Raw genomic sequence first — 142,455 nt, forward strand, 5'->3', positions numbered from 1 at the left:
GCCGTGAAACTTGCCGGAATCAACTTTTTCCGGCGAAACCATCTTTGCTCCGATCGGAGAGAGATATTATATGGAAGCTCGTTGACCAATTGAAGGAAAGAAAAGTATTTGTTGTGTTGGGATTGAATGGGGAAGATGATGATCTTTATATATTGTTGATAAAGATTAGGAGTATAACAATAAAAGGAGCATGAGGAACTTGTGGTGGAATGGCATTTTTTAAATGCGGGGCCCTTATAGTGGACAGCTGTGGTTGCCGGCTTTCTTTCTAAAGAGACCTAATTATGATTCCAGCATTATTACGTTAATAGGTGGATGACTATTATCTTACTTATATTTTCTGATAACTAAAAACACGTGTTTGTTTTGATTCGGTGGGACCGTGGGAGGCGGTGCAGTTTGGCTTTTGTTTCGTGACTTAGGTGAAACCGTGAAGGGTATGGTCTTTGTCTCACGTTACAAGTTTCAAGGCTTTATCGACATAAAAAAGGCTTAAATTACGGATACATCTCTAAAGTGGACAATCCTAAAGTGTTGATTTCCTCATTATCAATTTTAGCGCAAAATCTTCCTTATAGTTCGGAATAAGGGTGCATTTAAACTCATTGCATAGACGGCTGTTTGATGTCGTTTTCTTAATTTTTTATTTTATTTATTTATTTTGTGGCCATCTTCTCCGGCTGGATTCCGTCAATTTTTCGGCGACATTCATTTTTCCTCAGTCGGTCGTACCTCATCCTCACCACATCCGACGCCTTGGACGTTAGGAGCGTGTCGAACTCCTGGTCCAGCTCATCCTGCCCCACGGCGTCCGCCCCTGAGAGGCTCACGTCCATGTGCGGCGAGTGCCTCGGTTTCCACCGATAGCTCCAAACGCCGATGAAAAACAAGTAGAGGAAGAAAGTCGGGAAGATGAGCTCAGGGTAGAGCATGAGTATCACAACTAGCATGTAAATCAGAAACGTCGTGAAAGGATTTCTCCACTAACAAATATGATCAAACCACCTGACAAATACCCACCACACCACTCATGAAACTCATCACCCTCACGAAGATGGCAATTCCTGCAGCCAGCATCCCCAAAAACTCAGGTATCTAAGAAGCACTAATTTATCCACCCCTTTTGGAAACCTTTGAGCTTTGAAAGTGACACCATCAAAGTTCAAGATCCTCAAATGGCTGAATTCTGTGAGGTCTATCTCTGATTTCTGCTCGTCAGCTGATTCAAATGTGCCGAATGTTCGAAGAGACGAGATTTTCTCCGCTTTATCGAACTCAATGAAGCTGTCAGCTTTGCAGTTCTTGCTCACATGTATGGTGAGTCTGCGTGTATGGCAAGTAGTGGAGAACCGACCCGGAGTCCACGATTCTGGATCCCTCGAACAACACGAAATCGAGAGGTATCTGCTTCGGATTTGCCTTGTACGCGAAGTAGGGATACACATTGATAAGGAAGGGGGACCCCACTTTGCAGTGGAAGTCCAAGATGCACGCCAGCTTCTGATTGAGGTCCTGCCGGAACACCACCGCCGACGGAGGGTACGACACATCGAGGACACCGAGGTTGTGCGGGGTCGTCACAGCGACCTGCCAGTGGAGACTGAGCGAGACCAGAGCGGTTGTACAATGAATGTCGCTGGAAAATTAAAGGAATCCAGCCGGAGAAGATGACCACAAAATAAATAAATAACTAATAAAAAAAATTTAGGAAAACGATGTCACACAGCCGTCTATGCAATAGGTTTAAATACACCCTTATTCTGGACTATGTGGGAGGTGGTTTTTGTGCCAAGATTGACAATGGGGGGTCAACGCTCTAGGGGTGTATCTGCACCTTAATCCAAAAAAATAAAAAGGGTTAAGTACCAGATTCCCCCCTATCGATGGCGTCCCTATCGTGTTTAGCCCCCTACCGTCAGGGGGGAGAGCTGCCCACTACCTCAACGTAGCTTTATCGCACCAATTTTCCCCGCCTTTTAACGGACGTTAACGCCGTTAGAAAAAACATTTTTCTCCATCTCTCTCTCTGCTGCCGCCGCCCGCCGTCTTCTCTCCGACGGCGCCGTCAGTGCGGCTGCCTCCGTCCCCAACCCCTTCTCTTTCCTCTTGCTTGGAACAGTCCCTGCGTCTTCCTCTCGTCGTCCCCAACCCCTTCTCTTCCCCTTTGTTTGCCGGCGACCTCTACTCGCCGGAAAATTTAGGGCAGCAATAGTGGTCCTGTCTGCCGAAATTGAGCACAGGAGAGGGAGATGCATCGGCGGTGGGCCGGTGGCCTTGTTGCCGCCGTCTGACTCAGGGAAGAGGGTGGACGAAGGCGGCATCGTGTGTGGCGCAGAGGTCGCCGGAAAATAAGGGGAAAGAAAAGGGGTTGGGGACGGCGAGAGGAAGACGCAGAGACTGTTCCAAGTAAGAGGAAAGAGAAGGGATTGGGGACGGAGGCAGCCGCATCGACGGCACCGCTGTCGAGACGACGGCAGCAGAGAGAAGGCAGCGGCAGCAGAGAGAGAGAGCTGGAGAAAAAAATGTTTTTTCTAACGACGTTAACGTCCGTTAAAAGGCGGGGGGAAATTGGTACGATAAAGCCACGTTGAGGTAGTGGACAGCTCTCCCCCCTGACGGTAGGGGGCTAAACGCGATAGGGACGTCATCGATAGGGGGGAATCTGGTACTTAACCCAAATAAAAAATACAAAAATGAAAATAACATGGCTCCTAGATTAACCTAAGTTAGACAAAAAAATTTAATAAAATATTATTTTCTCCTCTTTCACCTATACAATCTATTAGGATTGTTTATTCGGGTGGGATAGGGTATTTGTACAAAGAGGCACATTTTTGTAAGCTCCACTTTAATTGGCGCTTATGGGACGGAATGAGTATTATTTATTAAAGTGAATAGTATCATTTACATAAAAAATAGTACTCATTCCGTCCACGAAATAATTTTTTAAGAGAGAATGACACGAGTTTTAATAAAATGTTGTTGAGTGTGGGAATGGTGAAAAAGTGTCGGTAATTTATTGGGTTGGTGAAAAGGGAAGGATAAATGGGGTATTATTAAGTGGTGATGTATAGTCTCAAAATAGCTAGAAAGTTCTTTTGTAAACGTCCCAAAAAATAAAAGTAAGAAGTTCTTTTGTAGACGGAGGAAGTATATAAATGATACTCCCTCCGTCCCATTATTGTTGTTTTGTTTTTCTTTTTGGGGTGTCCCATTAATATTGGTCTGTTTCTATTTTTGGTAATAATTTTACACTACAAACAATGTGGCCCCACACACCTTTACATTATAATATTATTCTCCTAAATACACGTGCCCAAAAGAAATAGGGCAACAATAATGAAACGGGGGAGTAGTATTTACGCTAATAAATTGTAGTGGGCAAAATTCGTCAACTTGGCTCAAGCCCAATTAACATTCCAAGTTGGACTAATGAGCCGAACAAACCCGACCAGTCCAGCCCGACAGACCTCGGACCAACTTGGATCATTAACAGGTTGGCCCAATTACTTAAGAAAACTTGTCGTCTAGCCCAATAAGTGAAATTATACTCATCACAGGATCAACCTGGACCGACCCAGGTTGACTATCCACTTTAGGTCCAAATTGTCTAAACAGACGGGCTGCATTCGGCCTAAGCCCACCAAGCTAGTTTGCCAGATTGGCACAATCCTAAAAAGCCCAACTAGTCAAACGGACTGGTCCGTTTAGCCCGGAAAGCTATAGATCGACTTAAATCCACAACCAAGCTGGATATATCGCATGCGGCCCACGGGTTATAGCCGACCTGGATTGACGAGGTTATAAGACCTAGCCGTCAAAACCCTAGAAAACGCCTCCCAGCCGTCAAACCCTAAAAAGACGTCTTCCACCAAGCTGACGCAGTCAGAGGGGGATCTTCATGATCCCGTCCAAATCGCAACAACCCGATAGATAAGGGCCTTGACGAGGCCAAACTGTAGAAACCCTAGCGGCTAGATGTCCACTATATAAACAGCCCGACTAGGTCATCAAACACACGAAAAATCCTACTTGCTATCGACTTCTTGAACTCTCTCTCTCTACTTTGCCGCCAGGCTGATTTCTCTTCCAAACCGGAAATAGCCAGCTTGGACTATCGCCGCCTCCAATATTCCATTATCACAACTCACTGTCACCGTTTCCACCCTCCGACGCCGCCTACAGCCTGGAATAACCACTCATTCCAGCCTGCTTTTCTCTCTTATTTCAATTCGTTTATCATTCTATTTTACTATTCCGTTACTGACTTGAGCGTCGAAGGCTCTACGGTCGACACCCCCTCCCGGTGCTCAACCTAGGGTTCTTACGTTTTCTTGTGTTGACAGGTTGCTAGTGCCCAATCTATCCGGACGTGCAGACGTCAACTTCAATTGTAGATTTTAGCCTCTACAATTTGGCGCCCACCGTGGGGCCCTAGCAATCAAGCGAATCAACGAACTTTCCGTAGATCTCTACGAGCATCAATCATGTCTGACGATCGTGATGGATCTGAAATTCTTGACGCACCCCACGTGGCTACTCAGGCTGACCTAGCCGCCCGGATCGCCACCAAGACGAAACTACATCACTCTTGATCCCGTCAAAAGGTAGGAAACTCTCCGGAGTACAGCCACCAACCTCAAATCGACGTGTCTCAGCCTGTCCCATGACGTTAGCACCTTGCGAGATACAAGTTGCCAATGATGACTCCTCTACACGGACAAGATCAACCTGTATCATTAAGGAAAGAAACATCATCACAACATGAAATTCAAGACCATTGGTCTCTAGTCATCCAGTTGAACGAACCACCCAGCTTGGAATATTTATCTTTTTTAAAGCTAGATTTAGCCACTTGTTCAAATGTCCACATGGTACTAACCACAGTTGGTCGAAGTCAGTACGACCTAAATATAATGAATTCCAACTTGCTTCAATTTCAAATACCTGACTTGGACAATTTAGAGCCAACAACTCTACGATTCCATATTTTGCTTCAAAAAATAATCCCAAGCCGGCATGCTGCATGAAAGCATTAAATCAGCTAACACACCAAGATGGGACACAATTCACCCAAGTCAAAATCACAAGTTGGCTAACGTCAGCCGATTCCAACTTGGATAACCAAATAAAATCAAAATCCAGCCTGGCCTTGCTCAAATCCAATAAATTCTCCAACATCGGGTCCAGGCTGACGCAACGAAATAAAGATATGAGGATAAGTTATGCCTAGTCATCTCTTCGACATATTGTTGCTTTTTCAAACATACAATCTGCAATATGTTGCATCAATCCACACGATACTGAAGCCGTGATTTGAATAAGGCTTTTTACTTCATCGAATGAGATATTCAAACGTATGAACACAGATGCTTTCAACAAATTCGTATGCAAATATGGTGAGACAAGATATAAGGAAACCACATCGATTCATAGAATAAGCCAAATCTCACAAATAGTTAGCAATGTTGACTCCCCAAGAGTTTACAAATAAAAAAATCATAATAAGAGAGACAGCTTGAACCGACCCAATAGTCTAAAGTTCAAGCTGGAGGCATACCAATACGAGCAGTCAGTCAAGTAGTCAAGTCTCAAACAGGCAATACAAGAAAAATTACAAGGTGTCTCTTCCCCGCATCAAGGAGTCACTCCCCCGCCTAAGGATGGTCATCTCCAGTGGTCATCTCGGTAAAGTTTCTAGCAAGCTGCATCTCCTGCTCCTCTTTGCCAGCCTTCCACCCATTAAATTCATCTATATATTGATGGACATCCCAAGTCCTACGAGGCTGATTCTCGAGATACGCCAAGGCCATCTCACCCTGAACTCGAATCTCCGTCTCACAGCTTGCATAAAGGATTTGTTGTTTCACTACAACAACCTTATCTTTGAGATCCTTGCAGTCCGCTGCAGCTCGCTCCAGCCGACGAGTGTCTTACAACTTGGCTGACTCCAATTTCTTGACAATCTTATTGGCTTCATCACGCGCCTTCTTGATGGCTACCATCTTGTCTTGCCAACTTGCTCGTTCAGCCCTCAACTCATTAAGCTTTGCCACCATCGCAAGAGTTCTTTTCTTAAGAAAGACAGTTTTCTGCATACTGTACAACAGACACAAAAGTGGAACAAGTTGGTGTCCCTATTTCGACAATTCCACGTTGGTATACGGCGCAAATTTCGTACAGTTAAATAGGCTCAGCTCAACTCACTTAACTACAGGCTAGTATTTAATTCTTGGTTCACACATCTACAAATAATACTATATATCGGTGGCACCAACTTGTGAGATCCCAACTTGTGAAAACAGATAAAAGTTGTATTTCTTATTTGAATAACTCCAAGCTGGTAAAACACCACTATTCATATTGGCAAATGGCTACATGCTATACTCTTTCTTTGAATAGTTCCAAGTTGGAAAATCATCAAATTCCATATTGGCAAACAGGTCCAGCCTGACTCACTTATGTATAAGCTGATACTTTGATCCCAAGCTGACAGACAGGTCCAGCCTGACTTACTTATTTATAAGCCGACACTTTCCCATGTTGACAAACGGGTCCAGTGTGGCTCACATATTTACAAGCTGATGTTTAATTCTAAATTGGTTCACGCTATCTACCTTCGCGATCATCTCCAGGCTGGCAAGCCAATTCATATATATATGCATATATGTGCTAAGCACAATGCCAAAAAAAAAAAAAAATGGAAAGGGAATGGGAGAAAATCTCAACTTGTGGAAATAAAATTCCTACAACCTGTTATTTTTCTTTGGAACAACTCCAAGCTGGTAAAATACCACGATCCATGTTGGCAAACAACTACAAGCTGTATTATTTCTTTGAAAAATACCAAGCTGATAAAACACAAAAATCCATGTTGGCAAACGAATTCAACTTGGCTTACATATATGGGTTGTCATTTCATTCCAAATAGACTTACGTCCCACGACCCCGAATAAACGACGTCAACCTTAGCAGCACCGTGTGAGATGCGGTAGCATCGCCGGATTGGACTGAAATCACCCGAACAAGAGTCGGAATTTCGAACCACTTACAGCTTCATTAGACTATATCAATTCAATCCAACAACAACTATGGGGTTAACACTTATGCCGCCAATGCCTCCAAAATTTTCGGCAAAAAGCTGTCGGACTCGACCCAGCTTGTCTCCCTCACTTTATTAATTAACAACGGCCGCCGACAATGCCACACCGCTGCCGCACGCCTCGCCTCTCCATCGACCACCACACAGTGCGACACTAGAGCCCAAGATCTCCAGGTTGCAACCACCGCACCCCTTCTTGACAAAAATCTGAATGGCCATGAAAACGCGCCACACGTTCGAAATTAATTGATCCAGAGCAATGCGATAATAAGTACAAGCCTTAAACACTGGTCGAGGAAGAGGAAAACCGGCACCCATCTGGAGAAAACACTCATACATGACCGTTCATCCTGGATATAATCAATCGGGCCTTTCCAAATCGGATGGAGTAGCCAGATTGGCACAAAGAGAAATAGCATAAGCAGCACGGAGTTCATTCAACTTGTCAAATGTGATAACAAATTTCGGGCTCCTATCTCCTAGCTTGTACGCGAGAATACTACCTTCAAGCGGTCCAGAACGATTTTCACCAATCCCATAATCAAACACAACCATACCACGCCGGGCCTGAGAAATGTTTCTTAACACCCCATCTACACAGCTTGTGCCGTCATTCGACGATCTATAATTTTTGCTACTCAACCCACTCGACACAAAAAATGCAGACATGTTCGGAAAACACCTAAACAAACAAATTGCTATGTAACAACTAAAGAAATGCAGGATGAAAAAATAAAAAGTAAAGCATCACGACTCAAGAAAGATCCTGCCAACACAACCAATAGCAGACAAACCTCGCAACGAATTAAGCGTACTAAGTTTGTCAACTTGCCAAGAGAGATACTTACCAATTTTCGATATGAAATTACAAGAATAATAAACGCAAGTAACATGATTTTATCTCAAAGAACTGTATCACTAGCTCACATCGAAAACTAACACACGCAAATACAAGTCAGAAAATTCAAGCATACTCATTTATCATATACATACGAGTAACTGGCAAAATCAGCCATCAATGCTAGCTATACAAATTCTGGACAAGAATTCAATGTTTATCTCTCAATAATTCTATTCATTTGATGAACATGTCAAAAGGCAAATCAAATCTCAACTCTTCAATTCGCCTCTCCCACCTCGGAAATCTGCCACGCAACCGCTGTACGCCTCGCTTCTCCGGCCACCAACTCTCGAAACCCATCAGACCCTCAAACCAGCAACCACAGATTCAAACCAGACGGCTGCTCAACTCCATCAAGCCAGCAAATCTCCCTCAAGTAAACATCCACAGATGGTCGTCGGCGACATTGCGTCGTCGCCGCGCGCGCCTCAAATCAAATGCTCAGTTATACAACATACTCCCTATCCACCGAACCTCCAGGATTCCACCGCCACCGTCCGTTCTTGGCAACAACCAGAGGAACCACCGCCCAAAAAATAAAATAGGAAATCGAGCCACATCGAGTTGGGATAACACCCGAAATGAAAGAGGGAGCCGCCCCTTCCAGTTTCGACCTTTGGCAAAATCGCCGGAGTATCTCACCCTCTCTGTCGTCTCCCATTCGATATCAGTCACCACCGCCGTCAATCAAGCGGCGGCGCCAACTCCAAACCTCAGATCCCCAACTTTGAAACAAACAAACAAACTTCTTCTCCTCCGATTATCCTGCAAGAGGCCTCGTCTCCGACCACCACTTGACAACCACAGCCCCTAATCCATCTTCGCCGTCCGAGTTCGCCACCTCCACCACTGTTGGGAGCCGGCGTATCAGCCTTCCGAGATCCGCCGCTGCTCGAATCTCAGCAAGGCCAAAGCTCAAATTTCACTCCCCTCACTCGACTCCCTTTCTGTCACAAATTACCGCCGTCGTCGGCCCAGGCCTTCGCTCATCCTCTCCTCTCCCCTGTTCAGATCTCTCAAACAAAACCACAGATCCGGCCACCCTACTTCTCCTCCCTCGAATAATCCGACGACGGGCGCCGCCTCCTGGCCGGTCTTCACCCAACTGCCGCAACCATGAAGCCACACCTGCAAACCCAAGAGGATCCGCCATCATTTGTAGATGGAGGGATTAAGATGGGAAGAGATGGATATCTCCTATTTTTTCTTGCTTTCCGCCGAACCAGAGAGGAGAGAGAAATGGGATCTGCCTTTTCCTTTTCCCAAGAGGCTATGATGTCAAATTATACAGGCTGGACCCCAAAACAAACCACCTAGAATTTAAGACAAAGTATATCAACTTTCAAATAACATTTCAGCGATGTTATTAATTTCGGTGCTGGGGAGTCAAGTTGTTTAAAAGTGTATATACCAGCTTGATTCTGAGAGAGCTTACAGGCTGTATCCCTATTTTAATAATCAACGCTGGTAACAACGCCAATTTTACGCAGTCGGACAAATTCAGCTTGGGCCAAAAAGAGTCATCGTGGCTCATGCATTTATATGCTCATTTCTCATTTTTCGAGACCAGGCTGGATACACCATATATGTTCACTTTAATCCTCTTCTTCAATTTTCGAACCAGGCTGGAGTGGTTAAGTGTTTCAAAAAAAAAAAAAAAAAGATGAGCCAGACCAGAGTAACGCAAATATTTCGAGATATTCGCCTATTTTCAGTTGGCCAAGCTCAAATATCCAAGCTGCAATTTCCACCGTGATTATTCGCCGAACTGATAATTCGTATCGACAATAACTACAGGCTGGAGCAAATAGTTATGTCAGCAATAAGCCAAGCTGGAGCATTGAAAATTTGCTCCATTTCAAAATTTCAAGCTGGGGCCGTCTAAAAAAAATAAAAAAAAAATCCAAGCTGGAAGATATCCACCTATTTCAAATTATCAAGCTCCAAATTTCAATAGAACAAGGGGAAAATAAACCCCCAAGCTGGTGAAGCGCTCCAAAGCTCTACAAGCTGTATTTCGAAAAAAAGAATAAACTTCAAAATTGATTAATCGCTCCAAGCTTATAAAGTACCAAATCCCACGTTGGTAATGTCACAGCCCACTATCCCAATGACGGGTTAACCGGGGTTATGACTTGGGATGAACAATAAGAAACGGAAATTAAAGGGGATTTACTAAGTAACCAACATTAATAACAAACTAGTGGTATATATATATATAACCACTTGGGTAATTCACAAACGAGTCTGCCATAACGACTAGACCCCAACTGAAAGTTAATTAAAATGAAGTAGTAATAAGTTCAAGTAGAAATGATAAATAAGTCAGAGTGTTTGCAGCGGAAAAACGTGTGAGTTATGCATATGGAGATGCATACTCAAGGTTTCATTACATAAACATCAAAAGGGAAATCCGCTCAACACCGATCCATTCCATCGCCTGCTCAACCTGCACATTTAGAAATACATGCAGGGCTGAGTATAAAAATACTCAGTGACATAAGCCGAAAATACAACATGCATACATATATAAATTGAACTGCCAACAGTAACACACAGGGGTTTTCTTGAATGACCTGCGCTTACTAAAACATTTCATTCATTTTCATAAAGGTGGATGCGCATCCCATTTTCAGTCTATATGATCCATATCTGTCCTTTCTGTCACGCGCCGGGAAGGAGGCCTCCTTACCACGGACGCCAAGACCGGTCGCAAGCGACTCGCGGTCTCCATGAGTGTACACGTTAACCCTAGCTAGCGACCTTTGTCTAGCATAGGATCCCAATTGGATTTCCTTTAAAGTTGGCGAACCAACACAGATAGGATACATATAAAAACATAACATTTTTGGCAGTCAATCATTTCATAAACATTTCATTTCATTTCATGAACATTTCATTTTCATTTCATAAGAGTCATTTATCATTTGGGCATAATAATAAACTGAAATTAACAGTTAAAATCATCTCATGCATATATTCGTATAAGAGGCCTACGACACGCAGGGGATCTCTATATACGTATAGTAAAAGTAATGCCCACCTCAATTGTTCTTAAAGCTGGCGTGGAGTCGTTTCTTCTTCGGCTTCACTTTCTGTCGCCCGGACCTTCATTGATGAAGAGTCGATAAGTTCGTGAAGAAATTGTCATAAGACAAAGTCTAATTCTACGTGCCTAGGGTATCTTTTAATGTTTTAGGGTTCTAGCATCCATAATTCATTACATTAAAGACAGTCAAAAATCAATCATACCTCGTCTAATCTCATTCAAACACATAGGCAACACAAACACATAAGGCACATAAGAATCACAATCAAACATCATCAAAACATGCTCTGTTTTTACACTGACTCAACTTCAAAATTTAATCTGTTCTGACTCCGACATCTCCTGGACTCTAGACTCATACCAAAAGAAAGATCTTCGAGTCTAGTTTCATATAAAAAAAAGTAGAGTCGAAAACTCCAAGTGGTTTGAGAGATATGACGTTTTTACCACGATCTACCATGTTCGGCAGTTTTGAACAATCGAAAACTTGGATTTTTGAAAAATAGTAAACGTTGTCAAACTGGGCTCAACTTTGGTGGATATCTAGCTAACACAATAAGGTTAATACCATAAAAATTTGGAAATCTAGATCACACAGGAAGCTACTGAAATGAATGACTCTTTCCTCTGTTCTCTGAAATTCTCGGTAGTAATGTGCAGTTTAGGTTTTGCATTTTAAAGAAGTATCAAACGAAGTTGTAATGGCTTGAAATTTTACCAGGGTACTCAAGACTCATGTAGGGACTTGCTATAAAATTTTCAAAGCTATTAGACATCGACAAACCGTCGATCACAGTAGGTCAGTAGGCCTACGAAATTCATATTTATAAGTCCTTAAAAAAATAATTTATATAAATCAAGAAATAAGAGTTTAATCCCAAAAATATTCATTAAAAGTCCATCATAATTTAAATAAAAGAACGGACCTCATTTAAAATAAATAGTCCCAAACTCGTTACGCACATATACTAAATCTTTCATGAAACATCCTTTAAAATGAACTTTGATACATAGAAAATAATTCAACAACTTGAGCTCTTAAGAGGTTGTTTTGCAACAGACATCAAATCTGCCTCGGATCTCCAAATGAGGCTCCAAAAGAAATTCTGGAAACTAGACATTTCAAGGATCATTCTCCAATTTGAATCGAATGAAAAAAAATTCAAACGAGCAAGATATGCCCTCTCAAAGATGGGTATTTAACAAGCAAAAATCTGAAAATTTCAGATTTCCAGATTACAACCAAGTCAGTGGGCTTTCTTTAAAAATTCATATCTCCCTTTACAAAACTCCACTGGGAACCCCAAGGGTCAATCTGGAAACTAGGGAGAGATCATAACACTCTACAGTTGGATTTACTCCAAGAACATTCATGGTTTAGAAGATATGACTGTCTAAAGTTCAGTGCACAAAAAGAGTTCAAGTTTGGCAGATTTAGAACATAAATCAGAAAAACCACTTTAGGCTTCACCAAAAATTCTAAAACTGAACAAGTAAGTTCCCAACATGTCAGTGAATATTCAGTAGAAAGATAGGCTTGAGAATCAAAGATTTAAGTCGGCCTTTGCCACCTAAAAGTCGTAGGTTTGTAAAATCTACTGGATGGTACAAGGAATAAGAACTAGATTTCAAGAATTTATACCGGTTGTTTCCCTTACTCAAAAATGGTGAGACCGATGTCAAAAGAAAGATACGGGAGTCTAGAGTGACATATTCAAGTTTCAAAGGTTTTCACCGATTGAAACTTTACTTATGGCCTCCCAAAGATTGTTTACCAAAAATGTATTCCAGATAGGCAGTGATGTTTACAAATTCATAAATAAATCATAAGAGCTCCAAACCTTCTGAAATTTTACCAAAGTTTAGAAAACATATGAAATATGATACACAATTAATTTGGGAATTTTTGGGAACCGTTTGGATGGATGGAATCGCCTTGCAAAACACTGCCGAGCAGTGTGCTTATGGCAGATTCGCTGCCTTACCTCATGCACGGTTTTTCACCCAATAAACTCTACCAAAATAATCATCCAAAATCATAAAACATATCCTCACATAATATAGCACACAAATGTGTAAAAATCCATGGCCATAAAGCATTTTCAGTTGAGAAAAAGCAAAGAAAAACTCACCCTCGAAGCACAACCTTCACTCTATAGTTTTCCCACACTCTCCCTTGCTTTGCTACTTCTCTTGGGGCTTCAAAGGCTTCTATGGAGTGTGATAATGGTGGGAGAAAAGTTGTGAGAGTGGGAGAAAGATTGTAGTGGTGGGGGAAAAGGAGTAGTGTGGTGGAAAGGTAGGAGTAGTGGTAGGGAAAAAGATTAGTGGTAGGGAAAAGAAAATATTAGTGGTGGTAGGGAAAAAGATTAGTGGTAGGGAAAAGAAAATATTAGTGGAGGATAATGGGGTGTTACATTAAGTAAATATAAAAATGTGGTGTAGTAATAACCCATGTGTAAAAAAAAATATATATATATGTAAGACTAATCATCAATTGATAAAATGCTAGAGCATAAAACTCTTGTGATCAAAATTAGAATAAATAGCACTAACATTAGTGCTCTCTCTCAATTTATAAATACATCATAGGAAAATAATTTGAGAAAAATATTGATGGAAAATTTTTATAACTCATCATTCCTAAAGTTCTCGGTAAAAATAAATAAATACATAATTTTTTTTTTCGATTTGAAAACTCAAAATAAATCTTTGAGCTCCATCATTCTCTTAATGGACTCAAAATATATTTTGAGTGCATCATCCGTTGAAATAAAAATAAAAATAAATTATCACGTATGTAATCATCAAATTCACATAAGTCCGTATTTTATTAATGGATGCTGAACCCTAATTACCATAAGAAATCCTTAAATCAATAATTAAAAGTCTATAATCCTTAATAAAAAGTCGGGGCATTACATACTATCCCCCTTAACATAAATTTCGTCCCGAAATTTGTACCTCAGAAAATAACTCTGAGTACTTCACTTTCCTGTTAGACGGTAGTCTATTATTGACCATGATATATTCATAGGTCCCTTACTATCGGTATTGACTTAGTCCTTAGTACCTGAACTTCCCGATCTAAGATAGATTTGGATCTTCCTTCGTAACTCAAATATTGACTAATAATAATGTTGTTCTTATGGATCATATGCTTTGAATCGTAAACATACTTCTCTATTTGCGACACATGGGATACATTACGCACATTCTCAAAGCTTAGCGCTAACGCCAACCAGTAAGTTATTGGGTCTATCCTTTCTACAATCTCGTATGAGCCTATAAAACGGGGTTTAGGTTTACCCTTTACACCGAATCTAACGATTCCTCTTGATGGAGAAACCTTCAGAAAAACTTTCTTTACATCCTCAAACTATAGGTCCTTTCGGCGTTTGTCAGCATATGACTTCTGTCTATCCTGGGCCTCCTTGATTCCTTTTTCTGATTTGACGGACGATCTCAATCATCTCGCCATTTCATCCCAACAAAGTGGTGATCTATATTTCCTCAGGTATAACGCCTCATTTGCCAATCTATCGATAGTCGATTGATAACTGGTATTATATGTCTCACAATGAGTGGCAAAAACATGTTCTCAGCTTTCACCCCGGTTTAGCTCGGTCGTCCTCAACATACCTTATTAATAATTTCTATGTCGTTTAAGCGGAACTATAATGACTAATATCTCTAGAGCATTCTTAAGGCAACTTAAACAGTTTGTAAGGAGACCAACCATTTCGAGCATGTAGGCAATCAGCCTAAAACGCCGTTATAAACTTTTATTCATTCATCGAAGGAATCTCGAGTCATGTGGGCATTGACTGCCCCCTTTCGTGACAACCTTTGCTTAAGTATGATGGATTCGAAAAAAATCCATCTCGACAACGAAATTCATTGGTTCGTTAAGGGCTCAGTTTGTCCCAAACACGACATTAAGCTTGACTTTATGAGCTCGAAGACTCAAAGTAACAATGTGATATGTTGTAAAACCTTCACTTGCTAGCACGCAAGACATATTTCAACAAATGAGGTTACATCTCGTTTCATTCCTCCTAACTAGAATTTTTCTAGATCTTAATACATCTTAGTACTTCCTGGTGACAGTATATGGGTGCCATGGCTTTATCTTATTCTTAAGTTCATTGTCATGGACATGCATATCTTCCCTTCAAAGAAGATAGTATTATCTGATTCGTCGTTGTAATTCTTGAAACTTCTTATCCTTATTCTTCCTCGTAGCTTCTCCATCTTTTCGTCCTTCCTTTTTGCTTCTACCACCATTTTTCTCAAACTGGGTATTGTCGCAATAACACTCGCTATTGTATTAGGTGGTTTAATCACTTCTATCCTCATCTTGTCAAAGTTTTTAATGAGTTCATCTTCCCTCGTGAGAAAGTATCCTAACTTAGACGAGACTTTAGGACTCAATGCATCGGCTACTACATTGGTCCTTGCCTGGGTGGTAGTTAATACCACAATCATAATCCTTTACTAGTTCGAGCCATATTCTTTGTCTCATGTTCAGATCCCTTTGCTTGAAAAAAAATATTTCAAGCTTTTATGATCGGTGAATATCTCACACCTAACTCCGTATAGGTGATGTCTCCATATTTTCAGTGCATGCACCACTGCAGCTAATTCTAAATCATGGGTTGGATAATTCAGTTCATGTGGTCTAAGTTGTCGCGATGCATATGCTATCACCTTTCCCTCTTGCATTAACACACAACCTAGTCCATTTTTCGACGCATCCGTGTAGATCACATATTCCCTGTCTGGTTCTGGAACTGCTAGCACTGGTGCAGTAGTTAACATGTCCTTGAGCTGCTGAAAACTTCTCTCGCACTCATCAGTCCAAGTATACTTGATTCCTTTCCCAAGTAACTGCGTCATTGGTCTTGCTATTTTTGAAAATCCTTCAATGAATCTTCGATAGTAGCCAGCTAATCCTAAGAAACTTCTTATCTCATTTGGAGTTGTTGGTGACCTCCATCCTTGTACTGCTTCAACCTTGATACCTTCTGACCTTAAGCCAAATCTCACATTTAGTGAATTTGATATAAAGACATTCACCCCTTAGTGTTTGCAACGCGATTCTCAATGTTTCTTATATTCTTCTTAATCTTGGAGTAGATAAGGATATCGTCTTTGAATACCAAGATGGACTTATCCAAGTAAGGATAGAATGCTCTGTTCATGAGGTCCATGAACACCACTGGCGCGTTTATTAATCCGAACGGCACAACTACGAATTCGTAGTGATCATATCTTATTCGGAAAGCCGTTTTGGGTATATCTTCATGTCTAACTTTTAACTGATGATACCCAAACTTCAAATCGATCTTAAAGATTACACTCACGCCTTTGAGTTGGTCGAATAAATAATCCTCAAGGTGCCTTCCTTCTTCTTGACAAATAACACAGGCGCTTTCCATGGGATACACTAGGTTTGATAAAACCTAGGTCCAATAATTCCTGTAATTGGATCTTTAGCTCCTCCAATTCCCTTGGAGCCATCATCCTATAAGGTGCCTTGGATACCGGTGCTGATCCTGGTTCAAAATCGATGGTAAATTCTACTTGTCTATCGAGTGGCAGCCCTGGTAAATTTTCTGAAAAATATCTCAGAATTCCCGTACAATCTCTACGTCTTCAATTATCCCTTTGGTCTCAACTCCTCCGATCAGGTATACCAGGAAAGCTTGGCAGTCTATCTTGTTCATCATCTTCCTCGCTTGTAAGGCTGAAATAATTGGTATCCTGTTCCCCAGGTTTATCTCAAAGCATCCATCCCCGAAAAGTTAAAAGCAATCTTCCGCTCCTTGCATAAAACTGTGGCGTAGTTCTTAGCTAACCAGTCAATCCCTAGGATTACATCAATGTCCTATATTGTATAAACTGCAAGTTGTTTACTATGACCTTAAATGATCCTATGTTTACCTCTTGGTTTGAGTAAGCATGTGTTTCTATCGTCGCCCCTCCTATGGGTAAAGAATTTCTCATGTCCAGATTAGCCCTTTTCAGGTATGAGTTTTAGGGTATTTGCACATGCACTTGCAGAGAAAGAATGCGAGGCACCCGTATCGAACAGAAGTATAACAGGTGTGTTGAGTAGCGTGCCCATACTTATTAGGTTTCCTTGTTTGCTTCCTTATTTATTCTTGTGCGGGGCATAGGTTCTAACTTAAGGGGGTTGTGGTGGATAGAGTAGTTGTTGGCCTAGAATGACCCTAAATGGTTGTGCTTGACCCGGTTGATTCGATCTTCACATCCCTCCTTGTGGCCTCGCTTGGAAATCTTTAGCAAAATGGCCCTTCTGACCATATTTAAAACATGTATTACTATCATCCAAACATATATCATAATATGACTTGGAAAACTTCGGCCATGGAGGTACCCCAGGCTGGCCCTACTTATCCTTAGCAGGTCCTATGTTTGTTTGATGTCCTTGTCCTTGCCTTTGGGCACTATGTTTCCTACCAAGGCCTCTTGCCATTTCGACTATCATAGTAGTCTTGCCTTCGTCCTTGATCATTTGCTTCCTGAGTTGAGTTTGGGTCGAGCAAATCTCGGGCCTACTACCTCGGCGTCCAGAGCTTGGCTGAACAATTCAGAGTTCATAAACTCAGTATAATTGTCGAGTACCTTAGGCCGGAGTGAAACTTGTCTATCATCTTTTCTTCTATGTCCACCTACTGTGGGGCCTAACGGACATGCTGCAGAAAATATGGTCATACTTGGTCATATCCCATCTTGTTTTGCTTTGGATTAAACACTTCTTTTCCTTTCCTCTTATAACGGCTATTAGAAATATAATTGTCATATACCCCCGTCTGAAAATCTTCTAAGACAAGTCTGACAGCTCTTCTTGAGTCATCGCTTTTCTTTTGGCCTTCAACCAAAATCTGCAAATTCAGTCAATTGGAATGCAACACAGAAAGTCGTTCATGTACGCAAACTCTATATTACGGTCTCAATTTGGATTCTGAATTTCTATCATAATGAGTGGTCGATAATATTCATAGGACAAAGACTAATCTCAACTAATTTAAACACAATGAGAGACAACTATACAAAGCTATAGTTTGGGTGGTATACTAGGTCAGTAGACTAATACTTCTTAGTCTTATCGATAAAGGGAATCTACTATGACAACTCACGAGTTGCAAGGCTCAAAATCAACACAACATCAAAGCAAGGTGTTGTAGAAATTGTTCAAGAGATTCAAAAGAATGACCAGAGGGTATGAAATGATTAACTACAAGGTCGAACAAAATGACCTCGAGTAAGAACCCGTCTGGCTTTTCAACCGAAAGTTGAAACATATAGGTTTTCAACCCAAAAGACGTCTACTGAGATTTGGATCATGTGGACTGGCCAGGTCCAACATCATCACTTCCCAGTCACACGGGAAACATTGTCCCGAACTTGAGAAGTCGTGGACATACTATACATAACGAAACTTGAGTTCGTAGTGGCAGCTTAAAGCTCAAACTTAAGGTTCTAGTCCTATTGAACTAGACTCTTATTCCCCAAGGTCTACATACAGACAGTCGAACCATATTTTCTTATATAACTTGTAGTCCCAAAGACATGGGCAACAGTCCAAAGGCGTGTATACTGAGCTATAACAATTCTTATGTCGTCGTCAAAAGCTATACTAAAATCCCGATATGCCCGGGTAGTCTCTGCTGGGTCAAACGCGGAGCTTTCCTAACTATCGGAATATGCCTGGACGTAACCCTCTTTAATAGATAAGGGAAAGTGTGAGTCTTCTTATACGTAAGTAGACGTAAAACTCTTAAATGTACAAGGTTATGAACATACTATGCATAACAAAACATAAGTTTCATTAAGACAACTAAACTTATTTTAAGGTCTTCTATTCTAGTGGACTCGGATCCCATTTCCCATGTATGTCACAAATATATATATAACCCGCAGACAATCAAATCACGCCCTTTTTATAATCTATCGTGTAACATAAGTCGATTCGATGTTCCATCGTGTGTAAACATTCGAACGTAGAGACTTATGCTTAAACCCTTGATGCAATGTTTGCCTTGAATTCATCTTGTATCATCATTCCGTGCTTTTCCTTCAACGCGTACATGTCTTTTCATTCCTCTTTGTAATTCAAAAGAACCATTGTTTTCTTGTGGAAGCTGAAATGCTCTAAGTTCTCTATCATTCTTCTAAATCATCACTTCAAGAATCTAGATTGTAGAGATATCCTACTAATCCAGCAGTCTATGTTCTTTTAGAATCGTGATCATGCAACTTATAGCAATCTATGTTTTCTGGGGAAAGCATGTGTCAATTCTCTATCATTCTTCTTATTATATCATCATAACTGCAATGATATGCCATGAAAGGCAAAACATTCAACATTTCATCATAGCATGCTCTTTACATAAACATCTTCATGAAACAGTTTAGAACAATAACATCTTTAAAACGTTGTAACTGCAGTTACCTTTTTCCTTGATTGAGCACGATGCAATGGAGTGTTGAGCGGTGTCGTATTAACCCACGTATGTCTAGTGAATCAAACTAGACTTGGCTTTTTTAGAATAAGGTTTCTAGTGCCAGAGCAAACGAACTGCTCTGATACCACTCTGTCACAGCCCACTATCCCAATGACGGGTTAACCGGGGTTATGACTTGGGATGAACAATAAGAAACGGAAATTAAAGGGGATTTACTAAGTAACCAACATTAATAACAAACTAGTGGTATATATATATAACCACTTGGGTAATTCACAAACGAGTCTGCCATAACGACTAGACCCCAACTGAAAGTTAATTAAAATGAAGTAGTAATAAGTTCAAGTAGAAATGATAAATAAGTCAGAGTGTTTGCAGCGGAAAAAACGTGTGAGTTATGCATATGGAGATGCATACTCAAGGTTTCATTACATAAACATCAAAAGGGAAATCCGCTCAACACCGATCCATTCCATCGCCTGCTCAACCTGCACATTTAGAAATACATGCAGGGCTGAGTATAAAAATACTCAGTGACATAAGCCGAAAATACAACATGCATACATATATAAATTGAACTGCCAACAGTAACACACAGGGGTTTTCTTGAATGACCTGCGCTTACTAAAACATTTCATTCATTTTCATAAAGGTGGATGCGCATCCCATTTTCAGTCTATATGATCCATATCTGTCCTTTCTGTCACGCGCCGGGAAGGAGGCCTCCTTACCACGGACGCCAAGACCGGTCGCAAGCGACTCGCGGTCTCCATGAGTGTACACGTTAACCCTAGCTAGCGACCTTTGTCTAGCATAGGATCCCAATTGGATTTCCTTTAAAGTTGGCGAACCAACACAGATAGGATACATATAAAAACATAAACATTTTTGGCAGTCAATCATTTCATAAACATTTCATTTCATTTCATGAACATTTCATTTTCATTTCATAAGAGTCATTTATCATTTGGGCATAATAATAAACTGAAATTAACAGTTAAAATCATCTCATGCATATATTCGTATAAGAGGCCTACGACACGCAGGGGATCTCTATATACGTATAGTAAAAGTAATGCCCACCTCAATTGTTCTTAAAGCTGGCGTGGAGTCGTTTCTTCTTCGGCTTCACTTTCTGTCGCCCGGACCTTCATTGATGAAGAGTCGATAAGTTCGTGAAGAAATTGTCATAAGACAAAGTCTAATTCTACGTGCCTAGGGTATCTTTTAATGTTTTAGGGTTCTAGCATCCATAATTCGTTACATTAAAGACAGTCAAAAATCAATCATACCTCGTCTAATCTCATTCAAACACATAGGCAACACAAACACATAAGGCACATAAGAATCACAATCAAACATCATCAAAACATGCTCTGTTTTTACACTGACTCAACTTCAAAATTTAATCTGTTCTGACTCCGACATCTCCTGGACTCTAGACTCATACCGAAAGAAAGATCTTCGAGTCTAGTTTCATATAAAAAAAAGTAGAGTCGAAAACTCCAAGTGGTTTGAGAGATATGACGTTTTTACCACGATCTACCATGTTCGGCAGTTTTGAACAATCGAAAACTTGGATTTTTGAAAAATAGTAAACGTTGTCAAACTGGGCTCAACTTTGGTGGATATCTAGCTAACACAATAAGGTTAATACCATAAAAATTTGGAAATCTAGATCACACAGGAAGCTACTGAAATGAATGACTCTTTCCTCTGTTCTCTGAAATTCTCGGTAGTAATGTGCAGTTTAGGTTTTGCATTTTAAAGAAGTATCAAACGAAGTTGTAATGGCTTGAAATTTTACCAGGGTACTCAAGACTCATGTAGGGACTTGCTATAAAATTTTCAAAGCTATTAGACATCGACAAACCGTCGATCACAGTAGGTCAGTAGGCCTACGAAATTCATATTTATAAGTCCTTAAAAAAATAATTTATATAAATCAAGAAATAAGAGTTTAATCCCAAAAATATTCATTAAAAGTCCATCATAATTTAAATAAAAGAACGGACCTCATTTAAAATAAATAGTCCCAAACTCGTTACGCACATATACTAAATCTTTCATGAAACATCCTTTAAAATAAACTTTGATACATAGAAAATAATTCAACAACTTGAGCTCTTAAGAGGTTGTTTTGCAACAGACATCAAATCTGCCTCGGATCTCCAAATGAGGCTCCAAAAGACATTCTGGAAACTAGACATTTCAAGGATCATTCTCCAATTTGAATCGAATGAAAAAAAATTCAAACGAGCAAGATATGCCCTCTCAAAGATGGGTATTTAACAAGCAAAAATCTGAAAATTTCAGATTTCCAGATTACAACCAAGTCAGTGGGCTTTCTTTAAAAATTCATATCTCCCTTTACAAAACTCCACTGGGAACCCCAAGGGTCAATCTGGAAACTAGGGAGAGATCATAACACTCTACAGTTGGATTTACTCCAAGAACATTCATGGTTTAGAAGATATGACTGTCTAAAGTTCAGTGCACAAAAAGAGTTCAAGTTTGGCAGATTTAGAACATAAATCGGAAAAACCACTTTAGGCTTCACCAAAAATTCTAAAACTGAACAAGTAAGTTCCCAACATGTCAGTGAATATTCAGTAGAAAGATAGGCTTGAGAATCAAAGATTTAAGTCGGCCTTTGCCACCTCAAAGTCGTAGGTTTGTAAAATCTACTGGATGGTACAAGGAATAAGAACTAGATTTCAAGAATTTATACCGGTTGTTTCCCTTACTCAAAAATGGTGAGACCGATGTCAAAAGAAAGATACGGGAGTCTAGAGTGACATATTCAAGTTTCAAAGGTTTTCACCGATTGAAACTTTACTTATGGCCTCCCAAAGATTGTTTACCAAAAATGTATTCCAGATAGGGCAGTGATGTTTACAAATTCATAAATAAATCATAAGAGCTCCAAACCTTCTGAAATTTTACCAAAGTATAGAAAACATATGAAATATGATACACAATTAATTTGGGAATTTTTGGGAACCGTTTGGATGGATGGAATCGCCTTGCAAAACACTGCCGAGCAGTGTGCTTATGGCAGATTCGCTGCCTTACCTCATGCACGGTTTTTCACCCAATAAACTCTACCAAAATAATCATCCAAAATCATAAAACATATCCTCACATAATATAGCACACAAATGTGTAAAAATCCATGGCCATAAAGCATTTTCAGTTGAGAAAAAGCAAAGAAAAACTCACCCTCGAAGCACAACCTTCACTCTATAGTTTTCCCACACTCTCCCTTGCTTTGCTACTTCTCTTGGGGCTTCAAAGGCTTCTATGGAGTGTGATAATGGTGGGAGAAAAGTTGTGAGAGTGGGAGAAAGATTGTAGTGGTGGGGGAAAAGGAGTAGTGTGGTGGAAAGGTAGGAGTAGTGGTAGGGAAAAAGATTAGTGGTAGGGAAAAGAAAATATTAGTGGTGGTAGGGAAAAAGATTAGTGGTAGGGAAAAGAAAATATTAGTGGAGGATAATGGGGTGTTACATTAAGTAAATATAAAAATGTGGTGTAGTAATAACCCATGTGTAAAAAAAAATATATATATGTAAGACTAATCATCAATTGATAAAATGCTAGAGCATAAAACTCTTGTGATCAAAATTAGAATAAATAGCACTAACATTAGTGCTCTCTCTCAATTTATAAATACATCATAGGAAAATAATTTGAGAAAAATATTGATGGAAAATTTTTATAACTCATCATTCCTAAAGTTCTCGGTAAAAATAAATAAATACATAATTTTTTTTTTCGATTTGAAAACTCAAAATAAATCTTTGAGCTCCATCATTCTCTTAATGGACTCAAAATATATTTTGAGTGCATCATCCGTTGAAATAAAAATAAAAATAAATTATCACGTATGTAATCATCAAATTCACATAAGTCCGTATTTTATTAATGGATGCTGAACCCTAATTACCATAAGAAATCCTTAAATCAATAATTAAAAATCTATAATCCTTAATAAAAAGTCGGGGCATTACAGGTAAACCGATCCAACTTAACTCATGTATTTACAAGCTGGCATTTAAAATCTGAACTAGACCACGTCGTCTACTTTCGTGGTATTTTTACAGGCTGGTAAGCCAAGTTGCATATATACGTTTTACCTAGTGCATTACTATCAAATTGTTTCACGCCAAGCTGAGAAGAATTTATCTCCGACTTCAAGCTAATTGTGCAATCTCCTTCAACTTGGAAATATAGTAGTCGGTCAATGCAACCGATTGGCTTTTTACAACCAACTAGCTACACCAACCGAGACAGTCCGATATTTTGAGAAATTCGCCTATGCGGAACAGCTATAATCAAATTAACTCTCCAATTAGAAAATTCTAATTGTAGAGTGGGGGGCTAACTGTAGTGGGCAAAATTCGTCAACTTGGCTCAAGCCCAATTAACATTCCAAGTTGGACTAATGAGCCGAACAAACCCGGCCAGTCCAGCCCGACAGACCTCGGACCAACTTGGATCATTAACAGGTTGGCCCAATTACTTAAGAAAACTTGTCGTCTAGCCCAATAAGTGAAATTATACTCATCACAGGATCAACCTGGACCGACCCAGGTTGACTATCCACTTTAGGTCCAAATTGTCTAAACAGACGGGCTGCATTCGGCCTAAGCCCACCAAGCTAGTTTGCCAGATTGGCACAATCCTAAAAAGCCAACTAGTCAAACGGACTGGTCCGTCTAGCCCGAAAAGCTATAGATCGACTTAAATCCACAACCAAGCTGGATATATCGCATGCGGCCCACGGGTTATAGCCGACCTGGATTGACGAGGTTATAAGACCTAGCCGTCAAAACCCTAGAAAATGCCTCCCAGCCGTCAAACCCTAAAAAGACGTCTTTCACCAAGCTGACACAGTCAGAGGGGGATCTTCATGATCCCGTCCAAATCGCAACAACCCGATAGATAAGGGCCTTGACGAGGCCAAACTGTAGAAACCCTAGCGGCTAGATGTCCACTATATAAACAGCTCGACTAGGTCATCAAACACACGAAAAATCCTACTTGCTATCGACTCCTTGAACTCTCTCTCTCTACTTTGTCGCCAGGCTGATTTCTCTTCCAAACCGGAAATAGCCAGCTTGGCCTATCGCCGCCTCCAATATTTCATTATCACAACTCACTGTCACCGTTTCCACCCTCCGACGCCGCCTACAGCCTGGAATAACCGCTCATTCCAGCCTGCCTTTCTCTCTTATTTCAATTCGTTTATCATTCTATTTTACTATTCTGTTACTGACTTGAGCGTCGGAGGCTCTACGGTCGACACCCCCTCCCGGTGCTCAACCTAGGGTTCTTACGTTTTCTTTTGTTGACAGGTTGCTAGTGCCCAATCTATCCGGACGTGTAGACGTCAACTTCAATTGTAGATTTTAGCCTTTACATAAATAATATTATATGTATATATATATATATATATATATATATATATAAATGACACTATTTTCATGTAAAAAAATAATAATAAGTGACACTTTTGATTTAGTAAATGATACTCCCTCCGTCAATGAAATAAACTTCCATTTAGGGTTCGACACGAAAGTTAAGAAAGCTGATAAAGGTGTTGTGAGTGGGATAAAATGGTAGTGGTAATGGCATTTAATTAATTTTGTTAATCTTCATTCAAAACAAGGCATTCACACTTAATTAATTTTGAATATTTTAATCTCATTAATTAAATTTAACAAAGTGTACATCATTGAATTTTAGGGGGGTGTATTCGTTCAGGATTTTAATAGATTTTTAAAATTAAGAGATTTTAAAAGTCTACAGATTTCACATAGATTCTTCATGTATTTTGAAATTCTAAATAGATTTTGAACGGATTTTGTAGGGATTTTAACAAGAATTTGACGTGATTTTTACGGACTTGAAATCAACCATCCCAGCGCTCGTTGGACTTAATTGAGCGTTGGGACAGCTCCCAGCGACCGCTGGCCTCAAGTGATATAAATACCAGATTACGGACAGAGCCCTAACGTGATATAAAGGATTTAACGGCCCCAGCGACCGCTGGGTGCCAGCGATCGCTGGCTTCTTCGAGCCGCGACCGATGGAACCCAGCCGCGGTTGAAATTTGAAGATTTTCGAAATCTCGTGGTCTGAGGTCGGATTTGTTCTTGTGTATTTTTTGAATGAAATCAATGAAAATCGGTCCAATTTTAAAATCCATAGATTTTTAAATACCTCTAGATTTTCATAGATTTTTAAAAGTCTGCAACGAATACCTCTGGATTTTTATAGACTTTTAAAAGTCTTGAACGAATACCTCTAAATTTTCATAGACTTTTAAAAGTCTTGAACGAATACACCCAGATTTTAAAAGTCTGCAGAAATCTATTAAAGTCCTGAACTAGTACACTCCCCTAGTGTATTTTTTTATGCTTTTAGAATCTTAGTTTTTGAAGTTTTAATTTTAGGCTATAAGGCAAAATAGTATATACATTAATATTTTTTATTATTCTTTTTAAATTAGAGGCTATATTGAGTAAAATGAGTGTTAAGTATATAATCACCCTTAACTAATTAAAGCGACCCAACTAATTTATATAGTTTAGCCCAAAGATTTATTTTAATCATCTAATAATGACCCAAAATTATTTAATTAACTGGGGCCAAATAAATAAATAAAAGCCCAGCAAAAGGAATTAAGACCAATGTACTTAATCAATATTAATTCATTAGGCGCAAGGAAGAAGCCCAATTTAATTTATGAAGCCCAACCCACTTCTCTCTCTCAATTATAATAGCACACACACCTCACTCACTCGCTGAAGACGTTCTCGGCGAGGGTCCAGCCTGTTGCCGCCGTCTTTTTCTTGGATCCGATGGGCCTCCGCTGGTCAGGTTCTCTCTCTCGTTGACAGCACACACACACATCACCAACTGAAGGAACGCCGCCGCCGCCGCCGTCTGAATCCGCTGCTGCCGCTTCATGTCAGCGTATCGGCCTCCCCACTGAAGGAGCGCCGCAGCCGTCGACAACAGGAGCTTCGGCAGCCACTGCCTCCCTGAAACCGCCTATCTCCTCCCTCTGCTCTTAAATTCCGGGGACGCAACCCATACTTCGATACTCACAAAATTAAGGACTCACAAGTTCATAGCAAAATCGTAATTCAAAATTCAATTTCTCTATGCAATAGGATTTCATTTGTTCATGAGTTTTCTTTTGTATGAAAAAACAGTCTCTGATTTCTTGCAATCTTTCTGAACCTTTTGATGAGAGCAGAACTGAAATAATATATGCATGCTACTGACTGTTCTGCTAATTTAAATGTATAAGAAATGAATGAAGGGGATGAGATTTTCTTACCTAGGGTTGAAGCTTTCTTACTTTCTAATCATTGGTGTTGTGAAACACAAAAACTCCTGTGAAATCGGCTTTCCAACGACACTACTTCAACATACAAATAACACTTTAATCTACTTCAACATACATTATGTATGTTGAAGTAGATTAAAGTGTCATTTGTATGTTGAAGCATTATCATTGAAAAGTTTAAAGGGTCATTTGTATGTTGAAGTAGAGTCATTGAAAAATCGGTTTCACTGTAAAATCGATTTCAGAGGAGGCCACCTAATTGTGAAATGAGTGAGGATGAATGAATGCTTATATAAATTGATACTAATTGTGAAATGAGTGAGGAGCTGCAGGCTGAGGCATGATGTTTATGAAATGGATGTTTATGTAAGTTTTGGCAGAGGAAATATGAGATTTGTTGTTACTTTTAGGGATGACGGTAGATCCGGGTTCAGATTTGCGGATCTACCACCATAATATTTTTTTCTATTTTTTTATTTATTATTATTATCCATTTTATTTGTATTCATAATATTTTTTTTTTCTATTTTCAAGGAAAAATAAAAGACACATTTTGTTCCACTGTTATTAAAATATTGTGATGAAGATAGAGATAAAATTTATTTTAGTGATATGGTAATTAATTTTCATCCCTCTTGTACTTATATATTGAAATACATGCATATTTTTTGTTATATTTTTTTCTTAACTTTTTTAGGAGGTTGACGAACATGGAAAACGTCTTTGAGTAATTGTAAAAATTGATTGTTTCGATAGGTTATTGAACTAGTATTAGTCTATTACTAATTTTTTACTCTCTCCGCTAAGTGGCCACATCAACACATAATTGAGTTATCCAAAAACGCAAATCATCAATTCACATATTGTGAATTAATAGATCCACAAACCAAATGCATATATGAAATTTCCTACTCGGCAGTTCCATCATAAAATCCTTTACATGAGGGCATCTTCAATGCATTGGTGTTTAGATCATCTTTATCAACAACTATCCAACCACCCAATCATTCAATCATATTTAATATTTAATTAATTTCTCTCTTTTTCACATCACTAATATTCATCCCAACCCAACCACCTCTATTTTTGTTCATTTATCAATGACCACCCCAACCATCTAACCACCCAACCACAACATAATTTTGTAATTATTTTATTATTATTTTTATCGTAATAATTTTAATAATATTAAATATAAATTAAAATATTACTCCTATAAAAAATTAAAATACAAAAAATAACAACTAATAAAAATTTAAATTACGACAAACTAAAAAATATAAATTACAACAATCCAAATTCGAAATAGAAAAAAAAAACAATACATACTACGCATTTAATTATCATCTTCAAACTTTTGCCATATATGCTCAATCAAGTCATGTAATAGAGAGCTATGATCTTCTCTATTGCGAAGTTGAGACCTAGTTCTCATATAGCTCGCTAGGCTTGCAATCCTATTCGTAGAGTATACGAAATCATTAGTTTCCTCTCCATCTTCACTTCGACGAGTATTCTGTCTTAGTCGATCTTCGATGAATTCTGTAGGATCATGATAGTTAAGGTAATTGCTTCTTTCATCTTCCACTATCATATTATGCATGATGATGCAAGCAATCATTATTTTTCCCATAATATCACGATCCCAAATAAGACATGGCCGCTTGATAAAAGCAAAACGCGCTTGTAAAACTCCAAATGCTCGCTCAACATCTTTTCGTGCAGCCTCTTGATGTTGAGCAAACAACTGATGCTTTCGAAGTTGTGGAGCAGGAATAGATTTGATAAATGCCGCCCATTGAGGATATATACTATCAGTGAGATAATATCCCATATTCCTTTCGCGACCATTAACGATATAATTGACCTTAGGTGCTCGACCTTCCAAGATATCATCAAAAACAGGCGATTGATCAAGTACATTGATATCATTTCTTGAACCTGGGGTTCCAAAAAATGCATGCCAGATCCATAGATCTTGTGATGCAACTGCTTCCAGAATAATTGTTGGCGTACCGCTTCGTCCTGCATATTGCCCTGCCCATGCATTAGGGCAATTTTTCCATTCCCAATGCATACAGTCAATACTGCCCATCATGCCTGGGAACCCTCGCTGTTCTCCGATATGAAGAAGAGCTGCCATATCTTCTTCAGTTGGCTTTCTGAGGTACTCAGCTCTGAAATTGGAAATGACACCTTCAACAAATTTGATGACTGATTTACGAATGACTTGGGCACTCATTCGTAAGTATTCACCATGCAAATCGGCTGAGGTGCCATATGCCAACACCCTCATAGCAGCAGTACATTTTTGAATTGGAGACATACCAAGACGGCCAGCTGCATCAGGGTGTTGTTGAAAAAATCTATCGGTGGCGATGGGCTTGTTCATTATATGTTCGAACAAAGGCTTTCGCATGCGAAACCTTGTTCAAAAATATTCTGGGGGATAGATTGGATCTTCTGAAAAGTACTGCTCAAACACACCTTCATGGCCTATCTCACGTCTTCTTTCAATATACCGCCTCCTTCCTCTAACGACATGTTTGGTAGGTTGTACAGATAGACTTGCGGCATGTATGACCACATCCTCAATGATGCGATCAAGTTGGCGATTATGTTCGGCAACGCTTTGTTCCCATGCTTCATCGTCGCTAGAATTTGAAGCATCAATATTAGAACTAGAGGCCATTTTTTGAAGAGAAGTTTTTTTTTTTTTTATGTAGAGTATAGAAGAGATAATTGTTCTGTTATTTGAGAGAGTACATGGATAAATATATAAGCAAGAGCATGATAAGTGTCAGATGCTATCTTACACAATAATTCAAAAATCACATGGGTGGTGCCACTGAAAGTAAAGGCTTTTGGAAATATCGTGACAATAATTCAGAAATCACATGGGTGGTGCCACCGAAAGTAAATGCTTTTTGAAATATCGTGACAATAATTCAAAAGTCACATGGGTTGCCATTGAAAGTAAAAGCTTTTGGAAATGTCGTGACAAAATGAAATTACATTGAAATTACACAAAATAAAATTACATTGAAATTACACAAAGCGAAATTACATTGAAATTGCACAAACTAAAATTACATTGAAATTACACAAAATGAAATTACATTGAAATTGCACAAAGCGAAATTACATTGAAATTACACAAAATGAAATTACATTGAAATTGCATAAATTGAAAGCACGTAAATAAACCATACAACAATAATTAAAAATAAGCATCATAAGTTCGATTATATTCCATAAAGTTCTGCTATTAGCCGACGTTTGAGAGCTTCCTCATCTGGAGATAACTGGTTTTTTTTCATCAACGTATTCAACGTAGATGTTTTCATTTCTTTTTCGCATGTTATTCTCATTTCACGTAGTTCAGCAGTGAAAGCATCTGAAACTATCGAAGATTGTGATTCTGTTTGTTTTCCTTTTCTTTTAGCCTTAGCTTTAGCTTTATCCCTACCAATAGGACGATGAAATTTTGAAGCATCACTACCTGGAGTTTCTAGAGTGGAGTCGGTTGGAGGATCCACATCTTCATTTGTCCTCGATTTTTTTGAGCTGCTATGACTTTCGTCAACACTGTCTTTGTCGTATGGGTGAGAACGTCGTACGTAACCAGTACTATCCAATTTCAGTTCCCAGTTCGGATAGCTGCTCATAACTTTTTCAAACACCTCATGGTGAGTAAACTTAGGTTTACCGTAAATTGCTTGAGCTGCTTTCTCGATATCCTCTTTGGACTGACCGCTTGCTCGTCGCTCATATGCTTTCTTGTATGCAGCAACCCACAGAGCTACATTTTTGTTGAGGTGTTTGTAACGGTTCCTCAATGATTCCACGCTCCTTCGACCTCCAATTTCTGGATTATCTGCTCGACTTTGCTCATACATATCTGCAACAGTTTTCCAAAACGACTTACTATTTCGGTTAGTGCCAACAATTGGATTGTTACTGACAAAGCACCAAACAGACATTAGTGATATATCTTCTATATCAGTCCAACTTTGCGCATTGTTGGAAGGGTTTGCAAAAAAAATTTAAGAGGTTTGGTGATATTCAAAAATAGGAGAATCAGTAGGATTCTGCGAGAATTCTGAATTCTTAGCATAATCGAACTCTGGGAATTCATTGGAGCTTGGAATATCAGCAAGATTTGGATAATAGTCTTGGGAGGGGTTGAAATTTTGAGAGTTGAAGAAAGAATTATTGCCTCGATCCATTGAAAAATAGAGAAAGAAACACTAGATGTTATATGTAGAGAATGGAAATAGAAGAATTTGAAGGTGTGTTGAAATATAGCAAGAGTGGTCTCTATTTAAAGAGAACGAAAAAAATATAAATTTTGGTATAATTATTATTATTTTTTAATATTTTATATAAAAGATATAATATATAGTTTTTATCAATTATCTAAATAAAATCTACTGAACCAATTATATGTTGACAAGTGTCACCATCTCAATGGATGAGATAAGGGGAGAGAGAGAGACCGAGGGAGGTCGATTTTTTGCCCATGTCGACCACTTCCAATTCATTCACTTTTAATTGTTATTTTTCTTTTCCTCATATTAATGACGTGGCAGCGACCATGTCTCATAAATTGAGACCGATAAACATGGTCTTAGGGGGTGTCTTAGAAGGTGGTTCACCTAAGACACACCCCTCTTCAATGCATTGTGTCTTAGAGGGATGCTTAGATTCTCATTTCTACAAAATTCACATTTCTACACTTTTATTTTTAAAATTCAAATTTTATTTAAAATTAAAATTCTACATTACAATAATTTAAAGACATAATTAAAATAACAAAAATAAAATAAAAATTACAATAATTTCCTAAGGCTCAACCGGACCAAAACGAGACCAAATATGCTCCTTCAAGTCCAAAGTGAGGTGAGCATGCATCTCCGCGTCTCGCATGGATGCTTTTCGTGCAACAAATGACGTTGTCGGGGTAGACCAGATTTTCGGCAAAGTAATCCGCGTGCAAACGTAGAACGCCGACTTCACGGTCCCGATGAATGTAGGCCTTCTTTGCCACTCTTCGTCGCCGACGACGAGGTTGCACATCCGGATCACCAATAGCTTGAATAATTTGATTAAATTCTTGCACAAGATTGGAAAGTTCTTGAGCACGTCGCTCATCCTCGTGGCTTGATGAAGAGGAAGACATTTTTTGTAGAGAATTTTTGATGTGGAGATGATTTTTAGGTAATGAAATGAATGGAATTGAGTTGGGATATATAGATAAAGTGGAAAAAAAAAATCAAACAGCTATACTACCGTTGGCTTCTCAACGGTTGATTTAAAAAAAAAAAAACAATTCAAACGGCTTTATTTAGAAAAAATTATGAATTTCGATTTTTTTTTTTCTTAAATGGGGACGCGCCAACCATTTCCTCTCTTTGCCCCGGGTCTTCGCCAAGACACGGCCTCGCATCAGGGCGGGTCTCCAGCGCAGCCACCCTCCCAGCACCCCGGATCGAGACTCCCTTCGACCCCCCCGGGTGGAGATGCTATGAGAAACTCACACATAGAATATATATCGACCTTGACTAATTACTAAAATAATAGTAATATAAAAATTAATACGAAAATTACAGTCTAAGAGATTCCATGAACAGAAAAAGACTAAAGTTGGATGAAAAAGGGTGGCTATCCATTGAGGAAGTTAGAGGCGGAGCCCAAATTTGCTACAAACTTCCAATCCGTAAAGCAAACTACAACCGGTCCCTCCCTCCCACACCATATATTCCAGCCTCCATATCCACCATTCGATCTCAATCCAACGGCCCAGCTTCACTCTCAATCACTCCACACATACATCCTCCAATCACTCATTTCACACACACACACACACACAAGCTGGAACTGGTAGCTGCTCCACCGCCGCAAAACGCCATCTCAAGATGGCGTCTCTGGCCCTCACTACCCCGCTAAACCCCCTCTTCCGCCCCCTTTCCACCCCAAAACCCCGCTGCCCCATATCCCTCCACCTCAAAAACTCTACCACCAACAACCGTCGCACTCACCATAATCCTCACAGCTCCGCATTCATCCTCCCCGCCGCGGCGCGCCGCAGGCTCATAACTGCAGTCTCCGCTTCAGCAGCAGCCGCAGCGCCGCCAGATCCCCAGCCGTGGCAGGGAGCCGCCATGAAGCCGCTACTCGCCACCATCGCCACGGGAGTCATCCTCTGGTTCGTCCCGGCACCTGACGGCGTCTCGCGCATAGCGTGGCAGCTGCTCTCCATCTTCCTCGCCACGATAGTCGGAATCATCACTCAGCCGCTGCCGCTGGGCGCCGTGGCGCTGCTGGGCCTGGGCACCTGCGTCCTTACGAAGACGCTCACATTCGCCGCGGCGTTCTCGGCCTTCGGCGACCCCATCCCGTGGCTGATCGCGCTCGCATTCTTCTTCGCCCGCGGCTTCATCAAGACCGGATTGGGCAACCGAATCGCCTACCAATTCGTGTCCTTGTACGGGAGCTCGTCGCTGGGGTTGGGATACAGCTTGGTCCTAAGCGAGGCCCTTCTGGCGCCGGCGATTCCGTCGGTCTCGGCCAGAGCCGGCGGCATTTTCCTGCCGCTGGTGAAGTCGCTGTGCGTGGCGTGCGGCAGCAACGTGGGCGACGGGACTGAGAGGAGGCTGGGGTCGTGGCTGATGCTGACGTGTTTCCAGACGTCGGTGATTTCGTCGTCGATGTTCCTGACGGCGATGGCGGCGAACCCATTGGCGGCGAACTTGACGGCGAGCACGATCAATATGCAGATTGGGTGGGTGGATTGGGCGAAGGCGGCAATCGTGCCGGGGCTGGTGTCGTTGATGGTTGTGCCGTTTCTGTTGTATGTGATCTATCCGCCAGCGGTGAAGACTAGCCCTGATGCACCGAAGCTCGCTCGGGAGAAGCTGGCCGGAATGGGACCCATGTCCAAGAATGAGATGATCATGGCTGCAACTCTGCTGCTTACGGTATGTTTACATAATGTGATTGTGAAGTAGGAGTGGAAGTTACATGGTTATCTCTGCAGGTAGGGCTGTGGATATTTGGGAGTATGTTGAGTGTGGATTCAGTTACTGCGGCCATAATAGGACTGTCTGTGCTGCTTGTAACGGGGGTAGTGACGTGGAAGGAATGTCTAGCGGAACCAGTTGCTTGGGACACACTTACTTGGTTCGCCGCACTCATTGCCATGGCCGAATATCTAAACAAATACGGTCTCATCTCCTGGTTCAGTCAAACTGTTGTTAAGGTTTGCTCTGCTCCTTCCCCTCATGTTTCATCTACTTTCTCCCACTTACATCTTCTTTAAATATATTTGTTGCAGTTTGTTGGTGGATTGGGGCTGTCGTGGCAGCTGTCATTCGGCATTCTTGTTCTTCTATACTTCTACTCCCACTATTTCTTCGCAAGCGGGGCGGCACACATCGGTGCAATGTTCACGGCCTTCTTGTCGGTAGCGAGTGCGATGGGCACGCCGCCGTACCTGGCGGCATGTGTGCTCTCATTCGTGTCCAATCTCATGGGCGGCCTTACTCACTATGGGATAGGATCGGCGCCCGTCTTCTACGGCGCCGGTTATGTCTCGCTTGCAAATTGGTGGGGCTACGGGTTGATCATCTCGGTCGTCAATCTCGTGATCTGGCTTGGAGTCGGAGGGATCTGGTGGAAGGCCATCGGCCTCTGGTAGTTTTTTTTCTGCCTACTTCCACATCTCTTTTCGACCAACATTTTACGGAGTTGTTTCTTTGCTGCATACACAAATTAATTTGTGGCGCATGAGTTATGAGTTATGACACACAAGTAGGATTTGTTTTCAACTTTTTTTATCCTTTGTCAGCAAACTGCAATATTCACTTATCGAACTATAATAACCATAATAATAATTAAAATTTGTAAGTGTTGGACTATATTACAACATTTTTCCTTACAATTTTAAAGATTTCTATAAAATATTTCTTTCATGAAGTTAATAAGATCAATATATGGAGTATATATATAGGGGTGGACTAACACATAAACATCTCTTAAACTAAAAATACAAACCATTTTCAATCCTTAAATTATCAAGACCTATAATTGATTCATCACTTTATTTGATGAATTCATGATTTTGAGTTCGAATCTCATATATAGCAAAAAATTTAATTATTGCAATTCAGATATTTACACAATAAATTTATATGCGATTTACATAAAATTCATATATTTACATACAATTTTTTTAATATTAAATTTCAACCGTTAAATTATGTGTAGATTAATGATTTAAGGGTTAATTTGCTATAAATACGCCAACTTTCATCGATTTTGAATTTAGACATGGGCTTGAAAATCTGCCTCACAATACATAAACTTTGCACCTATTTTAATTTTTGGCCCGCCTAAATTTGCCGGCTAAATTTCTTCTTACGTGGCAATCGGAAAATCCAACGTGTCACCCACATCCGATGAATGAAACTACACCGTTTAAGACACACTAAAACTACGTTTCAGTGGAATTTGAAGTTCTAATTTAGAGGGGTGAGCCCTAATTCGGAAAATTGTCTGTCCAAAAAAAGAGACGGTCTTCTCAAAAATTGGATGTCGTGATCCATCCTACACGAAATCGTATTGTGGGTGACAATGCAAAGGATTTCAAGACGGAAGCATGTGTGATTGTGAAGCAATATGCACATGTTCAATACAAATGTTGGAAGGATATTCCAATGGACATTAAGAGAAAAATGTTATCCGGAATGAAGGTATATTCTATAGATGCATATATCGTTTTCTTTTTAATTCTCTTTGATATACTCCCTCCGTCCTTAAAATAACTTCCTCTTTTTCCATTTTGGGACGTCCCCCAAATAACTTTCTCTTTCTTTCTTTCCATTTTTGGAAACCTACCCCACCACTAATAATACTTTATTTATTCTTACTTTTCACTTTTCACCACTCCCAATACTAATTATAACACTTTTCACAACTTCCAATAATAATTATATCACTTTTTCTCCACTATCAATACACTTTACAGCTTTTTATTAAAACCCGTGCCGTCCCCAAAGAGGAAGCCATTTCAGGGACGGAGGGAGTATTTAAAATGATAAAATTCTTCATTTTATTACAGCAAAAGTTTAATTTGGCCGACGATGTTAAAGTTACACAAGTGATTTTCCAGCAACTCAACCGTCAATACAGGAGTTATCGGCACAAATTACACCTACACTACCTTCAGAACAAAGGCAAAAGTGACAATCCTCCAACTGGAGTTAATCTTGAGGATTGGAAGACATGTATTGAATATTTTGAGAGCGATGCGTTTAAGGTAATACATTCTCTTCATTTGTTGTATTTATATTTGGTTGGGTATGATGATAACTTTGCTGTAAACTGGAATAACAATTTCATTTATTGTATTTATGTTTGGTTGAGTATGATGATGACTTTGGTAACAATAGTTTGTACCCATAATTTGTGGTCTCATTGGTGCATGAGAAGTCTATGTTTAGGATTATGTGGTTTTTTTTTTTTAGAAAATTCTTCAAGTATCGATCTGATAGAAAAAGGCATGTTCACGCTTGTGTTGCAATTTTCTAGTTTGTTTCATAGTCTGGTTGTTTTTTTCTGAAAAAAAGGCGTCTTGACGTTGGTGTTTTTTTTTTTCTGTATAAGGCCTTCAAAATACTACTAATTATCATAAAAACGTGGTCACGTCATTCTTTAAATTTTCTTCAAAATTTCAGTACAGTGAGTGATTGATTGTTGTTCTGATAGTTCAGAAATGAACGTATTCACGCCTTTTCATAAATTGTCTTCTTATGCTTAGTATTGCTCCTTTGTAGAAAATGAGCGATAGAAATAAAGAGAATAGGAAAAAGTTGCAGATGAATCATGCATGTGGAACAAAATCCATTGCACAATTTTGCAACGAAGAGGTACATTAATTTACATGCTTTTATATTTTAAATGCTTTCAAATACTTGTCATATTAACTAACTTATATATTAGCGTGATAATGAAACTGGAGAGGAGCCTAGTCGCACAACTGCATGGAGATTGAGCCGTTACAGTAATGCGAAAAAGGGATGGGTCGATGAAGCCTCAAAGGAAGTTTATGTGAGTGAATAGTTAATTATTGTGTGTATATATTTATTTATGAAAATTATACATACTAATATAAATTTAATTGATCAGGACAACCTTATGAAGCTGCAAACTGAAAACATTGAAGATGAGGAGGGTCCAATGTCAGAAGATGAAGCTTTCGTCAAGGTTCTTGGGGAGGAAAAATTGAGCCGACTTCGTGGATGTGGAGATGGATTGAAGCCGCCATCCAAAAGAGGAGAGATGATTAATCTTGATTTGCAAAAGGAGAATGAAGAACTGAAGAAAAAGAATGAAGAGTTGGCCTCCCGATTTGAGTCTTTAGAAGCTCAAATTAACAATCACCAAGTGAATATACAATCTCAAGTAGAAGAACTTTTGAGAGCTCAACTCCCTGCTATCATCCAAGGCCTAAATCAAAGTCAAGTCCCGCATTCTAAGTAGAGAAATATTAATTGATTAAATTTATCTTTTATTTATAGAAACACCTGATTTTATGCTATTTCATATATATATATATGCTTTTTCCTCAATTTTACAATTTCTTTTTGACTTTTTAGAGATAAGCGTGATCATGCTTAAAATTTCCAGCAATACTGATAAATTAACGTGATCACGTATTTACTTGAATAAGCTTCCACATCAATTTTGCAATTCTTGTTCTTATAGATAAATGTGATCACGCTATTTTTTAAATAAGCTTCTACATCAAATTCAGAATTCATTTTATATAAATAAATGTGATCATGCCCCTTTTGTTAAAAAAGCTTCTAATATTAAAATAATACATATAATGACGACGACAAGAGCATTAGTGACAAATTATTTATTGTTATTACACTATTATTGTGACCACTTTTCAATATTTTTTTGTTACTAAATGATTAAGATTTAGTGACAACAATTATAGTGATAATAATATATGTCACTAAAATTAACAACTATAGTGACCAAACAAACTAATTTTAGTGATGCAATAGATATGTCACAACAAATCTTAATTTTTGTGACAACAATTTTAATTTTTTTGTGACAATGATTATAGGTGACTATTAAATAAAATTTTAGTGACAAAAATCAATTGTAACTATATGACGAAAAATTTAGTGACGCTTATGCTTTTTCGTCTCTATAATTATATATATATAGTGACGATTATTACATGTGACTAAATGATATGATTTTAATGACGATTAAAGCATGCGACTATATATTGGTTTATATAGTGACGATAAAAAACATGTCACTAAATGAGAAAAATATTGTGACGACAAATACATTGTGACTATTGGCTGGACAATTTAGTGACGTTTGTATCATGTCACTAAATTACATAATTACAGCGACAACAATATCATGTCACTGCAAACAGAAACTATTGTGACAAACTTCAAACGTGGCTACAAATTTCAAAATATAGTGACAAAAGTAAAATCGTCACAATTTAATCATATTCAGTGGCAACATCATCCGTGACAATAAATAGATTTGCAGTGACAATATTTTGTCGTCGTCACTGTAGCTTTTAGCGACGGTTGATATAGCCGCGACTTACCGACGATCACAAAAGTTGTCACTAGGATGCTTTAGTGACGACTTTGACACATATAGTGACAAAAATTGTCGCCACTAAAACCCTTTTTTTTGTAGTGTTCCTCTTCATTCATACCTCTTCGACTGAATTTTTTTTGAAAATGGAATCATCTCTTCCACTTTGCATGCACAAGATCGAAGCTGCCACGAGGATCTCCTGGTCCAACGCAAATCCGACCATGAGATACTATGGATGCTCCTTAGGCCCGGTACTTTAATACCTGACTTTTCTTCGTTTTCATTTTTGTGTCTCTACAACTTTTGACCTAGGGTTATGTACATAGGATGGAAGATGTGGTTTCTTCCAATGGATTGACACAAGGTCAACCATACTTAAGCGAAACTACATTGGTAAATTGAAAAGGGAGAGAGATGAGGCCCGCGAGCAACTCTGCATCCAAACTTGCTTGGCTAGACAGGCAAATGAGGAGGAGGCTTGGGGCAAAGCTGGAGATATGACTGTTCTGAACCACGAATTGGAGGAGGAATTGGCAGCCTTGAAATCAAGGCGTTGGTGGCTGGAGAAGATGGTGACATTGGCTATGCTCCTGCTGGTTTTGCTTATTGTAATAGTTGCTTAGGGTTCTTGGTTTCTAGAATGTAAAAAAACCTTAGCTTGTAGTTGGAAGGAATGGCACTAGTTGTAAGCTTGTAGTTGGAAGGAATGGCAGTAGTTGTAAGCTTGTAGTTGGAAGGAATGACTTGTAGTTGTACTAAATGAATCAATTTTCAATGGCTAAATGATGATTCAAATGGTGGTTGTTGATCAAATAGCTTATGAATTTGCAGATTTTTACATTCTGTTGATTTTTACCTTCAAATTCAATATAATATCCTGCAAGTGCTTGTTGATTCAAATTAATATAGTTCATAAAATGGAAGTAATAACACAGTTGAATACATAACACAAATTCATTGAAGATTACATTCAACCACATTGTACCATAATTCCTACAAGAAATGAAAAAGTTGTCTCAAATCCCATAATATTACAGAGAATTCCAAACCACAATTCTTATGAAACCAGCACAATGCAGACTACATCTATTACACTCCATCATTCCCACTTTCTTGAGTGCTTGGGAGCTCAGATACCTTCTTTGGATTGATAAATATTGAACCTCTTTGTTTGGTTGAACCCTGTGAATGTCATACTAATTAGACTGTGTTTCATACTATTTTGAAAGAAAACTTATGCTTTAATCCTTACCCTCACATAGATGTTTCCTGACTCTGTCACCATTGTGCCAATTCCTTTCCTTGCAAGTGCTCTCTCCTTTGCAATTGTTTTTCTCACTTGGAGTGGGAGTGATGTGGGAGCTCGAGGGTTAGCCTGAGAAGCTGCATTTGTAAGGGAGCTAGTCCCTGTACCAGTTACTTGGCTTGATTGAGCCTCTGATTGAGCTTTAGCTGGTCTCCCTATTCTTCTCTACATTGAATGAATATTTTGATCAAATATTAGAAGTTAGTCACTGAAATAGAATTACAAATAGCTGTAAGTTGATATATTACCTTTTCTTTAGGTGGTGGATCACACTTCTCATTCTTGCATCCTCTTGTGTTGTGCCCCTGCTGCCAACACTTCTTACATGTCATTTTCAGTCCAAATCTTCTCAATTTATTTGGGTTGGTATGGTGTTTCTCATTATGCTCTGTTGCCCTCTTCCAGCTCTCTTAGTATATGTAGGTGGCTTAACCGGCCATCCATCTGCATGAGGCCACATCTTTTCTCCCCTTAATGGCTTGATACCTACCTCATATGCCTTCTTGTACCGCTCTATTGTGTAATAATCATGCACATATTCATCCACATTACCTTTCATGTACATAATTGAAGCAGTAGCATGAAGGTATGGGATTCCAGTCAATTCCCATGATCTACAAGAGCAGTGTTTGTCATCTAGACTGACAATGAACTTGTCATCATATAGATGGACCTCAAGCAACCCACCAACAACAACGTGCACCTCACAATATCTACTTTTAAATTTCATTTCCTCTACTGTTTTCCTAATCCTAAAACAAAGACTGTCATTCACATTCCCAGCCTCAGAAAGCTTTTTAAATTGTCTTTCCATTACAGAGCACCTAATTTCCTCACACATGGTTATTATATGCTTACCTCTAGACTTAACAATATAACCATTAAAGGTTTCACTTATGTTATTGTCCACCATATCACATTTACAATGAGTATTTATGAAAGCCTTACATAATTTATTAGGCTCCCTGTCCATGAAGTCCACATAGGTATATTTTGCCACACCCGACGTCAACTCCGCGCGAATACAACTCGACGACAGTAGATTCCGGTGAGTATCGAACCCTTCCAGACAAAAACAAGCCCCGGTTAAAGCTATATCATTCACAAAAAATCGAAATGAACAAATTGAATCTATAGTTGCAGATAAAAAATAACAAATTGAAAATAACAATTGGGAGACGCAAACACAATTATGGCGCTTCGATCTTCAAATATTTTTTCTCACTAGGGCATATGAGCGGCAGATAGAAGAATAGAAAATTTTTAAATCTGATTTTGGGGGTAAAGTCGCGAATTTTTTTTTAACTTAACACCCCATATTAGCTAACCAGGGGGCAGCATCGGTTGCGTTTCCTTGAGAAAATGAGGATTTAGCGCCGGGCATGCCCCTTTACATGGGGTTGCTTGTTTAATTTACTTGAAAATCAAACACGATTTTTAGCCCAGTAAAGGAAGTAATACAGCCATGACCAGGAAATCAAATTGGCCCTAACTTAATCGAACGAGAATCATTACAGCTTCATGATTAGTTGCTTATAGTGAAAAATCATCGTCTAACAATCAAACATAAATGAGAGCTCACCTTAAGATTTTAGGTCAAGACCTCTTTCTTCTACAACTACTTCTGCTTTTGGTTTACCATTCCAGGTAAATTAACCGACTGGTTTACCGGTTAATCGGAACCGGCTAAGCCCTAAATGCCTAACTGATAACCGAACCGGATAATGTACTGATTAACTGAATTAATCGATAAATTCGATGACTTTCAATTTCGCGAAGAAAACCGGTTAATCCGGTTAACCGAATTTAACCCGGATTATTGCAAAAAATTCGAATTTAATATTTGTAGGCACTAGGATTCGAAGTTTCGAACCCTTGTCCTTTCAAAGAAAGAATGAGGTCCTATCCACTCCACCAACTAATGTTTTATGTTTATTTAGAACAAAAAAATATTTTATACAGACTTGTAATGTTATATTTAAAAAAAAAGAACAACTCTAATAAATAAATTTCCAACCTAAGCACCAATTTAACCACAATTAAAGTAAACAAGCTAACATTAATCTCAATTCTCAAATCCTATCTAGAAAATAATTTGCTATAGCGGTAACAAGTAAAGGCTGAAAACAACAATATATAGCTACTTCACATGTAGATCGATAATATATATTATCTGCACAATATATATCATCTGCCAACACCAAAGAACTATGTAGATGAAGCTGAAAACTTCACAATAGTATCTACCTTTTCTTATTTGAATATTGAGTTCAATTAGTTAGCAAATTAGAAGAAGCTGAAGTACCACTCCAAGAGTTAAAAGATGTACTATCTATTTCCCATGACCAAGCACATGTATTCTAAACTAATTGGTTCTATTATTTTAGAATTAAAATTATTTATGCACTTTTGCAGTGTCGGGAATTGGGATCACTTTTGTTGATGATGCATTACATATTTACATGTTTTCAATACTGACATGTTCCTCCGCATCTGCAGGTTGAGAACAGAGTTTTTATGGTATTCTTCTCAGGCCAGCAAGCAAGGAAAAAATCTACAAAATTTGTGAAGCATTTGGAGCAAACTGCTACCCAGTTCCTGAAGACTCAATCAAGCAGAGGCAAATAACTAGAGATGTATGTTGCCAAATAGATTCGAATCACCAAAAGTAAAAGAATAAAATTAAAAAACTTGAATTAAAATCAAGAACAAGAAATATCTAAATGAATTGGGTGTGAGAATTGTGTCACTTGCGTCTGCTTCTTCCTTTTCTTACCTGAGGAAAGGGAGGTCGGACTTCGGAGAGGGAGGGCGTGAGGGGGCTCACGAGCAGATTCTGGGAGAGGTCGAGGGTGGCAAGATTCTGGCAGACGGGCGCGGCGGCGCTGGAGAGAGGTGAGAGAGAGAGAAAAGAGGGTGCAGAGGGAGATGGGCGCGGCAGCGCTGGAGATTCCACCGGCTCCGATGGCCTGTGGGACGGGACACCGGTCGCCAGAGGCAGACGGAAGGGCGTGGAGCTAGAGACAGGAAGGGCGTGAAGGGCGTGGAGATGTGAGAGTTGAGAGACGGGCTGAATCTGAATTCAAAATTCTGATTTGATGCCCTAGCCCTAAATGTATTACTTAATTAATTTGATAAAATAAATCGGTTAATCGGTTTAACCGACCGGTTAAATCAATTAACCGGTTAACTGGAAACACACTAACCGAAAATCAAACCGAACCGGTAAAAACTGATTATCGATTAATCGATAACTGATTTTTTCGGTTTGATTATGATTTTAGCCGGATAACCGGAACTGATTTACCACCCCTAAACCTCACACTACTATTACTACTACTGCTACTATTACCATAGAGGTAGGTTGGTGTAATATTTAATTGGATTTCCAACTATAGTGAGCTTTACATGTAAAGCTATAGAATATTTGGCTTATACTCTAGATCATAGAATAGAAATTTTATGCACTCTTAAAAAAACACTTAGCAATCTAAAGTTTCGAGTGCTTGAATGAACTTGAAGGTTTAGACATCGTTTAAAGACTTAAAGGTTATCTAGCTCACTATTCCCCATCGTGTTGTGCACAGTGTCCGCTTAGGAGTTATGCTCCCCCAACACCTTGCTCTAAGTGACACTGTCTACACCACAAGCGGGGTTGATTGCTCATGTCGAGTTCCTGCATTGCATAGTGTTAGCAGGGACGGAGCCGGGGGGCTAGGAGGGGCTAGAGCCCCCTCCCAAATTTTGAGTTTTTTTTAAATATATATAGATATATGTTTATACCTATTATAAAATAATTTTGTTTTATAAAAGAGTATTTGGTTATTATATTCTCTCATGTATACTTAATTTAAGGATAATTTTGTTATTTAAAACTATACTATAATCTATGAAATATTGTTTGTTATTATTACTATTATACTTGTCTTTTAATAAAAATGCCTAATATGTATGAAATGCTAAAAAAAATTATAATGTATTGAAACTAATTTGTAATATATAGAAAATATATAATCTATGAATATGTTGTTTGTTATGATTATTATTATATTTTGCTTGCCTTTTAATAAAAAATGTCTTAAATATACGGAACGTCCAAAAAAAGTTTTGTGATATATTGAAACTATAAAATCTATGAAAATATTGTTCGTTATTATTAGTATTATGCTCGTATTTTAATAAAAAAATACCTTAAATATACAGAATGCCCAAAATTTTTTTTTCTCGAGGGCTACCGCCCCCGAACCCCCGTTCAAGTTCAGCCCCCCCGGATTTAATTCCTAGCTCCATCCCTAAGTGTTAGGCCGTGTCGAGCACCTAAGAACCCCACGCTTTATGCATATTCCTTATCGACGCGGCCTTACGCGGATTAGGTGTTGTGTGTACACATAGCCCATCCATCATTCATCATTCCTTTGCACACGAGCACTCGATGTTGTGCCCCTTAGCACCGTGTATGCGGGCGCCATGCACCATGACTCCAACATCGTCTACTTTCCCGCACAATGTGTTGTGTAGGCGTAGTGCCCTTCGGAACCAACGTGTTGTGTACAGCTGATGGTTCCACACGTCCACTTATTGAAATGTAATGGTAATCGCCATAACTCTATCACTAAAAAGTAAATGCATGTCTCCCACTGCAATAACCGCCACTTTCGTAGCATCGTCCGATGTGATGGTAATCTTGCCTTCTCTAAGCGCCCTTATCTACAAGAATCCCTGCAAGGTGTAACAAACATGATCAGTTGTTCTGATATGTACAACCCAATATTGAGTTAAAATAGAAGCAAAACATGTTTCAGTTACTAAGACTGTAGGCAAACCTTAACATTTGGCCCCATTGACGCGCCATAATTTTGCCACGTGTCCCATTTTTGTCACATCAATAACACGTTAATTCTTGCTCTCACTACTCTTCTTGTTTACCTTGCACAAGACTTCCATCTTCTCATCTTTCGATGTAGAGAACATGGCATCAGGTATAACTTGAAGTTTAATGTGTAACATGACATTTTCCCTTACAATTTCTGTCCACAACTTGTGAAGGTTGAAGGACTTGTAATTGGCCTTGACACGAATAATCAGATCAATATATTCACTAGACAATGATTCCAAGACTATTTGGAATTGAACCACGTGGGAAATAGTAGTGTTCCCATAATGATTCAGTTTATCCAATAATCTAAACATCTCCTATGTATGATCACTGAGACACACAAAAGCTAATAATGTCAAAGTGATGCATTTAGCTTTCCAAATTACAAGACTCCTGAGTTTCAGCGTGGTTCCAAATTACAACGCAAAAAAACTTAGATTCGAATTCCACTGATGTCACTATAGATTTGATTCTATTCACCTAATTTTTTTAATTGTGATTTACTTTTCATACTAGTTTAAAGGCTAATTCATAAAAATAAGAGTTTACCTAGTACTCATAAAAAAAATCTCGATTACAATTTTTTTTTTATATATAAATTAACAATATTAAATAAAGAGAATTTTTTTGACACCAAAAAAAGGAACAAAAGAGAAAAAAGATGAGCGAGAGAGTAGAAAGTTTGAGCGTAGCTTGATTAGCAATGTTAAAATGTAGTATCAACTAAGTATAATCAGATTAAGTATTTCGTATATACAACAGGGGAATGTAAACGAGCATGAGATAGAAAATGAAGAGGTTCCCATCTTCAGAATTGGGCAGAAACATGAAACAATTCTTAGAAATCATAATCAATATCTGATACATTCTGGGAGGGCGATCGTCTAATCAGGTGGCCTCCCTCGTCATACACATCCAGGTTGTCACAAGGAGCAGGAAACACTGTTCCTACAACACGTCCTTGCACAAACGAGCACTGAAATATGTGCTTCTTTTTGTAGGTTATTCCTACCGACATGTCCCTGAAGCTCACATTTCTTAGAGGGATCTCCTTGCTTCCGTGGATACGAACCGGCACGCGCACCCCTTCGCCATGCACCGAAGTGTAGCTTATGCCCTCTACCACCGGAGCCGCATCCCTGTCGAACTCCTCGTCCGGATGTTCGTTGTAATCTGTCTTGATCACAACCCCCACACGAACGTTGTCAAATGTCAGGTTCCTGTATGATATGTTCCTGATGTATCCTCCTCTCCCGGGAGCTGTTTTGATCCGTACGCCACGCCTTGAGCTCCACACATGGACGTTCTCAATGGTGATGTTCGACACGCCACCCGACATCTCACTGCCTATTGATACACCAGCGCTGTCATTCACGAAAGTATTCCATTTAGAATCCTCTGATGTATATCACATGGATCTATCTGAACTTAGATGCAGATTATCCTAGTAACAAGGAGAGTGGTCGTAGTTTGTGTCTTGAACTTCCAACCTTTTCCAAAATATTTCTTCAACTTGCGTTTTCACTTCGAAAACCCTCAACTTTGGATTTTTTTATTTTATTTATCTAGAATCTAGCAATGAAAATGAGCTACCTTGCCGGGTTCTTAGGTGGATTCTTAGGGTTTAAGATTATTTTCACAATTTTATACTCCCTTCGTCCCATAAGAATGTGCACTTTTTTTCCATTTCGGTGCCATTTTTCGACACTACCCCGCCACAAACTCCTTATTTCTTACCCCTATTTTACAATAAAGTGGAACACCCTTTCTCCACTCCAAAGACACACACCTAACATTTATTAAAACTCGTGCCACCAACAATCATGCAGACTCTTATGGCACAGAGGGAGTATTAAATAATGCAAATTCTAGTTAGACGGCCCATCCATTACTGGATACTGTAAGGCTGGACATAAATCAATTTTTTTCCAAAATTGAGGGTTTTTGAAGTGAAGGCATAAGTTGGGGACTTTTTTGGAAAATGCTGAAAGTTGGGGACACAAACTAACAAGAATGTCCAGAAAATATTTGGAAAAGAAATTGTTTTACCTGACCATGGAACGAATGACAAGGTTCCGAATGGTTATGTTCGTCGAAGGACGCCCATAAGTGATGCCGTACTGATCCCAACCGCTTTTTATGGCAACACCATCATCCCCGACACTAATGTAACAGTTCTCAATAACCATATCTTCACATGAATCTGTTGTCCCAAGTCAAATCAACCCACTTGAACAATCAGAAGAACTGATTCTTGCATAAAGCGTTCCAGAGTAGAGATATAATCATATAGTTCAGATAGGCAAAAAATCAACATTGATTATTTGTTATCTTCTCCGTCTATCATAAGATTTTGACCTCTAAACCTCAAACACCTCGTTAAGTCAAAGTTATGTGATCTTATATCTAGAAATATGATTATCATTGTCACAAATCAACAAGAAGTTCAATGAGTTACGACATTCTATACCAACTATATGCAACTCAATGTACATTTCAAAATAGAAGAAAAAATTGTTGAAGTAAGTTTACCAGGATCTATGCCATCAGTATTTGGAGCTTCAAAGATGGGTGCCAGGATTGTCACATTATTTATAGTCACATTCTTGCAGTCATATGGATGAAGAGTCCAGAAAGGAGAATCGCGTAACGTTATATTAGATATCAAAATATCAGTGGACCACATAATCTGCACAAGTGGTCCTCTGGTATGATTAAGAAGCTTCCGGCGATACTTTTTCCACCATGTTTGACCCTGGCCATTAATGGTGCCATTATGCCCTAATACAGATAACACAAGCAGATATTCGAATTAACAGTATAATAACTTCTACGTAAACATTTGCTATAGAATAATCTGAGCAGACATAAGGAGCTACACAGGACAGTTCAAACAGATTCCATCAAACAACAAAGTTCAAATAAGTTACAAATTTTCCTTTAGTTCATAACAGGGCCATATGCACAACCAAAAGGACTGTGAAGAAGAACATGGGTGTCTTTGTAGGAAACAGAAAAATAAAGCACAGAGTGTAGAAATGCGGTCTCAATGATAAGACTGTGGATGTGCATAGCTGAATATAAATTACACAGAAATGTAAATATAGGCCAAAGATTAATTGAGGTGAAATAGAAGTGGATGTTAATAAATAATAGGCCAAAAATAATATATTTATAAACAACTCAGTCTATTCTGATAGAGGTAATTCTACAATCACCACAGGAGTAGTAGAGTACCTTTGTAGGTTTAAGTTTTAGAGTCCAGAGAAACAACAGTTCAAATAAACAATAAGCCAAGAAGAATGATCACTAATAACAAGTGTCTCAAAGAAACTACAAAATCAGAAGAGAACTCTTTTGCCAAGCATTAACCACCACAATTGATCGAACAGAAATCCTAGACACGTCACACATGTTCCCAGATGAGAAGACCTCTTTTATTCATTAGCACATACAAAGCTCATGAAAGAAGCCCATAGACCCAATCACTAATAACAACTACCATAGTAAAATAACATCTAAACAAAGAATAAAATAACAACGTTAGAAGAATTGGCAATGGTCTTCAGCACTGTTAAAGGCATGCCTTCAACCACCAACGATAGACTCTATCCTCAACAGTTATCTTATTATAGGAACTTCATGTACAAAAATAATAGGGTTAATTGCTAAAAAAGCATCAAATTTAACCTGATTTTGGTTTTAGACTAATTTATAAATTATTTCAATAATAGCATCATTTTTCAATTCGTAGCAAAATAGAGATGTTCAAAAATTTTCGAAGGCCGAAGAAGTGACTTGGGCATGCTTTATTCCATGTTGGCAGGAAATTTGTTTCACAAACTAGGGCACCATTAAAAAAAATACTAAAAAATTCACACCACATCATTTTTACTGGTCGTGAATAATTTTTTATGAGTCTAGACTATGACAAATCTAGAAGCGGTGTTACTATAGCAACAATTCATAAGACTTGTCTAAAACCAAAATCAAGTCAAAGTGGGTAATTTTTTTAGCAATTAACCCAACATAATAATTCTTTTTTTATTCTTTTCAGAAATATACAGCTTCAAATAAAACAACCTTCACATTTTGAGGAATAGAATGAGGAGTTAAGGAAGTTATTATTAACCTTAATAGTTTTATTAGACCTGGGTCCTCCCCATCCCTTTAGCTCAGAACTTTCAATTTTACCAAAAGTCCTTGCTCGATTTACAAATGCATACCGACAACTAGTATGTGCTTGTGAACCTTGGGGAAAACTACTCCATGCAACCTCAAGATCCTCAGAAAGCTAGAAATATTCTACGGACTACGGAGAAATAAATCAATATGATGTGGACACATTTGACACAGCAAAAAGAACACTGAAGACCTTATTCTTGACAAAGAGATGCATAGTGCATTTACTTGCAATTCTTCATTCCCAATTCTTTCTGAAAAACACGATGGATGAATTCGTACTCTCCTATTCACAATCTTACTAGTTACCAAAAGATCAGTTGACTCAGATTTAAATTCTCAGCCTTATAACTTCTGTGAAACACTCAAAAACTCTAGAAAAAGTGACAGTGAGTTTATTTAAAAGCAAACCTGTAATTACAACATCTCTGAGATTTTGTCCATGGATTAAACTTCCATATCTTGGTCCTGGATGCTCTCTTCCATATCCATAAGAAGGCAGTGGAGGCATTAGAGGCCAGTACTTCTCATCCTATCCAACATTAAGATGAAAAACAAAGAAATGAATAATGAATTTTCAACAATTACAAATATCGAGGCTTACGCGGTTCATTTAATTCTCAAGCAGCCATGTCTTGTAAGCATGATATATAGCTGTTTCAAAGAAAGCAGGTAATATCAGTACCCAAACAAAGTTACTCCAGCCCCAGATATGTCCTTTCTACAATACAATCTTTGGTGAGGTAATATTTTCAGCTATATCAGCACTGCTATGTCAATCTTATACGGCATTATGCCATAGTTAATGATCAGTTCTCACGGTCAATCTTAGACAAAATCAGTCAAGAAAAAGCAATTGGGAACTTCAAATCTTTTTGCAGCAAAGCAAAAGAATAAATCTTCGTTGTAATGTATACTATTATTTTGGGCTGACTGGAAGTAAATCATTGTAACTTACGAAGGTCAACTAATTCCAAGACCAATCTGTATAGGAGTGTTAGGATTATATATCATTCTGTGGATTTATTCCTTTCACTAATGTGAGATCATGTATAAACTTGTACTTTTTTCATTTAATATGAGAACAGAAAGACTTTCCGCGTGTTTCTCCCATAGAAATTCCTTCTCTACTAATAATAATTAAAGATGGAGACATTTTTGGTTCTTTTGTCTTTTTCCTTTTGTAGGCATTACCTAGGCGATCTTGATACTCTTTTTCTTATGTCCATCAGGAGCTCAATCAAGTGAAGGATTGAAGGGTAGCATCCTCTCTCTTTAGTCAGAATATAAATAAATAAGAAGATAAATTATGACCAATAGGAAGCATATAGCAATCGCTTGTCGTCCAAGCTGTTTGCCACCCAACTTATGTTGGTAGACAAGATTTTCCGTATCAGTCAAAGTTGATAAAGACAAATCTTGATGACTACTGCAGCAAACCACGCCATAATAATAGCACTTGCAGGTTGATGCATGGAAACCAGCAAGCAGAGAGAAAATTTCCAGTTGTTGAAGGTGATATGAGTCCTTAAGTATAAAACAACTAGTCCACTGGAGTTCAGGTATTCGTGATTGTGATTGAAAATTGGTGAATATACGATTAATTTGAAGGCTTTATATGGAGTCTTAAATCTGATCATATGACTAGGCAATAAAATGTGTTTGTATCATAACTAAATATCCTTTATTCCTCATCTTAAGAGTAAGGGCTGTACATGGTAGCTTTCTACCTATTGCTCATATCCTGCATGCAATGGGCTGTTAAACTTACCAATCTTCAGTTGCAACAATCCATCAGCAAACCCAGGCTTCTGTTTTCAGATAGCCATTTTGAATCTTGTTGTATAATTCAGGAACATGTTTCAGAGAGAAAACAATTATACCTAAACCAGATTGTTTCAGAAACTTCAAAGGTTTTAAGTGGACAAATATTTTTCACAAAATTTATTGATGGTGTGATGTTATCACTGAACAAGAAATATGAAGAGGAAAGGCTATCTTTTATTGTGTGAAACATAGTTTAACTCAAAATTTTCAAATCCAAATTTTAACAGAATGTATTCCAGTAAGCATTTGAACTGTTCTAAGGGAAAAAGTCATTTAAATCATTCAACACGCAAATCAAATTCCTAATGGATCCCCCTTTCTTTGTTCAATGGCAAGCGCAGCAAAGTATTTGATTCTATTACAAGTATTTGTAAGATGTCCAATGGCAAGCGCAGCAAAGCTTATGAACATAACAGGATGGATTTGATTCTATTACAAAGAGATGAATTTAAATAACTTTTATTTATCCTGTGTACATGTTATTACTGCTACAAAAGTCATTTGCATCATAAATCTGCCAAGTTACAGACCATTGTTTTGCAAACAAAATTCCAACAGAAATGTGTTAAACTACAGCCCTCCTACATTATGTCAAATGTATGTAAATTGTTGTTATAAGTAACTCAAGCGAGAATATTAACCTAATTTTGGAATAAGGGAGTGTACATAGTCAAATTGTTAGCTGTCAAGAATTTCAGCTAACTGCAGAAAAATTGAGCAAAAATGGTTTCATGTAAGCATAATAACCCTAGAAACTAACTATTATTCCAACCAATTAACAGAAAAATGAATTCATAATGTCAAAGATGGAAATCGATGAAATGGCAAAAAAAATAAATGATGAACTCACATCAATTCCAAGAATAACAGCACCTTCAGCGAGAAAGAGAGTCATATGACTGGTGAGATTGAAAGGAGCCGTCAGCCAGTTCCCTGGCGGCACATTGAGCTGGCCGCCGCCGCTTCTCCCGAGCTTCGAGATCGCCCTCACCGCCCCCTCAAACGCCGCCGTGTTGAGCGTCACCCCGTCCCCCACCCCTCCAAAGTCGGTAAGGTTATACACCGAAGGTCGGAGCTTCGGGAGCTCGCGTGGAAGCGGAAATGGCCGACGGAAAATGAAGACAGCGGCGGCGGCGGGCGTGGTGTCCCGCTGCCAGTAAAAGAGGGTGAAGAAGAAGACCATCCAGAAAAAGGTGATGAGGGTCTTGTGGGTGGAGAGGAAAGTGACGGCGGAGGGGATCCAAGAGCGGTGGTGGACGGCGTTGGGCTGCCCGACCGTTTCCACCATTGGATTGTTTGGTGAGTTGAGTTTGGTGTGGGGAATGGTGGTTGTAGGGCGGTGTTAATGGTATTGGGATAATGCATATGAGCACAGAGTGGTTGGGGTATGCGGCAGTGGAAGGTGGCGAATGGCGATCAATCACAGATCATGTCTGGGAGAGATGGAGATGGAGGAGTACATTGCAAGGTAAGCGACAGTCTTTCAGCGCATCATCTATTAATATAGAACAACTTCTAACACGAAAATAGGAAATATTTTAAAATATTACTTTTTAGTTTATTCTTAATTAATAGATGAAATTTATAATAATAATAATAATAATAATAATAATAATAATAATAATAATAATAATAAACAATTTAACGTGGTTTAAAGAAATCCTCCTATGTCCACATGCCTGAGTTACAGGCGAATCCACTAACTTCAAATTCCTTATTTTAGAGCTGAAAGTCAGATGATCAGTCAGTTTCCTTAAATTAATCTATGAGTTACGCGGCTGTGACCTCGATTGCTTTCGATTATGTAGAGGCTAAAATCTACAATTGAAGATGACGTCAGCACGTCCGGATCGATTGGGCACTAGCAACCTGTCAACACAAGAACACGTAAGAACTCTAAGTTGAGCACCGGGAGGGGGTGTCGACTGTAGAGCCTCCGACGCTCAAGTCAGTAACGGAATAGTAAAGCGAAATGATAAATGAAATGGAATAAGAGAGAAAGATAAGTTGGAATGAGTGGTTATTCCAAGGTGTCGGTGGCGTCGAAGGGTGAAAACGGTGACGGCGGGTTGTGATAATGGAAGGTGAGAGGCGGAGATAGGCCAAGATGGCTATTTTCGATTGGGAAAAGCAATATGTGTGGTTGCAGAGTAGAGAGCAAGAAGGATTTTTCGTGTCCCCTTTTGTGATCTAGTCGGGCTGTTTATATAGAGGGCGGCCAACCGTTAGGGTTTCTACAGACCGGCCTCATCTAAACCCCTATCTCCCAGGTTGTTGCGATTTGGACGGGATTATAAAGATTTACCCTCTTCATTGCGTCAGCTTGGTGGACGACGTTTTTTAGGGTTTGACGACTGGGAGACGTCTTTAGGGTTTGACAGCTGGGTTGATGGCACCCTTTGTGACGGATGTGTTGATCTGTTTGACTAATTGGGCTTTTTAGGATTGTGTCAGGTTGGCGAGCTATCCTGATGGGCTTAGACTGAGTGGGAATTATTTAACTTGACTGTTTAGACGAGTTGGACTTGAAGTGGGATAGTCAACCTGGGTCGGTCCAGGTTGATCTCGAGATAAATATAACTTGACTTATCAGGCTGGGCGAACAAGTTTTCTTAAGTAATTGGGTCAGCCCCGTTATTGATCTGAGTTGGTTCGAAGTTTGTCGGGCTGGACTGGCCGGGCTGTTTAGCTCATTGGTCCAGCTTGGAATGTTAATTGGACTTGAGCCAAGTTGACGAATTTTGCCCACTACAGATTACAATTTCAGTTTTTCAGACTACTGATTAGTAGCTTACTTGATGACTATCTTCTAACAACTAGCACTTATTTTTTACAACGGGTGAGTATTTGAAGGGTTGTTTTTTCAACTTATGAACACACTGTTAAAGTGAAAAATATAATGAAATTTTCAGTATGTACGAATCTAAACTTAGGATTAAGAATGTAAATCACATGGACACTAAGATAATGTTTGTAGGAAATCTCTTGAAGATCATATCTGAAAATCCCAAAAGACAATACTTAAACAGTCGTAGAATTCCCTTATTCAGAAATGTGTTGAGTTCTTGAGAACAAGAAATAGAGCTTGATTGTTTTATGATTTCAAATGCACAGTGCTTTTGGTAGTTCCTTCGCTGGACGTAGCGGGTATTTATACACTAAAGATGAATTAGTTCAGCTGGAGAGAACAACTTCAAATCGTCGGTTGCATATACATTGAAATCTTCTTGTTTGACCCAATGAATAACGTTTTTTGAGATTCCGCAAATTCGTACGAGGTAGGTCCCAACATCCTGTGAAATCCTCGTACTTCATGTGTTATTACTCCAGATTTGACGGGATCTTCATTAAATTCCATATATTTTGCATTAAATATCTGTCATTTATCTGATGTAGCTCGCAGGTTGACTTCGCTTTAATTATGTTAACTTAGGGTTGATGTGGCATATTTATCAGTTAGGGTTCCATCAACGTCCTTAAGTCGTTGTGTATCAGTTTATATCAATTCAACTAATATTTTTAAAGTTCAGTGAGTCTTCTACTCTTATGGAATTAGAACTTCATGCACTATAAGTAGAACACATCTGCTGATCCTTCAGGCTGAGTCCAGTAAACACAAAAAACAAATTCCCTAAGAGTTGAACTGCAATCTACAAGATACAACCTTGATATATAATCATCAGGAAGAGATTTTTGTATCAAATCAAAATATGTATACAAATTTTTCAACAATAATAAATAGACTAAAGAGAAAAAAATCTACCAAGTTTGGATTATTTGGGCCAATCCAAGAATTAAATATAATCAATAAAGACGGGCCTTAATATTAATTGATTTCTTATGTCCAACCTATGAAATAAATAAATTAATAAATATTAATTCATTTCATTAGAGAACTAATACTAACTTACCCTTTTATTTGTGGTTTGAATCAGGACTTGTATTAGACTTGTCTAATCTCTATATTTAAGATTATAGATATCCATTAATTAATTAATTAAAATTACTGATAAGGTTAAATTAACTAACCTTTTATTAATTCCTTAAGTAATACTTTCTTCTGTCTCAATTTAATAGGCCACAAGGCTTGGGCATGGATATTAAGAAACAAATAATTTATAATAAAACATGAGAGAGAAAATAACTTTTTTTGAAGATATATTTATCAAAAAAGTAGGAAAGAGAAATGAAGATACTCTTTTTTTTAAATAAAAAGAGAGGTAATTATGTGTGGGTCACAATAACATATGGTTTAAATAATGAGTTATGTAAGGTTATTTGTTAAGTATTGACTTTCCATTTGAGAAGTGACCTATTGAATTGAGACATCTAAATAAAGAAATGTGGCCTATTGAATTAGGATGGAGGGAGTATCACTCAACATTATTATTGTACATGAACTTAATTAACCTACATTAGTATAATAGACTTATTGATCTCCTCTAAGGGATATCATCATTCTTAAACGGATACAATTTTCTAATAGAAATTATCAAGTATCATACACAAATTGGTTTGAGACGGGTAAATGACAGTCACCAGGATCTATAGTTCTTTTCACAACTCACCGTGATCCTCAATACGTAAAATGTATCAACATATATGAATCACCAAGATAAGTCGTCATTTACTTTTTATGTTGCAACTTAAGCCAATAATTTGTCCTCGAATTATTTTGATTGCGATTTATTATTTATATCTCATTAAGGTTAATCCCATCATATGATGTTTCGTGATCTACAACACACCATATGATCTACTTATATAATGAGATAAAACGATGTATACATGTAACCGTAAACATTTGAGATATAAGAACAAAAAATGATTAATCAATATAATTATATTCAAGTATGAAACGTATTGCTTTCAATATACAAATTCAACATAATGAACTAACTAATTTGTTGCCTTTTAAATATCTTGGTGTCCCTTTATCATCAAAAAAGTTAAGTGTAGTATAATGCCAACCACTGATCCAGAAAATCTTGACTAGAATTGATTGTTGGTCTGCAAAGTTACTATCTTATGCTGGAAGGGTTCAGTTGATTAAGTTAGTGCTATTTGGCATACAAACTTATTGGTGTAAGATATTTCTCCTTCTTCAGAAAGTTATAAAATTGATACAGGCTGCTTGTAGAAACTTCCTCTGGACTGGAAAATCAGGTGCAACAAAAAGAGTATTGGTAGCATGGGAGCAGATGTGCCTCCGTAAAACAGCTGGAGGTTAGTTACTCCCTGATATAAGAATATGGAATAAAGCTACAGTGAGTAAGCTCCTTTGGAACCTAGCTAAGAAGAAGGATTGTATGTGGATAAAATGGGTCCATGGATATTACATCAAAGGTCAGAACATCAATACAATGCATATTCCAACTCAAGCTTCATGGATAATTCAAAAAATCCTGAGTTCTATTGCTCGTTTCTTTAAGAATACTTCTGGCTCTAATACTTTGTTTCAGGCTAAATTCTCCATCAGGAAGCTATATTTGGAAATGCAAGGAAAGGCTCCAAGAGTGTCATGGCACATGATGATTACAAGAAACATTGGTCCTCCGAAGTTCATGTTTATAACTTGGTTATCTATTAGGAAAAGATTGTCTACTTGTGATCGTTTGGAGAAGTTTGGAGTTCAATGTGAGCAAAAATGTTGTCTCTGTTTACAAGAAAATGAGTCCCATGACCATTTGTTCTTTAAGTGCCCTTTCTCTTCGATGGTGTGGAGGCAGATTGCTGATTGGTGTGGGTTTCATACTTAGGTATATGAATGGCAGGATGAGCTGGAATATATGAAGACCCAGTGCACAACCAAATCTGGTAAATAGTTCATTTACAAATTGGTTGTATCCACGGTGGTGTATTGGCTTTGAAAAGAGAGAAATAGAAGAAAGCTTTGTGATGAGAGTAGTACAGTGGAAAGAGTGGTAAGGCAGTGTCAATTATCCATTGCCACAGTAGGGATCAATATGACAAATTGATGCAGTATTTGAAGTCATAGAGGTTAGAGTAGATGATAGAATTGCGTAGTTTGTTGGATTGTTGGTTGTAAAGTTTTGCTTACACTGCTTCACTTGGTAATAAAATTCATTAAAAAAAACTAACTAATTTGTTGTCTCCGCGAGGGAGGAATTTTTTGTTCACTACGATAGAGCCGAAGAGGGCTTCCACTGGGTGTCCCCAAACCTACATTACCACATAAACAAGGTGAGAATTAGGTTTTTCGATGTGATAGAAATAAAAACAGAAATTTGTGAGATTAATGATAATTATTACTTAAATGAGCTCTTATCGATTTTGTCCCACACTATGAAATTATGCTCGAGGAAGTGGTGGTTGGCCTATGGCTCAAAGTCTTGTCCATCGTCATTGATGCAGCCTTTTGAATTATGTTCCACTGTGACCTTGACAAAAGAATCTCTCAGTGGTTTGTGGACCGACGGAAGAGAATGGCTGCTAGGTCTGGCGCGGCAGCAATGGTTAGAAATGTGAAATTAAAGAGAGAGAGAGAGGGTGAGTTGGACATTTGTTTGTAATTTTTTTTTTCAAATTTTAATTGACATGTCACACATCAGCATGTCACGATGAAGATCCAACAAGACATTTAAAAAATTAGGCACCTAAAGTTTTTATGTGACACAACAAGAATATTTTACAACATTAGATACTATTTTGTTATTATCTTTACTATGGATATTTTCGTTAAAATGTTAAGATCGACGATGGAATAACATTTTCTATTTACCTTTAAAGAAACAAATTTATCACTAAATCATCCTATCTTCCATCTTAATTAAATTATTGATTAATCATAGTTTTATCTCTAATTTTGATTTTTTTTTCAAAAAGTGTCTCAACTCTATGTTTTCACTTTAAAACCTTTAAGATTTGAAAGAGATTGATTGATACCTCGTATTACGAAATTGGACGAAAGAATGACAAATTACTTTATCGGATCTTTTTTTTTTCCACCTAACCATCGAAACACAATTTTATTACATCCAAGAATTTTACAAGAGGTATCTATTATATAATCAAATAAGCAACCTGCACGCAGATGAAACATCTACACCATACAAAGGTGGGAAAACTATCTGCATGCAGGCGGAACCACTACCCACACAAAGGTGAGAAAATTACCCACACGCAGGCGAAATTGAACCCAATCTTTGACTATCTCAACTTTGTCACTTGAATTAGGCCTCATTAGTTTGTTTCTTCACTTAAAAGTTGGTATTTTTACATATTTTTATAATAGTGAGTATTTTCAATTTTTACGTATGCCTTATTAAAAATGGGACTTTTACCCAGTTATTACAAAAGAAAAATTACATACTATTAAGACTTTTCAATAATATCCAAATGGTACACATTTTATGTGTCTACAGTTCAATCTTCATTGTTTCACTTCCCAACTTTAAATAATAATAATAATAATAATAATAATAATAATAATAATAATAATAATAATAATAATAATATGTCACATTTTAAGGAAATATACTATATGGATATAAAATAGTTACTAAAAAAATAATAGGGATCATGATCTTGACCGAAAAACATTCTTGTCCCTTTACAATATATGTCAAAGCAAGCTTAACCTCTGTTTCCACTAGGGAAAAATAGGAAATGAAAAACGAAAACTCTTGAACTTTGAGTAAAATTGTTTTTTAATTTGAGTAATATTCACTAGATTTTCCTTCACCAATCTACGTTCCATTATATCCATTTTAGTAAACGACGCCGCAGCCGTAGAATCATCATGACACATCATTCCAACCCCAAAACAAGGAAAGCTACACATATCGCCTCGCACGGACAACAATTCAGAGAGGTGCATCATCACACCGCCCTGCAGGCAGGTGGTTTTCCGACACCATCTAATGACGACGGCGACGGCGGCCGCTGTTCGTCTTCTCATCATTCTTTCTCTTCTAACCACTTCTCTCTCCATACCCGGCGAGGACGCCCACCTCATCCAATTCAAAGCCTCGTTCAAGGATTCCTCTCCCCTCAATCCCACCTGGATCGCCGGCACCGATCCCTGCGACCGCAACCGCCCATGGCTCGGCGTCGACTGCAGCGACGCCGCCTTCCAATCAGTCTCGTCGCTGCTCCTCATAAACCTCGGCTTGTCCAATAACGCTGGCGGCATCGACGTCCAGGCATTGCAGAAACTCGAAACGCTCCGAATCCTTAGCTTGGAAAACAACAGCTTCTCCGGCCCCATGCCGCAATTCAACCGCCTCAGCTCGTTGAAGTCTCTCTTCCTCTCCGGAAACAACTTCTCCGGCGAGATACCCGGCGATTTCTTCACCAGCATGGGCTCTCTCAAGAAACTCGAGCTTGCCAACAACAACTTCTCCGGCAGGATCCCGGTGTCGCTGCAGCAGCTCGACAGCCTCATCGAGATGCTGCTGCAGCGGAACCACTTCTCGGGCCCCGTCCCTTCGTTCCAGCAGAAATCTCTGCAGGTTTTTTTTAAAGGATCAATAAAAGTTTTTCACTTCATTTTTCTAGGAAAAATATCTTACCAACTGAGTTACGTTTCATTTATTTCTTCGCAGGCGTTGGATCTATCCTACAACAATTTGGAAGGGGAAATACCTCGAAGCATGGCGAGGTTTCCAGCCACGGCATTCGAGGGAAATCCCAGCATCTGCGGCGGCGCCACTGGCAACCCATGCAAAGCTCCGGCGACGTCGCCGCCTCTCGGGGAGGCAATCATGGCTTCGAGCGCCACCACGAAATGGGTGGTCCTAGCCATCGTGGTGGCCGTGCTACTAGTAACGATCCTCTTCAAGAAAAAGGAAAAGGGCGATATGTTCAGCATGATCGGAAGCGATCCGAGCGCGGAGAATCATCAGCACGAACACGCGGTCCAGGTGCACGCGCCGAGCATAAACAGGCGGACGGCGGGCTCGGCGAGGAGGACGGGAAGTCACAATTTCAACAATTTCAACGGCGACGCTCCCTCGATCGGGAAGAGGGGGCGCTCGAATTCGGGGAAGAGCGACCTTGTGATGATCAACGATGAGAGGGGGATGTTTGGGCTGTCGGATTTGATGAAGGCGGCGGCGGAGATCCTCGGCAACAGCGGCTTGGGATCGGCGTACAAGGCGACGATGGCGAATTACGGGACCTCTGTTGTTGTGAAGAGGATGAGAGGCATGAATAAGTTGAATAAGGATGCGTTTGATGCGGAGATTAGAAGGCTCGGGAGGATAAGACACCGGAATATTCTGCCGCCGTTGGCCTACCATTACCGGAAAGAGGAGAAGCTTTTGGTCACCGAGTATATTCCCAAAGGCAGTCTAATGTTTGTGCTACATGGTACTATTACTTTATCCTTTTGCTTCATATCTTCATATATGCTTTGACAAATACAATCTAACTTTGGAGGATAATAGAAGAGAAAAGATTATAGTATATGGGATATACCTAATTTGTTGTAACAAAGACAAATTACATCCCTTTTTATATAAAATATATATAAAAAATAGCCACTCTTATCAAATTATCCTCCATTGCTCTTAATTAGTAGTATTAAATTTTCATTAAGGATAAATTTGTCTATTCATAAAGTAGGCAGTTTTTAATTATGCTTAAACTACGAACTTTCACAAAATCTTAATTTTGCATATAAACTAAAAATTGTGACTACAAATATATAAATTAATTTTTAATTATTCTAATTTTTCACACGATTGTCAATTACTCTCAAATTAATGTTGATGTTGTCGCTTGAGATATGTACAAGACTTGAACAACTAATGTACTAAACAATTTAATTAGATCACTTCAACTAGTCATGACAGCATTAATTAGCACTATAGTCACGAGGACATTAATTTATTGAAAAATAAAATTGATGAGAATTTTGAGCATTGGGCAGGCGACCGAGGGATTGGTCACGCGGAGCTGGACTGGGCTACACGGCTGAGAATCATAAAGGGAGTAGCTCGCGGGATGGGATTCCTCCACACGGAGTTGTCGGAGATGGAGGTCCCCCACGGCAACCTCAAGTCCAGCAACATCCTCCTCTCCCAAAACCACGAGCCCCTTCTCACGGACTACTCCCTGTACCCCATGAGCAGCTGCTCGCAGTCTCTGCAAGCACTGCAGGCCTACAAAAGCCCCGAGGTGATGCTCCACCAGCAGATCACCCCGAAGAGCGACGTCTACTGCCTCGGCGTGGTGATCCTCGAGATCATAACCGGGAAGTTCCCATCTCAGTACCTAAACAACCAGAACGGCGGCACCGACGTGGTGCAGTGGGTTAGGGAAGCCATTTCTAACGGGAAGGTGTCGGAGTTGATTGATCCGGAGATCGCCAACGCGCAGAGCTCGCTTGCAGAGATGGAAAGGATGTTGTATATTGGAGCTAGCTGCACGGAAGATGATCACTTGACGAGGGTAGAGATGAGGGAGGCCATAAGGAGTATAGAGGAGGTACAAGTTTGATGGAGTAGTTGATTTGGTAGATTCCATTTTTTGAGACGTGGGCTAGAATTGAAGCTGCTTCATCATTTTGTGTGATTACTAGAGCTCTTGGGGCATGCATGGAAGATGGTGAGGGACGGAAACTGAAACACCTGCATGCCTGCCTGCACTTCCTCTTCTCGCTAAATTATGAATTTTTTTAAGAAAGGGGAGGACTAGCTTCAACATATACTTTCTGATCTTGTTGCTCTTTTTTGTACAGCTTGTGTTGAACAAATGTAGAGGTCGATCGGTTCTGCTTTCCTTTTCTCCTTCTCTTTCTCTTTTGAATTATATCAATTTTGCTGAAAATCTTTCTCTCTCTCTCGTGCACACACACAGACACACACATAAAGGAACGCCAGGTAATATGTTGTTTTAATTTTTAAGCAAAAAAATTGTAGCTAAGGGCATTCGCTTCTCCAATGCAATGCGTTGGTTTGGTGGATTTGGATTGAATAATAGGGGCAAAATATAGTCCCTCCGTCCCTGAAATAAACTTCTATTTGAGGTTCAGCACAGAAATTTAGAAAAGAAACAATAGGGCCATTATTCAACATACAACATCAAATTTTGTCCACCATTTGAAAAAACATAAATTTTGGTCATTTTTTGTATGTCATGACTATTCTACCCTTCTCTCTCTCCTCTCTCTTTCTGATGGAGATGAAGTTGCAACGTTATTCTTGGCGAAATATGATCCGCTTAATATCGATTCAGACAAGGCCCGTGCTCTTTAGAGCCCATTCTTTATCTAGATATTTTCTCACTAGTTTTATTTAGTATTTTATTTTCTTACTTTATTTGAGTTGAACTTTTAGTATAAATAGGGGGAAACTTTGATGTTACGTTTGGTTGTTTTTTTTTATAAGAAAACTAGGGTTTTGAGTTATCTCTGCGTTTTGCTTCGGTATTCTATTGAATCAACGAAGAATTACGCTCTCTGCTGCATCAGTTGGTATCCAGAGTCGGTCTACGCTCCTGACACGCGATGCCTCCCCGTCGACCCCCTCCAGCCGTTCAAAACGATCTTCACCGCGAGGTGGAGCGTCTGTCTCAACAATTTGAAAATTTATGCGCCCAGAATCAGGAGATTCTTAACCTGTTGCATAACGCCGCACATCGTGACGATCGTCATCATCACCGTCGCGCTCGCACACCTAACTCCGATGAGGACACAGTCACCATGGAAAACCCTTTTGCCTCCTTGGATGATGATGTCCGCGGTGATGAGAGTCGCCGTTGGGAAGCAGGTTTTCGTCTCGATATTCCAGAATTTTCAGGCGAATCTGGTGCTGAGGCTTTTCTCGATTGGCTACATGAGGTTGAGGATATTTTGGATTTCAAACGTGTGCCTGAAGATCGACGTGTGTCGTTGATCGTCACCCGCTTTCGTGGCAGAGCATCTGCTTGGTGGCACCAGTTTAAGTTACTTCGTCAACGTCAGGGCAAGCCTAAATTGACGTCGTGGTCGAAACTACTTAAACACCTCCGTCTGGAGTTTCTGCCATTTAACTACACTCGAACTTTATATCAACGACTCCAAAATCTTCGTCAAGGACCACGTTCTGTGGATGAGTACTCCAAGGAGTTTCACCAACTCTTAGCGCGGAACGATTTATCTGAAACCACAGATCAGATCGTGTCCCGCTACATTGGCGGTCTTCGTACTCCTTTTCAAGATTCTCTCAACATGTTTGCCCCGGTCTCCGTTTCAGAAGCTCATCAACGAGCCTTATTGCTCGAACAACAATTATCTCGCCGTCCTGCACCTGCTCGCATTCCTACTAATGACCCTCCGCCTCCTCGCCCGCCGGTTGCCAATAATCGTCCGATTAATTGCTTTCATTGCGGAGAACCTGGCCACCGCCAAGCCAACTGCCCTAAATTGCAGAAATCTCGAGGGTTATTAGCGGATAATCCTACGGACATGGAGTACTCAGAACCACCAATATTTGATGATGAAGAGCAACAGATGGTTTTTCCAGAAGAATACCTCTCACCTGACGTTGGCAATGCCCTCGTGCTTCGTCGCGCTTGTTTGACTCCTCGAGCTTCCGATACTCAGGTCCATCGCCACTTATTATTTCAATCTGCTTGCACTATTAACGGCAAGGTATGTCGCTTCATTATTGATACAGGAGCCTGTGAAAATGTCATTGCATCAGAGGTGGTTAAAAAGCTTGCAATTGCTGATGAGCCTCATCCGCAACCTTATTCTTTGGCCTGGCTTCAGAATGGTAACACTATTTTAGTTAATCGCCGAGCTATGGTCACTTTTTCCATTGGCTCTAAATTCACTGATACTATTTGGTGTGACATCGTTCCCATGGACGCGTGTCACTTGTTATTGGGTCGACCATGGCAATTTGATCGGAGTATTATCTATGATGGCCGCCATAATACTTATTCGTTCATTTACGAGGGTGTTAAATTGGTGCTTATGCCCTCTGTGCCCTCTCCTGTTCCACCAACGCCGCCACCACACTCCAATACTCCAGCTACTCAACAGAATAAGGTACTTCTTCTCTCACGGAAACAATTTTTCCGTGAATGGGCACATGACCAGCCTATTTTTTTGCTCTTTTCTCATGAGATATCCTCATCATCTACACCTCCTCCCATGGTTTCTGCACTCTTATCTGAATTTCAAGACATATTTCCTGAGGACCTTCCTAGTGGCCTTCCTCCATTGCGCGACATCCAACATCATATTGATCTTGTTCCTGGCGCACAATTACCGAATCGACCCCACTATCGCATGAGTCCGTCTGAGCATGAAGAGCTTCGGCGCCAGGTTGAACAATTACTTCGCAAAGGCCTCATTCGCCAAAGCTTAAGTCTGTGCGCTGTACCTGCTTTATTAATCCCTAAGAAAACAGGTGATTGGCGCATGTGTTGTGATAGTCGAGCTATCAATAAGATTACCATCAGGTACAGTTTTCCAATTCCTCGTTTAGACGATTTGTTGGACCAATTGTCAGGTGCTGTTGTGTTTAGCAAACTCGACTTGCGAAGCGGCTACCACCAAATTCGAATTCGTCCCGGTGACGAGTGGAAAACAGCATTTAAAACGCGTGAAAGCCTATTTGAATGGTTAGTCGTTCCATTTGGTTTATCAAACGCGCCAAGCACTTTTATGCGCGTCATGAACCAAACTTTACGCCCTCTCATTGGCAACTGTGTCGTCGTTTATTTCGACGACATTCTTATTTATAGCAAGTCAGTTTCGGATCATCTTGTTCATCTGCGTGAAGTTCTTTTAATCCTCCGTGCAGAACATTTTTTTGCTTCACCGAACAAGTGCTGTTTTGCAGTTTCTTCTGTTCTCTTTTTGGGGTATCAGATTTCAGCCGATGGAATTCGCGTCGATGATTCTAAAATTATTGCTATTCGCGAGTGGAAAACTCCAACTAATTTGACTGAAGTTCGGAGCTTTCATGGACTTGCATCTTTCTACCGCCGTTTTATAGCTCACTTTAGTGCTATTGCTGCTCCTCTTACTGATGTTATGCATGGGAAAACCTTTATTTGGACTCCTGAGGCGGCGACTGCTTTTGATCTCCTCAAATCTAAACTTACTCATGCACCTTTGCTCGCACTCCCTAATTTTGATATGCCATTTGAACTTTATTGTGATGCATCCAAAACCGGCATCGGGGCTGTCCTTAGCCAGGGCGGACATCCTGTCGCCTACTTTAGTGAGAAAATAACAGGCGCTCGTATCCGCTATAGCACTTACGATGTTGAATTTTATGCTATTGTACGTGCAGTGAGACATTGGAGACATTATCTATTTCAGCGTGAATTTATCCTATTCTCCGATCATGAGGCGCTCAAATTTCTCTCGAGTCAAGATTCTTTATCAGCACGCCATGCCAAATGGTCTTCTTTTCTCCAGCAATTCACCTTTGTTCTTCGGCATCACTCCGGTGTTTTGAATAAAGTTGCTGATGCCTTAAGCCGACGTTCCATGCTTCTCGCTGAAATGCGTATCGTTGTGCAGGGATTTGATGAATTTCACCACTTATATTCATCAGATATTTTTTTGGCCCGATCATAACAAGTCTTGATACTCTACCTGATACTGACTTTTCGCTGCATGATGGATTTCTCTTCAAGGGTCTGGTGCTTTGCATTCCTTCGTGCAGCTTACGCGATAAACTTGTTGTCGAGATTCATGGTGAAGGTCACGTTGGCCGAGATCGCTCCATTGCTCTTCTCTTGCATCGTTTCTTTTGGCCTTCGGCTCGAAAGGATATGGCACGTTTTGTAGAACGGTGTCGTATTTGCCAAGTTTCTAAGGGTACCACCACCAATGCCGGATTGTATCGTCCCTTACCTGTGCCACCGGTCCCGTGGGTTGCTCTTAGTATGGACTTTGTATTGGGATTACCCCGAACACAACGAGGGCACGATTCTATTTTTGTGGTGGTGGATCGTTTTTCTAAGATGGTTCACTTTATCCCCTGCAAACGGTCTGCTGATGCGAGTCATGTGGCCTCGCTTTTTTTTCGTGAAATTTATTGACTTCACGGGCTACCTACATCTATTGTTTCGGACCGTGATACTCGATTTGTGAGTCATTTTTGGAGATCTTTGTGGCGCCTTGTCAAGACAGAACTGCATTTTAGCAGCGCCTATCATCCTCAGACAGACGGCCAGACTGAGGTGGTTAATCGATCTTTAGGAAATCTATTGCGCTGCTTAGTTGGTGACAACATCAAGTCATGGGATCTCCATTTGAGTCAAGCCGAATTTGCTCATAACTCAGCTCTCAACAAAAGTACTGGTTTTTGTCCTTTTCAGTTGGTGTATGCTGTCATTCCTCGTGGTCCTGTGGATTTATTGCCTCTTCCTTCTTCACCTGCGGCAGCTCCAAGTGCCGCTGAACTTGTCACTAACCTTACGCAGCTGCACCAAACTGCTCGACAAAATTTGGAAGCTGCTAATGATCGGTACAAGCGCGCTGCGGATACTCACCGTCGTGAGGTTCATTTTGATGTTGGTGATTATGTGTGGGCTGTTCTTACACGTGATCATTTTCCAGCGCATGAATATAACAGTTGGCTTCCCGAAAAATTGGCCCTCTAGAGATTGTGGAGAAGATTAATCCAAATGCATATCGTCTTCGTTTGCCCAGCCATATTCGCACCTCCGATGTTTTTAATGTTAAACACCTCATTCCCTTTCATGGTGATAACATTTCTGGAGATGAAGTTCAAGCCGATTCGAGGACGAATCGTTTCAACGGAGGAGAGAATGATGGAGATGAAGTTGCAACGTTATTCTTGGCGAAATATGATCCGCTTAATATCGATTCAGACAAGGCCCGTGCTCTTTAGAGCCCATTCTTTATCTAGATATTTTCTCACTAGTTTTATTTAGTATTTTATTTTCTTACTTTATTTGAGTTGAACTTTTAGTATAAATAGGGGGAAACTTTGATGTTACGTTTGGTTGTTTTTTTGATAAGAAAACTAGGGTTTTGAGTTATCTCTGCGTTTTGCTTCGGTATTCTATTGAATCAACGAAGAATTACGCTCTCTGCTGCATCACTTTCTCATCTCCCTCTCTCTCTCCAACGGCTCCTCTCTCTTTCTCATCTCCCTCTCTCTCTCTCTTCAGCGGCTGCGCGGCAGCGACGCCGAGCTTGGAGAATTCGTCGGAGCTCTCGCGGCGATGGTGGAGGAGATCATCCCTCTCTCTCTCTCCAACGGCTGCCGCTCTATCCTCTCTCTTTCTCATCTCCCTCTCTCTCTCTCCAGCGCGCCGCCTGGGCAGAATTCGTCGGAGTAGAGGATGAGGCGGCGGCGGCAGATCTGTTCTGATGAGGCGGCGGCAGTGGATCTGATCTGATCGTTGCGCCGCCTCCTCCATCGACAGATCTGATCTCCGCCTCCTTCGATTTCAGCCATGGCAGATCTGATCTGATCTGTGCAGCTCCGCCTCCTTCGATTTCAGCCATGGCAAATATGATCTGATCTGTGTGCTGCACGTATGGCACTTATGGCACTATTAGTGCCATAAGTGCACACTTCCCCCTAGGGTTTAGATTATCCATTTGAGGTTTAGATGTTCCATTTAAGGTTTAGATTATCCATTTAGGGTTTAGATGTTCCATTTAGGGTTTAAATGATGTTGTTTCTGTATTTGTGCTGCACGAATGGCACTTATGGCACTATTAGTGCCATAAGTGCCCAAAATGATTATTTTACTTGGTTTTATTTTGGATTTTCGTTGGCACTTATGGATCCATAAGTGCCAACGAAAATTCAAAATAAAACCAAAGTAAAATCTTGGCACTTATGGCACTAATAGTGCCATAAGTGCCTAACCCGACCCGGCACGCGACCCGCGTGTCTGATCCTACCCGGTCCGCCTCATTAAGGGTAAAAAAGTCCAAATCAATAAAAATGGCCAAAATTTGTATTTTTTCAATGTGTGGCCATAAATTGTGTTTTATGCTTCATTTTGGCTACTTCAAAATTTTACTCTTTAGAAAAGCTGATAAAGTTGTTGTGAGTGGATAAAATGATAGTGTTAATGATTTGTTATTACTTTTATTAATCATTTATTTATACAAAGGTATTGACACCCTTTTTATTCTTTTTCTTTATTAATTTACAACATTCTTTTTTTCATTTTTTTATTCCTTATTTTAATTCACATGCGCAGATTTAACTTTGATAAAATGAATGAAAATAAACTGGAAATTGCAATAAAAAGCAACCTGCAACTGAAAAAAGAAAATTGCAATAAAATGAAAATTGCAAAAAAATAAAAATAAAACTGGTATACACACCAAGTAAAAGAGGCGACAGAAATTAGGAGGCAAAAGCCAATTCATTAAAAAATTGGCAGATCATTTATCCCACCAAATTTTTTGGAGGGAATATTTTTACAGCTCACCTGCATGCCCTTGAAAACATCCATATATATATAGAAAAAAGCAAATAAAAGAGAAAGAGAGAAAACAATGTTTAAAACTTTTAATTCCTATCATTTTAAACATAAATTTACGTGGGAATGTATTTTTTTGTACCAAAACATAAAACATAAAAGTTTTTTCTTTTGCACCCATCCATAAGAGTATAAGTTTTTCATACCAAAATCAATAAAAAGACTAAAACACCACTAAATAAAAGTATATCTTTTTGGCTCAAGACACGGTCGTGTAACCATCATGTGCAGCCATCGTGTGCACGTATATATACTCCTAATTGTGCACACGATCGTGTAGTCACCGTGTACAACGATGGCTGTACACGACTCGTTTGCAAGCCGTAATTTATACTCTTTTATTTCTTTTAACTTATTAATATATAGTACGAGAAATGTAGTGATTTAACACATTTTGATATAAAAAAACTTAACACTTATATAAATGAATGTAAAAAACTTCTACCTTTTATTATGCGGTATTTAAAAAAGAAATTCCCTAAATTTACTTCTCACATCATATATATCATATTAAAACTTTGGTAATGATATTTCGTTTAATATGTAATTGAATATTTTACATTATTTGAATTACATTATTTTTTTAAAAAAGAGAAAAATAAAGAGAAAAAAATAAAAATAAAATTGTACGATTGAGTGTGAATTGTGGAAGAAAAATAGCTAGGATGATGGAATCTGAATACCAAAACTGAGTTTTTAAAAAATAACGAAAAAGTTGAGTTGTTACATAATTAAATAAATAAATTTAAAGACCGCGCGACGGAGGACTTGAACCCAAAATTTCAGATTTTGGGCATTAGCCTCCTACCACTAGGCCAACACAAGCACATTATTTTTATAAGGTAAATATTCGATTTTGTCCCATCGTATTAGCGTTTTAACAAAAATATCCCAACCTAAGGATAAGTGCATACAAGTACCCATCGTTTCAGGGTTTAGTCATTTTTGTCCCAGAAAAAAATTCCGGCATCGAAATGCTGAGGTGGAATGCCGGAATTCCACGTCACAATTCTTACGTGACAAACTTTGCTGATGTGGCATTTATTTTTTATTTAATTTTTTTGTTTTGTCCCATCGTATCATAATTTTAACAAAAATGTCCCAATGTATTATAGTTTTAACAAAAATGTCCCATCGTATTCAATTTCCTCATCTCAATTTAGAAAATCTGATATTTTTCTTGTTTATCATTTAGTGACAAACATACAACTTGAGATGCAATTGTTTCAAAATTTTCCATCAAAATATTTCAAGTGTCTAAACATATATAATTACATGAAAATGGCTAAAATTGAGTCTGACAATACTCCCTTCTTCTTTTATATTGAAATAGTCTAATTGATGCCAAAACACAAAACAAAATAAGAGTTTAAGGCGGTGTGGGGTTTTCAACTTGACTCTCTTGCATTCCCCGTGTGCTCCCTTCTCTGTCCTTCATTTAAAATTCTCTAATGAAGCCTCTATTATGTTATACTAACTTACATATACATGCTTTTTAGGATCCTGGTACACGTCGTGTACATTTTGTTAGTGGATATGATGCGGCCGCAACAGCTATAAGACTTCCAAATAGCACGAAGGACAGAGAAGGGAGCATATGGGGAATGCAAGAGAGTCAAGTTGAAAACCTCACACCACCTTAAACTCTTATTTTGTTTTGTGTTTTGGCATCAATTAGACTATTTCAATATAAAGGAAGAATGAAGTATTGTCAGACTCAATTTTAGCCATTTTGAAACAATTGCATCTCAAGTTGTATGTTTGTCACTAAATGATAAATAAGAAAAATAACAAGTTTTTTAAATTGAGATGAGGAAATTGAATACGATGGGACATTTTTGTTAAAACTATAATACGTTGGGACATTTTTGTTAAAACTATAATATGATGGGACAAAACAAAAAAATTAAATAAAAAAATAAATGCCACATCAACAAAGTTTGCCATGTAAAAATTGTGACGTGGAATTCCGACATCCACGTCAGCACTCCGGTGTCAAAAAAAAATTCTGGGACAAAAATGAGTAAACTATGAAACAATGGGTACTTGTATGCACTTATCCTTAGGTTGGGACATTTTTGTTAAAACGCTAATACGGTATGACAAAATCGAATATTTACCCAAAAATGAATAAATAAAAATTAAATTGTTAACGGTGTTAAATGACTGTTAAGTTGGAGGGGCTAATTGCACGAAATTAAGAACTTCAGAGATTTAGTTGAACCGACTTCAACCATAGGGTGCTGGCGTATTTGATACTTTAATTCTATATTATATATATAACGAGCAACATAAGGGGACACCAAGCGGTGCGACCTCCTGTGTGTGAACAGTGAGGTCCCGGGTTCAAACCCCACTGCTCCCCTTCCCCAACTCCCCTAAAAAAATAAAATAAAATAAGAACAATAAAAAATGAGAACATTATATATAGAAGAGATGGTCTGTAAATCACGTCTGAATCTCTCATCTTTCACAGTCAAACACGCCTCAGGAAAAATCAAACTAATTTTTTTCCCAAACCAAATTGGTTTTTCCTCTCGTCTAAGGAAAACAGAAACCCACCGACAAAGATTTCTCCTTCTCTCTAAATCACAACCATTAACGAGAGCGAGCAACCAGACGAAGAAAATGGGATCAACATCACCAAAGAGCTCGCAAGTCATAGCAAAGCTTAACCTTAAATCTCATCAAGAAGGTGGATTTTTCTCTGAAACATTTAGAGACACCTCTGTTATCCTCTCCAAATCTCATCTCCCACCACAATGTAAGCCTTTCTCCCTCTGTTAATTACTTTCCAAAATTGAGCATAAATTTTTCGCTAATTTATTTTTGATTTTTTTTTTATTATTTATGATCTCTGTGTGTTGTGTTGGTTTGCATGTCGGTTCTTCGGTTAGAGAAAGTACTCTTCTCTAGGAAAAGTGTGAATAGTTGGTTGCTTAATTGCTTCCCCTGATCTTTGTAATTCCTGTTATATGCTAAACTAATTTGGAATCAGTGTTTGATTAAATGCATCATTTGGCTTCTACTGGTCTTGTTATTGAACATGAAGCATGTTGGACGCCAGTTTGCTGGAAAGTAGCTCTTAGTATCGCATTACAATACTAGCAATGACCTTAATTATTACTATTAGGGTTCGTTTACTTTAATGGAAAAGGAGAGAATACATATATTTTCACCACTTTTTCCACCATTTTCACTTATTTACTACTCCCTCCGTCCCACTAAGCATGTCCACTTATTTTTGGGCATGGTTATTAAGAAAAAGGGTTATTGAACGGTTAAAGTGATAGAGAGTGGTGAAGCCCACAACTTTTTGTGAGATAAAGGAGTTTCCTTTGTTTTTTAAGTGGCCATTTGTAATGGGACAGCCCAAAATGGAAAAAATGGCCATGTTAAATGTGACAGAGGGAGTAATGTATGATAGAAAATTTCTTCGACAAGGTGAAATATTTTCTCAAGCAGCTCCCTTTCACTCATTTTCTCTCCAATGTTAATATTATCTTTAGGTAGTGGTGTGAAAATATTTTTCAACATTTTCCAATATTTTTATCTCTAGTATATATGATAAAAATAGAGGAAAAGATAATATTTTCTCAATTACCTGCTCTTTTGAGTTGATACTCTAGTGTGTTTTCACAATTTAAGAGACCTAAAAAATAATTGGTTATGTATGCCAAGAGACCACCCTCTGATACAACAGAAGACAATATTGTATAAAACTATAAATAAAATTGAAGTGCACGAACTTTTTAATGAGCTGAACTTGCACACACACAACACAGACATGAAATCTTAAGTGCACGTGCCCTTAATTTAGAATTTGATATTTAAGGTTAAGAATAAGATGTCGAGGCCTTAAAATATGCGATCAACTCTGTTCAGTTTAGATAGGAGCCCTCACATCCTCTTACTTAGTGGTTGGACTTTGGAAATTCTTGGCCGAATGTATTTTCAGATTTTTACACAAATATGCTCCTTAAAACTAACATTAAGAGACAGTTATATCTCATTAAGTTCTCACTCTCCACTCTTTTATCTCCTAAGAACCTTCTTGGCTCCAACTTGAATGTTGTTGAAGGTGTAATAAGCATAATTTTTTTTGTTGATACTACAACTAGATATTTATTTTTGTGACGTTTGCTTCTCTAGTTCTTCCTTGACATCTTTCACCTGCATCTTGTTTCTTCGATGCTTCTTCAGATTGAAATTTTGTGAAGCATTTAATTTTGGAATGAAAATATTCTCATGTAGGGTGCAGAAAATTCATCAACATGCAAGTTAAAACTGGGGATAGAGTAAATATGAAGTGCGTGTAATATTTTAATTAACTGAAACCATGCCAAATGCTCCTTAAATAAATACCAATATTTAAGAATTGGAATCTGGTAGAGTGAAGGGTATTTCGTGTTGAAAGAGAATCCAAACTAAAGAATATATTGAATGGATCAATATTAAAATAGAAGGAAAACAAGTTTCTGCTCAAGCAGAAAATCTGTGGAATCAACTAAGATAATTTCACTAATGCTCATAAATGACTCTACTGTACTACTAAAATAACAAAACTACGACTCTGCAAAAAAATGCCCTGTTTAAAGGAAATAAAAGCTAACAACAAAAATCATATATGTAGAGATAATGGCCTACCTACTTTACAGGATAAGCTTGTAAGACTATGTTAGTTCTACGCAATTCAGACAGCATAGAATTTAGAATAACTTATTTGATTGTGTCTACTTTGAAAGATTCCAGGTACCAAGAAAACCCAACAAGCTTTGACTGACCCATTCCTCCGAAGACCCTATTATTTTGAATGCTCAAGAGATGAGCCAACAAGTGTTGTGCTTTTTGTTTATTGTTAAGGGATCAAAACTATGTGAAGCCATAATTTGGGCTGACTAATTGCAAACTGTGGAAGAGCTTGATGAGTGAAGTAGTTCGTATGGTGTGGGGTTAGCAATATTCTAGTAAGCTCATCCGACCTAAAGAAATATTGACACTGTTGTTGAGGCTGAGTTATCTTAACCAAGCCTTGCTAATCTTGTGTTGTGAGCCCATTCAAGTGACATGTGAATTAATTGTAATTTTGTAAATGTTGGGCTCGTGCAAAAATGTGAAACAAGTGCATTTGGCATAAGGTGCATTTTTATGTTGAAACTTGAATTAATATAAATAATTGTACCGTTGCCTACCAGCAAGCTGATTTCCATGACCATATGAACAAGATGAAGTTTTCTCTTTGAAATACAAATAGTGAAAATAGATTCATTATACTATATGCGAGTCAATGCCAAGAGAGATGGGTAGGCTGCTGCTTGCAACAATTGTCTTACAAGATAGGCTTCTGCTAGCCACTTCCACCCTTTGCTAATAAGGTTTAAGGAAGTTATGAAAATGCCCGTAACTAAATAAATGAACCTTCTAGATAGCTACCCAGAGGTACTAATGCAACTTATCATTGGCTCAAAATTTTCCTCAACTTCCTTGTGCTTATAACAACTATGAAGTGCAATCCAAATATTCTTTGCATGAGTAATACTTTTATATATATATATATAAGGTTGGGTTCCATAGAGAATTATCTTTTTCGAGAGAATGAACAAATCTATATATTTTACGAACAGATCAACATAACTAATGAACAGACGTATTTAGTAAAAATAGAGAAAAACTCGCCACCATCAGGATTCAAACCCAGGGCAAAATGTTGTTCATGCAGTACATTGATTTGTTCATCAAAATTATAGATATGTTCGTTTTTGTTTCACGAATTCTCTATTCTCTAAATATTTAGCATTCTCTGATGAACCTTTCTCTCTCTCTCTCTCTCTCTATATATATATATATATATATCTATATAGATATATTTGTAGGGGTTTGGTAAGATGAATTTGATTGGACATTTGATCTGTTTCGTATTTCATAGAAATCTTGAGGAGAATAGTAGTAGCCCGTAATTGGTTTCTTTTCTGTGCACAAGTTAGGATACAACTGTAGCAGTGGTAAAATGCAACTGAAAGTTGGAATTCTATGAACTTATTTTGGTTTTTGTGCAATGCTAGTGTATTATTAGAATTTTTGCAATTAAGGACACAAATTTCTCTTTTATCCTATTCAAATCACCCTCGATATTGATTCTTCGCCACTTGGGGCTGTAGTATGTTTCAGGGGTTGAGCTGTTAACCATTAAATCGGTAATATGATTTTTTTGTAGAGGGGCGGATGTAGCCAAGTGGATCAAGGCAGTGGATTGTGAATCCACCACGCACTGGAGTTACTTCCATTTCTTCCCCTCAACTCTATTGATTATCACTTTATTATACCCTTTGTGTTTTTAAAAATTTATTAAGTTTCCCTACGACAACCTTGCAAGTGTCTGATGTTAACCAAGCAGTGTCTCAACTGATTTCCATTGCTCCACTGCATGGGCATTTTTTATCATTATAATTTACGATACTAGAACTCAAGAATTCTGATTCATGTACAATGCGAATGAGTGTAGTTCCTCGTCCTCGTCTATTTTTCTTACTCTTGATTCTAATTCCCTCACAGATAAGGTTGATCGACCTGTCAGTACATGCATATACTTCCTGTTGCCTTCTGGAAGTGTATCTCACCTCCACCGCATACCCTGCGCAGAAACCTGGCATTTTTACTTGGGAGAACCCCTAACAGTATGTCTACGTCGACCTCTCAAATGGTATCTGAGTGTTCAAATTATCTCAACATTATTTCATTATTTGTATTGGATTAAATAACCAATTCCTCTAAAAGATATCGAGAAAAGTACCATTTGATTTGCCTTTCTTTTGTCACATGATTCATGCCCTTGTGTGATTCTTGCATGTTCATTTTTTTCATGTACTAAAACAATAGCTTAAGTTCATGCTACTTCTGTCTGTGATGCCAAATTTTAATCTTAGGTGGTAGAACTCAATGACAATGATGGGAGCATAAAATTTACATGCCTCGGACCCGATCCACTTGCTGAGAATCAAGTAGTTCAGCACACGGTGCCTCCAAATGTTTGGTTTGGTGCGTTCCCTACAAAGGATATTGACATTTCATCTGATGCCACTGTTAAACGAGCCACAAGGGACCACGAGGCACACTTTTCTCTCGTGGGGTGCACCTGTGCGCCTGCATTCCAGTTTGATGATTTTGAGCTGGCAAAACGCTCTGAGCTTGTCTCTCATTTCCCCAAGTATGAGTCTCTCATCACTATGCTCACCTACGATGAATGAATGCCGCACCTCACCTCCACTTTATGTATCACTGCAACGGAATGATGTTTTACTGTACGATTTGAGGTGTTTACCAGGTATTACTTTTCTGGTATGCTCCGTTAATCTGGTTTCTTACATTTCATTTTGTACAATGATGAATGGACATTCGTGCAGCTTGTTGATTATATATGAATAAAGTATAACTCATAGTATATTATTTTGAACATTATCAAACTGTCTCCAAAAATTGAAATGTTGGAAGACTCTGAATTATGCTACAATCTACTATGTCACTTGGCTTCTGAAAACTTACTTTGTGCGTAAATACACAAATTTTCATTTAACTTTGGTTTTGCAAGTTCATTAAATTTTTTTATCTTTAATATGCAAACTTTCAATTGTTTTGATTTTCATACGGATGTCAATTACTCTCAAATTAATGTTAGTGTTACGTTAACATTGTACTCTCAAATTAATGATAAGGCTACGTTAACATTAAAATCATCGAAAATTGATAATTGTGTAAAGATCAAAACAGTTAAAATTAATGTATTTAAAAGCAGAATTTCATGTAAAAAATCATACTATATATTAAGTTAAAGTTAGGGCATTTTAAGCGCAATTACCCTTTATTTTTACCAATGGATTGAGTTCTTCACTCCAAAAATTAAAAGCACAAGTGTCTGCCAACGCCGCTTAATAATGGCAGCGAGGTTATGATTATCACGGTTCATGGACATCCAATTTGAAAGTAAACGACAATAAATTAAAGAAACAGAACTCTGAAGAGGAGTTTTGAAGCATGGAATGAAATGAATTACCTTTAATTTGCAGCTGATATGCACACACGAATCATAGCTCTCATAGATCTAGAACAATATCTGTAACCAGAAAACATATAGCACATTATTGAATAATAACAAATTAAAACTATCGTTGAGGTTTGACATATTTACTGAAACAAAATCTTCTAAATTAGAAATGCTTTCTTGAGGTGGTATAAGTTAACTTGGAATTCGTATGCATGTTACTAAACAACCCCACGACGTAGTACCACTAGTAGTATAATAATATTCATCCGTCCCAACTAACTTGATCAATATGAACCGCCCAATTAAGTTGATCAATTTTTTTATATGGAATAAATATAAGTAAGGAAACATCTAATCACTTTATTCACTTTATTAATTATCAAATACACTTAAAACACTAATTTCTTAAATCTCGTGTCGTAAAGAAGTTGATCAGCTTAGCTGAGACGAAGGGAATAATAATAATAATAATAATAATAATAATAATAATAATAATAATAATAATAATAATAATAATAATAATAATAATAATAATAATAATAATAATAATAATAATAATTACCTATAGATTATTGAACTTTTATCAAATTTGGTTTTGCATACAAACTTTAAAGTTTGGCGTGGTAATTACTAAACTCTTGATTTAATATGATTGTATTACCAATTAGAATTTCCGTCAAAATTATTGAAACGCATTATAAATGATCGTAACAAAAAATTGAAATAAATAAATAATTTCCACGACCGTCTAATTATGGTACGAACTGATATTAAAATTAATTAAAATTTTAAAATAAAACACTTAGCGATCGTTTTTTGGTTGTTAATATGGTCATTATTTGTTAATGACCGTTAGCAACAATCATCACTTAAAAAAATTAAAAGATATACTAAAATAATACTTTCGGTCATAGTTTTTGTAATGTTCGGTCGTTAAACCTGTCTTTGTAGCGACCATGTTTTTTCAGTCGTTGAATTCGATCTTTGGAGGCGTGTTTTCTTGTAGAGCTTCATGCGATAATTGCAATTACTATTTTCTAAAAGTCGTAATTTTTTTATATATATTATATGGATATAGATAATTTTTTAATCAGTAACATATGAATAATCTATTAATTTATGCTAAGACCAAGTATTTGACAAAATTATAGATCCATTACTACTGTAAATTTACGATTAGTGGTCTGACTTCCCTAAAAAAATTATTTGTGGCCTTTCTTTTAAAATTAAAAGATTAATTAATGTCAGTTAATTAAGATTTAGTGGACAATTAATTTTGTACATTGTATTTTAAAATTAAAATTAATTTTAAATATTGCATCAGTTGTAACCTTGAGTTATCTTTATTTACAAAATTATCACTTGTTAATTTGAAATTAAAGATTGTCTTGAATATAATATAGATTACACAATCATCTTTAAACTAAAAATAGAGGGATACAATCGATATAATATATAAATATAACATATATATCATATAATGCTATTGCATTTAAATCAAATATATATATAGAGTAGGAACATATTGTATAGAAGACTTTTCTGTTTTGAGGGAAAAGAAGACTCTTTTTAAGTAGGTATAGATGTTAAATAGTTCTTTTATATTTAACCCTATTAACCATCGTCAAGAATATTTGTGAGTGGTTTCTAACAAAAAGGAAGAAGATTTGTGAGCGTTGCCAGTCATATATAGTCGACAGTTTTAATTTGTTGCAAAGAATTGTATTTGCAAGAGCAAGATAGATATCTAAATTAAATACTTACATTCCGAGTCTGTCTTTACCCAATTATTTGCATTACTGGCCTCTCCTCGTTCTTGCTCGTTTGTGGTCCGATTTTTCTCCAAGTATTTCTGCCTTAGGGGATGTTTCTTCTTTGGGATCACAGCCTTGATTATCTGCTAGAAAAGACAATTAATTAATCTCAGAATTAAATAGGTAGCTGTTGAAGAAATTAACAAGTGATTAAGAGAAATCAACCTTGTCCATTCTTGATGTATCCAGAAATGGATCTCTTAGGATGGATCCACCTCCACAAAGAAACGCCTTTCTAAGAAGAAACGATATGGATTTTGTGTACATGCTGCCTTTCCCTTTTCTAGTGCAAGAGGGAATATCTTTCCCTGTGGTTTGGACGACTGCAACTTCCCTTTCTTCTTCCTTCACTCCAAAACTCTCCAGCATTTTGTCTATTGGCAGATCAAAATGCTCTGAAGAAGTGGAAGCATGCTCGTTTAGTAGTGATCTCAACTCCTCCTCAAATTCCTGCGCTGAGATTTCTTCGGCGTTGGCCTTCTCATCTGAGTCTTCGAGCTTGTTTCCGAATGTGCCGATCGACAGCAAGCTGCTGGAGCAACCAGAAGTTTCTTCTTTGCGGAGATGATCTGTTTTTCATGAGAGATATAATCAGATCTACAACATATATATATATATATATATATATATATTCTTAATTATTATATATAATAAGAAAGGACATACAAGATGGTAGTTCTGGCTCCGGCTTGATGGTGTTGTCCTTGCCATTCATTTTGCTTTTCATCCAACTAAAAAACTGTAACAACTGTAATCCGTCAAAAACCTAGAAATTTGAGTACATGTAGATTTGAGAGAAGCAGTGTTTAACTACCTTCATTTTTTAGACAAACAGGTAATTGCAGGACTTCCCACTGCAAATTTACTACTGGAATTTTGATACTATATGATAAGAGTTTTTGGGTACTTGTGGAGAAAGCTTAGGGTATGAACTCTCACTACTCTTGAGGAAATGTCGATTCTGAGTTAATTCTATCTGGAGAGGTTTAGGTTTATAAATAGTATTTCCTTTGTCTCAACTTAAATGATGCACTTCTTTTCGCCACGGGATTTAAGGAGAATAAAATTGTAGTGTAAAAGTATGTAAAGTTGTGTGGGGTGGGTCACATTTTGTAGTGTAAAATTATTACCAAAAATAGAAATACGCCATTTTAGTTGGGACGACCAAAAAGAAATACGCACCATTTAAGTTGGGACGGATGAAGTATGAATTATTTTCAACTCTTATATCGTACAATTGATTCTTTATTTCCTTAAAATGAATTCGAGTCTAAAATTTGAATCTTGGTGGCGAAAATCGATTTTTCGAAGTTATCATTTTTCACAATGAATTCATAGTGTTTTGCCGTATAGTATCCAATGTACCATATTTGGTGTTCCACTTTCAATTTTTTTTTTTTTTTTTGTATATTTTTGTATTCAATTTTAATTTTGTATGCTTTACTTTAAATTTTATGATTATTAACTTGGGTTCATTCCATTCGTTTAGGATAAATAATTATTTTTATCATTTAATTTTACGTACATTTAGTTCATTAGTAGAGTTGATAAATCCAAATTTAGGATATATAATTTTTTTTTTAAATTTTAATTTTTGTAAATAAAAATAAAGTGCAATTCACTATATATATTAGTAATAAATTTTATTTTCATAGAAAAAATCATTAATATAATACTGAGATACAGTAACACACAAAATGATTGGACACTAAGGCTTATTGCAAATCCCGTTTGTATAATAACTCAAATAAGATTATTATCTTATTTGAGTAAAAAACATTTACGAAGTGAAAAGTTTCTAAAAAATCTACGCCATTCCCCTCTTAATTAGTTTATGTTAATTGTAGATTCTTGGTTGGATCTCCATTAAAGTCACGCACGCCTATTCCACGTGAACATGTCCATCCTCAGTCCCCCCCCACACCATGCACTTGATCAACACACACAGAGATGTAACAAATAATCTTCACTCCGATCCTCTCATATAATATAAGCATGAGATCACGTTGTGTAGCAAGTAGGCATGGGGTCCCTTCCCCACGCGTCGGACCGCAGTAAAAACATATGACTCCATCCTTCATCGTACCAATCAATCTCTATCGAAAACCTCCTCAAACTGATCGGTCTTTGTAATTAATGTTGCTCGCTTACCTTTAATAACTCATCTTTGGGAACATTAATTAATCTAACATAACTTATCTTCATATATCTGGATATGTGAAGACGAATAGTATTGCAGGAAAGAGTGGGGAATCCCATTCAGCCTTGGAGAGCATATGTTCGCTTGGTTGGAGTGCCAATTTCACTATAATAAGTAAGTTATTAGTATGTTAATCATGAATCCTACTTTTAATTACTTGGCTCGACCAATCAACAATCACTTATGTCAAGCAGTTTTGAGTCTGCGGTCCAAATCAACATCCTCGTATACCCTGCACACAATCCCCATGCATCATGTTACTAAAATATATATCAAGGCAATAAAATTAACTACTATCATATTTTGTCCTCTAAGTTTTCTTATGATCAGCAGAGGAAACGAGTCTTGCATGTATTTGCAGATGATGAATTGCTTGATGTTAAACATCTTTATATATAGACTATTTGTAGCCATATATATTTGATGCAATACTCAAAATATCTTTGAAAAAAATATGTTAAAATACGTATTCAATTTACGAAAAGTCAAATATTCTAGTAAATAAAAGATTAAAAATTAAAAGCAATTACATCAACTTATTAATTAATCTAAACTATTAAATGTGAATCTATATTCACATTAATAGAATTTTTTGTATTCTTCTCTCCACATAGATCGTACATCATATGTTTTTTTTCACTAATTCAAATAATTCAGATTTTTTTTCTTCATCAGGAAGTTCAGCATACACAAACTTGTCAATTTCGTTTGTGGTATTTATCTTATTTTCACTTAAAAATAATCAACATATATATGGACATGTGGTAAATCTCCTTTTTGAAATTCAATTACATGAATGTGTGCAATTACATGTCCAAAAATCACATTTTTGAATAATTGATCTTTCAAGGTCTTGCAACTTCGCTCAAAACACTCTTGCAGTTAAATCGAGACGATCTTGAGTTGTTGACCAACAAATAATTTTTCTTGTATTTCCTTCCATTATGACTTTGCATGTCATGGTGATAAATAAATTTGATTTTTCAAATTTTTGTACTAATATCAATGCATAAAGCCTGCTGAATGGGCACCACATTCGGGTCTCTCATATTTTTTGGGAAGGGAACCGGGTGGCCGATCACCTTGCTTCACGTGTCGTCCCGGAGTCCTGGTGGGATCACGCCATTCTAGAGATTACTGACCTGGTCGCCGAAGATGTTGCACGACCCTTTTTTGTTCGGATGGTCTTTTAGGGGTCTCCTGTCGTTGTTCTCGGCCTCGACAGCAGGCTCGTTCCGTGTGCCCCCCTTTGTCTTGGGCTGTTTGATGTTCTTGTTGTTTTTGGTTTCCTCGCTTTTGTAGCTCGGGCTTTGCTCGGACTCTTTATTGGTTTTCCTAATAAACTATATTTCAGCAGCTATGCTTGTTGTAGGAAAAACAATGTATTCTTTTGCCAACTTCATTCCCTCTCAATTCTCCTTCGAAAACACTATCAACAATTCTTTGATATAATTCTGCTTTGACGACGACGTACGAGTGAGTGAATACGGAGAAGAGGATGGCAACTGCGACAAAAGCGAAAATTGGAGAAAAGGTTGTCAGATAGAGAAAGATGAGGCTTGTCATAGATAGAGTGTGAGAAAGACAATCGTCTATGTTGGGTCCCTGTGGGGTACTAAACTGGTGTATGGGGGAGGGGGAATACACCAGTAGGCTATTTTTCGTTATTTTTCCAATAGTATGAGATTTAGGGTTTGAGAGAGAGAAAATGTGAAATAAAGAAAATTCAGCCTACAACACAATTCAAGGAAAAAATTGTCCACAATATTGAAATATGATTATAATTTATTGAAATAATGTTGGATGAATAATTATTAATTTTCACTATCCTAATGGATATTTCACACTATTAGCAGAAAATATAATATACTCCCTCCGTCCGTCAAAAGTGGACTACTTTGGCTGGGCACGAGATTTAATAAAATTGGTGATAATTTTGATGTAGTGAAGAAATGGTCCCACCACTTTATGAGATGTGTGGTTGTCACGACCGCACTTGCTAAGGATAGCAAATTCGGGAAAACCGCGACTAAGGGAGGGAATTTAGGAGCGGGATTTAGAAAGGGCATATTCGTTTTCTTGATGACTCGACTTGTATAAAGAAATCAATCGAAATATCTAGATATCAACGAAGGCCACAAGGGGACCGTACATAATATTATCCCAAAACGGGGTACTCAATGGTTTTAGTACATTATTAAATAATACATATTGTTTGACAAATGACATAATATCTTAACATAATCAGTGTTCGCAGCGGAATAACAATAACTTGAGTATATGTATGAAGACATATACTCCACCCTGAGGTTCTCGTCCTAAATTGACAAAAGCTCCGCTTGCACACTACATCCTCGATCACAGCTCAACCTGCACATTTATAAATACATACAGGGCTAAGTACAAGAGTACTTAGTGGACACTTGCCGAAATTTACATACATGCATAATATTTTATCGTCAAGCCTTTCAACAGTAGTAAGATACGAGGGTTTTCCTTTAAAGACTCGTATTTACCAAACATAATATCATTTCTTTCATCAATAACCCGCACAGGTATTTTATATCATTAATTACCATATCAGTAACTCGTGCCGAGAGGGAGGCCTCCCTCTACGGACACTATGATCGGCCAACCCGCTAGATGACTCACGATCACAAGGTGTACACTAATTCCGAAGGGATTTGCAGTCCCATCCAGAATTCGAATTCGATTAACATCAGATAGGCAATTAATAATAAAACATAAAGCATTTAGGCATTGACAATATTATTTAAATTCATAAGCATAAAGTCTTAGCAATTCTAATATATGGTTTTAATTTATACATAGAAAGCCCACCTGGTAGTAGAGACTCACGACTAAGCCTTAAACTCTTGTGCTTGACCTTTAATATGAGAAAATAAAACAAGATTTTAATTTAAGGAAATTCTCAAATAAATGAGGATGCGTAATGTAATTATGCATGGCTCATATTCCTTTAATTATTAATCCAACTATTGGATTAAAACTCGTCTTATGATACAAGATTATTAATCTTAATTAATCCTCTTATCTTAGCGTTTACTAACCTGCTTGCTAGTTAAATTAATCATCTTTGTTTAATCTATTTAAGGGAATAGCTAACCCCAATTAATCAATAATTGATTTAATTAAAATTAATCCATAATTAGAAATAATCAAGTCCAATAGGTCACTTAATAAATCTAGCACTAGTTCTCAATTGGGCTAAAAAAATGGAAGAAAGCACTGTTGTAAGTTTAAATAATTAAAAAGGCTCGACATAAGACCGCCTAATAATTAATATGAAAGGCCTAATTGAAATAATTAATTGGCTTAAGTAATTAAATAATTTTTTTTGGCCCAATGAAGAAATAATTGATTAGTTGGGCTCAATTAAATAAATCAATTAAGGCCCAGCTAAGATAATACAACAGCTTAATTAAAATAAAATGCAGTTGGGTTTTAAATAAAAGAATCGGCCCAGAGAGTTATATAATTCGGCCCAAAGTAAAATAAATCAAGGCCCAACTTTCTCTCTCTCTTCCAATCTCAACAGTCGGTTCTCTCTCTAAATTCTCGGTTCTCTCTTTTTTTTTTCATTAAAGCAGAACACACACTCTCTCTCTCTTAATTATCGGTTCTCTCCCTTTTTTTTTATTAAAGCAGAACACACTCTCTCTCTCAATTATCGGTTCTCCCTTTTTTTTATTAAAGCAGAACACTCTCTCTCTATCAATTATCGGTTATCTCCCTTTTTTTTTTATTAAAGCAGAACACTCTCTCTCTCTCTCAATTATCAAGACTGAATCTCTCTCTAAATTCTCAAGAAACGAACGCTGCTCAACATCTCTCTCTCTCGCTCGATCCAGCTGTCGCCGCCCCGCGTCCTGGCCGTTCCGGTCGCCAGCGAGGCCGGCGTTAATCTATCGACCACGCCGCCTGCTCCCTCATCTCCTCTCCCTCGATTTTTCTCCCCCCTTCCATCTCTGACTCCGGCGAAGTCTAATATCGCCGCCGCCGCTTGAGTCGACGGGAGCCGCTGGAGTGAGCCGCTGGAGTCCGCCGCCGACTGCAACTGGATTCCGGCGAGTTCGCTGCCGTCTGCTGCTGTTTTCTGGTCTGGGTCGCGACCAGCGGCGCTAGGCCTTCGGCCGCGCCATCCCGCTCAGCCGCCTGGAACTGCTGCTGCTCGCCCGGAGTCGCGGCTGCTGCTTCTCCTGTTGCAGAGCTCCGCCAACTGCTGCTGTTCGTGGAGCACCAAGGCGAGCTTCTCGCCTGAAACCGCCGCCAAGCACTGAGTTGCTGCCATATCTTCAAAGTCGAGCGCGTTTTGCTGAGGTTGGGCGGATGAAGGTAAGTCGTCGTTGCTTAGTTTGGAGTCCGGCGACTGTTGCTGTTCGTCGAGGAGTCCGCCGCCACCGTCGCCAACTGGAGCCTTGGCAGCCGCTGCTGTCGTTCTCGGGCTCCGATGAGGCCGTAGGAAGTTACCGTTGTTGCGGCTCGACTGCGCAGGGCCGCGTTCGATGTCTTTCTAAAACTAAGTTATTGTTCTATCTCTCTACTATTGTATTTCAATTCGTTTTGTTGCTGATGGAAATTCTCATGACTTGGTTCTAAGTACAAAGGTAGTATAAAGGTATCAATGTATGAATTAAATTATTTCTGTTGAATGCTAATCATGTACGCATATGTGTTTTGCTATGTTTCTCTGTAATAAACTCCATCCTATATTTCTGAATTTCTAAAACATGAAGTGAGGGAAGTGGAATGCATATATGAAGATAGTGAACTGAGATGGCATGAAATACCTTGAATGATGCTTGGTTGATGTTCTGTATGAATGGTGATTTTGCTTCGTTTAAAATCCTTTGCAGCTGCTAAGGATTTTAGGTAAGTGAGGATGCCTTTTATAGGGAGTAAATACTGAAGCTGATAGTGTGAAAATATGGTGAATAGTGCGGCTAAATTGAGGCATGGTTGAAGAATTTAATGTGATTAGATTTGCTGCTGACAATTGAGATTTGTCTGTTGAATACTTTCTTTGACTATGTAGGAGTGAAACAAAAACTAAGCACGGGTGAGAATAGAGTGGCTGAGGGAGCATAGCGTGCTAATTTAATACACGGAATAATATCTAAATTAATATCGTAGATTTAATTCTTCACAAGCCGGAATAAATTCACGACTCAAGAAATAATAATAATAAAAAAATAGAAAATTAATTCTATTGTGATTAATAATTAACATGACTTAACTAAGTCAGTTATGAATCTGAAATAAATAATTATTGGTCTTACTCAATAATTTTCATCGCGGTTTTATTTACGCGAAACTACTGACTTGGTAATAAAATAATAATCCTGCTTAATTGAATATAATCCAGTGTCATAAGCTGAATTTAAATCATAATTATTTACTAGGCTTGATTTACTGAAAGATGAAATCATAATTATCGTATTACTGGATTTAAATATAATAAAAGAGCGGGTTGTTACATACTACCCCTCTTAACAAAAATTTCGTCCCGAAATTTGCATACCTATGTGAAAAGTTCTGGGTATTTTTCTTTCATCTGGTCCTCAAGTTCCCACGTTGCTTCTTCCGGTCCATGGTGTCTCCACAGTATTTTGACTGACGCGATCGATTTATTCCTTAACTCTTGCACCTTTTGGTCCAAAATGGCTTCAGGTTTTTCCTCGTACGTCAAGTCTGGGTTAAGAATCATTTCATCTTGGTGAATCACGTGTTTGGGGTCAAACACGTACCGTCTCAGCTGTGACACGTGGAACACATTGTGGACGTTTCCAAAGCTAGGTGACAGTGCCAACCTATACGCTACGGGACCTATTCTTTCAAGGATCTCATAAGGTCCTACAAAACGGGGTCTCAACTTACCCTTAACACCGAATCTAACGATCCCTTTCGAGGGTGATATTTTAAGGAAAACCTTGTCTCCAATCTGGAATTGTAGTTCGGTTCGTCGGGTATCAGCATAAGACTTCTGTCTGTCCTGAGCCTCTTTAATTCTTGCTCTAATCTGGCGGATGGTCTCAATCATCTCGCTTACTGCATCTGGCCCAAGGATTTTTCTTTCACCCACCTCATCCCAGTAAAGTGGTGATCTACACTTCCTTCCATACAGCGCCTCATAAGGTGCCATATCAATGGTTGCCTGGTAACTATTGTTGTAGGCGAATTCGATTAACGGCAGCACTGATTCCCAACTTCCTCCTCGGTCTAGCACCACTGTCCTCAACATATCTTCAAGGGTCTGAATTGTCCTTTCTGATTGTCCATCTGTTTGAGGGTGAAAGGCGGTGCTAAAGTTTAATCTCGTTCCCAATTCTTTCTGTAAACTGATCCAAAATCTAGAAGTAAATTTTGAATCTCTATCTGAAGTAATGGATATTGGTATTCCATGTAGCCGTACAATCTCACGGATGTATAGTTGGGCTAGTTTCTCCGATCCATGGGTAATTGGAATCGGTATAAAATGAGCGCATTTCGTGAGACGGTCTACTATTACCCAAATAGCTGTGTTGCCCCTATTTGTCTTGGGTAGACCTGTCACGAAATCCATTGCTATGTGTTCCCACTTCCATTCTGGGATTTCCAATGGCTGTAATTTCCCATATGGTCGTTGATGTAAAGCTTTCACTTGCTGGCATGCAAGGCAACGCTCTACAAACGAGGCTATATCTCGTTTCATCCCGTCCCACCAAAACTTCTGTTTTAGATCTTGGTACATTTTGGTACTTCCGGGATGAGCGGTATAGGGCGTGTCATGAGCTTCACTCATGATCTCGTTTCTGAGTTCCTCGTTATGGGGAACACACAATCTTCCTTCAAAAAGAACTGCGTTATCCATTGCCTCTTGGTAGCCTCCTGGCGTGCCTGTTCGGATCTTGAGACGAACTTTTTCCAAGCTCTCATCCGCTCTCTGGGCACTGACGATCCTTTCTCTGAGGTCTGGGACGGCTACTAGAGTTGCAATAATTGCTCTTGTAGTTGCCGGTGGCTGAACCACTTCTATCTTCAATTTGTCAAAATCCCTTACAAGCGTGTCCTCTTGAGTGAGAAGAAGTCCTAACTCGGATTGAGTTTTTCGACTTAAAGCATCAGCTACTACATTAGCTTTTCCCGGGTGGTATTTGATACCGCAGTCGTAATCCTTCACGAGCTCGAGCCATCTCCTCTGTCTCATATTCAAGTCTTTCTGCTCGAAGAAATACTTAAGGCTTTTGTGATCAGTGAAGATTTCACATCTAACTCCGTATAGATGGTGTCTCCAAATTTTCAAAGCATGCACAATTGCTGCCAGTTCCAGATCATGAGTGGGGTAGTTCAATTCATGTGGCCTTAGTTGTCGCGAGGCGTAGGCAATGACCTTTCCTTCTTGCATCAACACACAACCTAGCCCATTTTTGGACGCGTCCGTGAAGATCACGTATTCTTTATCGGCTGCTGGAACTGCTAGCACTGGTGCAGTTGTCAATTTCTTCTTCAGCTCTTGGAAGCTGGCTTCACACTCTTCGTTCCACTTATACTTGATTCCTTTGCGAAGTAATTGCGTCATTGGTCTCGCTATTTTAGAGAATCCTTCGATGAATCTCCGGTAGTATCCCGCCAAACCTAAGAAACTCCGGATTTCATTAGGTGTGGTTGGTGATTTCCACTCGCGCACTGCTTGCACCTTGGCGGGGTCCACCTTGATTCCATCCGCTGATACGATGTGCCCTAGAAACATTACTTCTTTCAACCAAAATTCGCACTTGCTGAATTTGGCGAACAACTTCTCCGTCTTTAATGTCTCCAGGATGATTTTCAAATGATTTTCATGCTCTTGGTCATTCTTAGAATAGATGAGGATATCATCTATAAACACTAAGACAAATTTGTCTAAGTATGGATGGAAAACTCGATTCATGAGGTCCATGAATACTGCCGGTGCATTGGTTAGACCAAATGGCATGACAATGAATTCATAGTGACCATATCTTGTGCGGAAAGCGGTCTTAGATATATCCTCTGGTCTGATCTTCAGTTGATGATAACCAGACCTTAAATCTATTTTTGAGAATACACTGGCTCCTTTGAGTTGATCGAACAAATCATCTATCCTTGGAAGAGGGTATTTGTTTTTAAGCGTCAGTTTGTTCAACTCTCGATAATCAATGCACATTCTCATGGTTCCATCTTTCTTCTTGACAAAGAGTACAGGCGCTCCCCAAGGCGAGACACTGGGTCTGATGAAACCCAAGTCCAAGAGTTCCTGTAGTTGCACCTTTAATTCTTGTAGTTCCTTTGGGGCCATCCTGTACGGTGCCTTTGATACTGGGGCAGATCCAGGTTCTAGATCAATGGTGAAATCTAGTTGCCTGTCTGGAGGTAGTCCTGGCAATATTTCAGGAAAAACTTCTGGAAAGTCTCGTACTATTGCCACATCTTCCACCTTCTTGTCTTCACTAGCTTCCCCGTTTAGGTAGACGAGATAAGTTGTGCTTCCTTCCTTCATAATCTCTTTTCTGGCTTGTAATGCGGATATCACTGGTACTCTTTTCTTCATACCTATGCCGTGAAATTCCGTTGGTTCCTTTCCAGGTGGTCGAAGAGAAATTTTTCGTTCACTACAAAGGATGGTGGCGTGATTCTCAGCTAGCCAGTCCATTCCTAAGATCATATCTACGTCCCACATGAGCAGAATATTAAGATTGTTCGCTACCATCTTAAGTTCTCCTATTTCAAATTCTACGTTCGAGCAAACATGTGTGGTGGTAGATCTTCCTCCTGAGGGTGTAGTGATTCTTAAGGCACACTTAGCTCGTTCTGATTCGATTTCTAAGGTATCTACGCAAGGGGCAGATATAAAAGAATGCGAGGCACCAGTATCGAACAGAATCATTATGGAAAAACCTTTAAGCTTGCCCATACCTGCCAGATTTCCCTGGTTTTTCTCGGGCTAGTTTTGGGTGAGAGCAAAGGCTCTCGCCTGCTGCGGCAATGGTTGCTGCCGCCTCGGTTGCTGTTGGCGCTGTTGGTGCTTGTGTTGGTATTGCTGCTGGTATGACTGTTGTTGGCGGGGCTGGTGTTGCCCTTGAACTGCTTGCAGGGGCTGGGCATAAGTGGCCCTGATTGCCGCGCCCTGCTGTTTGTTGGGGCATTGTGAGGAGTAGTGGCCCTTCTGGCCACACGTGTAGCAACTGTCAGTTCCAGCCCTACAGACACCACGATGTGGTTTGTGGAATTTTGGACAAAGAGGAACTTCATTTTGTCTTTGGCTGCCTCCAGCCGGGGCAGGACCCTGTTGCTTCCCTTGTCCAAGAGTATTCTTCCCTTGTTTTCCAATGTGGGACAATAGCACTTCACAAGTGTTATTTCCCTTCTCAACATCCAAACTTTGATATACAATATCTCACTCACCGGAAATCAATTTTGAGACTTCGAGTATACCACGTTCATCTACTTGGGACGTAGATTAACATCCAATAATTATTTCAATTAAATAATAAATATTTAATTAAATAATTAATTTCAGAAATGGTCTAAAAACTATATTTCCAACAATCCCCCACATGAGTGAGAAAGCCGTATGCAGATGTATGCAGACTCTTAGCTCAGTCCTCTTAAGAAACAATATTGCATTTGGAAAGGTAGCTTGTGGCTTTGAACCTACCATAGTCAATCTTATCGAGTATACCGGCGGCCTAGTGGATATGGTTCCTTGAACTAGTCCTCCTCGGTGTATACTGAGTCAACAATATTGGCACAATATTACTTCAATCCTCATTCATTCTTACGTTTGTGTCCATTACGGGCCTTGGAACACCCCTTTGGATTCATAAGTGTTTCAATCGAAGCAGCCACACTTCACACCTATATAGGTAACTCTTAACTCAAACATCCTGCTATACTTGTCCTCATCGAGGAATTCTAGAGTTATTAAAAGTCAAAGACTTAACCTTACCACATGCAGGTTTCCGAACACTCACTATTCTACAAGGAATAGGCAATTCGAGTGTTCAACACACAGATTCTCATAGCTTAGTTGTCCCATTGAACCAAGTTCTTGGGATCCTCCAGTAATCATGGTAGGGTATCCACTATGATCATCTTTAAGATGTGGATTTCAAACCCATTCCCCCTAACAGTCTATACATTTGATCTCGATGGATACTTTTAGTCAACGGATCGGCTATATTATCAATTGATCTTATATAATCAATTGTGATAACACCACTCGTGATCAAATGTCTCACGGTATTATGGCGTCGACGAATATGTCTCGACTTACCATTATACAAATTATTTTGTGCTCGTCCGATAGCAGCTTGACTATCACAATGAATTATTACGGACGACACAGGTTTCGACCAACATGGAATATCCTCGAGGAAATTTCTAAGCCACTCGGCTTCTTCACCAGCTTTATCCAAAGCTATAAATTCAGATTTCATGGTCGATCTAGCAATACAGGTTTGCTTCTTGGATTTTCAAGACACAGCACCACCCCCCACAGTGAATACATAACCGCTCGTTGAGAATGAGTCTTTTGCATCAGATATCCAATTTGCATCACAGTACCCTTCAAGTACAGGGGGCTCCCTAGTATAATGAATTGCATAGTTCTGAGTATATTTCAAATATCTCAAGACTCTTTCAAGAGCTTTCTAATGTTCATTACTAGGATTGGCTGTAAAGCTGCTCAACTTGTTGACCGAGCATGCTATATCAGGACGAGTGCAATTTGTTAGATACATCAAGCTCCCAATAATCTTAGCATATTCTATCGCATCAACAGGTTCTCCCTTATGTACATTCAAATGTACACTAGGTTCCCATAGAGTCTTAGCTATTGACTTGTCAAAAGCATTGAACTTCTTTAACACTTTCTCAACATAGTGAGATTGTGTTATGGCAATACCATCAGGCTTTCTTAGAATTTTAATTCCAAGAATTACATTAGCTAAGCCCATATCTTTCATGCTAAAGTTTTTACTTAGCATATTTTTCGTTTCTTGAATCACTCGGGAATTACTCCCCATGATGAGCATGTCATCTACATAAAGACAAACAATAACATAGCTGTTATTAGAATTCTTAATGTAGACACTCATTGAAGCAAACTTCAATGATTCTAAATCCATTGTTTCTAAATCCATTTGACAACATTACGCCGTCAAACTTCAAATGCCATTGAAGCGGTGCTTGCTTCAATCCATATAAAGACCGTTGGAGTTTGCATACTTTGTGCTCTTGCCCAGGTACTACAAACCCTTCAAGTTGCTTCATATAAATTTCATCTTCCAACTCGCCGTATAAAAATGCAGTTTTCACATCCATTTGGTGTATCTCGAGATTGTGCAAAGCAGCAATAGCGAGAAGCATCCTAATAGATGTCAACCTAGTTACAGGCGAATAGGTATCAAAGAAATCATACCCTTCTTTCTGCCTGAAACCTTGAACGACAAGTCGGGCTTTGTACTTATCTATAGTACCATCAGATTTGTACTTCTTCTTTAAGATCCACTTGCATCCTAAAGCTTTACTTCCAGGTGGTAGATCTACTAACACCCAAGTATGATTCTGCATAATGGAATTAATCTCAATATCGATGGCCTCTTTCCAAAGAGCTGCATCGGAGCCAGATAAGCTTCTTTGATAGTCACCGGTTCGCCGTCTAACATTAAGACAACATAATCCGGTCCATAGACCTTAGCCTTTCTAACTCGTTCCCCACGTCTTGGTTCTACAACCACAGGTTTAGACCTTGGTCTTTTCCTATTAGGTGGTACAGGATTAGAACTTGTGGCATCATCTACTTGTGTAGAACTGCTAGCTATGTCTAAAGGTTTAGAACTTGTAGCTTCACACTCAACTCCATTGTTTGAGTTAGATACAACCTTATCCTTATTGGGATAGATATTTTCAAAGAATATAGCATTCCTTGATTCTATTGTTGTCCCTACATGCATATCGGGTATCTCCGATTTGTGTACTATGAAACGATAGGCACTGCTATTAAGTGCATAACCAATGAAGATGCAATCCACCGTTTTAGGTCCAATTGTAACTTGCTTTGGTAAAGGCACTTCTACCTTAGCTAAACACCCCCACATTTTGAGGTATTTATACGAAGGTTTCCTTCATTTCCATAGCTCATAGGGAGTTACATCTTTCCCTTTGAGTGGAATCTTGTTCAAGATATAGTTAGCAGTCAAGACAGCTTCCCCCCCACATGTTTTGGGGTAATCCTGAACTAATCAACAAGGCATTCATCATCTCCTTAAGAGTTCGATTCTTGCGTTCAGCAACGCCGTTAGATTGTGGTGAATAAGGAGCCGTCGTTTGATGGATTATACCACTTTCATTGCATAATTCAGCAAACGGAGCTACATATTCTCCACCTCTATCACTTCAAACCATCTTAATTCGACATCCAAGTTGATTCTCGGCTTCATTTTTGAAGGTTTTAAAAGCTTCAATAGCCTCATCTTTACTTTTCAATAAGTAAATGTAACAATATCTTGTTTAATCGTCTATAAAAGTGATAAAGTACTTCTTACCACCTCTAGTTTGCACAAACTTTAAATCATAAACATCGGTGTGAATTAGTTCTAATGGTTTAGTGCTCCTTTCAACCGATTTAAATGGTAACTTAGCCATTTTGGCTTCAACACAAACTTCACATTTCTCTTGTGAGTTAAATTCATCAACTTTTAGTAAATTCATTCTTACTAATCTTTTTATAGCATTTAGATTAACATGTCCAAGTCTACAATGCCATAAATCGGAACACTCAATCAAGTAAGCAGAAGAAGTAGATGCTTTCTTATTGATAGTTGCCTTGGCAGGCTTACAAGCTCTCACGCCAAGTTTGAAAAGCCCTTCGGAGGCATAGCCTTTCCCAAGAAACTTTCCCCACTTGCGAATTACAACATAGTCGGATTTGAAAAACAATTCAAAATCTTTCTTAGTGAGCTTCATGCCCGAAATTAAATTCTTTCGGACGGTGGGAACATGTAACACATCCTTCAAGGTGATCTCCACGCCTGAAGTGAGTTGAAGAATCACATCTCCCATGCCAAGGACTTGAGAAGTCCGCTCACTAGCCTCCATGATCGTCTTGTTTTCCACTTCTTTGTAATTGTGGAACAACTCACAGTTGATGCAAACATGGACGGTAGCGCCGGTGTCTACGAACCAAGCATTTGGGCTATCGACATGATTCACCTCGGAAATCATTGCCGCAAGGTCATCTTGGTCCCAATCGTCGAAGTCCTTCTTGACGTTGTTGACGTTGTTCTTTGTCTTCTTCCGCTTTGGCTTACGACAATCCTTAGCCATGTGACCATGTTTGTCACAATTGTAACATACACCATCAAACTTTGATGGTTGTCCTCCACCTTGCTTCCCTTTGCCCTTGTTGTTGGGGTTAGGACGACCACGCTTGTTGTTTACCTCGTGTTTGGGTAGTTTTTGCGTATGTTTCTGTTGTGCATTCGAGCATGTTTCATATCTTTTTGTCCTATTTTTCACGTGCTCGATGATCTTTTTGGTTGTGCTACTGTCGTGTGCATGAATCGAGAGCTGTAAGTATTTTTGGCATCGTGAGAGCATGTTTTCGGAGTCAGGCTCACGGCGGCCGCCGTCCATGGCGCCGCCGTCACACGGCGGCCGCCGTCTCTGGCAAAATCCGGCAGTTACGTTTTCACCATATAAAAGTCGAATTTTAGGGTTTTTCTACCAATTCTCGACCCTAGCAGCCTCCAGGCGATTTTACCTTTGTTTTCCTAGATTTAGAGTAGATAAAATATCAACAAACATCGTTTGGCTTTGTGGATTGAAGATTATGTTAGTTTCCATTACTTTGGATTGAAGATTTAGATCGTACTCGCTGTAAGAACTCAGTTTATGTTTCCTATTGGATTGAATGCTAGTTTATTTCCTTTGCATAGATTATTGTTGCTTCGAGTTGATTTAATGAATTGTTTGTTCTTTTATCTCGCCTAGATAATCGTTGCTTTATGATTGTTGAATTAGCTTGTGCCTTCTAGATTGCTAGTTTAGAACCCTAGGTTTACTAGTTTCCTGCGTTCTTAATCTGCTTCCTATCTTTCGCCTAGATAGATTTATATGCTTTATTCTAATTATGCATTAGTTAATCGGAGAGATAGTGCCAGACCCAACTACCCGATTAGAGTGTTTAGGTTTCCTTTCCGTTTCTTGTGAGTAATACAATTAAAGCCCTGCTAAGCCTTCCGTGTGAGACGACTTGAGTCACCTTACCGCCCTAGGACGACCTCGTATAAATTCGAGTCCATCCGCTAGGTGTTTTTGGATGAGTCAAATTTTGGCGCCGTTGCCGGGGAAGGCTTTAGGCATTTAGTTGTGTTGCATTTGTTTTCGTGTTTATTTTATTTCTTTCTTTTAACTCGGTTATTTTCTCCCTCCGGTGCGTTTGATTTGTTTGTTCGTGTTGTGTATGCAAGGACGCAGAAGCTTGAAGAAAAAGCTTGCACCTTACTACGACAATATTCACCGACCTCGTGAGGTCCTTTTAAGCCTGGAGGAGGAGTCCGAGTCCAGTTCGAGAAACCTTGTGGAATCACAGTCTCGAGAGGAAGACTGTGAAGAGAGAATCGCTTCCAACCCCATTCTGGAAGCCGTTGAGGATACACTGTCAGTGCATTCTGAAGGAGAAGAAGAAGCTCGGCCTTATCCTGACCAAGAAGCCATGGCGGAGCAGAATGTACAGTACATGGGAGATTTCTCCAGGCCGGTCATTGGGAACACTAGCACTTCGGCGATAGTGCTTCCCATAGCAGTCCGGAATTACAATCTGAAGCCCAACGATTCAAACCTGCTGCCGCTCTTTCATGGGATGCCGAGTGAGGACGCCTTACAGTTCATCCGTGACTTCTGCACTCAAGTGCAGACCTTCCCACTGCTGGAACTCACCGAGGATTAGTTGAGACTCAAGTGCTTACCTTATGCACTCAAGGTCCGGGCTAGAACGTGGTTACTGTCCCTGCCGCCGAACTCCATCACTACATGGGGAGAGGCGTGTGAGAAGTTCATGCTCAAGTACTACCCTAATCACAAGACTCAGGAGATTAGGACCCAAATAATGAACTTCATGCAAGGAGCTGACGAGCCTCTCCACGAGGCTTGGGAGAGATTCCAAGAGCTCCTCCGCCAGTGCCCGCAACACCAGTTAGCACCCGTCATGTTGATGCAGTTCTTCTATGACGGATTGATTCAGACGGCACAGTTTATGGTGGACAGTACAGCAGGGGATAACATTGCCGAAAGACAGCTGACGAGCTCAAGGAGATTTTCAACACACTTGCCGCGAGTTCTCAACAGAAATCAGTTAGAGGAAGGAGGGTTGAAGCCAATGCAGTAGCCCCTAACAATGAGCTTCAGAAGCAGGTAGCGGACTTGATGAGGCAAGTACAACACCTCAAGATGAACCAAGTGGAAGCTCCACCCGTTCGCGCGCCACCAGCAGAGGGTTGTGGCCTATGTGGCGAATTTGGCCATGGAATCAACGCGTGCCATCGAATGGGGGAATTCACACCTGAAGGAGAAGCAGAGGTCTATGCTGCTCAGGGCTATCCGGGGAGGCCTCAATTTGAACAGAGGCCCATCTTTAATCAAGGGCAACAAAGCTCCAACTCGGGTTGGAGAAATGAGCAGAATTCGGGATGGAGGAACCAAACTCCTGGCCAAGGGTCGGGATCAAACCAAGGCAATCAGTTCCCCCGACCTCCACAGCAAATGGGGTATCAGAACCAGCAGCAGTTCTACCCATCTCAACAACAGTCTTCATTCCCTCAGCAGCAGCATTACCCTCAACCATATCAGCAACAGCAACCCCCGCAGCAACTCTACCCACCTCAGCAGCACCAACCTCCAGGCCCCTTATTTGAAGATCAGATGCAAGCCTTCATGCAAGCTAGCAAACAGGCGATGGAGGCTCAGAGTGCTACCATCAAGCGCCTCGAGACTACAGTTGGGCAACTAACAGGAGCCTTGAATCAGCTGCAGCAAGAACAGCCAACTGGGAAGTTCCCAAACCAGGACCAACAGCCGCATCAAGCTCATGCCGTGGCGGTAATCAAGGAAAATGCCCCAATAACCACGGGGAAATGGAGAAGCAAAACCGTGCAAGCAATCAAGGCTACCCAATGCCCCAGTGAGCCATTGCCGCCTGTCACAGTTGCACCAAACCAACCACCACCGAAGCAAGGAGATTCAGGTAGCTTTATTTTTTATATTAGCTTAGGTGGGGTTGAAAAGGTTTTGGGAATTCTTGATTTGGGCGCGGCAGTCAATTTGATGCCGCTTGATATTTTTGAGAAATTGGGAAATAAAGAGCTGAAATGCACGAATATTAAGATAGAGCTAGCTGACGGCTCCATTAGCAGCCCACGAGGTCTTGTTGAGGATGTTGAGGTGGTTGTGAGGGGGATTGGGATCTTGGCTGATTTTGTTGTCCTGGATGTGGGAAAAGGGATTAGAGGCGAGAATGGGCATCTCGTGCTACTTGGCCGACCCTTTATGGCTACCACCCATACTCGCATCGATGTGGGTACGGGAACTGTAAGTATGGTAGGGGCAGGTAGAGCGGTAACATTCTCAATTTTTGATAAAAAACCTACTACCCCCACTCCCTTAATTCAAATCTGCTCTTATGTAGAAACATTTGATGCTTTGGATGAGAACTATATTGTGCAGGAATTCCTTAATAAGCTGCAGGAGGAGGACGAGATCGTGGAAGAATTTCATGCTAACCTGCAAGATGAAAGTGAGATTGAGCAAGAATTCCTAGATAAGCTGCAAGAGGAAGATGATAAAGAGCAAGGCTTTCTGTGTGCCTTGCTACTGGAAGAGAAGCTAGATGAGGTTGGGTCACTCAATTTCGTTGGATGTGTGGATAGAGGGCCATCCCAGGATATGAGCATGGAGCACTCATTTGGAGAACCCGCAGCTGCAATTCAAGAAGATGAGTTTACAAGGGCGTTAAGGCAGCTGGAGCTTCAATCGGATTTTGGTTAAGGGACCTTCTTAGTCGGGCTGGCGACTTAAAAACTAGCGCTGCATGGGAGGCAACCCATGTTTTCTTGCTTTTTCCTGTTTCGTTTTTCTTTCGTTTTGTTTGTGTTGTGTTTTGTTGCTTCTGTTGTTTGGTGCAGGTTGTTGCGTTGGAGACTGCTTGTTCTTTGGATGAGAGAGAGGCAGACATCGTGGGACACTACAGACTCACCACTGGATCGGGATTTAGGGAAGTTTCCTCTTTCACCCCTCTTTTTGTTTGCACTGAGGACAGTGCCAGAGTTTAAGTGTGGGGGGGGGGGTTTGTTGGTAGTTGTGAATCCTGTGGGTGTTTTCTTGCTGTGTTCTTGGGCTTTCTTGTGTGGGGCGAATGGTCCCCTTTTCTTGTTTTCTTGTTTGTTTTTAAGTGCACCTCGCATGTTGATGGTGGTTCACTAGCGATTCTGGCTGGTGTTTCGAGTGGTTTGTTGTCCTTGTCCTTTGTGATTGAATTGTTCCCATTTTGGTGTAATTAGTTTAATGTTTGGATGCAACACCCTGATGAGCAACTCTTGATGTGATTTGTCCGGTAGATGCTAAGGGGAGTGTTTTCAGTGCAATTTTCTAATATCTGTCTCTGTGTTGAATTGTTTGGTTGGTTATTGAGTTTTTGATAGCCCTGGGTCTCTGCTCCTCTAATGATTTCATTATGAGCATGGGAAACCACACGAGAACATTTTGGATCACCCCCAAAAGTGCAATCTCGTGAATTATGGCCCATCTATTATGAGCGAAAATAACTTGACCCCCAAAAAAAAAAAGATGTGTAATGTGAAAAAGTGAAAGAATATGAAAAAGGAATGAGATATGATTGTAAAGGAAATTGCATTAGGAAATTCACCCTTAGCGGAGAATTGGGTCCGATCGGATTGAGTTGTATCACCTTGTTGTTGCATTTTTAAATCTTAGCTTTGAACAGTAGATTGAGGGACATTGATATCTCGAAGGACTTGGATTGGTTTGTGTTTGTTTGGTGAGAAGAATCGCTTGTGGATTTTCTTTTGATTTTGTGATTGTTGCTTGAGGACAAGCAAGGATTTAAGTGTGGGGGGGGGGTTGTTTACCTCGTGTTTGGGTAGTTTTTGCGTATGTTTCTGCTGTGCATTCGAGCATGTTTCATATCTTTTTGTCCTATTTTTCACGTGCTCGATGATCTTTTTGGTTGTGCTACTGTCGTGTGCAGGAATCGAGAGCTGTAAGCGTTTTTGGCATCGTGGGAGCATGTTTTCGGAGTCAGGCTCACGGCCGCCGCCGTGCCGACGGCGGCCGCGGCCCCACGGCGCGGGCCGTGCAATTTTCAAGAGAATCCGCAAAAGCAGCCCACGGCGGTGCCGTCTCACGGCGGCCGCCGTCTCTGGCAAAATTCGGCAGTTACGTTTTCACCATATAAAAGTCGAATTTTAGGGTTTTTCTACCAATTCTCGACCCTAGCAGCCTCCAGGCGATTTTACCTTTGTTTTCCTAGATTTAGAGTAGATAAAATATCAACAAACATCGTTTGGCTTTGTGGATTGAAGATTATGTTAGTTTCCATTACTTTGGATTGAAGATTTAGATCGTACTCGCTGTAAGAACTCAGTTTATGTTTCCTATTGGATTGAATGCTAGTTTATTTCCTTTGCATAGATTATTGTTGCTTCGAGTTGATTTAATGAATTGTTTGTTCTTTTATCTCGCCTAGATAATCGTTGCTTTATGATTGTTGAATTAGCTTGTGCCTTCTAGATTGCTAGTTTAGAACCCTAGGTTTACTAGTTTCCTGCGTTCTTAATCTGCTTCCTATCTTTCGCCTAGATAGATTTATATGCTTTATTCTAATTATGCATTAATTAATCGGAGAGATAATGCCAGACCCAACTACCCGATTAGAGTGTTTAGGTTTCCTTTCCGTTTCTTGTGAGTAATACAATTAAAGCCCTGCTAAGCCTTCCGTGTGAGACGACTTGAGTCACCTTACCGCCCTAGGACGACCTCGTATAAATTCGAGTCCATCCGTTAGGTGTTTTTGGATGAGTCAGAAGGACCGCCTTTCTCGGTGAGATTGGCCTTTGCATCCATCGGCGCTTTGTCCTTTTGATCACGACTCCTCACGCGATCCTCCATTTGAAGCTTTGACACCAAGTTTGCTACGGACATCTCCGAGCGCTCATGCTTCAAAAGGTTTTGAAAACTCTTCCAACTAGGAGGTAATTTCTCGATGATGATTTCTACAAGTAGCGCATCCGCCAAGGGCATTCCTTCGGCTTGAACTTTGTGTGAGATAGTTTGGAACTCTTCCACTTGGTCCATCACGGAGCGGGAGTCGACCATCTTGTAGTCCAACCACTTGGCGACGACATACTTTGTAGTATTCGTCTTATCCACTTGATATTTGAGATCAAGTGCCCCCCACACCTCTTTCGCGGTCTTATGGACCTTGAAAACGTTGTAGAGCCGCTCGTCCAAGGACATGAGAACGGTGTTGCGGCACAAGTAATCGCTTTGACACCAATTCGCATACCCGGCACGAACTTCGAAGCTCGTCTCCCCTTCACTCGGGGTCGAAGGCGCATCCTCCGTCAAGAAACCGGCAAACCCCACGGTTGTGAGGTAGAACAACATCTTTTCTTGCCAATACTTGAAGTTCTTGCCCGAGAAAATGGAGGGTTTCTCGGCAAGACCCAACGTCCTCGACGTTTGCAACGGGGTCATGGTGGAAGTGGAACCACCCGTTGAGCCAAAGGATGAACCAATGAAGGTGGAGGCGGTGGAGTCGATAGTCGCGGAGGCAGTGGAGCCAATGGTGGCAGAGGCAGTTGAGCCAATGGTGGCGGAGGCGGTGGAGCCGTTGGTGGCGGTGCCGGCAGCAGGGATGGTGGACGCCATTTCTCCAAGCAAAGGTTTTAGGTTTCGAAAGTTTTAATGTAAATTAAAAATCCAAACTCGAACGTGCGGCAGCAGCGGATAATCTTCTTGCGATTGTTACAACGGGGTACACGATCGAGTGAACTTTTACAACTCAAACTAAACAAACGAAGCTAGAAAATTGAACTAAGAAAATAAACAAATTAGAAGTTGTTGGAATAAATGGCTTAATTTGAATGAGTAATTAAATGCCAATTGGAGAAATAAGGAGTCTGGCGCAGAGGAATCAAGTCTCCTCTGGCGAAACGATTCCTCTGGCGCCTCGACTCCGCTGACGCCTCGACTCCGCTGATGCCTCAACTCCGCTGACGCCTCGACTCCGCTGACATCTCGACTCCTCTGGTGTCTTGATTCCTCTGGCGTCTCGACTCCTCTGGTGTCTCGACTCCTCTGGACTCCTCTGGTGTCTTAATTCCTCTGGCGTCTCGACTCCTCTGGTGTCTCGACTCCTCTGGCGTCTTGACTTCTCTGGCGTCTCGACTCCTCTGGCATCTCGACTCCTCTGGCGTCTTGATTTCTCTGGTCTGGCGAGTTTGGCTTTGTTCTGGAGCGAATTTGGCTCTTTCATTGAGCGTCGTCGCGTGGAGAATTTGGGTGGATAAGGTTGCTGACGTGGCAGCATTTGGATCAGACTGGTGAGGTGGGGGTGGTTGGTTCGCAACCCTTTGACCGAACCAATGCGATGGTTCGGACTATGGCTTGGTTCGAACAGACACCCTTGGCAGACACCTCTTCATAGCACCCTTCCTTCCCATAAATACAACCCTGCAGAATGAGATTAGACACATAAAAATTAATTCAGATAATTAATTTTACTCATTCTCTCTTCTAGTTCATACTCAAGTCCCGAGTATTCTGTAGTTCGCTGGAAGTTCGAGTTCCTAGTACAAGGTCTCGTACTCATTAAAACCGTTGTATCTTGGGGACATTTCCATCGAACCGTGTGTACTATGCGGGGTAATTTTATCTTACGGAGAAAGAGTCCAACTCTTGCCTCGATTCCTACATTCACGTCGTTATTCTGTCCGCATTTCTACACCCGTCAATAACAATCGTAAGACAAAATTCTGTGTAGAAGATGACGACACCACCCAACAACAATGTTCCATCCAACAACAATGCTCCACCAGTTTCGACCAACGTTCCACATGCTCCAACACCTGCTGCTGCCGAAAAGTCGGAAAAATTCGCAGGTTCTGAGTTTAAACGTTGGCAGTCTAAGATGCTTTTTTATCTTACTACTTTGAATATGGCTCGTTTTGTGAATGAATCTCCTCCAACTGTGGGGGAAGACGATACTGATTCACAATTGCGGATCGCATATGATGCATGGCATCATAGTGACTTTCTATGTCGTAACTATATACTGAATGGGCTAGACAACACTCTTTATAATGTCTACTCTAGCGCCAAGACGTCCAAGGAACTATGGGACTATGAAGTACAAGGCAGAAGATGCCGGCTTAAAGAAATTTATAGTCGGTCGTTTTCTAGACTTCAAAATGGTTGACAGCAAAACCGTTGTGGAGCAAGTGCAAGAATTTCAACTCATCCTGCACGACATTCTTGCCGAAGGTATGGAACTGTCTGAATCTTTTCAGGTGGCTGCGGTGATAGAGAAATTACCACCACATTGGAAGGACTTCAAGAACTATCTCAAGCACAAACGCAAGGAGATGGGACTTGAAGACTTGATCGTTCGCTTGAGAATCGAAGAGGACAATAGAATCTCCGAAAACAAGACGAACAAAACTTCCATGGAGGCAAAAACAAATCTAGCCGAGTCTAGCAACAAGAAGAAACGCAAGTTCAAAGGCAAAAATCCAGACTCAAAAGGTCAAAAAAGGATCAAAGGAGATTGCTTCAACTGCGGCAAACCCGGTCACATGGCAAAAGATTGTCGCAAACCGAAGAAAGACAAGCACAATGGTCACCATCAAGCCCACGTGACAGAGACAAAGTCTGTGCCCCTCGACTTAGGCGAACTTGACTTGTGTGCCGTCGTAAACGAGGTCAATATGGTCGGCAGTCCAAGAGGATGGTGGATCGACACCGGTGCTACCCGGCATGTCTGCGCCGACAAAACAATGTTCTCCTCGTATGAAGCTCTCTCCGACGATAGAAAACTGTATATGGGCAATTCTGCCGCATCCTCAATCATCGGAGTTGGAACTATTGTGCTCAAGATGACGTCGGAACTCAAGGTAACCATACAGAAGGTGCTGCACGTTCCCGACATTCGCAAGAACTTGATCTCAGGATCCGCCTTGTGCAACGCCGGATTTAGACTAGTGTTTGAAGCAGGCAAAGTTGTAATGACCAAGAATGGTCGCTATATAGGAAAAGGCTACTTTGATAATGGCCTTTTCAAGCTAAATGCTATCCCTGTACTTGTACGTGATAATGAAATAAAGGAAAAAGTTACTTACTTGGTTGAGTCTCCTAATTTATGGCATGATAGATTAGGACATGCAAATCTAAACGCACTACGTCGTTTAGTAAGTTTAGACTTATTGCCAAAAATGTCCTTCAATCAACACAAAAAATGTGAAATTTGTGTTGAAGCAAAAATGGCAAAATCTCCTTTTCATTCAGTGGAAAGATCAACGAAACCTCTTGAATTGATTCACACCGATCTATGTGATTTAAAACTTGTGCAAACAAGAGGTGGCAAGAATTACTTTATAACTTTTATAGATGATTGCACAAGATTTTGCTATGTGTATCTTTTGAAAAGCAAAGACGAAGCATTCGAAGCTTTCAAAACATACAAGAATGAAGTTGAAAATCAACTAAACACCAAGATTAAAATGATTCGAAGTGATCGAGGAGGTGAGTATGTTGCACCGTTTGAAGAATTTTGTCGTGAAAATTGCATTATTCATCAAACAACTGCACCTTATTCTCCACAATCAAATGGTGTTGCAGAACGAAAGAATAGAACATTGAAAGAAATGATGAATGCTATGTTGATAAGCTCAGGCCTATCACATAACATGTGGGGGGAAGCTATTCTTTCGGCTAATAAAATTTTGAATAAATTACCCCAAAAGAAACAAGATAAAACTCCATATGAACTATGGAAAAGAAGGAAGTCGTCCTATAAATATACAAAAGTGTGGGGGTGCTTAGCAAAAGTTGAAGTACCTAAACCCAAACAAATAAAAATAGGACCAAGAACTGTTGATTGCATCTTCATTGGATATGCAAACAATAGTAGTGCGTACCGATTCTTGGTACACAAATCGGAAGTACCCGATATGACTGAGGGAATGATTATAGAATCAAGAAATGCCATATTTTTTGAAACTATATTCCCTAAGAAAGAAAAGAATGATACAAGTTCGAAAAAGAGAGCTTATAATGAAATTTCGCTTAAGGATAACGGACCAACACGTGAACCAACACCGCAACCAAGACGCGGAAAGCGAACAAAGACTGCGAAAACCTTTGGTCCGGATTTCGTAGTTTATACTTTAGAAGACGAACCAAAGACAATCAAGGAAGCATTGTCTGGTCCTGATGCCGATCTATGGCGTGAAGCTATCAATAGTGAAATCGAGTCAATCTTATCCAATCACACTTGGCATATTGTTGATCTTCCTCCGGGAAATAAACCATTGGGTTGCAAGTGGATTCTTAAGAAGAAGTACAAAGCCGATGGATCTATTGATAAATACAAAGCACGTTTAGTAGTTAAAGGCTACAAACAAAAAGAAGGGTATGATTACTTTGATACGTACTCTCCAGTCACCCGAATTACGTCCATTAGAATGCTACTTGCTATAGCCGCATTATATAATCTTGAGATTCATCAAATGGATGTAAAAACAGCATTTCTAAATGGAGATTTAGAAGATGAAATATATATGGAACAGCCCGAAGGGTTCGTGATTCCCGGCCAAGAAAAGAAAGTTTGTAAACTTGTAAAGTCTTTATATGGACTTAAACAAGCCCCCAAACAGTGGCATGAGAAATTTGACCAAGCAATGATGGAAAACGGATTCAAAATCAATGAATGTGATAAATGTGTATACATTAAAGGAACATCCGATAATTTTGTCATTGTTTGTCTCTACGTTGATGATATGCTAATTATGGGTAGCAATAATAAAATAATCATAGAAACCAAGGAGATGTTAAAGAGAAACTTTGACATGAAAGATATGGGATTAGCTGACGTGATTCTAGGAATTAAAATCCTTAGAACACCCGAGGGAATGGTCTTATCACAATCTCACTATGTTGAGAATGTACTTAAGAAATTCAAAGCTTTTGATCTGCCTCCGGCTAAAACGCCCGTTGACCTAAGTATACACTTAGCCAAAAATCGAGGAGAACCCGTATCACAAACAGAATATGCTAGAGTTATTGGAAGCCTAATGTACTTGTCAAATTGTACAAGGCCAGATATAGCATATTCGATTAGTAAATTAAGTCGGTTTACAAGTAATCCCAGAAAGGATCACTGGACCGCATTGACAAGAGTGCTGAGATACTTAAAACACACAATCTCTCATAGTATACACTATTCGAGATATCCCGCAGTTTTGGAAGGATATTGTGATGCCAATTGGATATCCGACACTAGAGACTCTAAATCCACAAGTGGGTTTGTATTTACCATTGGTGGAGGAGCAATATCATGGAAATCTTCTAAGCAAACATGTATAGCCCGATCTACAATGGAATCGGAATTTATTGCTTTAGACAAAGCCGGCGAAGAAGCCGAATGGTTAAGAAACTTCTTAGAAGATATTCCCTGTTGGGAAAAACCTTTGCCTCCTGTTATGATACATTGCGATAGCATGGCTGCCATAGGGAGAGCAAAGAATAGTTTGTATAACGGTAAATCTCGACACATTCGTCGAAGACATAATACCGTTAGACAATTGATCACTACAAGAATAATGTGCATTGACTATGTAAAGTCTAAAGACAATATTGCGGATCCGTTTACTAAAGGTATTAATCGTGATCAATTGTATAACGCAGTGAGGGGAATGGGATTAAAATCCACACGTTAAGAACTTTCATAGTGGTAACTCAACCATGATGACTGGAGATCCCAAGAACATGGTTCAAAGAGACAACTAAATTATGGAAGTTCAAGTTGAGCACTTGAAACTTTCAAAATCCATTCTCATAGCTGCTCAAGTGCAAAGCCTGCAGCTGGTGGTAAAGGGTAAGCCATAAAAAACTTTTAATGATTCCTATAGCCTTATTAGGTGGAGTATGGCAGGATACTCTTTATAGGAGATCACCTATACAAGTGAAGAAGTGGGGCCGCTTCAAATTATCAATAAACACTTGTGAATCCAAGAAATGGTCCAAGGCCGAAATGGACACAACGTGAGAACGAAAGATATTAGATCTATTATTGTGTGTATGTTGTTGACTAGATTTACACAAAAGTTGATCGGTTCAAGACATCATGTTCACCGAGCAACGAGTAAATCCGATGGCATTACACTAAGGAAGGTTCAAAGCTAACAACTACCTATCCTAATGCAATAATGGATCGTCGGGACTTAGTTTTTTGCATTTGCATTAATCATCATTCATGTGGGGGATTGTTGGAATAAATGGCTTAATTTGAATGAGTAATAAAATGCCAATTGGAGAAATAAGGAGTCTGGCGCAGAGGAATCAAGTCTCCTCTGGCGAAACGATTCCTCTGGCGCCTCGACTCCGCTGACGCCTCGACTCCGCTGACGTCTCGACTCCTCTGGTGTCTTGATTCCTCTGGCGTCTCGACTCCTCTGAACTCCTCTGGTGTCTTGATTCCTCTGGCGTCTCGACTCCTCTGGTGTCTCGACTCCTCTGGCGTCTTGACTTCTCTGGCGTCTCGACTCCTCTGGCATCTCGACTCCTCTGGCGTCTTGATTTCTCTGGTCTGGCGAGTTTGGCTTTGTTCTGGAGCGAATTTGGCTCTTTCATTGAGCGTCGTCGCGTGGAGAATTTAGGTGGATAAGGTTGCTGACGTGGCAGCATTTGGATCAGACTGGTGAGGTGGGGGTGGTTGGTTCGCAACCCTTTGACCGAACCAATGCGATGGTTCGGACTATGGCTTGGTTCGAACAGACACCCTTGACAGACACCTCTTCATAGCACCCTTCCTTCCCATAAATACAGCCCTGCAGAATGAGATTAGACACATAAAAATTAATTCAGATAATTAATTTTACTCATTCTCTCTTCTAGTTCATACTCAAGTCCCGAGTATTCTGTAGTTCGCTGGAAGTTCGAGTTCCTAGTACAAAGTCTCGTACTCATTAAAACCGTTGTATCTTGGGGACATTTGCCATCGAACCGTGTGTACTGTGCGGGGCAATTTTGTCTTACGGAGAAAGAGTCCAACTCTTGCCTCGATTCCTACATTCACGTCATTATTCTGTCCGCATTTCTACACCCGTCAATAACAGAAGTAACAAAGAAGCTTGAACGAAATACAAAGAAATAAAACAAACGTGATGAAAGCGTCGAGTCGAGGTGAAACTCTTCCCGCAAGAAGATTATCGCCCCGATAGTGCTCACGGTGTTGGCGAATCTTCCCCAAAGGTAAAACGACGACCTCTCGTTGGATGTAGCACCACAATCCGGTGAGCTCCGGCGAACGGAATAGGATTAAGAATTGAGCAATATGCAATGAGAGTGAGTGAGGAAGTGCAGATTTTCGTAGACAACAATGCCATGCTCTAGACCTATTTATAGGCTACTCATCAAAGGGGGAAAATTAAGACTGCATTATGTGAATTAATCCACATAAAACTGTTGGGATGTTACACAATTAAGACTTCAGAATTCATTCTGCATCAATTTCCAGATTTCAAAATTAGCAGTTTCGAAACTGAACTGTTACAGCTCTTCAAGGCTTGGGCTGAACGGATGGGCTTCAGTTGGGCTTAAAAATAAATACAATTGGGCCGAGAATTAACAATCCAAAAAAGCCCAAAAGTATTTTGTCCAAAAAATTATATAGTTTGGACCCAAAGCACCAATTGCCAAGATCCAAGTCCTTGGCCGCGGCCCGTACCCGACCCACCCGTCTGGCGGCGGCGGCGCGCATGTGTGTGTGCGCGCGAGGCCAAAGCCTTCATCCAAGCCCACTAGCAAGCCCACAAGTTATTAGCTCCATGAGCATTGCTATTCTTATACAAGAGTATTCTTCCCTTGTTTTCCAATGTGGGACAATAGCACTTCACAAGTGTTATTTCCCTTCTCAACATCCAAACTTTGATATACAATATTTCACTCACCGGAAATCGGTTTTGAGACTTCGAGTATACCACGTTCATCTACTCGGGACGTAGATTAACATCCAATAATTATTTCTATTAAATAATAAATATTTAATTAAATAATTAATTTCAGAAATGGTCTAAAAACCATATTTCCAACAGGGTGGAGGAGGGGAATTAGGGTTTGAGATGGGGGAAGAGGGAAGAAGAAGGGGGATTTATATATATATATATATATATACTCCCTCCGTCCCGCCCAAGATGCTACATATTCCTTTTCGGGCCGTCCCAACGAAGATGCTACATTTCTATATTTGGCAAAAATAAGAAATTTTAAACACTTAATTAACACTAATTAAGTATTTCTTTATTACATTATCTCTCATACTTTATCACTTTATTACCTTCTCTTTCTTACTTTATCACTTTCTCTCTCCTACTTTATCACTTTATTATTACAAACTTAAAACATTAATCTACAACTCCTTAAATCTCATGCCGAAAAGTAAATGTAGCGTCTTGGCCGGGACGGAGGGAGTATATACATACATATTAATTCCACATGTGAAAAAAAATTCCAAGTGTAATTTTCGGCTGCCACCGTATCATTTTCGGCGCCGGCGTAAGAAAAAATCGATCGCCAAACAAATTCAAGACAAAAACGAAAGGTTATATATTTAAAAGCAGATTACGACCTTCACGTCAACAGTAAATTAGAGTTTTTCCTTGTCGGTGTCAAAAATAAGAAAAAATTCTAAGTTTATGTATTTGTGGGCAAAAAATAAAAGTCATGTTAAATTTCAAAAAATCAGAAAAGTTTGTGTATTTACAAGCTAATAAACCTTTAATTAAAGATTTATTTTTTAGGGGTAATTGCCTGTAAATCCATAACGTTTACACGGAATTGGTTTTTGCTCCTATTTTGAAAAATCTGCCCCTAAATACATAATCTTTCATTTGTGTCTGGTTTTTCTCCCGTCGCCGGTTTTTTCTTTCGCCGGTGTCAAAAATTACACGGTGGCAGCCGGAATCGATGAGTTGGCAGCCGAAAATTGACACATAGGTATATTATTGACATGTGGAAAAAAAAATTTAAAAAAAAAGCAAAAAACAAAACCCAACCCCATCGTCTTCTTCCCCCTTCCTCCTCCCCCACCCGCCGCCGCCACCCTCTGCCACCGGCGACGGCGCCCGCCGCCCCCTCCCTCTCCCCACCTCGGCGACGGCGAGCCACGCCCCCTTCTCCTCGGTTGTTCATCTCTCTCTCCCCCTTTGAATTTCTCATTGAGCCCTTCCGCCAATTTCTTCCTATCCTTTAATCTCCCCCAGATTTAAACCGTCACCTGCAGCCGACTTCTTTCTAATAAAAAAGAAGATATAACTACTATACATCGAGATTCTTCAGAGAGTCGAGCAATCTCCTCACATCCAAAGCGCGGCTTCTTTCTCCGACTCTGATTTTCGCAATCGAAGCAGTCAAAAACCGTGAATATCAACGCGTCGGTTAGAGCTACAATCGGAATCAAAGCCGTGTAGAATTTCTCGGCAAATCTCAACAAGCTCGAGCTCTGCTCATCGCCATTAACATTCACGCACAACTACAATGTCAACGAATTCTACAGAAGCAAATTGGGCGAGAATTTGAGCTAATTGAGCGAATTGGAGCTGAAATCATCGTCGTTAGGGTTTTCATTTTCGGAGTAGTAGAGAACGGCGAGCTCGGTGAGGGCGAGGACGAGGAGGGTGGAGACGTGACGGTGGGAGGTCTTGGGTCTTGGGGGCGACGAGGGGGAGGGGGCGAGATTGGCTGCGGAGGTGGTGGGAAGGGCTGCGTGGGTACAGACCAACTGGCGCTTCTGCGGTGGCGGTAGCGGCGGCAGGGGTGGCGCCGACGGCAGAGGGTGGTGGCGGTGGGTGGGGGAGGAGGAAGGGGGAACAAGACGATGGGGTTGGGGTTGGGGTTTTGTTTTTTGCTTTTTTTTAATAATAATTTTTTCACATGTCAATAATACACCTATGTGTCAATTTCTGGCTGTCAACTCATCGATTCCGGCTGCCACCGTGTAATTTTCATCACCGACAAAAGAAAAAACCTGCCACGGGAGAAAAATCAAATACAAATGAAAGGTTATGTATTTAGGGGCAGATTTTTCAAAATAGGAGTAAAAGCCAATTCTGTGTAAACGTTATGGATTTACAGGCAATTACCCATATTTTTTAATATATACTTCTTTTATTAATGAAATATCTTTCTATTTTTTCATTTTCGTCCGTTTACGAAATATGTTCATAATCCAGAAATAATTTTACTAATTATTAGGGATGTCAATTCAGCTCGAAACCCGTGGATTGACCCGATTAACCCGCCAATCGGAGAGGGTGATCAGGGGAGAAAATTTTCAACCCAATAAAAATTACAATTCCGAATAGGTAATCGAATAGCCCGACACTCGATAGGGCCGGCCTGAAATTAACCGAAAAATCTATTGGACTGATCCAGAAATAATATGTTCGCTTGATTATATGAATATTTTCTCGTTACTTGATTTTCAACTTCATTACTTGCTTATAAAAACTAGTATAATAAAATATTTTTTTCAAAATTTTGAGAAATGTGTTTTGATTCAATATTAGAACGTTATATTCATCATTTCACTTCTTTATTTAATAAAAATGTTGCATCTTTATACTAAGACTTGCATATTACTAGTTATTATGTAAGTCCTTGTTGAAATGTTACTTATTTATGCGTGTATTTATTTATTACAAATATAATATTATTAAAAAAATTAATTAATTAATTTTTTTAAATAATTTTTTGAGCTCGACTAGCCCGATGGGTTAGTCCGAAACTCGAATATTAAGGGTTAGAGTCAAATAATTTCTAACTCGGAAAAAATTTCAACCCGATAGCCCGCATCCAGATACTCGTAACCTAATAAGACTAGCCTAAAAACTTATGGGCTGGCGTGATTGATATCTCTACTGATTATCACTATTATAATTCTTATATATTTACACACACTGTTATTAATGGATCCATCGCTTTGAAAAATAATCCTATTAATTATAATTATTTTTTTTTATTTATGAAATCTTTTCTCTACTCATTAAATTTTCTTAAAATTCTTGATGCTTCCTCTTACGAAGATGTTTGATTGGACAATGAGAGTAATAGTGTATAACTAATATCGACGTGTCACCTTGACAAGGAAGTGCAGTTTAGTTGGTAAGATGTTTTTCCTTCAATCAATAGGTCAAAGGTTCAATCATCTAGCGGTGAGCATCGGTTTGGTTCGGTGCAAAATCGAACCAAAAATTCAAAACCGAAAATTGAACCGATGGTTAAAATTGGAACTGAACCGCACCAATTGGGGGTGCCAAACTAAATCGAAACCGAACCGGTAAAACCGTCGGTTTCGGTTCAGTTTACCGAACCGATGCAATTTTATTTTATTTTTTTTTTTTCGAAAAAACCAATTAAAACCTGTAAAATAATGTAAAAATATAAATATATAATTTTTGGAAAAACTAATTAATACTCCCTCCGTCCCCAAAATAAGTTTCTATTTGGGGACGACACGAGTTTTAAGGAAAAGTGGTAAAGTGTATTGATAGTGGAGAAAAATATGTTATAATTAGTATTGAGAGAGGTGAATAGGTGAAAAAGTGTTATAATTAGTATTGAGAGTGGTGAAAAAGTGAAAAGTAAGAATAAATAAAGTATTATTAGTGGTGAGGTAGTTGTCCAAAAATGGAAAGAAAGAAAGAGGAACTTATTCGGGGACGTCCCAAAAAGGAAAAAGAGAAACTTATTTCAGAGACGGAGGGAGTATATTATAAAATATAAATATATAATAAAATATTACTCCCTCCGTCCCATTAGTAGTGTCTCACTTTCTTTTTTGGGTTGTCCCATTAGTAGTGTCTTATTCCCTTTATGGCACTATTATCTCTCTCTATACCTAATATTTAAATAATTTCCACCAACCCACTTTATCTACTTTCTACACACTCCTTAATCTCCGTGCCCAAAAGAAATGGACACTACTAATGGGACGGAAGGAGTATAAAATATAAATATATAAACTAATTAAAAATTAGTAGAAAATTAATTATATATTATAAAATATAAATATATAATAAAATATTACTCCCTCCGTCTCATTAAAGTTGGCCACATTTCCTTTTTAGTTTGTCCCACTATTTTTAACTACTTTCTAAAAGAAGGAAAAATTAGGCTTAATTAAACTCACTAATTAACTCACTATCTAAACCCTAAATCCTCTTTAAACACACACACTCACAAAACACACACACACACACACCACGCAAACCACAAGCGCCGCACCCTCTCTCTCGTCTGCACTCTCCGGTCGATGGCGGCAGCGTCGCCGCTGCGCCATGACAGCGTCTCCTCCCCTTCTCGCATCACTCTCCGTCTTCCTCTCTTTCACCCTCTGTCGCCGCTGTCTTCATGTCGCCGCCAGCCTCCATCCTCGCCGCCTCCACCTCGCCAGAAATTATGGCTCTTTCATCTTTCGTCGCCACCGTTCTTCCCACGGCCGCTTCCACCCTCCTCCCTCTTCCGTCGTCGTGCCAGAATTTAAGGCTCTTTTGGGTGTGCTATTTTTTTTTTGGCTCTATTTTTAGCTGTGCGATTTGGGGTCTGGTTTGGAGGAAAAATAGAGTGGCGATTCAGGCGGGTGAAGGGTGCGATGGATGCGCCTAGTCGAGGGAGAGAGAGGCGATGGCCGTTGCACCTTGTGGGTGTCTGGTTTAGGGCCTCCGCCGCCGCCTCTGAAATCTCCGGCGAGTCGGTCGGCTTTGTCCCCACGGTTCCCTTCCTCAACTCTCTCTCTCTCACCTCTTTGATTTTGGGGGAAATTTTGAATTTTGGGATTTGAAAAGATGAGATTTTTAGGGTTTGGAGATTGAGTGGAGATTGGCGGTGGCGAGGGTGGTGGTTGTTGGCAGATTTGAGGAAGGCGACGGTGGTGGGGGTGGTGCTCTTGAATCTAAAGGTGGCGACGGCGAGAATGGAGAAAAAGGTGAGGGTGTGTTCTGGTTTAAGGGTGAGGGTGGCTGATTCCGGCGACTTCGCCGGAGGTGAGGGTGGTTGATGGCGGCGACTTTGCCGGAGGAGGGAGGCGGTGGATGAAGAAGAAAGTGAAAGGAGGAAAAAAGTCTCTTAATTAACTCATTAATTTTGGTGAGTCACACTCAATTAAAACATAACACTCAAATTCTTAATCTCCGTGCCGAAAAGAATGTGGTCAACAATATGTGGCCAACAATATTGAGACGGATGGAGTAATATTTATTGGTTCGGTTCGGTTTAAAACCGAAACTGGACCGAAACTTATCGGTTTTTAATTTTCGGAACCGAACGAAAATCGAACCAGTGGAATCGGGACCGAACCGCACCGAAACGGTTCGGTTCGATTCAATTTTGCATTTCAGTTCGGTTTCTGCTCACCCCTACATTATCAAGAGAAAAATAGAGAATTATTATTGATTCACATTAAAAAAAAATAAAAAATAAACATCGACGTGTCACCTTTGATGAGACGTGTTAACTTCTAGTGAGAATTTGCATGCTTCTCTCCCTCTTCACCCCAACAGATTAACTTGACTTCATTGGCCTTCTGCTGTTTCCACTACTATCGTCACTCTAAATCTTCAAATTCATATTTGTCATTGTTTAATGCTTCCATACCAACATTTCTACAAATTCTACTGGCCTAGGTCCAAAGTACGCATATATTCGAACCATTTTTTTGATCCCTTGATTAATATATGTTTTCCATATCTTACATCGCGATTATTGAATACCTATTGCTCTTTGATTTATAATCATTTCTAGAACAGAAACTTGTTATTTATTTTTGCGCTCAAAGAAATCTCACCTTTCGTGCATTTTATTCTTAGTTCGTTTGGGTATTAATTGTATTTAGTAATTTAGTGAGATTTGAAGGAAATTTTGAAATAGAGGTTTTTAGAAGGGGCGCTTACCAATCCACAGGATTTCAATTGGAGAAATATACAAGGATAATTAATGAATTTGTTCTGTTTTGTTTTTATTTATTTTTGCTTTTGTTTTCTCTCTATTATAAGTTGGGGAGTATATATTGGGTAAGAATTATCAACATCAATAGGCTGTTTTTTCTGCTGATTGAGTTCGTAATTTGCTCATAATTCTTTATTCAGAATGCCAATCATTACGTAGATGGTAGTTTATTGTTTGCTTTAATATGTTTGTATAATATTTTGTATTGGCAGATTGAATTTGAAATTGCATAGCAGAAGATGCATGTGGAATGGAATCCTATTTGTTTCTGTATCGAAACATTTATAAAGATCTTCACTGGCCAAACATTTATAAAGATCTTCATTGGCCAGCCCTTAGCATTGCAGGGTGCTTCGTTTTTGTAGCATTAGTTCTTTCACTTCTCCTCACTTTCCAGCATCTCCGATGGTACACCAGACCTTCGGTTAGTCGTAACATTTAATGCTTTTGACTGAAATGTCTTTTATTATAGCATAACATATTTATATCATGTTTGGTACAACATATTAAAAGATCATTAATATGTAATTTTGTTTAATAGAATGTATTAAAATTATACATAATTAATACTTGTTATAATTATAATTTGTCTTACGTATATCATATGGCAGGTAGTATATGGAATCACACAAATCTATCTAATATCTTATTTTTTACCAAGCAAGAGATACTAGGTTCTTATCACCCGTAGTAAACGAGCCCTGAGTACATGTTAGCTAATTCCAGCTATTGTAAGGATATATAAATCAATATTTCAAATTTGGTCGTTGGAAACAGCAGAATTGGCTTTTTTGATGGGCAATATCCTGCATTAATCGATCAGGAACACTGCTATATATGACTATGGTGGTATGTCTTATTTGGATGCTAACCCTCATTAATTCATCTTTGGTTTTGATCAGGAGCAAAAGTGGATTGTTTCTGTTATCTTTATTGTCCCGGTGTATGCAACTGAATCAGTAAGTGTCTTCATGGTTGATCGGTCTTAGTATTAGTATTATTAATTCTTTTGTGAAATGAGCATATACAATGGCTGTATTCAGCATCGCCTCACATGAAAGAGGACATATCAAATTCATATGGTCTTCTGGAACTTTATAAACCAGTCATTTCAAATGAGGACATTTACTTTGAGTGATAAATTGGATTTGCGATACATAAGATTGATTGAAGGATTAATCCTTTAATCCCTTTGAAGTAAGATCATCCTACGTTGATCAACCTATACAGTTTTCTGTTTGTTCAAGTTTATTCATAATCATAAAGTGGAATCGGTTTAACAAGGAGTAAGAGGCAGATGGGAGATGAAACTAGCATTTTGTCCTATATTATCAGCTCTTTCATCTATATTTCGTATGATTTATTTATAGTTTGATAGATGATCTGTCTTTTCCAGATTCTGTCCTTGTGGAATGCACACTTGTCCCTTGCTTGTGATATATTGAGAAACTGCTATGAAGCATTTGCTCTTTATGCATTTGGGAGCTACTTGGTTGCGTGCCTTGGTAAGGATGGCATATACAAATGGCTGTGGATGTGAAAGATTCAGATAGCCTATTTTCAGCCTTCTTTTTGTTAGCTATTTATTCTTTGTAGTATTTGAGCGTTCCAACAATTGTTATTTTGTACTTATATTGAAAACAAGAAGTAGATTTGGTTTTCATACATTTCAATGAAACAAATTTCCATTAATCCATTTCAACGAAGAAAACCGAAAGGGTGCCTATCAGATTCATTTGAGTTGTATCAGGATTATTTGTACTAAGGTTGGTCACAAGAAAAATAACATGTGGTAGGTGGTGAACTACAAGTCATGGAGTTTCTTGACGAGGAAGCAAAGAAGCAAATCAGCAAGCCATTGCTCGAAGGGGAAAAGAGTTCTCAACAACAGGGGAAAAGATTTTGCAACTTCTTCTTCCATCCATGTTTGGTTGGAAGGGAGTTGTTCTCTATCATAAAATTTGGTCTAGTACAATATGTAGATTCCCATGCTTCTGCTTATCTGAGTTATAGTTCTTCTATTTGAATATGCTTATAGTTTCGGACTATTTGACAGATGATTATGAAGACTGTTTGCGCTCTCTTGGCACTCGTCCTTGAGTTATGTGGAGTGTATGGTGATGGAGAATTTAAGTGGCACTATGGGTATGTTATGAAAATTCTCAAGAAGTGGATAGTTAGATTTTGATCAAGTGATTTCTTTGTTGGGTGCTCCACCACTTATTAACACATTTTGTTTCATATCAGGTACCCATATATAACAATAGTTCTGAATTTTAGCCAGATGTGGGCCTTGTATTGCCTTGTCCAGTTTTACAATGTAACACATCGAAAACTCCAGCCCATAAAACCGCTTGCAAAGTTTATAAGCTTCAAGGCTATTGTATTCGCAACATGGTGGCAAGGTGTTGGCATTGTCCTGTTGTGCACTTTTGGTGCTTTGCCGAAGGAGGGAAAGTTTCAATCCGGGCTGCAGGATTTTATGATTTGCATCGAGGTGAGGGCCATTGAAATAAGGTTCATGCATCTTATAATAAACTGCTAAGTGCTACCTCAACATTTGGGACATGTTAAATCTATTGATTATGTAGACCTTATGTTGTTGATTTTGGGATATCTAGAAGATGGCTCTTCTTGGTCAAGAATTTGGACTTTAAAGAGAAACCTAACTATTATTTAATTATAACTTACTTTTACAAGCTCTACTTTCATGAAGATGGATGGACTTTTAATGTTAAAAGTCATTTTTCTGCGGCGGAACTTCATGAGAACTTAAAAGCTTCCAAACTGAAAGTGTAACTCATTGTATACTAGGAGTTGGATGAACATTTTTTAAGAAGTGTAATTTGTAACTATTTTAGCCTTTTTCAGTTGATATGTCTTTTGTTCTTTTTCTTTATGACAGATGGCAATTGCAGCTATAGCTCACATATTTGTCTTCTCGGCAAAACCCTATCATTTCATACCGCCACCAACGTATGGAAAGGTTACCACCCAAGAGACAACTTCTGTAGTTGAGATAGAGGAAGGTGATAAAGAAGAAGAGGCAGTGGTTGAGGAAACGGAAACCAAGGTCGAGGCACCTGGAACAAATATAAAAGAAAGCGTTCAGGATATTGTCGTTGAAGGAGGCCAAAAGGTCAGATTTTCTGTTACCCTTTTGATTTCTGAAACATGCATGTACAAAATGTATGAGGTTTTGCCCTAAAATTCAATGAGACAAGTCCCTTCTTCGCTACGCAAGACTTTCTTTATAGTTCTTGCATTAACTAGTCTGTAATTAGGCCTGATGAGTCAGTGCTGGTGTACAGAGAAGGAACGTGCTAGTAAAGATACGCCTCTTTGCAAACATAGCTGTTGAAATAGGTTTATCTATTTGAGATGTAGGTTGTGAAGGACGTCGTGTTGACTATCAACCAGGCAATCGAGCCAGTGCATGATGGCATGACGAAGATCCAGGAGACATTCCATCATTTATCAGTGTCATCTGGTAATAAAGACGAGCCGCCAGACATGAAGATCAGAGAGCACCATAAGAATATTATAAAGGAACCCGACTGATCAATTGTAAGTACAAGCTTTTATGTCTGTTTAGAGCAATGCCAGTAAAAATATGTGGCAACATTTCACTGCTTTAGATGGTTTTGTTTTGATCAGGTGGATTTGTGTGACGCTTTACTTGAGGTTTGAATGTTCGGAGTTAGTGGGGAACTCTACTTTGAGGTTAATTTACCATGTATTTGTTACACGAACTAACTGTATTTTGATTGCTTAGACATTTATAAATGTGTTAGTGGTGCGAAATGTACAATCTGGATAGTGGAAATACAATGTTGGTTACAAATTTAGTTTTAATAATTTTTAGCCACTTTTGATATGAAAATACTTAAATGTTCTTACTTTAACTTCGTATTGGCGCGCAACATTTTAGTACACCTTTGGACTATTTGTACCAATCTTATTAGGTTATTGCACGCCATGACCGACTACGTCACTGACCGCCATAACAAATACTTATTATTTGTATCAGGTGTATTAGGTACTACTGATTGATGCTGCTAATTGAAAGGAATGGTGTGAATCTTCTCTTTCGTACTAATATGACTATTTTTGTCTGCATTTATTTTAAGGGCAATTTTGTCAAATTTTTGAAATTTAACTATAATCTATTAGAATTAAGTTGGTAATCACTTTTTAATTTTAACTATCTATGATGGTTATCTCAATTTTTTTGAAAATTGACTATATTTATTTTTTAAAAATAAATTTTTTAGAGAAATTTAACCAAAACGATCGCGTAAAAATTGATCAAAATTATCAGTTTTCAGTCCGTTCGATCGATCAGATTGATTTTTGCACACTTCTATAATACTAAGGTATGAATAGGCCACAATATATAGTAGAACTTTTTATATAATAAATGTTTATTCATAAGTTAATTATACTAATATGATGAATAATATAAAGGGCTATTTGAATAAATTATATTGAATACTACATTAAATATTTTGTAAATATTTGTATGGGATTGGTCTCATATGAGACCATTCACAAAGAAGAGGTTGTGAAAAAAAAGAAAGAAGAGGTTGTGGCGCAATGATAGAACACCTCATCTTCTTTTCGTTAATTTGGCTTTGAACCTCATTGGCAATAATGCTATTTTTGTGTTATACTCCCTCCGTCCCTAAAATAACTTCCTCTTTTTCCATTTTGGGACGTCCCCCAAATAACTTCCTCTTTCTTTCTTTCCATTTTTGGACACCTACCCCACCACTAATAATACTTTATTTATTCTTACTTTTCACTTTTCACCACTCCCAAGACTAATTATAATACTTTTCACAACTTTCAATAATAATTATATCACTTTTTCTCTACTATCAATACACTTTACAACTTTTCATTAAAACCCGTGTCGTCCCCAAAGAGGAAGCCATTTCAGGGACGGAGGGAGTATATATATATATAGGGGCGCGCTCCAGTGAGACCCCCTATTTTTCGTGTAACATGAGTACAATGAATAAGACATATAATACTAATGAACAAAACGTATATCTAATGAATAAGATGTATATACTGATGAAAAATAAAATTTAAAAAATCCGTAATGAATAAGACATATATACTGATGAACATGGTCGTATATACTGATGAACAATGCAGTATATACTGATGAATAACAAAATTTAAAATCACCCTCCAGATACAATATCAGCCATAGGATTGATAAAATAAACGCACCAGATCGTGTCCTAGATCTCACTAAAATTAGGGGGTCTCATTGGAGCGGCCCCCTATATATATATATATATATATATATATATATATATATATATATAATTTTTATAATTTATCTTTTCACTTTTATTGAATAATGATTTTATTAAAGAAAAAACCTAAAAAAGAACTCTTGAAAGCACATGAAAGTAAACTAATGGCCGGACCTCGTTAAAACTTTGCTAAGGAAAATCCAGTGGCAGAACTCTTAGCAAGGAAAAAGAATACCCGTCTACACAAAAACAAGAAAAAACACCGAAACAAGGCAGTAAATGGTGGAAAAATTTCAGGAACTCCGACCTAACCATCACCCCTAAGTTGTTTCGGGCATCTTCGCCACCCCAAAACGAACCAAAGAAAAGCCAACGAGGCGAAAGCCAACAACAAACGAACCAAACGTGAAAACAATTAACCTTAAAGAAAGACTGGGCTAAAAAACCCATCACTAATTTCACAATGATAGTCAAATTGGTGACAATAAATCTTGAAGCCGATGGGAAAAAAATCATCCATCGCCGAGCAGCCGGAACCTGATAAAGGATTGGGTGTCGCCCCAAAAACCTCCATCCCCAAATATCAATAAAGTGTATACTTTATAAAGAAAGTATATAATAATATCAATAGAAGCTTCATAGTCCGATGGATATAGTGTTGATATATAAATATAGAGGTATTAAATTTAAGGGGTTATTGCGGGAAAATCCATCAGAAATTTTCGTTTTCTGGTTTATATCACGACACTCTAATTTGACTTCTAAATACATCAATTTAAAATTTATTCGCAATAATCCCACGGCGAAAGACTCCGGCTAAATCGAAACTGATGTGGCAAGTATGTGGCAAAATCAAAACTGATGTGTCAATTTCTTAGACAAAACGACGTCGTTTCATTAATAATTAAAAATAATTTATATTTAATTAAGAATAAAATATAAATTAAAAAACATAATCCTCCCACGTCACCCACCCCCCCTGCCAATCCCACTCACCCGAAAACCCTTCGGCATTTCCCCACCTTGCTGGACCCTCCCAGTTTTCCCCACCGACGCTGAGCCCATCGGGGAATACAGAGGTCGTGGTCCTCAAAAACGCGTCGTCGGAGTACCGAATCGACGATGGCAAGGCTGACGATGAAGGAAGAGGTGTGGTGGTGGGGGAGGGCAGGGGCGGCGGAGGTCCCTCTGCTGGTGGTTATGTCGGATCTGTGGCGGCGGATCTGTGATGGTGGTGGGGGAAGGCAGTGGAGGAAGAGGTGTGGTGGTGGGGGAGGGCAGGGGCGGCAGAGGTCCCTCTGCTAGTGGTGGCGGCGGTGGTGGTCGAGAGATGAGAGAGAGAGAGATCGATGAATTTGTGTGTGTGTGTGAGAGAGAGAGAGAGAGAGTGAAGTGTGTGTGTGTGACGTGGTGATTCCGGTTGCCGGCATTCCGACGTCCACGTCAGTATCAATTTGGGGGGACTTGAAAATTATGGGAAAAATAAGATTAAATTATAAATTGATAGATTTAGAAGTCAAATTGAGGGGTCATGATAAATATCAGAAAATGAAAATTTCTAATGGATTTTCCCGCAATAACCCCTAAATTTAATTTCTAGTTAAGGTGTTTTTTTTTATTATTATTATTTTTTCACACACATTTGTGGTATTTTTTATTAAATCAAATAAGACTTTTATTAACAACAAATAAGAGTTTAGATATTTTATTTGTAAATGAGACTTTGCTCAAATGTAAATCATTTTTTTTTCACAAATTCATTTAAGATTTGACTTTTTATTTGTAAATAAAGCTTTATTTAAATATAAATCAAATAAATTTTTTCTTAAGAACAAATACAACTTTTCTTAATGACAAATACTAAGATTTTAAGACTTTTTGTTTGTAAATGAGGTTTACTTTAATGTAAAAAATATTTTTATGAATAATTTTTTTAATAGTAAACTAGACCTTTTTAAAAGCAAATAAAATATTTTTTAATAGCAAATAAGACTTTAAGGCTTTTTATTTATAAATGGGACTTTTGTTTGAATGTAAATAATATTCCCTCCGTCCCATTACAAATGTCCCATTACTTTTGGGCACGAAGATTAAGAAATGTGTAATTAGTAGATAGAGTAGGTTGGTGAAAATTATTTAAATATTAGTGGATATAAAGAGATAATATGTTGCCAAAAAAAAAATGAGACATTTGTAATGTGACATCCCATTATGAAAAGTGAGATATTTGTAATGAGACGGAGGGAGTAGAAAATAAGTCTATTGTAAGAGCAAATAAGACTTTTTCTTAATAGCAACTAAGACTTGAAAACTTATTATTCGTAATGAGATTTTTGCTTGAATGTAAGTAATATTTTTTTATAAAATCAATAAGATTTTTCTTAATTTGAAAGAAGGCAGACTTTTGTTTGAATGTAATACTTCCTCCATCCCATAAAAACATGCATAGTTTTTCTTTTTTGGTTGTCTCACTAAACATCACAATTAATATGTGACCTTTTCTCCACTAACATTACACTTTACAAGATTTCTTAAAATTAGTGTCATATCATACTATGCAAGTTTTTATGGGATAAATGGAGTAATATTTTTTATAAAAAAAAAAAAAAACTTGTTAATAGCAAATAAGACTTTTCTTAAAAATAAATAAGACTTTTCTTAATAGCAAATAAAACTTATTCGTAAAAATAAAACTTTTGCTTGAATATAAATAATATTTTTTATAAAATTAAATAAAACCTTCTTAAGAGCAAATAAAACTTTTCATAATAGTAAATAAGACTTTAAGACTTATTTCTCGTAAATGAAACTTTTGTTTGAATATAAATAATATTTTCATAAAATCAAATAAGACTTTTCTCAAGAGCTTATAAGACTTTCTTTAAAAGTAAATAATGATTTTTATTCGTAAACAAGACTTTTGTTTAAATGTGAATATGAATTTTCATAAAATCAAATAAGACTTTTCATAAGAGTAAACAAGTCTTTTATAAGAGTAAATAATATTTTTTTTAATAGCAAATAAGAACTTTATGCAGAAATGAAACTTTTGCTTGAATGTAAATAATATTTTTCAAAATAAACTTTTATAATATTTAAAATTCTAATTTTTAGATATACATAACTAATTTTTCATCTACAAATTTATATTAAAATTAAAATAAATTTCACTTATAAAAAATTTATTTTTGAAATTAAAAGTTATAAAATGAATTGATATAATCTCTTTCTCTTTAATGACAATGAAGTGCGAACTCAGTTTATAAGACGTTTTTCCTCCAAACATGAGGTCGAGGTTCGAGTCAACATATAGAGAAATGGGGAACTATTATTGATTCTCATAAGAAAAAGAAAAAGAAAAGAAAAAATCTATTTCTCCTTAAATATATGTAAATTTTAAAAATATTATAATTAACAATCATGTAAACTTTTTGAAAAAAAAAAGACAGCTACTTATTTTTCTACCAACAAACGAAAGCAACATGAAAAAAAAAGGTGAGAAAAATGATTGATAAGAAAAGGTGAGAATATATTATCATTTTCTCTCTCTCTCTCTCTCTCTTTTTTTTGTATCATATGTTTACTAGAGTGTTAGGTCCCGGGGGGGTCTCGAATAGGTGTATGGGGGGGGAATACACATATGGGCTATTTTTCTTTTCCTCAAAGAAAGAGATCTCAAGATACAGATCTAAACGAAACTTTGCATGCAAACACAGACGCCTGTATAACTGAAAGCAGTTTTGACCGAACAGGGATGACGACTGATACTGAAAACTCTTCAGTAAGAAGTTATCAGTTAAGTTGCTGGAACTTAACTGATGCACATATGGGCTTCAGTCGAGTTTGCTAAAATAGAGATGATAACACTCTTCCTGACTATCAAAAGATAGATCAGTCAGACTGATATCATACGCAACGGAAATTAAACTTAGTTTCGCAATAGCCTCGGTTGAGCACGTTGTTGGTCTTAGGTTTCTCTTTGCAGTTATTCAGTATTCAGTTTATCAATTGAAACAACACAAGTAGGAATATAAAAACTGAAAGCTGTAAACAACACAGAGACTTTTACGTGGTTCGGAAAAACCCTTTCCTACATCCACGGTCGGTTGATCAGACCAACAATCCACTCCGCAAGTGCTTAACAGGTGCACTGCAAACCAAACCGTGTGCTTGCCGGGTGCACACAACCGTGCCACTGAAGAAAACCCTTCTTCAGTACCCAAACTTCACTCGTGTCGGATTTCTCTTGCTTAGCACAACCCGCGCTAAGACTCTCAGAGTCAGAAAACCTTTCTGAACTCCGAATCACTCAAAACACTCAAATCTTTCTTTTGGAAAGGAGGTTTGAACGAGTGCCAACTATACTGCAAAGAACAAGTTCTTTGTAGCAAGTTTGACCTAGGCTTCTGGGTAAACAGAGGTTTGCCTAATATCTAAGAGAATGTATGTAATCAGCAGTGACTGATTTTGGCTTTGGAATTCTCTTCTTCGATTCAAGCTTTGGGGAGGTTGAGCTTTAGGCTGAGTAGCGATTTTGGCAGAGCTTCAACTTATGTCGTTGAATCGGTGAAGGTTGAAGTGATCCTCGAGCGCTATTTGTAGGAGAACTCTTGAATAGATCCGTTGGCGTAGAACGTCCTCAAGATTTCTTCCGTTGGAGAGCAATTCGAATTTGGGCTGAGACTTCAATCTTCGAGGTTCCTTGTCTGGTGGAAACGACTCTCTTGAGGGACATGAGATGTGACGTCTCTGATAAAGTAACCACCAAATAGGAATGACCTCTGCAGAGATAAGATCCTGAGATCTCTGCATTTAATGCGGCTGTACTCTTGTGAGTACGTGGCTTCCTTTGAACGTTGGAAGATCAGTCTGAGGAAGAATGTTCAACTGAAACTTGACTTTAGTATCAGTCTGTGGCACGCATTAAGTAATCAGTTCCAAACTGATTCTTCAACTGATACTTCAGTTGGTATCTTCAGTCTTCAGTCTTCAGTCCTTCGTCCTTCAGTCTTCAGTCTTCAGTCTTCAGTCTTCAGTCTTCAGTCTTCAGAACCGCATACTAAACTAGAAACGAACTCTAACACTTGAGTTCAAAACTGTTCTAGTCTATTACAATTAAGACCTATGAATTTTGGTATCATCAAAATAAGGATTATGATATTCCACAAGGTTCCCAACATAGAGATTAAAAGATGAAAAAATATTGGAAAATATTTTCACACCCCTACCTTAGGATAATATTATCCAATATTAGAGAGAAAAATGAGTGAAAAGGGGCTGCTCAAGAAAATATTCCACTCTGACCGGAGAAAATTTTTCATCATGGTAAACAATTTGAAAATGGTGAAAATATATTTTTTCTTTCATTTTCCTTCAAAGTTGCACCCTAAAAAAAATACCAACCACTAATGTATTTCATAAAAATATAAAAAAAAAATAAAAAAAAATCAAAAAGTGCCGATTCAGCTTGGCCTGGAATCGACCCTTCTGGAGCTCTTCATGGGTCAGTTACGGTTCACCTTCTCGATGAACCGTGAACCGCCAATTCAGACTCGGAACTGGCAATTTTCGGCCCATGGACATCATAGTAATTCCTCTCTCCCTATTTTTCTTGATCTTTATTTTCCATGTATTATTTCTTTTGATCTCAATTTATTTCTTATAATAGACACATTATTTTTTCATTTGGTGGTGTTTTTTTTATTGGATATTTGTCATCAATGTTTTGATGAGACTCCATCTTCAATTAGCGTCTACGTTCTATCAATGATTTTTTTAACTTTTTTCCTTTGCCCTTTTTTTCTTTCAATAAAATTTTTTAATTCAGCAATAATTGCTCTCTCTCTCTGGGACAGATCAACAAGTGAATGAAACCAACGATGATTTAAACCCTCTTCGTTTAGAATAGATAACCATCGTCTACGGACTTCTCCTGCACAAACAGAAAATGAGCAGCATAGCGCATCTCTCCAACCATGTTAACGTTCGACCTTTTCATTCTCCCATTTGACTCGGGCATAATATTAATAATAACGAATAACCCTACCAAAACAACTTGATGAGGTAAAGGGGAGGAGAAGAATCATGCTATAAATATTACATAACCTTTTTGCTTTTCAAAGGTTGATTCAAGACAATGATCTCATGGTGAGCTCCGCTTGACCGCGTCCATATTAGAGCTGTGCAAACAATATTTCATTCCATGTATCAGGAATACCAGGTAAGCACCAGTGCAAGCAATCCTGCGTTCCGGGCGTGGCTTTAATGCTGTACCGGGATATATGGCCCTCGTCTCTTAACTCGGACAAAGCAGTAATGTCTAAAAGCTTAACATTTGTACCTCTCACCGCATGTGCAGCGACAGAATCACTAGAATCATCTTTTAGAACTTCTTTGCCACCAGAAAGTGGCGTTGTATTGTCACATGTACCTCCCGTGTTCCAATCCCCATTGAAAAAATGCCTGGGCGATAGAGATCGTAAAAATGCTTTCAAACCGGGAAATAATGGGAGCTGTTCATCAACCCATTTCACAATACTGTGAATGCTCAAGTTTTTGGCACCCGCAATATCCATAGTCTTCCTATTAGTGTTAGGAACACCATTAACGTACATGACCCATCTATTTGCATTAAGTTTTCCCCTGTTCCAGTGATGTCCTGTATTCAGAACAAGTACGTCAAATTTATGAAGATAGCGCCGCAAAAAAGCAGGGGGTCGATCTAGGTGCATGGCAAAATTGGTGACCGGGTTAGACGAGTTGATAGGTTCCAAATCACAGAGACTTGCTGACCAATAGAAGAGGATGGTTGTGTTAGTAATTGGGAACCGATATGCCCATCCATCTGGCCTTACAGCATGACGAGCCTTAACAAGACCATATTCACGCCCCACATCGAGCACATCAGCTCTTTCTTCCCCACCTGTTACCATGCACATGAGAGATTGAAATTGCTGTCGACCCAGTGAATCCCCAATGAAAGCCAAAGTTTTATCCTGCATTCTGCAAGCAAGAGAAGTGCTAGAATTTATGCAATGCCATTACATCAAGGCACAGAAAATAAATATTAGTTTCTGTGCAGAATGACATCTGCAGATATTTGCTTAAAAACCATCTTCGCTTGAGGATGAAAACGGAAATCAATACTGTATTAAGAGACAAATGTAAAGCACCCAACACTTTCTGGCTAAGCAGAGGACACAAACAGAGCTGCACTGCTGACATACAAATTCAAATCATTTCAGAATTTCTCACGCCTAACCAATATTATAACTGATTAATGAGTTATAGATGAAATAGCCAAGATATGCAAATTCTAACAAGCCGACTCCAGCAATTTAAGTTTCAGCAAACAAATAACGAATTGTTTCAGGAACTCATAATTACCTCTGCAGGAACTTGGATCCTGTGAAATCTTGCATTTTGCAATCTTGGGGTTGCCAACGAAGCTTTTCATATTCAAAATCCATGCGCTGTGTTAGGCGACAAGCCCACATAGATGACAACCATTGCTTACAACCGAATCCAGAATACAACGGACGATTATCATCAATGGCCCATTTACCTTTGGCATAATTGCAACCTAAAATATTTAAAATGGGTTAGAAAACACGAAAAATGTTATTTCTGTCATGACATGAGATACCCATCCAACATATGAAATCTAAAATTAAATTATTACAGGTGAAGGAGGAAGCACAATGGATCAATTGAACATAGAACCAAGGGGAAATTCAAGAAATAGTACTCCCTCCTTTCCATTTAACATGCCCATTTTCCCATTTTGGGCTGTCCCATTTAACATGGCCACTTCCAAAAAAGAAAACTCCTTTATCTCACAAAAAGTTGTGGCTCCACAATTTTCTATTACTTTTATCCTTTAATCACTCTTCTTAATTTTGCGTGCCGGAAAAAAGTAAGTGGCCATGTTAAATGGGATGGAGGGAGTATTAAGTTGAAAACTTTTAAATTCTTTATTAAATATTACTCCGCCCCATTGATAATGACTCACTTTATTCGGGCACGGGAATTAAGGATGAGGTGTTTAGGATGTAAATTAAACGGGGACCACTTGTAAGGAGGAAGTGTAAAATAAGTGGGGACCACTTGTTTAGGGTGTAAAGTAAGTTGGGCACGGGAGTTAAGGAGGGTTTCAAAATTATTTCTATTTTTGAACTAGGCCACTATCAATGGGACATACGAAAATCTTTTATCTCTTTTTTTTTTTTCACTCTTATACGCCACTATACTATCTAAACAAAGAAGTTTCCGTGAGTACTGCAGCCGCTTTCTTTGATTACATACAATCAGAAAAGACAAGCTTGAGGAGATACATTTTTCCAGATTTTACCTTTATTTCCAACTGTAGCTGACAAGTTTACTGTTTGCTCTCCTTTGTGAAATGACCCAACAGAAGGAGAGTTCTGTGGCACAATCGTTAATTCTTTTGATTTGTTTTTTCCTCCTGATGGTTCTTCTGATCCTGTTCCTTCCGGAACACTAGAATGACTCTCTGCAGATAAAATAAAAGGAATGAAGAACTAAAGTTTAAAGAATCAGGTAGATATAAGAATCCCGAGGAAACTGATGCTATTTGGATGTTACCTTTGTTTTTATCAACAGATGATAAGGTTCCATTTTCCTCTCTTCTGACAGGTGACTCTGAAGCTGAAGAGTTCTTCACAACAATATCTACTTGTGTGGATTTAGTTTTTCCTTCAGATAGTTCATCCGACCCCGACCTTTTCTTAACACTGCTAGGATTTTCTGCGCACCAAGATAATATTTTGAAAAGTTAAGCTCAGAAAGACAGTACTATAAACAGCATTATTGAGAACAGCAGGAACTGAAATACTTCAGAACATGTTAGAGCCCTCAAAATCTGAAAATCTTACTAAAAGTATTTTAACATTCAGTAAACACAATGTTAACAGAAAAAAGTGCTCGTATGACATATTTGTGATTAAGAGACTACATATTTACAGATACTAACAAAAAAGTGCCTTTGCAGGAAGAATCCATTTTTATTTCATATTCTATATGAAAATGACAGGAGAGAGATTACAACGATGAGAAAGAAACACATTGACCCTAGAAAATAGCTACTAATGCTGGATGTCTCCAAATAGAAAACATAACCACAAGGATGTTGAAAACTTGAAAGAATAAATACAGCTACAATCTCCTTTCTAGTAGTCCATGCGAATAATGCTCATTGTAATAACAGAATCAGATGAAAGACTATACCAGACCTTCCTTATTGGTATTTTTACTATTATCAATATTTTCTCTCTCGCCTTTTTGTTCTATCACACCAGGTGAAGCAAACGATTCAACTTGTTCCGTCCTTGTTTGTGCTGAAATGTTGCCCCCCTTGAAAATTTCTCCTGGACCTGATTCATCTATAACAATCAAAGGGAATTCAGAAAAGTCATAATTCAACATAGATATCCAAAAAGAGTCATCACTACTGCAATTGCTTCTGATTTCTGAAGTCTTACCATGAATATAATTCGACGAAAAAGGCGCACCATAACCATTCAAAAGAACAAAGTGAAGCATAAACTCACTGCTATAAGAAGATTGGAAATATAGAGACAGAAAATGAATGCAAATTTTTTCACATAATCACACCTGGAAATCTAGTAATTCGAATATGGAATTAGTCACTTGAAGCACATAAACACACTTTCAACTCCAGCACAGTGTCTGCAAGGAGCGCAAGACTAGTGGTGGCAAGAAAATGCAAGTTTTTTTTCCCTCCATTTAAGTATTTCATTGGCACTCAAAAATGCAATTCACATTCATCTTTTGCTCCTAAAATCTTTTGGGTATTAACGTCTTTTCTTTGTCGTCAAACACAGGCCACATAAGGACCAAATAATCCAGCATAGTGAAGCAGACAGAAATGGGGAAAGGTAAATTTAGAGATAATATGAAGTGAAGTGGATGAGATCAGTTACTAATCTTTTCCCGATTTGCTTGTATAGGGACCAAAGAATTATTTATCATTTGACATGCACATTGATAAGTTGATATACTTGAATGAACTGTCAACAAGCCAAACTAAAATGTATATATTGGAAAGTTGACATTCGCATATTTATTTTGTATTTCCATACTCTATACTGACTCATAGAATAGCAGAATACATAGCAGTTGTTGTATGCATCATGCCTAGAGACATACCCAGATCCAGTGGCAGGATGCGATTCGGAGATGGGATGAAAGCAGCAAGAAATGAGGTCTTTGTCCATGCCAATACAAGCACAGTCATGCAGACTAAACCGATGAGGATGAGGGAGACCTGTGAGATCTTTAGTCCTTGAATGCCTCCTTTCATCCTTAATAGCAGCTCTAGGCAAACAGATTCAGACTCATCCAATCATCAAGATAAAATCTACCTAAATAATATCTGTAAACCACAAAATCATCACAAGTGAGAAGTCCCATCAGCAAGACAGCAACTACTCTGAGCTTCAAGGTTCCAAATATATAAACACGATATAAGCAAAATAGGTACTGCAAAATATGAAATGCACATTTAGTGAGAAAATTATTTTTCAGCAAGAATTGTATGCAGCAAACAGACAGACTGATGACTAATGAATGAGGGGGGACAAGTCATGCTATTATGGCGTGCTTCAACTCAAAACCGATGACAGACAAATTTTAGACTACATCACTCTCTGCTTGTTGGCATTGAATAACAAACAAAATAGAATTCAGTTTACTTAATTGTAGCTCAATTTGAGTTCACCATCGTTATAGGAGTACTTTTTTTCTTTTCTTTCTGAAAGTAACAATTAAACTCGAATCAATTGGTAACCTAACAATAGTCGATCTCGAGTACTTGAAATATCAATCGCATAAAACCTTGAATTCTCTATTCGAATTCACTTCATCAGTCCCGAAAAATGCCTAACGTAAGGTGTCAGAATCACAACTGTCAGCTCATCCCTATTTCATATCACATCCAAAAAAGTAAATAAGCTACAACAGTTCATCACACACTAGAAAAATCTTACATCGCAGATATAAACTATACAATAACATATAGATGGACAGACTTGGATAAAAAAAAACAGAAACTGGCCTCCGATAACACAAAAGGCACCGATTGGCAATGTTTACCTGGGAATCAGAAGCAGTGGATCTGTCAGGAGTCATACGAGATGCACTCGAATTTTTTTAAGTGAATATTGCTCCTCTTGTTCAGGAGAAGGAATGTGCATCAAATTGCGCAGCGCGCGCGAGAGAGAAAATTAAACTGCAAGTATAGCTGGTTGACAGAGGGGCGGGGCGGAGCACGGCGGGAGGAAATCACCAGAAATATGTGCGAGGATTTAAATCAAATAGTAGATTATAGATTTAGAACTGAGACGACAGGGAGATTATTAAGACTACCTCATCTTAACTACTTATTTAATTTAATTTAATCGCTGCAGATCGTCATTAATGGTCGGGCAGAATAAATCTTGGAGTGGAGCCCCTTCTATTCTTCATATGTATAATTCCATTTTTTTCATTATTAATGATTAGTCATGGCAATTGGACATTAGGCGTGTCGTCTGTCGTGCATACCATTACCATCTAATTCACCCACAAATAATTAAATTTAATTCTTCCACCTAATTACCTTGGACTGTATATGACTTTAACACACCAATCATAAAATTAAATGATATCTTTAATAAATAAGTATAAATATTAAATATAATTTATAAATAATAATCAAATTATCAATAATTCAATACAAAAAATAAAAATATAATATTTTGAAATATTTTTTATATATAATATTTGCAATCGCACTACCATCATTTCTATTAAAAATGATCTACAATTACGGGAGCGAAAATACGATATCACATATTGCCAAAACATGTAATACAAATTTATTAAATGGACCAAAATAAGATTCTCTGTTGAAAGAATGTTGTTTCACCTTTTTTTTAAGAATGTTTCACCATTTTATTATTCGAAAGAATATTAAATACATAAAAAATATATATATAACTATCCAAAACAAATTATGAAAATGCATCACACGTTCTTTAAAAAAAATTATCAAATTTGCTGGCAAAAAGTTACATTAAAATTGTGTTTTCATATATTAATAGATATCCACGAGGACCACGACTGATGCAAAAATATTATATCGGCAACATATATAATCACCTTTTCCACTGACATTTAGAGTCAAACATATTTGAAATAATGAAAACCTAAAACTTGATAGATCTTTCCATATCTGAAATTTAAGTAAGAATAGTTTGACATGTGGCGAGAAAATAAATGTGTATGTAAAAAAAAATTTGTATTAAAAAAAAAATGTATTAATGCCACTTAAGTTCAAAACTATGCAATTTTGAGGTTGAACAAAACATATTAAATTGTTTTGGACTGGTGTAGCATTAAAAAAACATTTTGAAATATGTATTTTTATATCATCATTCTCTATCATCCCAGTGTTTTTATTTTTTAACCTTTATATACACACTACAAGTCCACTAATCTTGAACACAATAGAACAATGTCAAATCCACTAAGATTGAGAATATCATGAATGGTTACTATTTTAAGTTATTATCCTTTAGACTTTGAATGAAGGGTAACTTAAGGCCTAAATCATTCAATTCAAAAATAAAACATAGAGGTTAAAGCGATCCAAAAAAGGAGAGAATATCTTATAGCTTCAGGTTAAATGAACTTAATAAAATCAGATAAGTTTAGATGCACCAATTAATAATATAAAAACTTAATTCTTTCTAAGATAATCACGTATATAGCTTAAATATACTTTTGGAGAGAATAAACAATAAATTATATGCGAAGAATATTGTTTTCAAATCGTATTTAAACATGCAATTCTAAAAGGATTACTTAGATATTGAAAATCATGTTACATGTTCCAATTTAAGTGTTAATTGTCTTCTTTCGATATTAATACCAACAAAATTAATCGTTCGAAATAAATGATCAATCATGCCATTCAAAACTGCGGCTTCATTCATCGATTCGTGTTTTAAATACGCATTAACAATCTTATATGGCACTTGTCTTGGAGCAATATGTTTCAAGTCCATCTAGCAAGAATGATTCAAAATCAACTTAATAACTCTCCAAATCTACCTGCTGTCCGACATGGGCATTCACTATTCTTTCAAGAATCTCATAGGATATAAAATTAAATTAACATGATAAACATGCATGCTAATTTTCTATAGCTATCACGAAGAATCTACAAACAAGGTAAAGCGGAATACTATAGATATCCAAATCTGAATTTACCTAGCTGTAGTTTATTAGCCTTTGAATACTTTAGCAGCTACTGCACAGTCTAATTTTCGCCAGCCTGCTTTTGATTTCTTTTTTACACTTTAAACGCCTCATTTGGATTTGATGCCTCTAATGCAACTTCTTCTACTTCGAAAGAGCTTTGCATGGCTGCTGGATTCACCTCAACCGGAGTATTGTAGAGGAGGTTATGACAGTTCTACGAAAACTAACAGGAGTCGATTCCAATGAAAACTTGCTTGATTCGACCTGAGGAGAAGCCTCAGTTTGTGGGTCAGCTTGTTGAGTTGATCCTCTAGCTACCATTCCTTCATGACCTTTCAAGATTCGGTCGTGCCAAAGAGTTTGAAGGCAACTAACTTCTTCTTCTGAGCAGGGGCAGCACCAGCATGACCCTATTTCGTTTTCTTGCTTCCTTCAACAATAGCTTTCATTCCCTTTTACTGATGCTGCTTCATTTCCCCTTTTTGGCATCATCATCATCATCATTGATGAGCTCTTGGAGGACAACTTGTACTCCTTAAATGTCTGCTCGTTCTTCATCCGCTTTATCCATTCTTTCCATCATACCATACATTGTTGCGTTTACAACCTTCAATTCTTCTGCTATTTGCCTCATGTATTTGTTTTGATCGTCATTTACTTCTCACAATTGGTGTTGTGATTCCAACATTGCGGCTTCTTGGGCAATGGGATCAACCTTATTGAGAATGATTGTCTCCTGGGCAATTGTGATGGAGGTAAGCTTCTGAAGTTGTTCATACATTGTTGCTCAGCTTTGAATGTGTCAAAGTCAGTTTGGAACTTCTTCTCCAGCCTTACTTCAAAAACCATGACGAGATTTTCAAGGGCTTTAACTTGATTGATTATAAATTTTTCCATTAAATTTGTCATATCTTTCACGAGTTTTGCATCGTGAATGATCAAATGTTTCCATTAAATTCTTGTAGCGAACGAGTTCTTCAGCTACACGCAGAACATCAGCTTCACTTGCTGGGACATTTGTTCTGCTAGATCATGCTTGCTCCAGGGACCATTTAGGGATCTGAACTTCTGCGTGAGTGAGTTCTAGGACAGGTTCATTCACTGTGTTGATGATATTTTCGGCAACCGCAAATTGAATTTGGTCATCAGTTGGAGTAATATTGGATGAATCATTTGCAGTTTCAGCTTCTATTGTCTCAGTGAGCTAAACATTGAGCAGCTCAGGAGCTTGAACATCTTTATCATCGAGCGACAGACTTATCCGTAGACTCCTTTGAAGCTTCAGGTGCAGTAGATTCAACAGCTTGAGGAATTTCAATCTCCATCTCTTGTTTAGCAGTTGAGTTGTTGGCTTCCGGCTTTGCAGCCTTCTTGACCATCAACCGAATGATGTCATCATGGTTGGTGAAGGCTTTGTATATGCTTGTGAAATTAAACTCTTCCTTGAGTCGGAGCTCAGCCTGTTCCATACCTTGAGGAACTTTGATAAAGAGACAAGTCAACAACTTTATATCTCAGGAAAGTTCAAAAGTCAACTATTTTTTCCACAACATACAGGAATTCCTGATTCATGGATACTCCTCCTTGGTGGAAATTTCTGATCTTGACTGAAGTATTAGATATTGTCTCTGGATAAACACAGAGATCTCAGTGTCTGTGAGTTGTGTTACTTCAGGAAGTTCATCTAATTTTTCATATCCTGATCCAATATTTGATGCAGTCTATCCGTCAAGTTCGATTGTGGGTTGATCATTAGCTTGAGCAAGAGGCTCAGTCTGTGGAAATATTTGTTGGAGCACAAGATCAGGTCCAGACAGTTTCTCTAGACCTGATAGATCAACAGAGTCTTTTGCAGCTTGAGAGTGAGTCTCAAGCTGTTGGGAGGAAAAAGAATTGGTTTTGTTCAGCATGAGGGTAAGTCTCACACAAATGAGATGTTGACGTGTCTTTAGATTGTTCAGGAAGAGAGTTATTCTCATGCTGAGGAGATGAGGAGCGAATATCTCCAGTTTGATCAGCACGAGAGTAAGTCTAGTGCTAGGAAGTGCTTTGTTCAGTCTGATTGTGAGAACCAGACTGTTGGAATATTTCTTGACTTTTAGAACCATTATCCAGAGTTAGTTCCACCTTATGAGCCAACTTTGGAAGACATGCTTCAGGCATTCACAAAGAATTTTTAGTCTACGAGTCAATCCCACAGGGAGTTGGTGTAGTTGCGTCTCGATGTCACAAATATAAAAAAGAAAATTGGGGTGAACTATCGTCCTGGTCACGAGAGATTCCTCGGAAATCTCAAGGGACTATACTCAAATTGATTTGAAGTAGAATAAACTAAAATAAATTGAAAATACTGAACAAAGAAAATCATTAATAAAAGGCAATCTGGTCAAGACGTCGAATCCATGGATATTCACTATTACCGCTCCTTAGTCAAGATATTCACTACAATATGTGTCTATAAGTTATAAATCACCAATGACATGCGCCTCCATTCTCACTTGTCACGTGCACTTCCATTATAATATAAAATCTATCCTTACTTTGAGCTAAAAGGCAAGGGACACCCTATGCCCAAAAAACCATCTTGACCAACCAACTCGAGGACACCTCAGTACATGCAATTAAACTAAGAAGCATTGATTCCTAGATAGACCTAATATTGATAAAGGCAAACCGTAGTCTACTTCAACCTCCCGTGCACGCAAAGAGTCTCAAGAGGCACAATGATCGTACACACCATATAACCTTAATTTATTGGTGATCTAATTCTACTCAATTAACTAATGTAAGCGCCTAGCGCGAGCCTTTTTTGATTAGTTTAGTAAAGTCAAGCTTTGGCTCCCTAAAGAGTAAAGAAATGGATAAAAAAAGGGGGGGACTTATGCAACGGGCTATGCCACCCAAACCAACTGAGGGAAGTCGCATCCGTCCCATCGCAAGCACCTACAATGTCATGATCACATTGGTTTACCCTTGTTTTTTTGGTAGTTTAACGTACGGTCGCCCCTCCACTGGCCAAATACAACGAGGAGAAAGGGAATACATCAAGACGGGGCTAGACCGAAAACAAGAGTCACGGATGACCTGTTAACTAACCGAGTCAAATTACATACTTTGTTATGTTGCCCAGCACTTCAGGAGCACACATGTAGTTATTTAAGCACATAATTCAACCTCACGATTTATTTAGATCATATCCACTTCATATGTGCCTTGCCCATATTAATTAAATTAGCTAGACATAAAGTAAATAACAAAATCAAATGATAAAAATAAGACATGAAAATGAAAGAAACTAAACATACGACTGAATTGAAAATGGGTAGATTGATTGCAGCCAAGCAAAAAACATAAAGGTATTGTCTTGTCGTAAATGGGACTTAAACAGTAAGTGCAGAAAAATAGAAATTATTTAGGTTCTTAACCCTGGCTTCTCTCTGAATCTGTGCGCACATCAAATAAAATGAAACAAGATATTTATAGGGGATTTTAGGGCATCGGCCACAGGCCAATACATGGCTGGGCTAAGATTCCATCACGAACCGGAGTGTCCAGGTTCATGCCAGAATGAGTCGTTGTGCTCCAAGACTCTTTCTAGATCAACTTGCATGTATCTGTGCATATCGAAAGGGTTTGAATAAATTTACTCCGGACTAAGGAGAAAATGAACCCCTTTTCTCCTTCAGATTCGTACCAGATATGCCACGTCAGCATCCTGCCCTGGACGTCGGTCAATCCCCTTATTCTTCTTGTTCTCCTTCTGTCCATCCATCTTGACCTCATTCTGCCGTTGATGCCCCTCGTGATGAAAACTTGATTTAGAGTGGTAGTCATGCCGACATCTTGATTGACGACAATAGCCTTGACTTCAACACGTTTTCCCATAATTTAGCTTCATCTTGCCCTAGCAACAACGAAACTTCTCCTCTGAGTCGTACTATCCTATTTTTTGTGCTCTTTTTACGTGTCGTTTAGGTCTATATCGAGTCTTCTTTTTGTGTGTTTTGTAACTGGGAGGACACATTTTGGACAACAGGACATGTGGATGGATCTTAGGTAAAACAGGCCGCATTCCGCAAAAGAGCCAATTACTTGACATCGTTCACGGGCACAACACTCGTGAACTTTTTCGTAGACCAAGTACCGTGAAGGATCCAGTTCTGTTCTAGGACAAAGTCATGAAGCAGACTTCAAGTGAAAATTAAGCAAAGCGCCGCAACCCATCACACAGACTTTGAGCAAAAACTAGTGTTCAAGGGAAAAACGTCGAGCTAGATTTTGAGCGAAAACTAGGCAAAGCGCCGCAACCCATCAACAAAAGGAATGAAGAAGGCGGATAGGCACTTACCTTTTATAGGGAGATCAGGCGAGATTACTTGTCAATGTATGGGGATGCATACCTGATTAGGCTGATCATACGAGACAACAAATCTCAACAACCTTAGCTATTACGCTCAGAAACCCTAGCTGCTGCGCTCAATTTGCATAGACCTAGCTCAAGACCCACTATGACCTCTATATAAAGATGCAGTCTCCTGTGGCCAAAAGACACACTTCAAGACCTTCAACACCATACACGGATTCCACAATCATTCCTCACACTTTTACCATTTAGTTTTGTATTCTTATTTTTAATGAGAGTCTAGCCAAGGAAGAAACAAGCCCTTTGAGCACCCTTTTATTTTCTGTTGTGTTTTTATTTGCTTTGGGTAACGTTGGTGTTGTCCAAAGATTGCATTAAGTTTCGAACAACAATTTTAATCCAAGTATGTTTCTTTCTTTTATTTCTTTTGTGTTATTTTATTTAATTATGTCTAAGTAATTATTTTACTTGGTTTGGGCTTAAATCAGGTTAAGTATGAGCATGTGAAATTGTGAAGTCTAATATGGGCAAAGTAGTTGTGTGCGTATGTTACCAAAGCACTAGGTCAGAAATAAATATAACTTAATCAAACTTTGAGTACTATTCGACCAGTAATGTTCTGGGTAAGATGATGTTACAAACAACAGGCAGGCAAAGTGTAGAGTGTCTCTCACTCCGTATAATGTGATTGATGCAGGCAGTGGCAGCATGTCTTTGGGCACGCCTGTGACCATTTGGGTTTGCTGGACATTAATGCGTTCTGGGCTTACCTACTGATGAAAATAGAATTATATAATATATTATATCTTTAATTATTGATTTGTCTTGTTGGTCAAGTTATTTTGTTTCCTTTTAGATGTTTAGGGTTTTATTATAAATAGAGGTTTATTTATGTTTTATGGGAGTCGAATTGAGAGTTAAAATGTAGAGGGTGGGATTGTTCCCTTCTCGCGGTGTTCTTCTGGTATGCATCAATGAATCATGGATTAGCCCTTATTGTACGTATTCCGATATACAATGATAATCAACGGAGTTCGCATATTTATCAGTATAAAATATAATTCACGCTTCTACGTGCATCACCCACGCAACTCAAGTTTTAACGTGGGGAATCTACCAGTGCAGAGGGGGTAAACATACCAATTCAATCCAAAACGTAGTGATCAAATGAGGGTTGGGTGAGTATGTGTTCGTGACACTGTGACAATTGGGGCACATCTTAATGATACATAGGCATAACAAATACACTTGCACCTATGAACGATGACTTTGTTCATACTTAACGAGGTTATGCCCAAATCAGTTTGCTTCATTTTTTATTTTTCATTTATTTTATTTCAGATCTTTGTTCCCAATGCTCTAACCAAGCCATGCTCACCGATCTGACTAGAGCGCAATTCAAAGTGTTTGATAGTGACAGTGTGATAAGAGAGAAGAATACACCAACTCCTCGTGGGATCGACCATGTACTTACCGCTAGCGGAACATAGTTGTGGACATATAGAAAATTATAAATTTATTTGCACGAAGTCTACAACGACGGGCTCCGTCAGCTTTTCGCCACTGCCTCTGTAGTACTTATCACCAGCACTATGCCTGTCTTTGACAAGGAGAATATAAATTTATTTGCACGAAGTTGAAACGACAACTTTGTGAATAACCTAAAATTATATTGTACAAATAATACATCCACATTTATTAATTGTAAGAGAAACTTTTAGATACGATAAACCACTTTGAAATGTGGGGGTATTTGTAAATTATCATTAAAGAGTGATCATTGAAAACTTATTTAGATACACTTTGAAATGTAGAGGTATCTAATACATGATCATTAAAGAATGATCATAAAAAGTTATTAATAATGTTTTCAAACATTAAATGAAGAGTTTGATTAGATAATCAAGCTAGAGCGACAAATAGAAATATCGTTAGGAAAATTCATATGATTACTAGAACGATAAAGTAATTCGTTTAAGTGAACATGTAAATCATCGAAAATTCTTACTAGGACAATAGAGAAGATTATTGTCTAGTGAACATGTAAAGTACGACCAAGACAACAAAGAAAGTTTGTCTAGTCTATTGTTGCACTGATGATGTTACTAAAGACAATAAAGTGAAATATCGTTTAGCTATAAACGAGAAATTTATCTTTAAATAAATAAATTGATCACGAGACTTGAGACTTTGATGAGAAAAGTTAAAGCTCATTTAAGGTGGCCATTACTGAAGAATTGAATGTGACCAATTACATAGAAAGGGAAATGGATAAAATCCACGATTAAATAATGTTCATAACGGTTTGGAGATCCCAAGAACTTTGTTCAATGAGACAACTAAATTATGAATGTTCGGTTGTGCACTTAGACAACACCACTGTAATATCGAGGTATATGAGCTTAATAGACAACCTTATTTTTTGACGTTGTGTGTTGGGTCCCGGAGGGTCACTGGGATACACCTATAGGCTATTTTGTAAAATCTTTTGTAAATAACTGAAGGAATATCAATTGATACTGAAAGAGGTTGACTGATGTGAGCAGTTAAAGAAAACTTCAGTTAAAAGAAGGTTGTAGACTAATACTGAAGTAACTTCAGTATTTTGATTTCAGTTAGGCTCAGGGCTTTAACTGATATCCACGTAAGGCTTTAGTGATCTAGATTTTGTAAACAGATGAGTGTTATGAATCTTACTGATTATCCGAAGATTTATCAGTTAGACTAATAACACTAGCAACGGAAAAATTAAACTTAAGAAATAGCCTTTGTGATTAATACGTTGTCAAGATAGAGTTTCACTTTGCAATAAATCAGTTTCAGTTAAGAAAGCGTTTGTGCATAGATAAGAATGTAAAACTGAAAGCGATAAACGACAAAGGATTTTTACGTGGTTCGGAATAAGTTCATACGTCCACGGTCAGTTAAACACACTGACAAACACTCTAGGCTTGTGCTTGCGGGTGCACAACAAACCTTTAACTGAAACAAGGTTTCAGTGTCAATACACTGGATTGGACTTCTCGTCTCTTTCTTAACTCGCAAAAGCAAAGACTACACTTGTCTTGCGTGCGGGGGTTAAGAACTCTTGAGTTTAGACACTGGCTCAAACTCTCTCTCTCAAACTCACTTTTCGCTCTGTTGAAAAGGGTTCGAATTACCAACTAGATTACAGCGAACAGGCTCTCTATAATGGGGGACTTAGGCTTTGGATTTTACTGAGTATTTTCCTAAGTAATTAAGAGAATGTATGAAATCAGTAAACTGATTTAGGCTTTGAGTATTCTCTTATTCGATTCAAACTTTGAAAGCAGTGAGTAGGCTAAGTTGCAATTTTGGCAGAGGTTCAGCTTGTGCGTTTGAATCGGTGAAGATTGTGGTGTTCCTCGAGCTCTATTTATAGGTGAAGTCTTGAATAGATCCGTTGGCTGAGATGGTCTTCAAGAATTCGTCCGTTGTGAGAGTAATTTAAATTTTGGCTGAGGCTTCAATCTTCGAGGTTCCTTATTTGATGGAAAAACGGCATCTCAAGTACAAGGGGTAAGGCGCCTCTGAAAAGTTTGCACCAAAAAGAAATGCTCTGTAGAGAAATGACGATCTTCAATATCTCTGCATTTAATGCGGGTGTACTTGAATGTACGTGACTTCCTTTTAACTTAAGAGTTTCAGTCCGAGGAAGAATGTCAACTGATACTTGACTTGAGTATCAGTCCGTTAATTCCACGTGGACAACATTAATACATCAATTATAACTGATCCTTCAGTGAGACTCTCGTCCAGTCAATACATCAGTATTTGACTTTGTCTTTTCACAACTATCTTCAGTTGAGGTATTCAGTCTTCAGTCCGCCGGTCTTTAGTCTTCAGAGCAGTAGTTTAACTAGAAAACATGAACTCTAACACTTGAGTTCGAAAAGTTCTAGTCTATTAAAGAAAAATCTAAGAGTTTTGGTATCATCAAAACTAGGGCTAGGATATTTCATTAAGTTCCCAACATTGTGTAGTTTTTTTTTTTTTTGTAAAACAAAATTGCCCTAACAAATTTCACTCGCTTCTATCTTTCGCCCAAGTTTGAATTTTTGCCCCCAACCACCATCGCCCAACGAGAACTCACCGGCGTCTACCCTAGCCACTATCGCCCCACGCCACACACCATTGTCCTCTCGCCAGCCACCAGAATCTATTCCCGTTGCCGATTCCTGACATATTCTAAACTTTCTCGACACACAGACAGGCAAAAAGGGACGAGCCCTAGTCCTCCTTTGTCACAGATCACCGCCACCGCTGAAGGATCGACGAGATCGATGCTCATCTATCGACACCACTTCGCCTCCGACCTGACGTCGCCGTTGCTCTATCTCATGTTCCAATGAAAAACAGTTTCTGCCAAGGCGGTAGCCAGCGTTCACCACCCAAACTTCCCAAGTTTGGCAGATGCTGAGCTTTCTGATGACGAGCTTCTGGTACTTAACTTCATCCACATTCACTTTTACAACTCATACAACATTATAAGATTTGAGTGATTTTGACTTGGTGTTTTGAAATGCAGAGCACGTGGAGACAACGTGTTGCGCTTTGATGATTATAATCTAAATAGCAAAAGTTTGAATGGTTTTCTTTGGATCATTACTCTTCTGGCATTAGCTTTCTACTTTTCCCTCTTCTTTTAATCTGCAAATTTTTAAAATGCAAAGCACGTGGAGACAACTTGTTTGGTTGTTGTTTTTTTGTTTTTATGGAAGTTGGAAGTGTGACATTATAATTCTCTCATAAACTTTACCAAAATTTTCTTCAGTTTTGGGACAAAGGATTTTAAAACCTTGTGAGGTCCATACTTATATAATGCTAACAAAAAGCATATTATCTTCTATCTGAAATGGGTAAGGCCTGCACCAAGCCTTTCTACTAACTTCTCAGACATCATTCTCATGTTTATATTGGTAATTACATGGTCAATGGTGATGAATTTCACGATTTTCTAATTGTGAATTTAGTAAAATGAAGTTAAATGAGTTATAGTTTTCATCTTAATAAACTCCTTAGTTCCTACAATTTGAGTAGAGAAGAAAATGAAGTTGATGAGGTTTGATTTATTGTTTTAGGCTGCAACGGGCACTATGGATTTCATCATTGATACCATTGCTGCAGTGCATCAGTTGGCTCCATTGCTAAGCCTGTTGAAGATGAATGGGAAACTTGTAACGGTGGGATTGCCGGATAAACCTCTCGACCTTCCTATCTTCCCTCTAGTTGCCGGTGAGAACATTGCTACCTTCGAACACGTACATCACCAGATTACATACAGCTTAGCTGCTTTCCCCTGCAATCTCTGCTCTGATTATAGCTATATTAAGATCTGTATTTAATGATTCATGGTAAAAGCATTTCCTGAGAAGCTTGGGTTATTTTTTCAGGTCGAAAGATGATTGGTGGAAGTGACTTCGGCGGTATGAAAGAGACGCAAGAAATGTTGGACTTCTGTGGGAAGCATGGCATAACAGGTGACATTGAACTGATTCGCGCGGAAAAAGTTAACACTGCGATGGAACGACTTGCCAAATCCGACTTCAAGTACCGTTTTGTGATTGACGTGGGAAACTCCCTCTCCAATCTCTGAGAGCTGCAAACAAATCCAATCGTTTTTGAACTCTCATTAATAAGGGTATTCAAGAATTTGAACAATGCTTGAGAGATTGTTACAATACCAATGCTATGACATCCTTAAAATACCACCAGCTATCAGCTGCATCAAGTAATGGCTCCCCAAGTTCCGCCAGGGCAAGCGATAATCCAAGAAAAAATAAGTCTTCACCGGTGATTTGCTGGATTTCTCAGCAAAAATGAAGAAAATACAGAGAATCATCAGGATTTATCATAATTTGTTCAAAATTCCTGGGAAATACATATTAATTTAAGAGAATTAGGGTTTTTCCCTTCTGCCAGTAGTTGATGGCGTGTTGTGGATTTGATCTGTAGAAT

The 142,455-nt window shown here is 38.6% G+C and overlaps 14 protein-coding genes and 2 long non-coding RNA genes across 22 annotated transcripts in view; 7 read left to right on the forward strand and 9 right to left on the reverse strand.

Moving 5' to 3' along the window:
* LOC131021433 (protein TIFY 10A-like) overlaps positions 1-301 on the reverse strand; it is a 1,215-nt gene extending 914 nt beyond the window's left edge. The window contains exon 1 of the mRNA XM_057950620.1: positions 1-301. This exon is cut by the window's left edge and continues 115 nt beyond it. Within this exon, the coding sequence (XP_057806603.1) occupies positions 1-42 (42 nt within the window). The 5' untranslated portion in view covers positions 43-301.
* A 9,891-nt stretch (positions 302-10,192) lies between these two features.
* Positions 10,193-13,331, reverse strand: LOC131021434 (uncharacterized). The gene is made up of 3 exons (XR_009100946.1): positions 13,185-13,331; positions 11,047-11,111; positions 10,193-10,452 (listed from the first exon to the last, which is right to left on the reverse strand). It is a non-coding gene; the product is annotated as an uncharacterized LOC131021434 (long non-coding RNA).
* Positions 13,332-19,776: 6,445 nt separating this feature from the next.
* Positions 19,777-22,925, reverse strand: LOC131021435 (uncharacterized). The gene is made up of 3 exons (XR_009100947.1): positions 22,770-22,925; positions 20,631-20,695; positions 19,777-20,035 (listed from the first exon to the last, which is right to left on the reverse strand). It is a non-coding gene; the product is annotated as an uncharacterized LOC131021435 (long non-coding RNA).
* Positions 22,926-28,243: 5,318 nt separating this feature from the next.
* On the reverse strand, positions 28,244-29,299 carry LOC131023386 (uncharacterized). The gene has a single exon (XM_057952924.1). It carries the CDS (start codon positions 29,297-29,299, stop codon positions 28,244-28,246), a length of 1,056 nt encoding a protein of 351 aa, XP_057808907.1.
* Positions 29,300-30,152: 853 nt separating this feature from the next.
* On the reverse strand, positions 30,153-30,890 carry LOC131023387 (uncharacterized). Its single transcript, XM_057952925.1, has one exon. The coding sequence runs from the start codon at positions 30,888-30,890 to the stop codon at positions 30,153-30,155; it is 738 nt and encodes a 245-aa protein (XP_057808908.1).
* Positions 30,891-32,523: 1,633 nt separating this feature from the next.
* On the forward strand, positions 32,524-34,736 carry LOC131021436 (dicarboxylate transporter 1, chloroplastic-like). Its single transcript, XM_057950621.1, has 3 exons — positions 32,524-33,887; positions 33,947-34,168; positions 34,244-34,736. The coding sequence occupies exons 1-3, from the start codon at positions 32,826-32,828 to the stop codon at positions 34,604-34,606; spliced, it is 1,647 nt and encodes a 548-aa protein (XP_057806604.1). The 5' UTR covers positions 32,524-32,825; the 3' UTR covers positions 34,607-34,736.
* Positions 34,737-34,749: 13 nt separating this feature from the next.
* On the forward strand, positions 34,750-39,179 carry LOC131023388 (uncharacterized). The gene is made up of 6 exons (XM_057952926.1): positions 34,750-35,660; positions 36,029-36,226; positions 36,744-36,836; positions 36,910-37,017; positions 37,096-37,353; positions 38,883-39,179. Exons 1-6 carry the CDS (start codon positions 35,625-35,627, stop codon positions 39,177-39,179), a joined length of 990 nt encoding a protein of 329 aa, XP_057808909.1. The 5' UTR covers positions 34,750-35,624.
* Positions 39,180-39,491: 312 nt separating this feature from the next.
* Positions 39,492-42,973, reverse strand: LOC131021437 (uncharacterized). 5 transcript variants are annotated; one of them, XR_009100950.1, is made up of 5 exons: positions 42,639-42,973; positions 40,811-40,924; positions 40,111-40,476; positions 39,809-40,022; positions 39,492-39,738 (listed from the first exon to the last, which is right to left on the reverse strand). XR_009100950.1 is itself a non-coding variant. In XM_057950623.1 (5 exons), exons 3-5 carry the CDS (start codon positions 40,192-40,194, stop codon positions 39,646-39,648), a joined length of 396 nt encoding a protein of 131 aa, XP_057806606.1. In that variant the 5' UTR covers positions 40,195-40,476; positions 40,811-40,924; positions 42,639-42,973; the 3' UTR covers positions 39,492-39,645. The 5 variants fall into 5 exon arrangements, 2 of the variants coding, with proteins under 2 accessions (XP_057806606.1, XP_057806605.1); XR_009100949.1 differs by having other exon boundaries at positions 39,809-40,027; positions 40,811-42,460; positions 42,639-42,971; XM_057950623.1 differs by having other exon boundaries at positions 39,809-40,027.
* A 2,579-nt stretch (positions 42,974-45,552) lies between these two features.
* Positions 45,553-52,256, reverse strand: LOC131021439 (probable polygalacturonase). Its single transcript, XM_057950624.1, has 5 exons — positions 51,598-52,256; positions 49,332-49,452; positions 47,271-47,519; positions 46,788-46,941; positions 45,553-46,102 (listed from the first exon to the last, which is right to left on the reverse strand). Exons 1-5 carry the CDS (start codon positions 52,033-52,035, stop codon positions 45,577-45,579), a joined length of 1,488 nt encoding a protein of 495 aa, XP_057806607.1. The 5' UTR covers positions 52,036-52,256; the 3' UTR covers positions 45,553-45,576.
* Positions 52,257-58,290: 6,034 nt separating this feature from the next.
* LOC131021440 (pollen receptor-like kinase 3) lies at positions 58,291-61,541 on the forward strand. Its single transcript, XM_057950625.1, has 3 exons — positions 58,291-59,221; positions 59,315-60,080; positions 60,643-61,541. Exons 1-3 carry the CDS (start codon positions 58,631-58,633, stop codon positions 61,209-61,211), a joined length of 1,926 nt encoding a protein of 641 aa, XP_057806608.1. The 5' UTR covers positions 58,291-58,630; the 3' UTR covers positions 61,212-61,541.
* Positions 61,542-62,220: 679 nt separating this feature from the next.
* LOC131023389 (uncharacterized) lies at positions 62,221-66,574 on the forward strand. Its single transcript, XM_057952928.1, has 3 exons — positions 62,221-64,992; positions 66,039-66,221; positions 66,296-66,574. Exons 1-3 carry the CDS (start codon positions 62,221-62,223, stop codon positions 66,572-66,574), a joined length of 3,234 nt encoding a protein of 1,077 aa, XP_057808911.1.
* Positions 66,575-70,576: 4,002 nt separating this feature from the next.
* Positions 70,577-75,647, forward strand: LOC131021441 (uncharacterized). The gene is made up of 3 exons (XM_057950627.1): positions 70,577-70,956; positions 74,745-74,866; positions 75,116-75,647. Exons 1-3 carry the CDS (start codon positions 70,605-70,607, stop codon positions 75,434-75,436), a joined length of 795 nt encoding a protein of 264 aa, XP_057806610.1. The 5' UTR covers positions 70,577-70,604; the 3' UTR covers positions 75,437-75,647.
* A 374-nt stretch (positions 75,648-76,021) lies between these two features.
* Positions 76,022-79,012, reverse strand: LOC131021442 (protein NEGATIVE GRAVITROPIC RESPONSE OF ROOTS-like). Its single transcript, XM_057950628.1, has 5 exons — positions 78,859-79,012; positions 78,711-78,783; positions 78,210-78,613; positions 77,995-78,127; positions 76,022-76,299 (listed from the first exon to the last, which is right to left on the reverse strand). The coding sequence occupies exons 1-5, from the start codon at positions 78,862-78,864 to the stop codon at positions 76,280-76,282; spliced, it is 636 nt and encodes a 211-aa protein (XP_057806611.1). The 5' UTR covers positions 78,865-79,012; the 3' UTR covers positions 76,022-76,279.
* Positions 79,013-111,779: 32,767 nt separating this feature from the next.
* LOC131021443 (protein LAZ1 homolog 2) lies at positions 111,780-117,442 on the forward strand. Of its 2 annotated transcripts, none has more exons than XM_057950630.1 (10): positions 111,780-112,701; positions 113,772-113,983; positions 114,462-114,518; positions 114,956-115,064; positions 115,356-115,537; positions 115,616-115,704; positions 115,807-116,056; positions 116,465-116,698; positions 116,947-117,126; positions 117,217-117,442. In XM_057950630.1, the coding sequence occupies exons 2-9, from the start codon at positions 113,810-113,812 to the stop codon at positions 117,118-117,120; spliced, it is 1,269 nt and encodes a 422-aa protein (XP_057806613.1). In that variant the 5' UTR covers positions 111,780-112,701; positions 113,772-113,809; the 3' UTR covers positions 117,121-117,126; positions 117,217-117,442. The 2 variants fall into 2 exon arrangements, with proteins under 2 accessions (XP_057806613.1, XP_057806612.1); XM_057950629.1 differs by lacking the exon at positions 111,780-112,701 and adding an exon at positions 112,736-113,244.
* Positions 117,443-124,793: 7,351 nt separating this feature from the next.
* Positions 124,794-130,350, reverse strand: LOC131021444 (protein trichome birefringence-like 14). 2 transcript variants are annotated; one of them, XM_057950631.1, is made up of 7 exons: positions 129,963-130,350; positions 129,018-129,243; positions 128,081-128,230; positions 127,434-127,595; positions 127,180-127,341; positions 126,216-126,411; positions 124,794-125,831 (listed from the first exon to the last, which is right to left on the reverse strand). In XM_057950631.1, the coding sequence occupies exons 2-7, from the start codon at positions 129,169-129,171 to the stop codon at positions 125,003-125,005; spliced, it is 1,653 nt and encodes a 550-aa protein (XP_057806614.1). In that variant the 5' UTR covers positions 129,172-129,243; positions 129,963-130,350; the 3' UTR covers positions 124,794-125,002. The 2 variants fall into 2 exon arrangements, with proteins under 2 accessions (XP_057806614.1, XP_057806615.1); XM_057950632.1 differs by having other exon boundaries at positions 128,081-128,221; positions 129,963-130,329.
* An 11,032-nt stretch (positions 130,351-141,382) lies between these two features.
* On the forward strand, positions 141,383-142,203 carry LOC131021445 (probable cinnamyl alcohol dehydrogenase 9). Its single transcript, XM_057950633.1, has 2 exons — positions 141,383-141,732; positions 141,891-142,203. Exons 1-2 carry the CDS (start codon positions 141,594-141,596, stop codon positions 142,091-142,093), a joined length of 342 nt encoding a protein of 113 aa, XP_057806616.1. The 5' UTR covers positions 141,383-141,593; the 3' UTR covers positions 142,094-142,203.
* Positions 142,204-142,455: the final 252 nt, after the last annotated feature.

The sequence above is a fragment of the Salvia miltiorrhiza genome, chromosome 4 (genome assembly GCF_028751815.1).
Source record: "Salvia miltiorrhiza cultivar Shanhuang (shh) chromosome 4, IMPLAD_Smil_shh, whole genome shotgun sequence".
Lineage (NCBI taxonomy): Eukaryota > Viridiplantae > Streptophyta > Magnoliopsida > Lamiales > Lamiaceae > Salvia > Salvia miltiorrhiza.

Bases quoted from the DNA above. Each gene is read 5' to 3' on its own strand.
- LOC131023386 (XM_057952924.1), bottom strand. From the start codon at position 29,299: ATGAACAAGCCCATCGCCACCGATAGATTTTTTCAACAACACCCTGAT.
- LOC131023387 (XM_057952925.1), bottom strand. From the start codon at position 30,890: ATGTCTGTTTGGTGCTTTGTCAGTAACAATCCAATTGTTGGCACTAAC.
- LOC131021436 (XM_057950621.1), top strand. From the start codon at position 32,826: ATGGCGTCTCTGGCCCTCACTACCCCGCTAAACCCCCTCTTCCGCCCC. The intron at 33,888-33,946 runs GTATGTTTACAT...TTATCTCTGCAG, and splicing joins CTGCAACTCTGCTGCTTACG to GTAGGGCTGTGGATATTTGG. The intron at 34,169-34,243 runs GTTTGCTCTGCT...TATTTGTTGCAG, and splicing joins TCAGTCAAACTGTTGTTAAG to TTTGTTGGTGGATTGGGGCT.
- LOC131023388 (XM_057952926.1), top strand. From the start codon at position 35,625: ATGGACATTAAGAGAAAAATGTTATCCGGAATGAAG. The intron at 35,661-36,028 runs GTATATTCTATA...ATTTTATTACAG, and splicing joins AAATGTTATCCGGAATGAAG to CAAAAGTTTAATTTGGCCGA. The intron at 36,227-36,743 runs GTAATACATTCT...GCTCCTTTGTAG, and splicing joins TTGAGAGCGATGCGTTTAAG to AAAATGAGCGATAGAAATAA.
- LOC131021437 (XM_057950622.1), bottom strand. From the start codon at position 40,846: ATGTGGACTTCATGGACAGGGAGCCTAATAAATTAT. The intron at 40,171-40,810 runs GTAAGGCTTTCA...AAGTGTTGGCAG, and splicing joins CAGGGAGCCTAATAAATTAT to CAGGGGCACAACACAAGAGG. The intron at 40,028-40,110 runs GTAATATATCAA...CATTCAATGTAG, and splicing joins ATCCACCACCTAAAGAAAAG to AGAAGAATAGGGAGACCAGC.
- LOC131021439 (XM_057950624.1), bottom strand. From the start codon at position 52,035: ATGGTGGAAACGGTCGGGCAGCCCAACGCCGTCCACCACCGCTCTTGG. The intron at 46,942-47,270 runs GTAAACTTACTT...TTGGGACAACAG, and splicing joins TACTGATGGCATAGATCCTG to ATTCATGTGAAGATATGGTT. The intron at 46,103-46,787 runs GTAAAACAATTT...CGTGAATGACAG, and splicing joins GTCATTCGTTCCATGGTCAG to CGCTGGTGTATCAATAGGCA.
- LOC131021440 (XM_057950625.1), top strand. From the start codon at position 58,631: ATGACGACGGCGACGGCGGCCGCTGTTCGTCTTCTCATCATTCTTTCT. The intron at 59,222-59,314 runs GTTTTTTTTAAA...ATTTCTTCGCAG, and splicing joins TCCAGCAGAAATCTCTGCAG to GCGTTGGATCTATCCTACAA. The intron at 60,081-60,642 runs GTACTATTACTT...AGCATTGGGCAG, and splicing joins TCTAATGTTTGTGCTACATG to GCGACCGAGGGATTGGTCAC.
- LOC131023389 (XM_057952928.1), top strand. From the start codon at position 62,221: ATGCCTCCCCGTCGACCCCCTCCAGCCGTTCAAAACGATCTTCACCGC. The intron at 64,993-66,038 runs GTACGTGCAGTG...TGTCCTTTTCAG, and splicing joins ATGTTGAATTTTATGCTATT to TTGGTGTATGCTGTCATTCC. The intron at 66,222-66,295 runs GTTCATTTTGAT...TGAATATAACAG, and splicing joins CGGATACTCACCGTCGTGAG to TTGGCTTCCCGAAAAATTGG.
- LOC131021441 (XM_057950627.1), top strand. From the start codon at position 70,605: ATGAGAACATTATATATAGAAGAGATGGTCTGTAAATCACGTCTGAAT. The intron at 70,957-74,744 runs GTAAGCCTTTCT...ATTCCCTCACAG, and splicing joins ATCTCATCTCCCACCACAAT to ATAAGGTTGATCGACCTGTC. The intron at 74,867-75,115 runs GTATGTCTACGT...TTTTAATCTTAG, and splicing joins ACTTGGGAGAACCCCTAACA to GTGGTAGAACTCAATGACAA.
- LOC131021442 (XM_057950628.1), bottom strand. The intron at 78,614-78,710 runs GTATGTCCTTTC...CATGAAAAACAG, and splicing joins GGAGCCAGAACTACCATCTT to ATCATCTCCGCAAAGAAGAA. The intron at 78,128-78,209 runs GTTGATTTCTCT...CTTTTCTAGCAG, and splicing joins ATACATCAAGAATGGACAAG to ATAATCAAGGCTGTGATCCC.
- LOC131021443 (XM_057950630.1), top strand. From the start codon at position 113,810: ATGGAATCCTATTTGTTTCTGTATCGAAACATTTATAAAGATCTTCAC. The intron at 113,984-114,461 runs GTTAGTCGTAAC...GGTTTTGATCAG, and splicing joins GATGGTACACCAGACCTTCG to GAGCAAAAGTGGATTGTTTC. The intron at 115,705-115,806 runs GTATGTTATGAA...GTTTCATATCAG, and splicing joins GAATTTAAGTGGCACTATGG to GTACCCATATATAACAATAG.
- LOC131021444 (XM_057950631.1), bottom strand. From the start codon at position 129,171: ATGAAAGGAGGCATTCAAGGACTAAAGATCTCACAGGTCTCCCTCATC. The intron at 127,342-127,433 runs GTAACATCCAAA...TTTTATCTGCAG, and splicing joins ATCTGTTGATAAAAACAAAG to AGAGTCATTCTAGTGTTCCG. The intron at 126,412-127,179 runs GTAAAATCTGGA...TAAATATTTTAG, and splicing joins AGCTACAGTTGGAAATAAAG to GTTGCAATTATGCCAAAGGT.
- LOC131021445 (XM_057950633.1), top strand. From the start codon at position 141,594: ATGGATTTCATCATTGATACCATTGCTGCAGTGCATCAGTTGGCTCCA. The intron at 141,733-141,890 runs GTGAGAACATTG...TTATTTTTTCAG, and splicing joins TATCTTCCCTCTAGTTGCCG to GTCGAAAGATGATTGGTGGA.